At 35.0% G+C, this 116,893-nt stretch overlaps 6 protein-coding genes across 6 annotated transcripts; 2 read left to right on the forward strand and 4 right to left on the reverse strand.

Annotated features, from left to right (window-relative positions):
* The first annotated feature begins 3,462 nt into the window (after positions 1–3,462).
* LOC146926339 (uncharacterized) lies at positions 3,463–5,643 on the forward strand. The gene has a single exon (XM_085706891.1). It carries the CDS (start codon positions 3,463–3,465, stop codon positions 5,551–5,553), a length of 2,091 nt encoding a protein of 696 aa, XP_085563017.1. The 3' UTR covers positions 5,554–5,643.
* A 9,770-nt stretch (positions 5,644–15,413) lies between these two features.
* On the forward strand, positions 15,414–17,126 carry LOC146926340 (UPF0481 protein At3g47200-like). The gene has a single exon (XM_085758711.1). The coding sequence runs from the start codon at positions 15,516–15,518 to the stop codon at positions 16,923–16,925; it is 1,410 nt and encodes a 469-aa protein (XP_085614837.1). The 5' UTR covers positions 15,414–15,515; the 3' UTR covers positions 16,926–17,126.
* Positions 17,127–28,279: 11,153 nt separating this feature from the next.
* On the reverse strand, positions 28,280–38,594 carry LOC146926341 (beta-glucosidase 24-like). Its single transcript, XM_085758714.1, has 14 exons — positions 38,517–38,594; positions 37,375–37,454; positions 36,020–36,123; positions 35,601–35,667; positions 34,700–34,758; positions 30,925–31,000; positions 30,756–30,833; positions 30,578–30,665; positions 29,856–30,149; positions 29,517–29,761; positions 29,365–29,399; positions 29,195–29,294; positions 28,864–28,972; positions 28,280–28,747 (listed from the first exon to the last, which is right to left on the reverse strand). The coding sequence occupies exons 1-14, from the start codon at positions 38,531–38,533 to the stop codon at positions 28,564–28,566; spliced, it is 1,536 nt and encodes a 511-aa protein (XP_085614840.1). The 5' UTR covers positions 38,534–38,594; the 3' UTR covers positions 28,280–28,563.
* Positions 38,595–55,669: 17,075 nt separating this feature from the next.
* LOC146926342 (uncharacterized) lies at positions 55,670–56,144 on the reverse strand. The gene is made up of 2 exons (XM_085706892.1): positions 55,968–56,144; positions 55,670–55,825 (listed from the first exon to the last, which is right to left on the reverse strand). Exons 1-2 carry the CDS (start codon positions 56,142–56,144, stop codon positions 55,670–55,672), a joined length of 333 nt encoding a protein of 110 aa, XP_085563018.1.
* A 2,031-nt stretch (positions 56,145–58,175) lies between these two features.
* Positions 58,176–64,408, reverse strand: LOC146926343 (uncharacterized). Its single transcript, XM_085706893.1, has 4 exons — positions 63,533–64,408; positions 61,020–63,370; positions 60,509–60,866; positions 58,176–58,280 (listed from the first exon to the last, which is right to left on the reverse strand). The coding sequence occupies exons 1-4, from the start codon at positions 64,406–64,408 to the stop codon at positions 58,176–58,178; spliced, it is 3,690 nt and encodes a 1,229-aa protein (XP_085563019.1).
* Positions 64,409–96,664: 32,256 nt separating this feature from the next.
* Positions 96,665–110,920, reverse strand: LOC146926344 (beta-glucosidase 13-like). Its single transcript, XM_085758715.1, has 15 exons — positions 110,768–110,920; positions 106,768–106,829; positions 104,787–104,890; positions 103,916–103,982; positions 103,157–103,215; positions 102,869–102,944; positions 102,700–102,777; positions 102,522–102,609; positions 98,589–98,882; positions 98,329–98,494; positions 97,886–97,961; positions 97,733–97,767; positions 97,567–97,666; positions 97,239–97,347; positions 96,665–97,122 (listed from the first exon to the last, which is right to left on the reverse strand). The coding sequence occupies exons 1-15, from the start codon at positions 110,782–110,784 to the stop codon at positions 96,939–96,941; spliced, it is 1,515 nt and encodes a 504-aa protein (XP_085614841.1). The 5' UTR covers positions 110,785–110,920; the 3' UTR covers positions 96,665–96,938.
* Positions 110,921–116,893: the final 5,973 nt, after the last annotated feature.

Here is a 116,893-nt window from a genome sequence, read left to right on the forward strand (position 1 = left end):
AAGTCGTTGATCGAGCTTGTTTTTTTGAAGAAGCTAAACTAACCCCCTCAAATTGGCACCAGAGAGAATCGAACCTGAGACCTTGAGGAGGAGCATACTCCCAAGCCCCAAGCCAATACCACTAGGCCAACCCAAGTGGGTTGATCGAGCTTGTTACCTTATGGATAATTGGTATACAGCTAACTCTACTATTCCGGCAGCTAGTCGCAACAACACTTCACTAAATTCAGTTTGTATTGATCATACGACAAACACAAAATCGGTAAGACAAGACAAGACAATTCAAATACAACTCAAAATTCTTCTTCTACTACAACAATAAGTGATATGACTTCGGTTAGATGGTGGCATCCATAACGAGGCTAATCAGAAATGTAATGTCGATGCTTCATTTTTGGATCGGTTGCATAGAACAGGTATTGGCAAATGTATCCATGATGACAAAGGTATATTTATGCTGGCTAAAATCGTACCTTTATCACCTATGTGTTGTGTTTCCGTTGGAGAAGCTATAAGCTTATTACATGCCATACAATGGCTAAGTGATATGCAATTTGACAACATCGATTTGACCTTGCATTTAAAGATTACAACAGACGTCTTCCACAATTGCCTGGTCGATGTTATATAATTTGGCCAAGTGATTTCAGCATGCTAGAGTCTCTTCAACACACATTTCTCAAACTCTAAGGTCGAGTTTAACAGGCGACAAACAAATAAAATAGCTCACACTCTTACGGGTGTTGCCGCATTATTCGCTAGTCTCAAAACTTAATATGATGTACCTTTATTTGTATTAATTCTCTTATTATTAATGTAATGTTATAAGCATACTCCTTTCCTTTCAAAAAAAGGACCAATTTAACATTCCCCCTCTAAAAATAACTATATATATATATATATATATATATATATATATATATATATATATATATATATAACATACTTACAGGAAAAAAACCACCCAAAAACCGATAGTGTTCAGACAGGCAACTTCTTGCCCGTTTATCCACTTTTTTTATTGTGTTAATGCGTGTAAATTAGGCAAATTTAGATTTTGATTAAAATAATTAGTTTTGATTAAATTTATATGTATATATGTTTTTTTTTTCTTGTCAAAAAAAAATGTATATATGTTTTTTACTTCAAATTGTACCATCATACTAACCTTTTCATATTACTCCGTATTGTTATAGGAAAATTTGTTATTGGTATAACTGGAATAATAAACAATCTAACTCAATTAATCTCATATTATTCCCTTTATGCTTTGTTATAGATAATATTGTTTCTATTTAAGTAATATTAGAAATAGGATAAAATAGTAAATAAAATACTTTCAAATAAGGATAAAATTGGAAAGGAAAATTGTCAGCCCAAATCCGTATACTTTCTTTATATATTGTATAGATATATACCTAACATTCATACGAGCACTCCGTACTCGTCTGTCCACTCTTTTTATTGCGTTAATGCGTATAAATTACGAATAGTAATTTTTATGAAATTTTTGTTTTGATTAAAAGTATAGGTATAAACATTTTGCACTTCCATATTGAATCAAAGTATATTTATCTTTTACAATAACATCAACAATATATCAAATATAATATAAATTTTTTTTTTATTTTGACATGGATAAACTCTTATATTGTTTAATGACACCAACAATATAAATTTTTTATAGATTAATTTGTTTAAGGGTGCAATTGAAAGTGAAAAAGTCAGTTGAAACTCGTATATTCTCTTTATATATATATATATATATATATATATATATATATATATATATATATATATATGGGTTATGTTACAAGCCACCCTTTGGTGGTGTCTTTTATCAAGTCACACCTTAAGGTGTGATTTTTACTTTTTAGTTATAACTTTGCTAAAAGACACCTTCATAAAAGTAAGTTGGTGTCTTTTCGCAAATGCTCATAGAGTAACTTGATAAAAGACACCTTCACAAAAGGTGTCTTCTATCATAACCCTATATATATATATATATATATATATATATATATATATATATATATATATATATATATAGAGAGAGAGAGAGAGAGAGAGAGAGTTGTACATAAATTTTACATCTTGATCGTGTTCAAATCACGGAGCTATGTAGAATATATTGTCAAGAGGAATGCTAGGAACATTCACTTTTCAACACTCACTCTATTACTCACTCTTTTATTGGATGAAATCAATGTATGTCTCACCACTTTGTACAAGTTTAATTTTCAGAGAGTTGCTTTTTTGACAAGGAATACTTCCAATTGACACATGGAAATGACATTAAAGCCCCTGGCGGTAGTTAACTGCCGCTGGAAGATACGTCGGCTGTTAACAGCCGCTGGGACCCAGCGGTTGTTAACTACCGCTGGTGTCTTTCCCCCCAAAACCAGTAACCCCTACCTCACCTATTCACTCATCACCTTTCTCATTCCATTCCTATACCATACCCAAAAAAAAAAAACTCATTTCAACGTTTTGTGTCAAAATCATGTCTCCAAATCATTGCTGATCGATTGCTAAGACGTTTCTACACACAAAATGCATCAAAGAACAGGTATTACAACGTTAAAATCCATTGCATTTGATTGATTTTTGTGGTTTTTTTTTTTTGCACTGACACGCGTTGTAGCGGCAGTTAACTACCGCTGGGGGTGAGCGGCTGTTAACTGCCGCTGGAGACTTAGAAAATTGAAAATTTTCTAAGTGGCAGTAGCTACTGCCCAAATTTTTTTTTCCATTTTTTTTCTTTTGTTTTTTTTGTTTGTTTATGTTAATATATGATATTAGATAGATGTTTATTAATTAGTTTAGTAATTGTATGTTGTTTATTTATAGATAATGTTGAGAAAAAGCAACTTTCTTATTCCTTGTCAAATAAGCAACTTTTTTGTTGTTTATTTATAGATAATGTCGATTCCATTAAGGTTGAAGCTCCCGCTAAGGTCGAATTCTCCGTTAAAGTTGAGGCTTCAAGCGTCAATTCCGATGTGTGGAAACTTCGTGACAACGAAGTGGACACGGCTCATTTCTTTTCAACCGAAGACACATGGAAAGATAAAAACAAATTGCTCGGTTGGGTCCGTCGACAAGCAAATAGGGCTGGATTTACGGTTATCATTAGAAGATCTTGTGAAGGAAGAAATGCTATGTTGGAGTTGGTTTGTGAACGGAGCGGCGAGCACAAAGTACCGAAGACAAAAGTGAAGAATGAAATAATTGGATCAAGAAAGTGTGGGTGTTTGTTCAAGGTGCGTGGATATGTCGTTGTTCAAAGTGTGGGTGTTTGTGCAAGGCAAAAAGGAGTGACTTGATGGAGATGCAATATCTGAAGAGAATGGATATGTTTATTACGTAAGAGAAAAAAATGAAAGTCAAACCGTTCAAGACATATTTTGGACTCATCCAACTTCGGTAAAGTTGTTTAACACTTTTCCTACTGTTTTGATAATGGATTCCACGTACAAAACCAACTTGTATAGGATGCCATTGTTTGAAATAGTTGGAGTCACCTCAACCTATTTGACATATTCGGTTGGTTTTGCATTTATGACGTCCGAGAAGGAGCATAACTTTACTTGGGCTTTGCAAATGTTGCTTAAACTTCTTCGACCAAAAAGTGATATGCCTAAGGTGGTAGTGACCGACAAGGACACGGGTATGATGAATGCCGTAAACAATGTTCTCCCCGGTAGTAGTGCAATACTTTGTTATTTCCATGTTGGCAAAAATGTTAGATCAAGAATCATCACCGATTGCAAAGTTAAACAAAACGTTGTTGTGGTGGATGGCCAAAAGAAGATTGTCGACGAGGAGAAATATAGTAAATTGGTTGATACCATATTTGATGCATGGGAAAAATTGGTTGAATCTCCTACTCAAGAGTTATATGCGGCTAATCTAGTGGAATTCCAAGATGCTTGTAAGGATCATCCAAAGTTTCTTAACTATGTTCAAGAAACCATATTGAACCCTTTTAAGGACAAACTAGTGAGGGCATGGACGGACCTTGTGTTACATCTTGGGTGTAGGACCACGAATAGAGTTGAAGGAGCTCATGGTGTGGTGAAGGAATATTTGTCCACCTCCAAGGGTGATTTGGGTACTTGTTGGCATAAAATTGATGAGATGTTGGCAAACCAATTTGGGGAGATACAATCATCGTTTGGTAGGAGCGTTACGGTCTTGGAACATCGATACAAAGATGTCACTTTGTACTCCGGGTTGGGTGGTCACGTGTCTAGACAAGCCATGAATTTTATTTTTGTGGAAGAAGAGCGTTCTAGGAGAACCTTGTGCATTGAGAAGAAAACTTTTGGTTGTGTTCAAAGGACGTCGTATGGCCTACCTTGTGCATGCTTCATTGCTATGAAAATCCGTCACAACATGCCCATTCGATTGGATGAGATACACCCACATTGGCATAAGTTGTACATGGGTGAAGAACAAAGTAATGAAGATTTGTTTTCGGTCGCGGAGGAGTGGCATGGTATCCAAGAACGTCTCCAAAGAGTTCCGTTCCAAATGAAACTAGAAATCAAAGAGGCTTTGCGGTTGTTAGCGTTTTCGGAGACCACATTGTTGTCACCACCTCCAAGAAAGGTGGCAACCAAAGGAGCTCCCAAAAAAATCAAAACCACACGTGGTAGGATCCCATCTACGTGGGAGACTATTGATTCTCAACATCCGGAAAGTCAATCTTCATCACGGAAAAAATCTTCACAAACTAAAAGGAAAGGTGCTCGCATTGGCATTTCTCCGGTTCCGGTTCCTAAGCCTAGCTTGGTTTCAACAAGTTATGATCCATCCAATCCTATGTATTACATTCCAAAATTCATGATACCATACATTGAGAGAGTTGTGGATGTTATTGGTGACGGGCATTGTGGGTTTAGGGCTATAGCGGAAGCCTTGGGTTTGACGCAAGAAAGTCATGTTATGGTGCGGAGAGCACTTATTCAAGAGTTGAAAGAGCATAGGAGCAAATACATTGAGGTGTATGCGAGCGAGAACCGTTACAACTACATCTTGGATGGATTGTATCCTCCCAAAAATCCTAGTAGCTTTGCACCTCCCGACAAATGGTTGACATTGCCGGATATGGGACACATCGTTGCATCATGTTACAATAGGCCGGTGCTAGAGATGACTACATGGAAAGACTACATCTCCGAGACTTTTTTCCCACTTAGAGGACGGCCTCCGGTTAACCCGAAAAGCAACATGATTTGCCTTGGTCTAATCCCTAATCATTTTGTCCTTCTTTCACTAAAAGATGGTTGTCCACTACCTCCAACATCCACGGAGTGGAGAAATCACAGGAGCGAAGAGGCGGCAACATGGGAGGATGAATTTTTGGATCAACACGATCGTTTCCAAACACTCATGGACATTGAGGTCAAAGAGAGACCGGTTCCACCAAAGGAGCCAACAAATGAAGACAATCCAATTATGTTTGATGACACTCCGGTTAAAGCAAACACCGAATTTGAAGATGTTCTGGAACATTTAGATGATTTGCTTTTATTAGATGAAATGTGACACTTTTTGGTCGGTGTTAATCCGTTTTTTGGTTGATACGCGCCGACGTATTTTTTTGGATATATAATGTAATGACCAATTTTTTGGGTGATATAATGTAACTAATTAACCTTCAACTATTAATATGTATATCAATATATTTGAGTTTCACATTTATTATTAATTAATATACATTACGTGTAATGTTTTGCATAATGTGGAAAATTTGATGAATTTCAAACAATTGTTAAACGTTAACGCATTATCGGTTTGGTGTAATGTAATCGAATAATTGATAAACTATTAAATGTTGATGTTTATGATTGCTGGATGTTGTTGTTTCAGTTTCATTTAATGCGAAATTGTCGTTTGAAGGTACAAACAGGCCAAAATGGTTGGAAAAACCAGTTACAGACAGCACTGGTTCTGTAACTGGTGTGAGCGGTAGTTAACAACCGCTGGGTACCAGCGGTAGTTAACAGCCGGCGTGTTTAACAGCGGTAGTTAACTACCGCCAGGGGCATTAAGGTCATTTCCATGTGTCAATTGGAAGTATTCTATGTCAAAAAAGCAATTTTCTAATTTTCAAAGTGTAGTAGGTCCACAATGATTTAAATCAATAAAAGAGTGAGTATTAGACATGGTGTTCAAAAGAGAATCGTCGTACACAATGCTACGCCAGGAAGAGAAGGACGAGAACAGTCGCTTATATTAACACGTTGCATGAGTCTCCTACGAATCTTACAGAAATGTTGGACACTGTAAAGCAGTCCACGTCCTTATAATCATTTTGAGATAAACAACAATGTTGTACTTTTTAACTTATAATCTTTTAGAGAAAAACAACAATATGTTGTACTTTTTAAATTGATTGTTCGACTTTAGTTTGTGTGGTGGATAAACATATGCCCTCACCTTCCACTATTATATATATATATATATATATATATATATATATATATATATATATATATATATATATATATATTTTTTATAAACCAACATAGTATAAAATCATCAAGTGAATAACATACAAAACTTGAAGGAATTTGGCCAATACCCAATGCAACACACAAAGTGTTAAAAAAAAATTGTCTCATTTATATAAAAAAAATCTCATTAAATACCTTATCAAGGAAAATCAAATAGGATATAAAACCTCGATGAAAGGAAAAATTGTGCATAGTTTACAGCATCAGAAACAAAAATCAATAAAATCTATACAAAGTTAAATCTAATATATTACGATGAAAATCATCCTTAATAGAATCCGGCAAACTATCCCACCAAGTGAGACTAGAGGCATAAAGATAAATATTCACAATTTGACCAGTACACCAATTTCTTACTTTGAAAAAATGTGTGATCGTGGAAGTCATATTTTTAAGCAACTTCAAACAATTGTACCAACAATTATATCAAATCCAAGGAAAAATCTTAGATTGCAAAGTGTAAAGTTGATGAACAGAAAGAATAACACTCATAATTTCAGCATTCACAACATACGAAATACCGATGTTAAAAGCAAAACAACCAAGAAAGTTATCTTGGTAATCTCTAAAAATACCACCATAGGAATTAGAACCATAACCATATTCAGTTTTACACTTAATCCCGGGATAAACCAGAGGGAGCCACACCAACTCTTTGATCTTAGGAGCATTCAGAAGATGAATCTTAATAGAGAAAGCATTAAAGATAATAAAATAAAAAATGCTAGTATGAACAACATTATTAGTGTAATTACCACTAAAAAAACATTTAAAATGATATTATTGATATAATTCTTTAACAAAATAAGATTATCCTAAAAAAAATTAGTAATAAAACAGTGAATCACCAATTTGCATTGGGCATACCAAATCCTATCACAAGTATGAATAAGTCTTCAAGCAATCAAACACTTAGTCAGAGGAATATATTTGTGATAGGTTTTAACGCTTGTGACCATGCATGGTCAGTATTCCTACTCTTTCTTTTAGGTTTTGATCTAGTCCCTTAAGTTAATAATCTTTTTTTATTTTTATTGAAAATTATGATTGGTGATAGGCTTGAGATGTCAACATATAGTTATGATATATCTTATTTTAACATATGCTATTTTACACTTTATTTCTTCTGTTTAAAAAAAAATGTTTGTTAAAACACTTATGATGCATTTTTTAATTACTAATGATTTCCGACACATGTTGAACTAATACGTACAAACAAATTTTGGAGTTTTTTTATGAGGACAAAATTTTGAGTTGACTTATGTTTCGAACCATCCTTACAAAAAAAAAAGTATATATTTCGAACCATGGCATCTAGCACATGACTACGCCAGAAGAAAAAGGACGAGACAATGCTTATCATGTATTCATGTAGCCAGTGTTGAGTTTCTGCGGTGGAAATACATGACCCTTTGTCCTTTACTCTCAGACACCATAAAATCATTTTGATTAGGCAAACAAAAAAACACACGTTTTCCAGGTTTTAACGTTTGTGACCATGCATGAACCAACACAGTAGACGTTTTTTAGACACTATATGTTTACTCTTAGACACCATAAATTGACGTTTTTAACTCCAACGACAGTTATTTGCTGTCAACGGTAGTTAATTGTTGTTCTCTTAAGACAACGGCGTTTAATTGTCGTTGCGTTCTAGTCTTATTGTAGAATAGAAACAACAACTCCCACTTTTGATTAAAACACAAAAATACAAACCAACTCACTCAAAACTCCAACAAACCAACCTCCATCATATTTCTTCAAAGTCAAGCAACTCAATTCAAAGTCAAGCAACTCAACAATAATATAACAAATTATATTGTTCATAATCCCATAGCGTTCACATTGCTAGTTTTTGCTAGTTTTTCATAATCCCATAGCATTCACATTGCTTCATAATCCCATAGCATTCACATTGCTAGTTTTTGCTAGTTTTTCATAATCCCATAGCATTCACATTGCTTCATAATCCCATAGCATTCACATTGCTAGTTTTTGCTAGTTTTATATAAATTATTTTGAATCAACTAAGTAGAGTATGAGGACCTTTAAGAGATTTTTTGGAGGAATTGCTTATTCTTAGAAATCGTGGTTGGGTATAACACAACTCCACAAAATCGGCTTGTGAGATGAGGATTTCCCCCACTTATAAACAGATTGTCAGACCATCTCATATTCGATGTGGGACTCTTAACACACCCCCTCACGACCAACATTATTGGGCTTGGTTCGTGGACATAATTGGTGGGTGGCTCGATAGCGGAAACCTGACAGCAAGTGGCCCAACAGATCTTTGAGGAGGCTCTGATACCATCTTAGAAATCGCGGTTGGGCCTAATACAATCCCACAAAACCGACTTATGAGGTGTTGATTGTCCCCACTTATAAACACATTGTTAGACCATCTCCTATCAGATGTGGAACTCTTAACACTTATAGTTGAAGGGACATTTTGTATTGTTTTCATATAGGTCCATGTAATTCTATTTCGTCCAAAAATTGGAAACTCTGATGGCAGGCCATCTATCTTACGTTATTTTCCACATATTTTTCAGTCATTTTTAGTTATGTTTTGATACAACATAGATCAGTTTTAGAACAATTGCCAATGTTTTACGAGATATTTTATAATGTTTTCATTTTGAGTCATGTGATTCTAGTTTTTTTGAAACCAAGCAATTCTTAGGTATTTTTGATATAATTCATTGCAAAATCATGAAATCGGCAATAAAAAAAACCTCATGAGGATTTGGGAAGACAATGGATGAAGATTCAAGAGGCTCTGAAGACGTTATAAACTGGAGAAATTATGTTCCAAGTCCCAAGACAAGTTTCAACGCAGAAAACACTCAAAAAGACCGAGAAAGAGGCACAAACACATTGAAGCAAAGCATTGTTTTTGCGCCCACGCGTGAGCCTCCTGGATATAACAGCTTTTTGCTGTTTTTCTGCCCAAACCCACTTAGATATCAACCTATAAATTCCTCTCATTCACAATTATTCATTCAGAACGAAGTAGTTTAAGAGGAAGAGAAGCAATGAGAGCTTCAAGGGAGGAGTCTCTTCTCAACCTTCGTCTCTAGTACCATGAGTTACTAAATCCTAATTAGGTAGGGTTCTTAGACAAACCTCTATTTTTTGTTGGATCTTTTTAATTGAAGTCTTTTATTTAGTTATGTTATAATTTCTAATTCATTTCCTTATGCAAAAGTTTTAATGCTTTCATTGGACCTAGGGAGTGTGACATACCTAGGGTTGGTGCCTTAACCTAGAAATAGAGGAAACACTATTTTTTGAACGTTGCATATTGCATTTTATTCTTTTCCGCTTGGTAAGGTAGACGGGATAGGACTGCCCATTTGTAGAACTACTAAGGTAAGAGAGAGTATGTGATGAGAATTAAGAAATCCCAATTCTTTTATATTTCAATTACCTCTGAGACAGTAAGACTCACTCTAATATTTCGTACGTTGGCCTACTAGACGTTGTAGGATTGACAACCTTGCACCCTTTAGTGTTGTGTATAACCTTAGAGTGATCGACTTGTGAAACTTGACAGCTGGAGGGACATATTGCCCCACGAACTCATCACGTAAATAGAATTATTGTCCTATAATTAAATATTGAGTTGTCTTTAATCCAAGAAGGAAATAGAGAGGATTCAAAGAATCGCAGTCGCCTCTAAAATTTTGCAATCACATCAGGTTACTAACTAACTACTGTTGTGCGCAAGCAAATAAAACTTGCACACCCCCCCCCCCCCCCCCCCCCCGATTATTTATTTATTTTTTTTCGCTATTTTTAATAAGTATTAGTTGCCTAGTTGCAACAACAATCCCTGTGGAGACAATCTTTTTTTTTTTGGTACAATCTGTGGAGACAATCTTACTTACTACTTTATTACATATGAACGATTTGATACACTTTATTACTTGTTGTTATTAGTAGTTTAGTATTATTTTATCAGACTAACAACATTTCTTTGTCAAACTCCATTTTTTTTATGAAACTAACAACTTCATTCTTTTCGGTTTTAGTAGGACTAGTAATTCGTAATAATAGTCTTTAGTTGGTAGGATTAAAATCTATTATGATTAGGATTTATAAGTTGGTATAAATTTTTGTAGATTAGGGTAGTTTTAACTTTTAGAATAAATTTATTTTTAATTAGAATAGTTTAGGTTAGATTTTTCTAGGTTCTTAACTTATTTCAAAAATCGTTAAGGAGACAAGACAAGAGAGCCCAGTAAGAGATATTCTAGAGAGCAACAAGGAGACTTTAGTTTTCAGAAAAGGAGACATAGTCATGTTGGAGGCATCTCATGTTTTCTATCCACGTACTCAAACTCATAAAGAGTGGTGGGCACCTTCACAGTAACATTCCATTTTCAAAACTTACGATCACACCAGATGGTATGCAAAATTGAACCAACATGAATTGGAGCATGTAGAAGACTACTTCAAGGAGATCAGAGCTGAAGAATATGAATCTACTTTAAAGAGGTTCAATGGAACAACGTAGACATTGTTAACAATACATATACAAAAGAGAAAAAGAGAGAATAACAAAGATGGCTAGGGTTTCATAGTATATCAATAGCCTAACATTACAAAAGGTTATAAGAAAATATATAATAAAACCTAATGTACTCTAACTTATTACTAATATAAAGGTCTAATATCTTAAGTCCAATACTTTATCATCTAACACATACACTCAAACTCATGATGCATCAACAAAAAGCATTGAGTTTGTCAAACAAAATACGAAAACATACTAAAGAATATAAAATTTTAACACTACACCTCAAGTTGAAGCTTACTAAGCTATTAGCAGAACCAGTAGAGAGCAACAACCAAAGTGAGTTGTTATCGTAGAGAGACCAGCAAGAACAATCACTATCAACCAGTCAAAGAAAGAACCATCCAAACAGAAGAACCAAGTTAAACAAAACCAAACAATAGAATTGGTAGAAAGAAGAAGCCATACATAAGAACCAATAGAAAGAGGAGCAACAAAACAGAATAATCAATAGGGAGAGTGCATTGTAATCATACAGATGAATCCATAGGGGAGAAGTGTAATCAATCAAAAGGCGATAAGAGCAATGCAATCAAGCAGAAGAATCAATAGGGGGAGAAGTGTAATCAATCAGAAGAATCAAAAAGCGAAAAATGCAATCAATCAGAATAATCAAAAGAGGGAGAAGTGCAATGCAATCAAAAGAACCAGGGGGAGAAGTGCAATCAATCAGAAAAAACCAAAAAGGAGAGAAATGCAATCAATCTGAAGAATCAAAAGGGAGAGAAGTGCAATCAATCAGAAGAATCATAAGGACGAGAATTGCAACCAAACAAAGAGAGACCCAATCAAACAACCAGATTGTGAGTACAAACTCACCAAACAACCAAATTGTGACCACTTGACTCACCAAACCAAATTGCGAGCACTTGATTCACCAAACAAACCAATTGTAAGCACTTGACTCGCCAAACAAATTGAACCAAACGAATCCAAATCAAACCGAACCGAACTAAACTAAACGAAACTAAATCAAGACAAATTGAAGAATCAAAACGAACCGAACCAAATGAACCAAGACAAGATGAACCAAAGCAACAGGGACAAACAGAGACGAACAACCAATTAGCCAAACACAACACACAAAGAATCACACGAAGACCAAAAAAACCTACAAACAGAGAGCTAGACTCAAAAAATAAACCAAAAATAAAGTTGTCGCAGAAGAACTCATAACTGAAGTACCAATTGCCCAAAAATTTAATCTCTCGTACTAGGAGGTGTCGTGAAGTAGTATGAAAATATCACCCTTAAAATTCACTTTAAATCAAAAGAACGAAACCTAAAACTTCACTTGTTAACTCCAAAGCTTCTTCGTTAATCCCTTTTATCTCTCCTTTTTTATTAGCAACGGATGCACAATGATTCAATCAAAATATAATGGTCACTGAAAAGCAATTTAAAGATATTCCCAAATTTTGGGAACTCAACGGAAGCTACAAAAAATTTAAGGAGGATCAAACCATCCTTTTGATACCATGTTAACAAATGGAGATGTAAAATAGAGAAAGAGAGAATAACAAAGAAACTAAGAAAGATGACTAGGGTTTCATAAAATACTATTTTCTTACAGCACAAATCCTGGGACACCAATATTCAAGTGTTCTCATATCACCATTAAACATAGAGCTTGAAGATGCAGCTCGACTTAGAAAACTGTTTTTGCCCATACGCCCACCTCCATCATTTCGGATTCAATCTGAACAATTTTGATTGTAGAAATTTAGTGAATTTTGGATTTCGGGTTCAATAAAAAAAAATTAGGGTTTGAAGTTTTTAGAATTGGGGAAGAACGTTGTCATTAATATGGAAGAAATTTTGGGGATTTTGGACTGTAGATTAGAGATTTAAAATTGAGGGTTCCAATTTTATTGATTTTGGGAAGAAATAGCCGTTGTATAACGGCCATGAACATGCCAACGAATTTCTGCATTTCAATCAATTTAGTCTTTGAAAATCAATTTTGATCATATCGGTCCTTGCTTATGTGGCATTTGACATGGCAAGCCATGAGAGTGGTTATCAACCCATGTCAGCACCGTTACCACTCCAACTTGACGGAGGGACTAAATTGATTGACATTTGACAAATTTAGGAGCTAATTTGATATTTCGACAAATTGGACGACAAATTTGATTGGTCCTTACAAATTCAAGGACGGATTTGATGATTCACTCCTTTTAAAAGTCAAGTATTGTAGAGCAATATTTAGTTGGATAAAGATATGGATTTTCATAAGAGCCGCTTAGTTTGGCTTGTGTGTCCATTGACGTAGCAGATGGTTTGCTAGAAGACATAACCGCACGCTTAATAATTTTTGTGGCATATTTCCTTTTGTGACACGAAATGACCTCCTTTGTGTCTTGTAACAGAAATACTGAGAAAGTAACTAAGATGGCACATATCCTTCATAGCAATTTTAGAGTCGAGTTTAGTCATGATGAATTGACGAAGGGAACATAAAGACAAAGCCAGAATGATGGTATCCACAGAGTAAAGGATATAAGCTATTGTTAGATTTTTTCCCTGTTTTTCCTTTTCCACTTGTGCCAATATTGAGTAAAAAAATGGCTGTTGTGGAATCCTGTTTTTAAGGGAAAAAGTTTGCTATATTGGTCCACTTGAATCCTGTTTTTATGGGAAAAAGTTTGCTGAATTTGTGCAACTTTTGTTCCCACTTATCCCATATTCAATTGAGTACTCCCTCATATTGTGTTACATGTCTGTAGACCTTGTGATGGGCAAGGTACTATAAATCCAGGACATATTCACAACTTCATAGTCACTAAACCTACTTTCTCTCTTCATAATATTGCACCATCGAATTTGAGCAAAGTGAAGGTTTGGAACAGCAGTGAAATCAGTCCGTGAAAGCAGCAAGCATAAGCAGTGAGGTCTTTTCATCAAGCAATGGCTGGAGGTAAATGCTCTTATTCTGCTTCCGCTTACTGATTTAAACGTGTAGTTAATGTTGTTTACATGTTTAAATCGATAATAAAGTTTACATTTGGTATCAGAACATTTACCTCCAGCCATTGCTTGATGAAAATACCTCACTGCTTATGCTTGCTGTGGCTATTCCTTAATTAATCACAATTTTATTAATCACTTAACATTAATATTAATTAAGGCTTAAAGCTGAGCAATGCATTCAGCAAAGTAAACAGCAACTATACATAATACAGAAGCAGTAAAATTAAAACAATTGAATACTGCAGCACGTTTGGTTACAGACTTCTTATGCATCCAGAAGGACACAGGTTCGATTCCCCGTGGAAAAGTAAAACGCGCACCTTTTTTTTTTTTTTTTTAAAAACTAAAGGTAAAAAGAAAACTAGAATTGTGGGAATCGAACTCGCGACCAAAAGCAGTTGAAGACTGAAACAAACCGCTGCGCCACATGCATTCATGTTACTAAAATTCACGTTGTTTAATCAGTGAATTTTTTTTTTTTTTTTGTATTTATATTAAACAACGTGATATTAAACAATGTTTAAAAAAAATGTTTAAAAAAAAAAAAATTGTATGAAACAACGTAGATGTTGCTAAAATCTATAATGGGATAGCATCAACGTGATATTAAACAATGTTTATAAACAATGTTATGATGGGATACCATCTACATACAATTTTAGCTAAAATCTAAGAACAATAGTTATGATGGGATAGCAGGTTTTTTGTATTTATATTAAACAACGTGAATTTTAGCAACATCTATTTATATTAAACAACGTAACTATTAAACAATGTTTAAAAAAAAAAAATACAGTACCATCTGCGTAATAAAACAAAACTACAGCACCATCTACGCTGGCTAACAATAAATTCAACAACACTTTTATATTCATATAGAGAAGACTACAAGTCTTTTATTTTTATCAAATTAAGAAGACTCCAAGTTAACTATTGAAAGTCTTTTATAATTAGCATAGACTTGTTTTTAATTTCCATTGGCAAGTGGCAATTGCGACACACTAGACTAGAGTGTGCGCATTAAGAATAATAAATAGTGTATATTATCTTCATCCTTATTATTGTTCTCACTCAGCACATGGTTTTACTTAAATATTTATATTTCATAGACTCAATCTTGCAGCTTAGTCATAAAGTTTATAATTTATAAAGACAGTTGTAAATTATGACCTTATTTTAAGTTGGGGTGGGTGATTCTTTTTGGTTACTTATTTTAATAGCTTTGTCGTCAACAAAACAAGAAGCAGAGAGGAAACTATACTGAATTTTTTTTTAGTTTTTCATCAATTATTTCTCCCCATTTATAAGTATCTATTATCTCTTCATTTCATCCTATCTTTTTAATCATTTGAAATTTATTGCCAATTTCCTATTCTAGTGCTCAGCACATTTCTCCAACCAATTTTTTTTTCCTTTTTATATTTTTGGTATTGAAGATGCAATCTGATTTTAGTTGGATGGTTCCCATTGAAGTGATGTTGGGTTCTCTCAATCACGGTGAAGTTCAAGCATGTAGCATTTCCAACATTCCAGACAAACTTCGAGAAGCAAACGAAGATTCTTATAAACCAAAACATATCTCCATAGGACCCTTACATAGAGGAGCCACAAGACACCTTCAATTAATGGAAGAAACCAAATGGAATTACATGCGTGAATTTCTTGACCGGCAAGGACCAATACAAGAACAAAATAGAAGATCAGAGATAAGGTTAAGAGAATGTGGCTATGACATTCTCAAGTTAGATAAAGTGATTTGTGCTAGCTATGGTGGGAGCAACAACAACATCGTCGAAGAAAAAGAACCAGAAGAAATCGCTAAAATAATGATAATAGATGGTTGTTTTCTATTGGAGCTTCTCATTAGACTTGGCGATTACATGGATAACCAAACAACAACATCTTTCAACAACGACTCGATCCTTAAAAGAGAAGAAAAGATGTTGTCTGTTTTAAATGATATAGCAATGCTTGAGAATCAAATTCCCTTCCTTGTTCTCAAGAAGTTATATAGGAAGGTATTTCCCGATGGTAGTGAAATCAAAGACGATTATCGTGTGGCTAATATAGTTCGTAAAGCCTTTGGTTACCCTTTGATGAATAGCTCGGGAGGTGCTCATATACTTCATTTGATGCACTTGTCCACAGTGGAACAAAATCAACAATATGAAGGGAAAAAAGCGAAGCTAGAATTAATGCGTTGTGCTACCAATCTTCGTGCTTCTGGGGTAACAATTCGCGCTAAATTAAATAACACAAATCAAAATCAGCACAAATTGGTGGATATGTTTGATTTTGATACAAGTTTTACTGATTCTGGAGAGTTGGATATCCCGCCACTATATATCAAGGAAACAACTGAAGTGAAGTGGAGGAATTTGATTGCTTGGGAGCAAAGCAAAATTTGGATTAGATGCAAATACACTTCTTATGCCCTTTTCTTCAATGGTTTGATATGCTGTGAGCATGACATTGAATTACTCCAAGAAAAAGGTGTCATTGTGAATGATATGAACAAGAGTAATGAAGATTTATTGGCACTATTTCGCACGATTTCTAATGGAGCTGAACATATGGATTTGAGTTTTACTGAAATTTGTGCAAAGATGAATGTGTATGACTACAAGGGAATGAAAGTCACTAAGGTGGTGCAAAAATTACCTATCAGAACATGGCATCAATGTAGGCGTGTTTTTGAGATCCTTATGTACTATGGTCGAAACTGGTATAATATTTTGATACGCGACCATATACCTAATGTGTGGAAATTCATAGGAATTTTGGCAGCTGCTATGCTCCTGGTACTCACCATCATGCAGACATATTACTCATCCCGCAGTGACTAATTTGCTTCATGTAACTAAATGAATCAACAATCTTGATTTAGTTACAAAAATAATGTTTTCAAACAATTTCAAATGAATAAAAGAATAGAAGCATATTGCGTATGCGCACTCTTGTATTGATTTTTATTTTGGTTTCTATTGTATGCACGGGAAATTAAGAAATTTCAACCGGTAAACTAATATATTTTTTTTTTGGGTAAATCAATATTTTGATTGCTTATTGTGTAAGGTCAACAAACACTTCTCCAAGTGTCATTTTTGTATGTTTATAGCATAAGTACAACAAACACATCTCCAAGTGTCATCTGTGTATGTTTGAAAGTTTATGAATTAAATTGACTAAGAAAAAAAAACATATTTGAGGACTAAATTAACGTCAAAAAACAATAATTGAGTTATAGCAACTACTGTATATGGAGATTCGTCCTCCCCTCTCTCTAACCCTACTTTTCTTCACCGCCACATACTGGAAAATACTTGGGTGACATAATGTCACCGTGACATTAAATCTGGGCCACACAAAGGTGTTGTGTTGTGTGGCCCAGATGTGTTGTATGTGTTGTGTGGCCCAGATGTTATGTGGCAATGTGTGTTGTGCGGGCCCAGATTTAATGTCACGGTGACATTATATCACCCAAGTGCTTCCCGCCACATACCAACTCCTTTCCACCCATTAATCCAAGTTTTGTGTTAGAGATGTAGCCTTGGCTCCAAGTTGGTGCGAATGGCCCAGTTGCGTCACCACCAAACCCCATCCAGGGTTGTTTCGCGTCGCCTGTTGATAATAGTAGTACTTCGTCGTTGTTTCCGTCTTGTGCTCCGGTTGTTTCTAAATGGATATGTGTTCCTATTACAGACCGCGTTGGTTCTTTGATCGTCTCCTTCAACAACAGTGCCGCCGACGTCTGATTGTTATGGGTGAGCGAAGGAGTTGAAAATATCGAAGCTATGTTACTGTGATTTGGGTTTTTGAGTTGCTGGGTTTATTCGGCTCAGATCCGTTGAAAGTCTACCTTGATTGGGTTTTGATTCGAACTGTGAAATGGTGTGTTATGCAGTCGTGAACTCGTTGTCATTGTGTTAATGCAGCGCCTCTTGATTTCTGATTCTTCTAGATCTGTTGATATATGCAGTTTGGTTTCGTTCATCGCCCTCAAATCTTATTCGATCAGTAATGATTGATTTCGGAATGTTGGGCCAAAAATGGCTGTTAATTTGTTGTTGTTTATCACAACAAATGGTTGGTGCGTGTGAATTTGTTGGTTACCGTGTTGGCGGTCAGATCAACTCCACACTCTCAAGAATTTGTCCGTAGTTTCGTATCCTAGTCATCCTTTCGATTGACATGGGACTGTGTGGACTCGAAAGAGTCGTTTATGCTTGGTACCATTGTTGCAGGGAGTTGATGGTACGTCATCCGTTTTCGTGTTGACGATCTATTCATTCGCCAAATTATCGACACCCATGGTACTCACAAACGAATACCGTTAATGGTGTTCGTTTGTTAGAATTGTTTAGGGTTGGATCCATTGTGTTGTGCTTTTTTGATGTATTACCCGTTAGGGTGGATTCACTTGGATCGATTGGATCAGGTTTAATGTCCCCCAGTTTTTTATGTAATTTTTTCCCTTTTTTTAGTAATGATATGAGCAATTGATAAAAGATTAGAGTAAGGTAACAACTTAGTTGCGCACTATTCTTTTTGATATCATTTTGTTCTCTACTTATAAAAAAAACACTAATTAAAGATATATTTGTAGATTAAAATGACTAATCATCAACACATTTATTTTTGTTTTTATAATTTTGATACGTTCAAAATTTATTATGACAATGTCTCGCACTTTAAAAGAAACTTGACTAATTATCATATATTTATTTTGTTAAGCCCTCTTCCCTCACCCACTACTAGAACTTGGCTTGTAGTGACGGATTTTGTCCGTCCCTACAGACTAATTTCCGTAAGACACGGCTGAATTGTGTTTGTCTGTTCATGTTTTACCTACAGACTAGTACTTTTACCTGCGGTCTCTTATCGTAGGTAAAAAACAATTCCCATTTTTTTTTCCGAATTACCACCTTTTTTTTATCTTTGATGAAAATCCCCCCTTTTTTTTAGGTGAAACCCCAGAATTTCTGATTTATTTAACTATATAAGGGACTTTAGAACTCAATTGGGTTGGCCTGATGGTATTAGTTTGGGACTTTGGAGGCTCATCCTCAAAGTGTTAGGATCGATTCTCCCCATACCAATTTGTATGGGGCTAATTTAACTTCTTAAAAAATAAATACAAGAGACTTTAGCACTGCTAATAGTGATAAAAGTTGTTGTCAATAACAAAAAATCTTTTTAATCTAGCCTTAAGAGGAAACCAATGAAGAACCTTTATAGGTATTTTTTTTTTTCTACCTTCAACATTATCAGAGTTGATTTTCCATCTTGAAAGCATACATTTAGGACAAACATTAGCATGATCCAAATCCCTAATACAATATCAAACAAACAAGAATATTTTCATACGATAAACCCAACTCCAAAATAAACTTCTTTGTCTCAAAAAATGACTTAGGCAATGTATTTTCTTCAAAAAAAGGCGTCGATCAGTTAGCAGTTCTAGCAACATTGAAAAGCTTTTTTCAATCCATACATTTATGCACTTTAAGTTGTACGAGTTTACTATGAAGGATAGTTTAGTGAACTTCTTACAACCGGGATAAAGATTTTACTCTACCTTCTTCAATAACATAAGAACTTGTCTGAATTATCACCCTTTTTAGATTGTTGAACGTTAAGTTCATTTGGTGTTTTGGCATACCCATTCTTTTTTATATATATTATTTGCCATTCAAAAAAAAAAAAAAGATAATTGTTAATTAAGAAAACAAATTCAAGATTATTATTAAAAAAAAAACAAATTCAAGATTATAGTTGCTCTTGGTTAATGACATACATCAAGCTCTAATTCTAATTTCTTAATAGAAACTTGCTAAAACCAACGGGCATAGAGCTTAGGGTGTCTTTTAAGATTATTCTCGTAATCAACAAAATTCATTTCAAGGGAACTTATTTAATTTAATGTCGCTTTTATTTTATTTATCTTTTATTCGCTCTTTCAAACAATCAATGGATTGGGAGAAAGAACACATTTGTTTACTGGAGAATGTAAGGAAATCAAGCTCTGATGACACAATGGAGGATGCATGAATTTGTTATCGGTACAATTTTTCATCAAATTAAGGTAATGAGTACAAACAATATTGACCACTGATTTAATTACTTACAATTAAATTCTTTAAACTGAAATGATGGATCCATTACAACTATTCTAAACTCAAGGAAATGAAACATGAATTCATGGAGAGGGAGTAAGGGCAGAGACACTTGCATCCTCCATTGTGAAATCAATCACAGTTGGTGGGGGGGCCTTCTTCTCAGCTTTTGCCACCTTCATCCTAAATATCCGATAGGCACCTACAGCTGAGTACACCTACATTAATTTGAGCTCCAAATTCAGTGACTATAGCAACTGATTACCAACAAGGATTAGTCATTGACGAAATCAATGAATGATAATAAACTAATGGAATTTCCTGATAAAACTTAATAGCGAACAAAAGATAAATAAAATAAAAATGACATTAAATTAAATAAATATCCAACAAAAATAAGTAGAGGTTCATCTTAGAACTCTAACCTAAAAAGAATTAGTTACACATGGTAACATAAAAATAAAAGAAAATGTTGTTTGTCCCGACATAATTGTTCACGACCAAATCACGATGGTGCAAAACTAACTGCCAGCATGAATTTACTTTGTATTCTATCCATCCATGATTAAAATAATTTCACATCTAACGGTGATAGGCAAGTCGTGAAAAATTCGGGATAAGTTCCTTCGCTGCAAATAGCAGCGCTCAAAAATAAATTACTAAAGATAAAAACATACCCTATAAAATCAAGGAGAAGATAGAAACCCCTCCGAAGCTCGAATTGCCTTCCTCTTGAACTGCCATAGTTCTGAACTAGAAATTCTGAACGATGAATGATGGTATTTACTCAAAACAATACAAAATATCATTTAAACCTATAACAACTCCTCTAAAACATCTCTAAAATTTTAACTACTAAACAAATCACCGACAAACATAGCTAAAATATCATTAAATATGTTTTCATCAGCTTTGTACTATGATAAAAATAAAAATAAACATACATTAAATTAATTATATTTTGAGTAAAATACACTCCCCTCCCTTGAATGATTGTGATATTACACTCCCCTCCCATCTTGTTTTAAAACTCACATTTTCCTCCCTTGAGAGATAGTAATATAATATATTTAATCCATTTTAAATTTTTCAGTTAAGTTTAAATCAAATTCCATTAGAATTTTTTTTATTACTTTAATACCCTTTTGCCTAATGTCATCAACATCACCACACATGCTTATCTAAAAAATAAAAACATCATCAGTAATGAGAACCCACTAAAATTGAAGGCAATTGCTCATTGTGCCATTTATTCTCTTCAAATTACTTGGACATGAAGGGGAGAAAAACACAAGAGGGGGGTTGAATTGTGTTGGACTTTTCTTCTTTTTCTTTTAACAAATTAGGACACTTGAGTTCAGAAGCAATGATGAGCTTCTGAAGTGTGATAATGTGAGTGTATGCAGCGGAATGAAACAGAGAGAAAGGGAAGAAGAAAGACACAACCAAATTATACAGGTTCCTTCCACAAACCGGAAGTAGTCCTGTCCCCCTTGCACTTCCAAGGAGAGTTCACTATAATGTAATATCTGATTACAACTGCTCATTGCTAAGAGACTTCAAATGCTCAAGCACAACTTGCAAGAGTCTTCCTATGCTCAAGCACACAAGCAAGAGACTTATATTGCTCAAGCACAACTGCAAGAGACTTCTAAACAAACAAAATTACAATGAAAAATGTTTGAGATTGAACACTTGATATACAATCAGTGGTGTTCACAATACAAATCAGATAAGACTCTATAAGACTTAAGAATTTCTAAGATAATAACTTGAGGAACAAAAATTCTAAGTGAACTTTTGGATGTGGAATGATTTCAACAGAGTTTTGACCCTTTCAAAATGTTGTAGAGTCTTGTTCATTCTTCAAGAATTCACTACTATTTATAGAGGTGTGAAATGAACGTTGTAAGTGCCAGCACATCCAAAAAGAGTCGTTGTTGAAGCTTGATCTTTCACCAATGATTCCTTGCCTGATTTAGTTATTGTCCTATGAATGATCAATTTCAAATCCATTCCAGTTGAGAGGGAACATTTTTGCAGGCTTGGTTGTATATTCAGAGCTGTTGTCTTGTCTTGTAGTGGAGACACAAAACAGAGTAGTGGAGAAGGTGGTTGTACAGTTCGTACATAGTACAATGTCAACACTCTTGTTCCTTTTGCAAGCAAATGTCTTCAAATACTTTTGAAATGGCCGTTGAAAAGTTCCACTAGTCTTCTGCCATCGTTGGACGAGTTTTAATCCATGAAACAACTCTTGAATCCTTGAATTCCGCAAATTCAGTTGATCTTCAGCTTCTGGTGAAAATAGCTTATGATAAGGCAGCTTCTGATGAGGCAGCTTCTGATGACATGGCACTTCAGGACCTCTAGTCTTCAGGAGCACTAGTCTTCAGGAGCTTCTAGTCTTCAGGAGTACTTTGCCTTCAGGATCTTCTAAGCTTCAATCTTGTTGATTCCTTTGCTCTCTTTTCTTCTTCACAACCCATATATGATGTAAAATTTTTAACTATGGTCCTTTACACTTGAACAAATATTAGCTAGTCCAATTGACAATTTTTAATACCTTGTTATCATCAAAACTCTTAAGGTTTATTGTTAAACACATTTTGTTCCAACAGGACATACGTTGAAATTGGGAAATACATGTCTTTCTTCACTAATATTGGGAAACACACACCTTATCTATTGACAGCCATCATCATTGCAATCATGTATCTTTTAAGAGGAAAAAATGGAGATGCACACAGATAGACATATAGGGTGGTTAGTTTAGAGGGCAATTGAAGATGCACACAAATTTCTAATCTCAACAATGGCGATTATGTTGATGTAAACGAATGAAAGATGAAGACATGTGCAAGGAAAAGGGTAGTATAGTAATGAACTTGGTGTCTAATGGAGATTAACTACAAAATTTAATTGAAAATTTTAAAATGGACTAAATATATCATATTATTATCTCACGAGGGAATGAAGTGTGTGTTTTAAAACAAGAGGGGAGGGGAGTGTAATATTACAGTCACTCAAGGGAGGGGAATGTATTTTACTCTTATATTTTACTAAATGAATCAAGCATAAACGAAGCTGTCACGAAGAATTGATTAATTTTGTAAAAATAAAAAATAAAGGAAAAAAAAGATGATTAATTGTAACAAGGGAAGATTAAGCAACAAGGGAGATGAAAAATGGATTATAGCCCACAATTTAAGGAACTCTATCAAGAAGGACAGCGCCACCAAGGAAATTTAAAAAATGATGTAAATTGGATATTTTGTCGCTCAATTATTACAAGAGGGATGCTATATATCCCGATGAAATATATCCCGAAAGCTTCACGATTGGAAATTGCTTTGATTCCAAAAAAAAAAAAAACTGCTCCCACTTACCAAACATGATGTTAGCAACAATAAATGCATTTGTGTTTTAAACGGTCGGGACACTTTCTTGATTCAAGTTATCGGGATATACAACATTTTCCTTAGAGCAATGCTGAATCTCGCGAGACGGATTATCCCGAATTTGTCCCGAATTCACATGTAACCATCCACTTGCATTATTTTATTCGTGAAAGCTTGCATAATTATTTGTTTTGGGTGAAAATTTTCATTACCTGAATACTGGACTCACCACTTGTGCATTAAGTTGGGTTAAAATTATTATATAGCTTCATATACTTTCAATTGGATTGAGGCATTGAGCTATACACTTGAAATGACTGTTTGACGATGTATTTTTTATTCTCGAGGACGTGTCCTTTTTTCTTTCACTCACATGGCCTGTTTTCTTTTTATTTAAAAAAAATAGCCATGTATATATGTTATACCCTAATTTTGGACCTAAAAATACTAATTCAATTCTTCTTTTCTTGCATCACAAGCCATTTGATTTGTCTCTGATCAATGGCATCTTTCCCTGCATTTTATTTCAATATTAATTGCAAAATTCACATAGAAGGGCATTTTAGTCATTTCCTCTGATAAAGCCTCTTTCAATCTTTAAAAATTTGTTTGAGTCCTTTCAAATAGTTTGAATAAGTCTTCATTTCAATTTTGTGTCAAAATCCATTTCAAAAATTGCATTTGAAGTCATTTTGAGTCAGTTTTGCCCCTAGGGGCATTTTAGTCTTTTCATGTGTCAAAACCCTGTTCAAACTCTTAAAATTGTCTCTGAGTCTTTTTAATTTTGTTTGTATAAGATTGTTGCTTTAATTTCTTGATAAAAATCCATTTTAAAGTTTGCATCTGAGTCATTTTTAGTCGTTTTAGCCCCAGGGGCATTTTGGTCATTTCACACAAAATTTCGGCAGAGAGAGGTTACTTTAAAGTACTTCATTTAAGCCATTGGTTCGTTTTAGTCCGTTTTGTCAAATTTTAATCGTTTCACTTTACGTTATTTCCAAATTACGTTTTTTAACCAATTTTATTATTAATTACTTTTAAGTCCTTTTTGTCATTTTTGAATTTCAGTCCTTTATTTTTAGCCATTTGCAATTCAGTCCAAAGTTTGTTAAGTCCAGTGCCACGTGTCAAATTTTCATTGGTCCAGTTAGTTACAGTCCATGTCCATGTGTCACCATTCTATTGGCCCAGCCTGTCCAAGTGTCAGTCTATAAAAGGGGCTTAATCATCACAGATCCACAGATTCGTTGCCACATCACAAATCACATTTCAGAAACAGAATCTTCTTTCTCTCTCCAAGGAAAAACGGATCAAAAGCTGAAAAAGCTCAAGAACAATGATGAACAAGTTCATCATCTTCAAACCCTAACTGTCCAGAACATCAAATTCGCATCAAACCAATACCGATCCAACACTGAATCATCAATTCACATTGAATTCCAGACCAAAATTTCACAAATTCGCACTAATCTTCCATCAATTTCGCCAGAATACGAGTTCAATACATGGTTCATTTCAACAGAATCCAGCAATTTCAACAAGTTCGAAGTAGGTTCTCAGGGATTCGCTGGGAAATCATCATCACTGAACCCTAGACTCTGCAATTCCAGCGCGAATTCGCCACCAAAGTGACGAATCACACGATCACAGAGGAAGAAAGAGAAGAAAAAGGAAAGAGTTAGAACGGTACCAAAGTTCGAACAAGTTCACAGAGAAGAAGTGTGAGACGAAGAAGAAGGAGAAAGAAGCTTCCAATCCAAACGAACGAAAGGTAATAACTCTTACTCCCTACCGTTCATATTTTGTTTGAAATGTTCGAAGTTTTAAAGTTTAGATCTAGCACGTTTAAGCATGTTTCTTGAAAATCCAAGGCCAGAATGGGGACGAGGAAGATGAGAGGAGTATTTTGATGTAAACAAACTCGAAAAAGCGTAGAAAAAATGCTCCGGTACGGTGGCGCCGCCGGCGGACCACCGCACCGGAGCAAACTCCGGTCATCTTCTCCGTTCAATCATCTGCAGAGCCTCTTTCCCTAAAATAACCTAGAGAGAGAAGTGTATGTGCATTATGTGTCTTTCTCTCTGAGAACTGCCTTTATACCATGCCTTTGATACCACGCGCGCGCGTGTTGTGTTCTTTCTGTGCTCCTTCATGTGTTGACCGTTAGATCTGTCTTGTTATGAGCTGTATGGTCTTGATGCGTACTTGATTTGATTCACTATGCACTGTGCGTCCTAAGCCCTTGGATCTTGGTCAAAATTGGACCTGGATCAATCCAATGGTTGTATAGCTGATGGATAGTCCAGATCCATGCATGACCTTGGGCCTGGGCATGTTTTTCTGCAAGATTTTCTATCTCCTTTTGTTTTTACTATTTTCAACGCTATTTTTACTTTCAATACCTCTATTCATGCTTAAAATTCCATGAAATTTCCCATATGCTTTTGATACTTTCCCTTGAACATTTTGTGATACTTTTATGTGCTAAATGTTGATAAAAATATGTACAGCATTTTCCATTCTTTTACTAGTCTTTTTTGTTCAAATTGTGAGTTTCTTGTACATTTTTAAGTCTAAAAATCCTAAAAAAAAAATTCTAAAAAAATTCATATACATCTCTTGATAATTTTGTAGTGTTTTGTGATGATTTTTGCATATTAAAAATTGATGAAAAATAAAGTGTTAATTTTCTTGCCATTTTGTGATGTTTTGTGCTAAAAAATTGATGGAAATTTGCTTGATTCCAATTCCAATCTCTTGATGAACATTTGTGACCTATGCCACTTGATTTTATGGGGTTTTAGCCACTGTTTGTGTTTGATATTGCTGCATAATTGTGAATCTCGATAGGTTACTTAGTTTACAAGTTACTTGTGTAAATAAATAATGCAAATATGTCTAAGTTTGCTTCCAAAATGTCAAGTTAACCATGTTGCCTTAATTCCCATTCCAAAATCTGATTCTAAACCTTTAAAAGTGTGTTGGAATGTGAGAATTATAGGTCATATGGCTTTTGCATTTTATGAGTAAAATTTGGTCATGTTTTGCACTCATTTTACCTTTATTTTGGATTGTTTCCTATGCTTTGTGTGGTAGTGTTTCTCTTGCTTTATTTCTCTTGATATTACCATGTGTTACTAACCATTTCATTTCATGCCTCATACTTTTCATAAGCATTCCCATTTCATTCCATATCCATCTTATTTCTTGCACTTTAAGTTTCACCAAAAGTAGAATGTAACACTTAGGAGCTTTTGTAATATTTTACTTCATGCAATTTTTAATTTCTTGCAAGACCATAGAATGTATCTAGGCCAATGATGTAAAGGACAATGGACTCTAATGATGTACACCGACACAAGCACCGACACATGCACACACCTCACTTTAGGTATATAGCTAGAATATGCATGTTTAGATGTATGTTTAGGATTGTATGTTTAGATGAATGTTTAGGCTTTATACTTAGAAAAATCAATTTTCCAAAAAAATATGAACAATTTCACTCAAATGTTTTTCTTAATAAACCTTGGGATCAAAATCCCATTGAATTTTCCTTTTCTTTTTCTTAATCAAAATCTTAATAAACCTTAATCATACTTAGACTTTTTTGCAAAACGACTAATTCAACCTCACAATTTCACAATTTTATGCCCTTGAGGCCTCTTTTCTCCATTCTTCAAAATTCCAATTTTCGAAACTTAAAATCAACCAACAAAAACAAAAACATTTTTGGAAGAGAACTACGGTGGATTTGATCCCTTAAACGGGTACGTAGGCAAGGAACAAAATTCCTTCAATTCAAATAAAGTAAAAATTCAAACTTTCTTCTCCCTCAAATTCTTCACTTAGTAAACCTTTAGGTGTAAATAACATTTTTTAAATAGCATTTAAAAATAAAGCTCGCGCGTAGAAAGTAAAGACGGTTCCTATAGGATACTATAGTCGTTATGGGTGCCTAACACCTTCCCGTAGCGAAAACAACTCCCGGACCTCGATTCTCAAGGGTTTTGCTTACTTTTTCCCTTCCCAAGAAAAAATAAGATATCACCGGTTAAAAAGGTTCAAACGTAATCAATGTTTGACACCCGAAAACCAAGATAAAACAATATATGAAAGAAATGTAACAATATAAGTGGAATCGGGATAATCCCGAGCAAAGCCATTCGGGAGATGTAGCATCGCCCTTTTCCTTATTACAAAACAAAACATGATTAAAAATGAACGCAATTATAACATATATAGATAATTGTTAATTAAGAAAACAAATTCTAGATTTTTATTAAAAAACAACAAATCCAAGACTTTTTTTTTAACTCAAATAAATGATATTCATTCATTTAAATTGATATAGTACATTGATACAATGCAAATTTGCTAAAAACAAAAAAGGATGAATTTGCGAACAAACTCACATCATCTATGTTAATAGCATAAAACGACAAAGTACAAAAGCCTACACATATGACTATATTAAAGTCTCCGGAATACCCATGTCTCCAGATCTGCAACGTGGAGGACGTCAAAGTCATTGATTGAATCTGCATTGGATCGAAACTGATATGACAATCTAAACTGAATCAAGACCTGAGCGAAACAAGAAAGGCAAACAGCGCCACACAAAGACGACAAACACACTCACGTCGCACTAAGACGACTAAATCACAAAATAAAAGAACGAAATAAATGTGAAAATCACTTATTTTAATAAAAAAGGAAAGAGAAAAACGAGATACAGGGGGTGATTTTGGATCAAAAAATGACCTTAAATCACCCCCTCTTTATTGGCAAAGAAGAAGAAACTAGAGTTTTGGTGACGGCTTACAAGAAAGAAATGAAAAAGATCAGAGACTAGAGTACACTTGTGTTGAAAACACAAAAATCAACAACAACAAATTCAAGATTAAAGTTGCTCGTAGTTAATGACAAAGCTCACACAGTATTATTGGTGGTCATGATGACATGCATCAACCAATAATTCTATTATGTTCAAGAAACTTCCTAAACCACCGGGCAGAGAGCTTAGGGTGTCTTCTAAGACCATTGTCATAATCAACAAAGTTAATTCCAAAACGCACAGTGTATCCGTCATTCCATTCAAAGTTGTCCAAAAGGGACCATGCAAAGTATCCTTTTACATTCACACCTTGCCTTCACACAAAAAAACAAAAAATAATAATATAGTCAAAATTAAATGCATAAAACTAAAAAATTAGAGTGCGAAAATAATATAATTGATTTTGATTTAAGTAAATAGAGGGTGCTACCTCATTGCAGATAAAAGATAATATAGATGACGATAAAAGTAATCAATTCTGTAAGTATCCATGAGCGCCTCTTCGAGTGATAGTGTTGGATCATTGACTTCATTCATACCTATGATTTAAATTTATTAGAATTTTCAAATTTTAGTTTATAAGACACTGAAAAAAGGAGAATGAAATACATTGTGAGAGAATATTAGGAGTATTTTCTTTTTTTAATGACAATTAGTAGATTTAATATATAAAATGATTGATTCATACATAATATATTTTCTTAAATTTTATGTTAGAAGTAAATAAAATAAAATAAAAAAGAATGTAATATAAATATTACCATTTTCTGTTATGATAATGGTAGGATTGTTATACTTTTCCTTTGTGTACAACAGTAGGTCCTGAATCCCTTTTGGACAAACATATAGCCAAGTTGCAGCCTGCACATATTGTTTAGTTATTCATCAATCAAATAAGATGTAACAATAATTCCAAGAGAGTCTTACTCACCCATGGTCCAATGTATGTCCCTTCTTTATTCACATCTGTCATGAGTCATACCAGAAATAATTTATGTCAAACAAGGGATCATAGCACACATTGATTTTTCTATTAATGATTTATGCCATCTTCATTAGGAGTGGTGAGAAAGGTGTTCTTACCTGATAAAGCCACATTAACAATTTTGAAAACACTATTAACGCCGTCGGCGCCGCCCGCTGCAGAATGTAGAGGAATTGGTTTCGTTGCATTGGCAGCATACATGCTGGTGTAGTAATTGATTCCAATAAAATCATATGACCCAATAAGACTCTTAGATTGCTCTTGAGTGAACTTTGGTAACTTATCTCCCACATAAGATACCATGCTTGCTGGATACTCTCCTGTTGTCAGTGGTTGTATAAACCTGCAAACAGATAAATAAAATTTCAATTTATACGGTCACAATTTTGTCACGATCCATGGTTGTTGTAGAAACGGTCAAAAAGTATAGTTGTTACCATCCAAACATGAAATCAAGGGCGTCTTCGACGGCTTTTTGATCTAATGGGTCAGTTGAGTATGGTTTAAACCAGTGAGAGTTTAATCCAATGCCTATTACACCATTTTGACCCTGATATTTCGTTTTATACATTTCGACAACATCTGCATGAGCAAGAAGTTGGTTGTGTGTTGACTGGTACCAATCTGATGTACTCAAAGTGTAAGAGAATGGCTCATTAAAAGTAACCCAATGCTTTACTTTGTCTCCAAATTCCAGGAAGCAAATATCCACAAAGTCCTTAAAATCTTTTCTGCATATGAATAAAAAAAATGTCATAATGCTCTATCCTCAATTTATTATTTCTTGAATGAAAATTTTGTTGAAGTATAATTCATATTCTAATGTTAGTTAGTTATGGATAAATCCAACTATGTTTGTTGGTTGGTTGGTTGGCTAGTTCGTAACTAACTAGTTGGTTAGTGGCTTGTAGAGCAAGTAACTCAACTTAGTCTATAAGTACTTGTTTTGTATTCAGTTGATATATATCACATATATCACTCATATCTCTCACATTTAACAGTAGAGTTTCATCATTCGTTATAGTTTCATCTCTAAAGTGTGAGTGTGTGGAGATCATTCTAATCTCAATACATAACGTTCTGAAGTATCCAAAACATTCTAATCTTTCTCGCAATTCTGTATATGCATTTTCTATCAAATTTGTGTCACAATACTTACCTAATATTCTCGCTGACAAAGCCTCCATAATCATCTTGTAAGGCTTGGGGAAGATCCCAATGAAAAAGGGTCACATATGGTATTTGACCTGGATCAATAATTCCATCAATTTATATTATTATGAATATGAACATAATGAATATGATATACTAATAAAGTATGGATTATTATGCATTACCATTATTAAGTAGCTCATCGATCAGGTTTTTGTAAAATCTAATTCCGTCTGGGTTAATACCCCCACTTAGTTTTCCTTCTGCATATTTGTTAGAGTTGTTAATGCATATGGAAGATACAATTAGTTGAAACTCATTAATGATGTAACCAAATTAAACATTTTCTATTACTTGGCAATATCCTTGGCCAAGATATGGAGAATCTGTATGCATCTGTATTCATATTCTTCATGATTTGAACATCTTCCTATTAAGATGTAAAAATGGTTAACACATATACTAGACAAAAAAAAAAAAATAGAGATTTATAAAGTAAAATCTATAATTGATGTTTAATTCATTATATCTCTTGCATGATCATCAATGCAATAGTTTTTTGAACTAGTAATATTGATAATTTATATTAAAAGAATTTTGTTTAACCGATGTAAAAGTCCACTTCATGTAAAATACTACAAAATTATGTCTCTCGCATGGATTTTAACATACAAACATTATTGCAATGATGTCAAATTTACGAGAACAAGGGAATGCCGTAAAACTTTTAGAATGAAATATGTTTAGTTATTGTAAAATGAGATTCTTTATTTTGGTCCCTATCAATTTATTTGTTTTATCAATTTTTAGTTTGAGTTTTTATAAAAACAAGTGATTATTTTTGGTTTCTTATAGGTTCTCTCCATTCTAGTTAATCATATTCGAGACATTGTTGCATACTAATAAAAACAAATTATGTTAATGAGTTTGTAAATAGAGAAGTTATTCTTTTAATCTGTGACTAAAAGAATTTAAAGCTAAATCCAACCGGTCCCGGACTTTTGTTGCCTTTGGAGCTTCTAATCACTTCAAAGTTTTCTTTCTCTCTAAAATTTTCAACCAAAGACTCATTTTGCTCCCCTTTTAATGAAAGGAACTCCAATTCATCCAAATTAGGCATGTCCCAGTGAACATAAGAGAAAAGTTTATAAAAATACATGAAGACCGCATGTCTTAAAGCAGACGGATGATGGTGCCAAGAATGACCAATTTTGAGAGCTAAGATTGTATTGGAAGCTTTCCTATGATTAATGCAAAGCATGGAAAAATGCCGAGTTTGAATCCCCTTCCTTTAGCCACTTACTTTTTGCTCTTTGGAAAGTAACACTACCTTTACTCTTCAAAAGGCCCCAAAGATTGGTGAATTTTGATTTCCAAACCTCTACCTCATTATCCGAAAGTCCAGAAACCTCTACCTCATCTTAGGATTTATAATGGAATCCATCACCGCGGCTAATCGGGTTGCAAGAACTTTGGCCACTAGCTTATATACACTTTCGAGAAGAGAAATTGGTCGGTATTCCAGAAGAGAGTGAGCATCGAAGTTCTTCGAACTACGATAATAAAATAAGAAGAGAAACCTCTTGGAAGGCACTCATTATGATGGAATTGATCAAACAACACTTTTAGTTCCGACTTCAGAATACCCCTTATCGCTTTAAAAAATTGAAGGTTCTAAAGGGATTTATTAGAAAGTGGAATAAGGAGGTTTATGGGGAGGTGGAGGAGAAAATCAAAGGGTTAATTGTGGAAATTGCGGATGTGGATTTTGAAAAGGCATATGATATGGTAAGTTGGAAGTTCTTGGAGTACATGATGTAGGGATTTGGACTTTGTGACAAATGGATTAATTGGATTAAAGCTTGTGTTTTTGCGGTAAATATTTCGATTCTAGTTAACGGCTGCTCAGCAGATCAAGTGGAAATAATAAAAGGGCTTAAACAAGGAGACCTCTTGGTGTGGCGAAGGGGTTAGGGGCATTGATGAAGGAAGTGGTATGAAAATGTTATTTCAAAGGGGTTAAGGTTGAAAAATTGGATGTGGTTATCTCTCATTTTCAATATGTCGATGATGCTCTATTTACTGGTGAGGCTTGTGTTGAATTTTTTTGGTGTATGAAGGCTATCCTTAGATGGTTCCATTTGATTTCGGGTCGAAAAGTCAACTTTTCTAAAAGTAGCTTGATAGGGCTCAATGTTGAAGACTCTTATAATTCCGGCATCCACTTTTCTTAAGTGTAAAGTAGGTTTTCTCCCTTTTACTTACCTTTGGTTGACGGTTGGAGAAAATCCCAAAAGTCTTGATACATGGAAACCGGTAATACATGCTTTGGAAAAAAAGCTTGGTGGGTGGAGGAATCGGTTTGTGAGTCTTGGTGGGAGGGTGATTTTAATTAATTCGGTTTTGGTCTCTATTCCAATTTTCTTCCTTTCTTTTCTCAAGATGCCTAACAAAGTTTGGAAGTTGATGGTCCAAATTCAAAGAATTTTTTTTTGGGGCGAGCGACTTTGAAGAAGAAGAATACTTGGGTGAGTTGGGGAGTCAATTTGTAAACCAAAGGATGAGGGGGGATTAGGTATCAAAGACCTTAAAATTTTCAATATGGCTCCTCTTGCAAAGTGGAAATGGTGATTGTTAAGTGATCACAAGGTTTTGTGGAAAGATGTATTGATGGCAAAATATGTTGGAAATTGTGATTATCAAACATGTGGAAATTGGCAAAATATGTTGGAAATTTTCAAACATCCATCCCTTTGGTAGAAGGATTCATGTGGCTTAGGAAAGAGGTTGGAAAACGTCCAAGATTGGTTTTGGGAGTTTGCGAAGAAAAGTATTGGTAACGGGGAAGCAACGTTCTTTGGGCATGATATTTGGATAGCGGGTAAACCTTTATTATCCAATTTTCCAAGACTCTTTTCTTTATCCACTCAAAAGAACAACAAGGTTAGCCAAATGGGTCTATGGGTTGATGAAGAGTGGCGTTGGGACTTTGAGTGGAGAAGGGATCTTTTTGGAAGGGAAGAACAATTGTTTGGGGAGCTTTTAAATCTTCTCTACTCTACTTGAGTTAAAAAGGAGAAAGATAAATTAATTTGGGTCCTTGAACCTACAAACATCTTCATGGTGAATCTTTATATGTCACTTTGAGTGGTGAAATTCTTCCTCCGGCGAATTTAAGTGCTGCACTAGAAGAGGGCTAAGGGGAATCTGGACTAGTTTGGCTCCCCAAAAAGTCCAAATTTTATCTTGGCAATTAATTCTTGATAGACTTCCTATTCGCTCAAATTTATCTCGTATAGGAGCTTTGCCGGTTGGTGTGACTTCGGATTGTGTGTGGTGCTCGGGTTTTCAAGAGGTGGAGGAACACTTACTTATTTTGTAGATGTAGCTTTGTTGGAAGGATTTGGTATGCACTTTTTAAATGGATTGGAATGGGATGATTTTACTCGGTAATATTCTTTCACTCCTTGAATATTTTTCATTATCTTCTTTGGGATAAAAAAACACCTAAAAGGGCTTACTTTCATTTGGCATGCAACAGTTTGGAAAATTTGGGAAGCTCAAAATGGGGTTATTTTTTCTTCTAAAATTTGGGAGCGGGAGGAGATTGTAGAAGTCATCAATGTCTCCTCTTGGAGATGGTTTATTGCTAGAAAATTAAGGGTCCTTGTTTGTCTTACAAATGGTTTTCAAACCCTCGACTTTGTCTTGACTCTTGTTGGGTTTTTTTTCCTTTCTTAAGGGTGAGTATCCCTTGTACTTTTTCTGATTTGTGGGTTAAATACTCCATGTACTTCTCTCATTATCTAATAAATTTTGTTGTTAAAAAAAAGTCTATGACTAAAAATGGTAATAAGTATTGTAGAGAATAAACTTGAAAGATTCCTAATATAATAGAAAGTAAAATTATATCTTGCAAAAAAATTATAGATTTGATTCATATGCACCAATAGCATACATTTATTTTACATTGTCAGTCTACGATAACCTTTTGATCACTAAAATTATTTTATTTTTTGAAGGACTAAAATGATTTGATCTACGGTTACAATTTGTATCAATTACTCTGAAATTATATATCACATTAGAGGTACCTTATAACGATTTTTTTTTTGTTGAAAGAAGGTACCTTATAACGATGATAGTGATCAATAGCTACATCTGCATTCTTTCCATCCTTTACCTTCCCTGTATGCAGTTACAACAATTACTACATTTGAAGAAAAATATGATTCCACCCATTAGCCACATGGAGTGGCATTAGAGTTATCAAATTAATTATATATATTTGTCGTTGTTTCTGTTTCTTTTCTTCAATATCTAACAGGAAATAACTACAACAAAAAAAATCTATTAGAATTCTAGTACAAAAACTTGTGTTGTCATTAATATATTTTTTTTACACTATCGGTAGAAATTGTGTGTGTTAAGCACGTCTTACATCTTACGTGTACAAACATGAAGTCCTATGACTTGTCTATAAAATCTATATATCTTGAGACTTATTTACATTCATCAAAACATATAAATCATCTGAAAGTTTGGTAACAAATTAAAGTCTCATTTCTTGTTCATGTAGACTGATTATAATTGAGGGTATGAGTAGCTGAATAGGGTTGACCAAATAGATAAAAAAAATTGAAGGTCTTGGGTTTAACTCTGAACGAGTCCAGAGTTTCCACCACGACACCGTCCAAATCACACCACTACAACCATGTGAGATTAGCTCGGCTAGATAAAAGATTCCAAAGACGTCCTCGTGAGTTTAGCTCAGTTGGTATGGACAATGCATAATATATACAAGGTCCGGGGTTCTTACTCCGGCCACCACCAAAAAAAATTCCTAAGGCAAGATATGTTCATGTAGCTTTCTCTATGTGGCATGTTCTCAATTTTATTTTTATAGCTGTATATGGTGGTTTTTAGGCGTGGTCATGATTTGTAAGGCGCTTGTAGCCTATCCACTATCTAGGTTTTTGGCTAGATAGTATCAATAAAACTATAATTATTGAAGAAAAAAATATATATACCTGGTGTATGGGCAAATATATCCCATGTACCAAGTCCTCTTCCGTCTTCATGTACAGCACCTTCATACTACATTATCAACACAAAAATTATATATTAACCTCAAATTCTTAAGATTCAATAATATAACTCATACATAATCAATACTCAATAATATAAATCAGATACATATTTATTCAATGAATCAAAAAAAATGAATCTTTTCTTATATTTTAGACCAGAAAAAGTATTACTTTCTATTTCTCTAAATTTCTGGACTTTCAAGCATTTTTAAGACATGTTTTTTCTTTGGCCAATCTTATAGCATTAGGAATTAAACATAATTTTTTTGGTGCACGACCGTTACAAAAAGCAAAAGCATACGCAATGATTATGCATATTTCCACATGCATAGTAACATACACAATGTTACAAAACGTACCTGGTAATTGGAGGAGCCAGTACCAAAAACAAAACCTTCCGGAAAACTGCTCCGATTTAGCTCAAAACTGTCAGCATAAATAGAGGAAATAACAGGTCCCGCCCCTAAAATAAACATTAAAGAAATTATTAAGACAAGAAAAAATCTTTTTATAATGTTAATAAAAATAGTTTATTGTCATTTTTTAATTAAGTTTTATTGTTCTTGGTTTTGTCAATGTTGATTACTTTTCAAGATTCACGTGGGTTTTTTTCTTAAAATAAAAAAGGATGAATCATTTGAAGCTTTTTAAAAACATTTGCAAAAGAGTTAAGAATGAGAAAGATGCAAAAATCATCTTAGTGATAAGTGATCATGGAGGAGAATTTGAAAATGAACCTTTCAAGGTATTTTTTTTTTATAAGAATGACATCTCTCATAATTTTTTCAATCCAATAACTCCTCGATAGAATGGGGTTGTCGAAAGGAAAAATAGAACATTGGAAGAAATGAATAGAAAACTTTTAAATGAAGACAATGTTGAAAAAAAAATGGGCTAAGGACATCATCACTGCAGGGTGAGAAGAACATCAGGGTGAAACTGGACATCCCGACTAGGTCGGCACCCACAAGAAACTCCCTTCGTTTGCCACTCACTCATAAGAGAAGGAAGTGGGGGTGGACGTCTCAAACCAAAACCCTAAAGAAATCCTCATGTTCGCTTTTCGTAACTTTTTTCTCTCCCTTTCTTTGTTTTCTTTAGTTTTGCCTTTTTAAGAGGTTCTAATAAAAAGAGGCAATGAATCCTACCAAACGGTATCGTGAACAATGTTAACATGATTAGATACTTTGTCCACACAACCATTACCTTCCCCGAAAACAAGAATGAACAATAGATTCAGCCACAACATCAAATGTGGTCGATGAGTATCACAAAGATTCTTGAAGGCAATTCTAGATTATGAATTGCACATTCCCTTAGAGTGCGTTTGGACGAGGTAATTTGGAAATTTTGAAGAATTTAAAATTCTAGGCAATTATTTGAATTCCCTCATAACATTACATTTCCTCAACATTACATTACATTCCTTCATCCAAACAATGGAATTCACCTCAAAGTATTTGAATTCCCTCCTAACATTACATTCCCTCAAAACATTCCCCCATCCAAACACACTCTTAGAAAAACTTCATTGAGAAGAATTTGAAGGTGGGCCCTTAGAAAACTCCATTGAGGAGAATTTTGGTCTAACTATTTAATCTCTAACATTGCTAAAATATAAACTTTTAGTCATATATTCCAAAAAGCAAAAATATATTTAAGGCGAATCACAGTTACTCAACAAAAAATACAAATACAAATAATTATTAATCACCTGATTGCACCGTACTTGATTGATTGGCCACTCCACTATCATCATAGTCTGCTGGTCTCTTTCTTTTTGAAGGGGGTGGTCTATTGAAAGCTCCAAATTAGGCATTTTAAATAGTTATGGAAGACATTTTTAATAAAAATAACGTTATAAAGTTGAGGATTATACTTGCTTGATCACAACATCACATGATTTTATTTGGTCTAACTATTTTATCTCTAACACTGCTTAAATTCAATTTTGACTGATATTGGAGTTTAATCCGCTATTTTAAAATTCAAAATTTTAGCCTTACTGTTCTATATTTTTTAGGATTGACCCTCAAAATCCTAAAAAATATATTATAGGGGGCAAAAATCTTGAAAATATAAAATACAGTGGGACTAAAATTTGGATTTCAAAATAGGGTGTTAAAATCTAATTTCAATCAAAATAGGAGCGTCAAAACTACATTTAAGCCAAAAATATAATAGTTCAAGAACGTGATTGTATATTTTTAGTATATGGACCTATTTAAAAATCCTCAAGTAGTTTAAGGACCTACAATGCGATATATATAAATAGATTAATGTTTATACATGTAATTATTTGCAAAATGAGAGTTGAGAGAGGGGAGTGAGATATGAAAAAGAGAGTGCTAGATAAAAGATGATATAAATAGAAGAGAGAATATATGAAAGGGGGAGAAGAGAGAATAAATGATAATTTAAAAACCTAATTGATGGTTAATTAATGAAAAATGTGCTTGTTGTCAAGATCAGCATGAATTAGGCATTGGTAGCTAAAGAATCGATTGTACAAAAACCCAAACCGAGAAAGAGCATAAAATAGAGAAATATTCCAGGCAACATCATATTAAAACTGTAAAATAGAGAAAGAGCATAAGATAGAGAAATATTCCAAAGCAAAATTACTGTAACCGTGGTTGCTAAAGAACTGAAAACAGCATCATATTAAAAAAAATAAAAAATAAATGAGAGTAAGATGCAAGACTAAACCAGCGATGAAAATCGCCAACTCTACATAATAACATTCAAGATCGAACTTCACAAAAAAAGAGTTGAATTTTAAAGTCTCTAATATTAAACTAAAATTTATTTTCCTCATTAATATCGACTAATATTTACAAAGGTGCAAAACTATACCTGATCACATTCCTCATTGATTGGGACTGCAGTGGGATATCTATGAAATATAACCAAGGATTCGAAATCAAAATTGTTGCTTGTTTAAGTGCTTGTATTCGGGTTTATATAGGAGAGGAGGCTATGTATGTGTATATATAAATAATAATATGGATGGACGCAACCGTTAATTTTGATGTATATCAATAACATACAAAATGATTTTAAATTTTCGTAAAAATTTACTATTATGATCTATGTGATATAAACTTACAATCCAACGGTCAAATTTGAAAAATATACATCGAGTAAAACGATATTGAACGGTGTAACATTTCCTCGGTGTAATTTGATCCATCATATATATATATATATATATATATATATATATATATATATATAGAGAGAGAGAGAGTTATGTTATTTGAGCAACAATTTTAATGATAACTTTGGAAACAACTAAAATTTTACAAAGAAAATGATTTATTAGCTCAAAAACGAAAGCAACAGAGAGAAAGTAAGTAAAAACATTGATCTGTGCATATTATAATGTTAATATGGATCGAGTATCTTATTTTTTTATTAATTTACAAAGGTTAGAAACTGTGCACATTCAATTATATTATGGACAAGAGCACATGTTAGTTGGCTAGACATTATGAAGCAATCAATGGTGTATAATTATTAAATTTTTCACAAGGTCTTGCATCTATTAATCTTACGTTACATATATTTTTTTTAATCTTTCATACAGTTGGCAATACGTTGTGTGTTATGATTTCAATTATACATGAATTTGCACATGTTAGTTTTAATTAAAAAAATGATTTGCACATGTCCCGCGTCTGACTACCGGTGTTTTTATAAACAAGTGTTAGTTTTAATTTTATTATTTGTAGGATCAAATTAAAAATTATAGAACATATTTTACATAAGTTACGCAAAAAAGTTTGAGTGTTCATGGTGTTCTTGAGTTTAAACATGAAAATGATGAAGATAACTGCATTTTTCAACATGATTAAAAAAGTTTTTAGAATCAAAAGGAAGCAAAAACTTTAAAGATGAAAGTAAGGAAATTAAAAAAAAAAAAAATTTATTTGCTTTGCATAAATGAAATTGGTATACCAAATCACATATATATTGTCTTGTTGCTCTTTTCTTGCGATAATTTTTTTTTTGAAAAAGTTAAAATGGAATTTATTTAAAACACAAAGGATCCTAGCAAGCACAAGGAATGCTAGGCTAGGAGACTTTAAAAGCAACATACAACGGAAAAGCGTGTCGTATATATGCAGAACCCCCAAGTATCAAATACAAACTTATACGAACAAACCAAAAACACCCTCCACTGAGGGCCCTTGAAACCAATAAAAACTAAACACCAAACCAAGAAGTCATCTCCAAAAACCAAATTCTAAACGCCTGCGCAATAGCATAAACAAATCTTGTGCCAAACCGTAGAAAAACCTCTCCAAAATAACCATCAAACCTACCAAAAACTCATGTAACCCCACCTTAAACAAGCCACACCGTCTAACATCTATGTATTTGAAAACCTCATCATCAACAAATCATAGAAGAAAACCCACAAAAAGCATAACCACCACGAGCATCACCGCCAAAAACGAATACTAGCCACCACAAACATCACTGCCAAAAACCACCACGAGCACCACCACAAAAGACCCAGTATCAGCACCACCATAGAAACCACCACAAAACACTACAAACCACCACAACCAAAAAAACAACCTACGAGCTCCTCAACATCATCACCACAAACAAAACTCACTGCCACATAAAAATAAAATAAAAATTAGTCAAAGTAATATGAATTAACTTCCCCTCGCAATATTTTCCAATTGATGGCTAGCGTGCTTAATGGCGGTAACAATAGTGGTTCATGGTGGTGTAATATGAAACCCACCATGAACTAGGTCGAGAACCACCACAAAAAACTAGCAGCACCACTACCACAAACCCCTCCGAAAACCATCATAAACCACCACAAAAACGCAGCAAACTAACACCACCATGAACGCCAACGATGGAGAAAACAACAGAGAAATCGGTGGCCGAGTGATGCGGACGGCCTAAACCAATCATCGCACCACCAACTATTGAATCTACATCACGGCGGATATAGTTTGGATTGAGAGGGAGGAGGGTGATGGTGGAGATCTAGAGAGAGGTCAGAGAGATGTATTTAGAGAGAGAAAAAAAATTAGGGTTCCTTTCTTGCGATAACTTTGATAGTTCGAGCATAACGAATTCTATATTTGATTTGTGACCCTTGTTTCCTATGAAAAATTCATATATTTACATAATAAGAAATAGGCTTAATAGTAGTTTTCGCCTCCTAACTTTCACGAAGTTGCGATTTTGGCCCCCTAAGAAAAAAAAACTATAAAACCGCCCCCTAAGTTTTGCAACTGATAAGTGTTTAAAAGTGATATATTTCATATAGGAGTTTAGGCATTTTAGTGACTTGTTTTGCAAGATTCTCTATGGAAAACTCCAATTATTGTGTAAATATGTCATTTATGCTTTTGAGCCTTATTCTACCCTTTTTGTGCAGGAAAATACAAGCAAGGAGCAAGAAACGTCAAAGTTCAATGTCCTACGCTATTAGCGTGTCCTACGCTATTAGCGTGATGAAGAAATGGCCAAGGTCAGAGAGATACGCCATTAGCGTACCTGGGGCGTAGGTTTTGGAGAACTCTTGAAGAGTACGCTAATAGCGTATTCTGAGCTATTAGCGTACAAGCTCCAGAGAGCTACGCTATTGGCGCACCTGGAGCGTAGCTAGTCAAGAAGAACTACGCTATTGGCGTAATATACGCTATTAGCGTAAATACTCCAGAGAGCTACGCTATTGGCGTGGCTGGAGCGTAGCAGCAGGGCAAGGCCAACGTGGCACTCTCCTATTGGCCAGAAAATAGGCCGCCTTACCACGCTATTAGCGTGAGTTGCGCTATTAGCGCAGGTGTAAAAATGCAGGCCCATTTAAATAGCATTCTTCCCTCTCTCTATTATTATTCACTATTCCATTGAAACATTTTATACATTTCTAGAGAGAGGTTAGAGCTATTTCATAGAGAGAAACACAAAGCAAGTGATTAAGGAGTAGATTCAACCCTAGATTCATTGAGACATCAAGGATCTTGGCATGGAATCTTCATCTTTCCTTCATTCCTTGCATTAGTTTACATGTCTATGTGTAACTATCACCTTCTTTGTAGTATTGAGGTAACTATCAAGCTATTATGTAATCTTTTGATCTTTTAATATATAAGGTTCTAGCTTAATGATTCAATATTGTTGTTATTCTTGCTTTTAATGCTTTCAAAGAGATTCAAGATGATTTGGACACAAACCCTTGAATCTAGAACTAGAATAACAATCTATCTTATGTTATATCACTCTTGACAAGTTTGTAAACCTTTGATAATTACTTTTAATCAAGCTTTTAATGCTTTCGGATACTTAATCAGGCTGGACACGGTCGATTAAGTCATCCGATCGACTTTGTTATCGTTTAAGGAATTTGGACACGAATGTTTAAACGCTAACTTGGAAATAACGATATCGCTTTGGACACGAAGGATATTGTAGAAATGATTGTAATAATATTGGTTATAAAGCTAGAGTCTGTTAATCGATCGAGAGATTGCTGCTGTTATGCTTGCTCGTTATCTTATACCGCAAGCGAAATAGTTCGATCCCCTCTCGTTTTTACTTTAGTGTCAAATATGGATATAGTGTTACAAACAAACAAATTATATCCAAACCCTTAATGTGAACGATTGCGTAAATGCTTATGATCAAACGTAACTCCCTGTGGAAACGATCCTATATATACTCACGTGTACATAGTTATATGACGTGTAGGAAAAATCTTACATCAAAATGGCGCCGTTGCCGGGGAGTAGCGTATTTTTATATTATAAGTATGGAAACAATTTTGTCATGTTAAGTCAATTTTGCACAAAATTCTTTCATGCATATACTTATACACACATATCATTCATTATTTTTATGCTAACCACTTGGTATAGTCTTGGTGAACTTTGTTTATGCGAGGTACCGTTGCTCACGAAGACCTACAATTTGATCCAGAGATTGAGAAAACTGCTAGGTTACTTAGAAAGCAAGCAAAGGAAGCTAAGAGATTAGCCAGGCTGGCTCAGCCGGAATCTTTACTTTTTATTCCTTCTCCGTCAGGTTCGGTGCATACTATTTCACTTGGTGATTCTTCACATTCTTCACCACATTCATCTCCGAAGAGTGAACCAGAAGTAGTCATGGCTCAAGAAAATGATAATGATGCTCTACCTATGTGGATTAGTCCGAGGAGGCTAGCTAATCTTGGCAATCGTAATGCCAAATCAATTGAGCTGAAGTCGGGGTTGATAAACTTGATAACTCGTAACCAGTTTACCGGTATGGATCATGAGGATCCATATAAACATCTTACCAACTTCTATGTTACTGCCGGTACACTTGGTATGAAGGAAGATGAGGAAGAGGGTGTGTTTGTGCAATTGTTTCCTCATTCTTTGATCGGGAAGGCTAAGGAGTGGTATCTTGATCAACCAACTTCTTTGATGGAAAATTGGGGTGAGCTAGAGAAAGCATTTCAAGAAAGGTTCTTTCCGGAGGATAGGCATCTTGAGGCTAAAACTTCAATTACAACTTTTGCTCAAGGCCAAAGTGAGACTCTTTGTGAAGCTTGGGAGCGCTATAAATCATTGCTAAGGAATTGTCCAAAGCATGGTTTTGATAGCCAAATGCAACTATATCTTTTATTGCTTTGAAAAACCCAGCTGAAGCTGTCAAAATCATTAACCAAATGGCTCTCAACACAAGAAAATCCTCTCACAACCGGAATCCTAATCAAAGGAAAGTCGGTATTCTGGAACTAGAAGCAAATGATGCGGTCTTAGCTCAAAATAAGCTCCTCACTCAACAAATAGAAGCTATGCAAAAGGAGATGAGAGCTATGCCTAAACAAATTCTTGAATCTCTCAAGCAAGAAGGAGGAACCGCTCAAGTCAATACTTGTGGACTTTGTACGGGGGATCATCCAACCGGCTATTGTCCCGAACCCGGTTCTTTTGAAGAGGAAGAGGTCAACTATGTGGGAAACCAACAAAGGCCTAACCAACCACAACAAGCCGGAACCTCACAACAAAATCCGGGTACTTCCAACTTCCAAGGAAGGTATCCGGCCAACCAAAACCAACAAAGACCTTGGAGAACACCGTACAACAATAACTACCAATATCCTCAATCAAATTTCTACCAACAACCTTTTCCCCAATTCCAACAACCCTTCAATAATCAATACCAATTCCCACCACCAAATAACCCCCAACAACCTAACAATTCCCAAAGCACCGAGGAGGTCTTGAAACAATTCATGCAAGTGTCCATGGCTAACCAGAAAAACACCGACGCGTCGATCAAAGGCCTTGAGACACAAGTTGGTCAGTTAGCACAACAAATGGCTCAAGGTCCTCCGCAATTGGGAGCTTTCACCGCTAACACTCAACCAAATCCTAAGGAGCACCACAAGGCATAACAGTCAAAAGCTATAGCTACAAGGAGTGGGAGAGTAGTAGGTATAGGGGTAGGTGATGATATTGTTGTTGAAGAGAAGGATGATGAAGTTGTCAATGAGGAGGATAAAGAGAAGTTCGAGGAGGATAGTGTAGAGATAGAGGAGGAAGTGTATATAAAGAATAAAGAAGCATTAGTTGAAAAAGAAAAAAATCAAAAAAGAGATCTTGAGGTACAAGTGGAGATGGAGAGGAAGAATAAAGATGTGGGGGAAGATAAAGGGAAGAAACAAGTAGTTGAGAAGCAAGTGGTGGCTCAACGCTTACCATACCCACATGCTCCATCGAAGAAAGACAAAGAGCGGCAATACGCAAGGTTTCTTGAACTCTTCAAGAAGTTGCAAATTGATATACCATTCTCAGAAGCCTTGGAGCAAATGCCGGTCTATGCGAAGTTCATGAAAGATATCCTTTCCAAGAAAAGAAGAATCAACGATGAAGAGACGATCCAAATCGATGCCAATTGTAGTGCTATTATTCAAAGAACAATGCCAAAGAAAGAGCAAGATCCGGGAAGAGTCACTCTACCGGTAGCTATTGGCACAACACATGTGGGTAAAGCACTACTTGATCTTGGATCAAGCATCAATCTCATGCCTTTGTCCGTTGCCAAAAGAGTTGGTGACCTTTGTATAAAGCGGACTAGGATGATGTTGCAATTGGCCGACAAATCCTTTGCAAAACCATTAGGTATGGCCGAAGATGTTCTTGTAAAAGTGGACAAATTTATTTTTCCGGCTGATTTTGTGGTTATGGATGTCGAAGAAGATGAGGATGTGCCTATCTTAATGGGAAGGAATTTCATGCAAACGGCTCGGATGATGATTGATCTTGATGATAATATCATGAAGGTCAAGGTAAATGATGAAGAGGTTACCTTCAACATCCGAGAAGCTTTGAAGTACTCGAAAGACAAGGGTGCGTGTTTCAAAATGGATGCAACCGAAGAAGTCATCTTGACTACTCGGAAGCAAATGCACAATAGAACACCCTTTGAGAGTGCTTTGGTGGACGCACTCAATGCTATTGATGAAGACGAAGCAAGTGCCATTGAAGAGTGTTTGAAGGAGCTAGATTCCTTGAAGGAGGTTCTTCCTAATCAAGCCATACTTGAAGATTTGAAAGAAGAATCCAAGGAAGAAGCCAAAGTTGATGACACCAAGGTAGAATTAAAAATTTTACCATCTAATTTGAAGTATGTTTTTCTTGAGAAAGATGGTACAAAACCGGTGATCATTAGTAGCTCCTTGTCCATCGATGAAGAAACAAAGTTGGTCGAGGTTCTCAAGGCCAACAAAGAAGCAATAGGGTGGAAGTTATCCGACTTGAAAGGGATAAGTCCATCTTATTGTATGCACAAGATTATGATGGAAGAAAACTTCAAGCCGGTAGCACAACCGCAACGCCGCTTGAATCCAAACATGAAAGAGGTGGTGCGAAAGGAAGTAGTGAAGTTGCTTGAAGCCGACATGATCTATCCTATCTCGGATAGTGCTTGGGTAAGCCCGGTTCAAGTAGTTCCTAAGAAAGGAGGAATGACGGTGATCACTAATGATAAAGATGAGTTGATCCCAACTAGAACCGTCACCGGATGGAGGATGTGTATAGATTATAGAAGACTCAATCAAGCAACAAGGAAGGATCACTTTCCCTTGCCCTTCATGGATCAAATGCTTGAAAGACTCTCCGGTCAATCCTTTTATTGCTTCCTAGATGGTTACTCCGGTTACAATCAAATCGCCATGAATCCAGATGATCACGAGAAGACGGCTTTCACTTGCCCCTTTGGTATTTTTGCTTATCGAAGAATGCCATTTGGCTTGTGTAATGCACCCGCAACTTTTCAACGGTGTGTTCAAGCAATCTTCTCCAAACTTATTGGAAAATGCATGGAGGTGTTCATGGATGATTTCTCGGTTTTCGGTTCATCATTTGATACGTGTTTGAAGAGCTTGGATACCGTGCTGAAGCGGTGTATTGAAACTAGCTTGGTGCTCAATTGGGAGAAATGTCACTTCATGGTTACCGAGGGTATTGTCCTTGGTCATAAGATTTCTGCTAAGGGTATTGAGGTAGACCAAGCAAAGGTCGATGTCATAGGAAAGCTTCCTCCACCGGTAAATGTCAAAGGTGTGCGGAGTTTTCTTGGTCATGCCGGTTTCTACCGGAAGTTCATCAAAGACTTCTCAAAGATTGCAAAGCCTATGAGCAACTTGCTCATCAAAGATAAGTCTTTTGTTTTTGATAATGAATGTCTTGATGCATTTGAATCTTTAAAAGAAAAGTTGACCACCGCACCAATAATCATTGCTCCTAATTGGGATTTAAATTTTGAATTAATGTGTGATGCAAGTGATTATGCTGTTGGTGCGGTCTTGGGTCAACGTAAGGATAAAATTTTTCATGCTATTCACTATGCAAGTAAGGTTTTAAATGAGGCACAAATCAATTATGCCACAACTGAAAAAGAGTTACTTGCAATAGTTTATGCAATGGAGAAATTTCGTTCTTACTTTGTAGGTTCCAAAATTGTTGTTTATACTGACCATGCAGCTATCAAGTATCTCCTTACTAAGTCCGACTCAAAGCCAAGGCTCATCCGTTGGATGTTGTTGCTTCAAGAGTTTGACTTGGAGATCAAGGATAAGAAAGGCACGGAGAATCTTGTAGCTGATCACCTTTCAAGGTTGACAAACAATGAGGTAACCAAGAATGAACCGGAGGTTCGTGAAGAATTTCCAGATGAACGGTTGCTAGCTATCAATGTGAGACCGTGGTTTGCCGACATGGTGAACTACAAAGCAACCGGGTTCATTCCGGAAGATTTTGAATGGCAACAACGCAAGAAGTTCCTTCATGATGCTAACCACTTTGTGTGGGATGAGCCTTATTTGTTCAAAATTGGAGCGGACAATCTCTTGCGTAGGTGTGTGGATGATGAAGAGGCAAAGAAGATCCTATGGCAATGTCATAATTCGCCCTATGGAGGTCACTTCAACGAGGAGAGAACAGCCGCAAAGGTACTTCAATCCGGGTTCTATTGGCCAACTCTTTTCAAAGATGCCAATTTACATTGCAAGTATTGTGATGAATGCCAAAGAACCGGATCAATGTCAAAAAGAAATGAGATGCCTCTACAACTCATCCTTGAAGTGGAAGTGTTTGATTGTTGGGGTATAGATTTTGTTGGCCCTTTTCCTTCATCATATTCAAATGAGTACATCTTGGTAGCTGCTGATTATGTTTCAAAGTGGGTGGAAGCCGTAGCATCGCCTAAAGCCGATAGCAAGACGGTAGTGAAGTTCCTAAAAAAGAATATTTTCACCCGGTTTGGTACACCAAGAGTTCTCATTAGTGATGGAGGGTCACACTTTTGCAACACACAACTTGCCAAGGCCCTAGATCATTATGGAGTCAAGCACAAAGTAGCATCACCGTATCATCCACAAACGAATGGACAAGCTGAAGTTTCTAACCGGGAGGTCAAACGCATACTTGAGAAGACGGTCTCTACATCTCGGAAGGATTGGTCGGCTAAACTTGATGAAGCTTTGTGGGCATATAGGACTGCATACAAGTCTCCTATAGGCCTCACTCCTTTCCAAATGGTCTATGGCAAATCTTGTCACTTACCGGTCGAGCTCGAACATAAAGCCTTTTGGGCGTTGAAGTTCCTAAACTTTGATCAAGAGAAGGCCGGTGAAAGAAGAAAAGTTCAAATGCATGAGCTTGAAGAATTGCGAAATCAAGCTTATGAATCTTCAAAGCTCTACAAAGAAAGGACCAAGAAGTATCATGACAAGAAGATCATTCTGAGACAATTCATGCTGGGACAAATGGTATTACTTTTCAATTCAAGACTGAGGTTGTTTCCGGGCAAATTGAAGTCTAAGTGGTCCGGACCTTTCATGGTTAAAGAGGTCAAACCGTATGGAGCTGTTGAACTTGAGGACCCAGTCACCAAAGCCAACTGGACTGTTAATGGGCAAAGGCTTAAGCCCTACTTCGGTGGTGAAATTGATCGGTGTTTGACGACGATTTCACTAATCGAGCCATGATTTCTTCAAAATGCGTCAAGCTAAGGACGTAAAACAAGCTCTTGCTGGGAGGCACACCCAGTTTTGTAAGTATTTTTATGTTTATTGCATATAGTAGTAGTACATATACATTTACAAGCAGAAATGAAAGACTTTGAAAAACTGATCCTGAAGCCTCACGCCAATAGCGAAATTTGTGCTATTAGCGTGAGAGCTCCAGAGAGCCACGCTATTAGCGTGAGTTTGGCGTGAGGGAAAAATTTTTGTGGGCCCAAGGGGAGTAACTCCCCTTAACTGCCCACAACCCACTCCCCTTATTCCTTTTACGGTTTCATTCTTCCCTTTTTCACTCTCACACACAAAAACTTCTCTCACTCACACACTAACCCTAAAAATCAAAACCCTTTTCTTTTGGGTTGATTGGTTCCAAGCATTCATCTTTGCATCATTCATTCTATTGCTTGCATTCAATCACTGCACTAACAGGTTTGATTCTCTTTCCTTTCCTTGTCTTGAATTGAAAAATACATGTTTTGACATGATTAGCAATGGTTAGGGTTAGGGTTAGAATTTTGATTTGTGAATAGAGATTGTTCTTCATTGATAATAGTTGGAAAAGGAACAATAATCATAACCCACATGCAACAAACATTCATCTTTTGATTTTGACCCATTTTGTAAATTTGAAAAATAAGGGTTTTGAATGATTTGTGTACCAATGTTGTGATTCTGATTCCTTTTCATGATTCTATTGTGTTTTAGAGACATAGGATGAAACCTAGGGTTGAAATTTGCTGGTTGGTGTTGTGAAATTGCAGGAACAAAGATTTTGAAAATTTGAAAATTGCAGGTACGAAGAACTACGCTAATAGCGAAATATACGCTAATAGCGCAACTTTTCCAGAAAAATTTCGCTAATAGCGTACCCTACGCTAATAGCGAAAGTTTCCCAGAAAAATTTCGCTATTAGCGTGGATGGCGCTAATAGCGTAGATCTTCATACTTGCCCAGATTTTCAAAATTTTTGATGATTTTAAATAACCAATTCTACTTTGTGCTAATATTTTCTATGCAATATGTTGGTGTTTCCTGGTTTTGTTGCAGATGGCACCGAAAAATGTTGAAAAAACTACCGGGACCAAACGTCCAAGAGGCAAAGGTGCCTCTACCTCTGCTGCGCCTGCAATCTCAAACCGTTTCCCCACCCCTGCCCACTCTGCCAGGTTTAAGAAGATGGCACAGTACAAAACCTGGCACGAGAAAACCTTTGACATTCACCCTAGTGGTGAGCATGCTGATATGCTCCACATTTTCACTGGTCGCAAATGGACCAAACTCCTTGTGCCCGCAACTGAGATTAACACCGACCTAATTAGGGAGTTCTATTGTAATGCTGTCCCTGATGCCTCACCCGCTACCTTTGCTGAGACTTTCTCTTGGACTTCTTATGTCCGAGGAAAGCAAATCCCATTTGATAGGGATGCAATCAATGATTTCCTTGAAAATGCCCTAAACCTTGAGCCATCTGAGGACCCCACAATGCCCACCTTGTGTACCTATGCTAAGAGAAACGCTCAAGGCAATTGGAAATTTCAGCAAATTGAGCGTGATATCATGAACACGGGTAGGTGCTTTGTAAAGAATGACAAGGGAGAAATTAGGCATGCACTTACCAAGGAGATGACCGCTACTGCCCGCTTAGTTTTCCAATTCCTTGTCCACAATGCCCTTCCTAGAGCCCATACATCTGATGCCCCAAAAGCCGTTCTACCACTCATCTGGTGCATATTGAAAGAAGTGCCTGTTGATATTGCTCGCATCATAGCCAATGAGATGAAGGCTGTGGCTTTGAAAGTTGCCACGGGTGCTAAGAAGGTGGCATTGTTCTACCCGGGTTTGATTATGGGATTGCTTAAGGCTTATGGAGTGCCCATTTCTGGACCCTATGATGAAGATATTGAAGGGGCCATTACTGACACTCATATTCGCACCTGGGAGAAATCAGAGCAGAGGGCAGCCCAATACCATTTCTCTGATGATGAAGGTGGCCCATCTGAGGGTGCTGGTTCTTTTGACTTTTCAGGTTTGCAGACCTTTATGCTGGAGCAGCAGATGCATAACCAGTACGTGAGGGACCAGAACAGCTTCTTAATGGATCAGAATGAGGCAATTTGGAGGAGCAACATGGGCATACACCAGGACCTTTACAATGCTCACATGCATCCGGGAAATGCTGAGTACCCGGTTATGACTCCTGAGCAGTACCAGGCTTATGTTCATTGGCCTGAGGGCAGGCCAAGTCCTTATGTGGGGGTGGCTGATGCTGTTGATGATGAGGCGACACCTGATGATGCTGGAGTTGTGGGTGATGATGATGTGTACCAGGATCTTGATATGGATGATGCTGGAGAGGATGATCAGTGATCTGGGTTTTTAGTGATGTTTTTTCTTTCTGCTTTCTAACTCTATGTTTTTATTTCATGTTGGAACAGTTGTTTATTTGGTTGTATTTTGTACTCTTCAAGCACTGTGGTTTTAGTGCTTGATTTGTTACTTTGTTACTTTATATTTGGTTTAATAACTTAGCTTTTTGGTTTAATAATTTATGCTTTGGATGAAATTTTTGTTTACATCTTGCTTGTGTCTCTCAAAAGAAAATTGCTCATGAACAATAAATTTTAAAGTGCTCCATGGAGCCATGTTTGAGCAAAAGCAGGTGAGTGATAATGATATTACTTGTGATAAAGCGTAAGGCCAAGGTATTGGTTTCCTGTTATTCTAGGTTTTTAATAAGAATTTGAAACTTGTACTTTGCACAAAATATATATCATGTAAGTCTTTTCGTAAACATAAATATCTTTGAACCACTTAGTACTTAACCTAAGTGTGAGGTAGCTTCAATCTGTTGTATATATGCTGGAGACCGATAATCATCGTCTAACTTGTTTTAGTTATGTTAAATCTGATAATTATTTTGAATTGTTTGAAAGCATGGAAAGGATCAAGGCACTTTTTGAATTGAGAGTAACCTACTTGACCACATAAAGCCTACCTGTGAGAAAAGCGAGTATCCGATACCCCAATCTGAGCCAAATGAATCAAGTCCTCAAACATGAACTGTCAATATTCATAAGCACAATGCTTGTTGAATTTGCCTGAAATTTTTCAAAAATCCAGTTCATGGTTGAATCTTATAGGACTTTGATAATTTTACTTTGTTGAACCCTTAACCTTTTTGTACTTTGTCCCTTGCCTTAGGATAGGGGAACATTCAATTAGAGTTTTGTTGTATTCAAGTTGGGGAGGAAAAGGAGGCATTATATGTTAAGTTATGGTGAAGTTGTAAAATAACCTGACAACATTGAATTAAAGAAAAAATTGTACATTTGAAAAAGAAAAGAAAAAGAAAGAGAAAAATCAAAAAGAGAATAAGTTGTCAAGGTTATAAGTTTGATTGTTAATCACCAAAGGTTTTAATTCTTGGTAGGGAAGTATATGGATTTCAAGTTGTGATACAAAAAAAAATGTTCCTCTTTGATAGGCTTTCTGATCAATTGTCCCACATATGACATTTCTTTTGTAGCCCGGCCAAGTTATAACCCTTGCAAGACCTTTTGATCCATGCTTTTATGCTTTTTGAGACGATATTTGGATGGACACCTAACTTAAATAGGATGTTAGCATGATTGTTGGATGTGTGTTCATTACCTCATTCATTGTTATCATTATATCGCATTTACTTTCAAAGAAGTGTGTTAGGTGTGGTTCATAGATAGATATGTTTATGTTTTGAAGTTTATGATGTATAGTTTGTGCTTAGGACATTTTTCGCATTCTTAGTTTGAACCTAGAGTAGCGGAGGACTTCATGCTTGTCCACGCGATCATATTTGAATCACCATTTGTTTATTTTTGTTTTGAATAGTTTGACACCATGTTGAAAACCTTGTCCAAAGCCTTGTTAGTTTCCTTTTCAATTGATTTGTTTGAGGACAAACAAAAAGCCAAGTTGGGGAGAGTTTGATAAGTGTTTAAAAGTGATATATTTCATATAGGAGTTTAGGCATTTTAGTGACTTGTTTTGCAAGATTCTCTATGGAAAACTCCAATTATTGTGTAAATATGTCATTTATGCTTTTGAGCCTTATTCTACCCTTTTTGTGCAGGAAAATACAAGCAAGGAGCAAGAAACGTCAAAGTTCAATGTCCTACGCTATTAGCGTGTCCTACGCTATTAGCGTGATGAAGAAATGGCCAAGGTCAGAGAGATACGCCATTAGCGTACCTGGGGCGTAGGTTTTGGAGAACTCTTGAAGAGTACGCTAATAGCGTATTCTGAGCTATTAGCGTACAAGCTCCAGAGAGCTACGCTATTGGCGCACCTGGAGCGTAGCTAGTCAAGAAGAACTACGCTATTGGCGTAATATACGCTATTAGCGTAAATACTCCAGAGAGCTACGCTATTGGCGTGGCTGGAGCGTAGCAGCAGGGCAAGGCCAACGTGGCACTCTCCTATTGGCCAGAAAATAGGCCGCCTTACCACGCTATTAGCGTGAGTTGCGCTATTAGCGCAGGTGTAAAAATGCAGGCCCATTTAAATAGCATTCTTCCCTCTCTCTATTATTATTCACTATTCCATTGAAACATTTTATACATTTCTAGAGAGAGGTTAGAGCTATTTCATAGAGAGAAACACAAAGCAAGTGATTAAGGAGTAGATTCAACCCTAGATTCATTGAGACATCAAGGATCTTGGCATGGAATCTTCATCTTTCCTTCATTCCTTGCATTAGTTTACATGTCTATGTGTAACTATCACCTTCTTTGTAGTATTGAGGTAACTATCAAGCTATTATGTAATCTTTTGATCTTTTAATATATAAGGTTCTAGCTTAATGATTCAATATTGTTGTTATTCTTGCTTTTAATGCTTTCAAAGAGATTCAAGATGATTTGGACACAAACCCTTGAATCTAGAACTAGAATAACAATCTATCTTATGTTATATCACTCTTGACAAGTTTGTAAACCTTTGATAATTACTTTTAATCAAGCTTTTAATGCTTTCGGATACTTAATCAGGCTGGACACGGTCGATTAAGTCATCCGATCGACTTTGTTATCGTTTAAGGAATTTGGACACGAATGTTTAAACGCTAACTTGGAAATAACGATATCGCTTTGGACACGAAGGATATTGTAGAAATGATTGTAATAATATTGGTTATAAAGCTAGAGTCTGTTAATCGATCGAGAGATTGCTGCTGTTATGCTTGCTCGTTATCTTATACCGCAAGCGAAATAGTTCGATCCCCTCTCGTTTTTACTTTAGTGTCAAATATGGATATAGTGTTACAAACAAACAAATTATATCCAAACCCTTAATGTGAACGATTGCGTAAATGCTTATGATCAAACGTAACTCCCTGTGGAAACGATCCTATATATACTCACGTGTACATAGTTATATGACGTGTAGGAAAAATCTTACATCAGCAACTGTAGTAGTTTTGGCCACCCAAGGCCAAAAAAATAATAATAATAACACGTGGCACCTCACTTAGGGTGTCACGTCAGCGTAGACTGAGTCAAAATTGGCCTTGGGGGCCAAAACTACCACAGGTGCAAAACATGTAATTTTGTAGTTTTTTTTTCTTAGGGGCCAAAATCGCAACGTTGGAAAAGTTAGGGCGCTAAAACTGCTATTAAGCCTAAGAAATAACTAAATCAAACGGTCCTAAACTGCAAGTCTTCGACAAATCTATCATGCCTCCACGTGTCTTCAACCTTTAACCTTGCCTCTTCATAAACAATTGAATCTTCTCTGTTGAAAGCTAGATGATTTCGAATATGGAAAGACTCTTTACAATCTGGCGAATGCACTCATTTATAGACAAAGAAAAAAACTGATGTTTTAGGTTCGACTAAAAAAAAAATCAGTAGAAAAACCAACATAAAAAACACATGCTAACAAATTGCGCCCAAAAAATGTAATCTTCGACCAAATCTTAGATGAAAGAGAAGAGTGATATTTTTTAAAACCTTTCCATATTTCCAATAAAATATGGCGCCACTTTAGTTTTTTTGGACAAAAACTAAATGATATTCATTCATTCAAATTGATAGAATACATTGGAATCAAGATCGCTAAAAACGTAAAGGGTGAATATGCGAACAAACTCACAACACCTAAGTTAATAGCATACAACAGAAAAATGCCCACAAATAATATGATAAAATCTAAATCACGAGAACACCCATGCTTCCAGATCTGCAACGTTGACGTCCAAATCATTGATTTAATCTGTGATTGACTGAAGCTGATCTTTTAAATTGAACCATACGAACACCGCAACAAGACGCATAATCAAACAACACCGTACAAGACGATAAACAACACAATGTCGCACTCAGACGACGAAATCACAAAAAAAAACACAAAAGAAAACCTGGATATATGTGGAAATCACTTATTTAGATAGAAAGAAAGGGAAAAAAATATGCAGAGGGGTGATTCTAGGTCAAAAAATGACCTAAAACCACCCCTCTTCGTGAATGAAAGAGAAAGAAAACTTAGAGAGAATTTGAAGTTTCTCTCAGTAGAAAAATAGGGCCGGCGAAAAACTTCAAGGCGCCACTTTAGTTGTTAGTTGCTTATGACAGTACTATGTCATACCATATTTTTAGAATCTTTTTAATTAAGTTTCTGGTTTATTTAATCTATTGTTGCATGTTTAACTTCAATGCATGTATTCGGGTTTATATTAAAGAGGATGATATATATATATATATATATATATATATATATATATATATATATATATATATATATATATATATATATTACCGAAGCAAAATTAATTATTATCATTAATCAACCAATGTTTAATACAAGAAGGATAAGAATCAAAAATACGGTGACTAGCCCAAGAACAGGTCGCCCTAGCTAAAGTATGAGCAACCATGTTCGCTTGTCTCCTAATAAACTTCACCTCAAAGTTGGAATGTAAAGCAAACTGATAAATAATACTAGAAACAATAGCATAGAATTCTGAATCACCATGACCCTGAGACGATAGAGCATGCACTAGAGTAGATGAGTCGGACTAGAAGACAACCCGGTCCCATCTGTTTGCATCAGCAAAGTGAAGGGCATCGAGTAAGGCTACTGCCTCCCCCTCCAAAACTGTCATATTTGCCCGCTGCCATTTTGTTTGAGCCCGAATAAATTGTCCGCGAGAGTCTCTAACACAACACGCAAAAGTTGTAATATGGTTACGGTCATGGAACACGACATCCACATTGCACTTCAACCACGTCTCGCTCGGTTTCTCCCAAATTAAGTTGTTACCTTGCCCTCTATTATGCCCGTGTTGTAAAATAGGTAGTGAGGGCTGTTTATGAACCTCTTGACATTGTTGCCTTGCATCTAGTGCCATCCTCCCAATGCTCGTTGATGTATGATGAACATCATTCCAAATGACATCATTACGCGCAGCCCAAATTCGCCAAAGAAGTTAAGCCACCTGACCAGCAATGTCTCGGCTTTCTGAGCGACATATATCAAAAACAAAATCTGTAAAACTGCTCATAGTTCCAACTCGCGATTGCCGCACAGTTGAAAGTCCTACCCAATACCAACTTTCACGTGCCACCGTACAACCCACAAAAGCCTGCCAGTCATTCTCAACAGCCGTATCACACCAGGGACAGATCACCTCACATTGTACATTTCGTGATTGTAACCGGACGCTTCGGAACACATCCCCTGCAAATCCTCCATAGCTAATTACGAGCTTTATGAGGGGAATTCACCTTCCAAATTCTTTGCCACTCTCCTTCAACATGAAATCGATCAATATGTAGCAACTCCATCATAGCTAGTTTATAACCAGTCTTGACAGTATACCTCCCGTTACCTTCCATCATCCACGATATTCTATCATTCTGAACTTCCGCAAACAGTGGTGTATCGAGAATAGCTTGCACCATATCATCTGGGAATAAAGATTCAATCTTATCGACAGTGATATATATATATATATATATATATATATATATATATATATATATATATATATATATATGAGAATGACTTTTGCATATGAGAATGATGAGAATGAATTGTAGCCATCAGATTAGAAAGAAAGGGTTGTGATTAAAAAAACTTAAGTGAGTCATGTGGCATGTGATTATTCTCCCACTCATTCACATCTTTCACGTTTCAGTAGTACGTGCCTTAACCCTTCTTCTTCCCCTCACCATTAGCGATCTTTTTCGGCGACCCCAACCCTATCCGGCTCCGACGACCACAACCGTTCTCAACTCCGGCGACCACAACGCTTCCCGGCGTAAAACTCACCGCCTTTGTCAGAATCCGACCACCATGTAAACGTTACAAATCAATTTCAATTGAGTGCTTCGATCTTTCAAAACAACCTCTATTTGTGCTTCAATCTGAACTCCATTAGGGTTGTGAAATTCTGATTTTTTTTTTCATCATGAAGGTTCCATAATTAAAATTAAGAAATCAAACTATGGGTCACAAAACCCTTTTCTGGAATTTTTTTCAACGATTCTCTGTATCTTCCTACATCAGATTCATTTATCTGACTCTTTTGGGTGTTTTACTGTTGCTGGTGCCTAACATAAATTAATGGATGGAAGCTATGTTCATGGATGGAAGCTATGTTCATGTTCCTGTTGTACAAAAACTAATTTTCAAAAAGCAAATCCGATGCACCTTTCTTAAAATTCACCTAAAAAATTGCTAAATAAAAGGAGATTTTCCAACAATCAAAACAAAGAAATATATGTGGAGTTGTAAGGGTGGACGATGGAGGGAGGAAGATCGGCGGAGAGAACTATGTTGTCTTGACAATCAAAACTGAAAAGATGCACTTGGAGAAGAGGAGAGGAAAAACTGGGGTGTACATGACTCACTTAGACACTTTTTAATCTAAGCCATCCATTTTTAATCTAATGATAGGTAATCATTCTCACCATTCTCATATAACCAACACACGTTGGCTCAGTTGGTAAGGAACGAGTCACTTCCCCTCAGAAGGTTGTGTGTTCAATTCCCGCTGCCGATGTGAGAACGGTGTTGGTGGGTAATCTGTAAGTACCTCTGTAAGTGCCCTTTGGGCCGGAGGCCTGCCCTGACCCTGGTAGTTACCGGAGCCGAACCCACCTAAACTTTATCGAAAATTCTCACCATTCTCATATAAAATAGACATTCTCATATGATATGTCTTATACACACACACACACACACACACACACACACACACACACACACACACACACACACACACACACACATATTAGTTATAACTTTGTTAAAAGACACATTCATAAAATGTGTCTTCTAGCAAAACCCATACATATATATATATATATATAGAGAGAGAGAGAGAGAGAGAGAGAGAGAGAGAGAGAGAGAGAGAGAGAGAGAGAGAGAGAGAGAGAGAGAGAGAGAGAGTCAGGATTCGTTGACACCAAATCCCAACCATTTAAATTTTTAATCCAAAAGCTCCGTAATTGTTTCTCAATTAACTCATGTGTGCGTTCTCTATAGAGTTTCTTATACAATCATTAAACGAACAACAATGGAAAAAAGTGTATTCTCACCGATCTCAACTACACAATCATCGATCAGATCCTTTCTTGTGATTTTCATATGTTACATAGCAATCAATTCTACTTAGTTTAATGGGTTTTTTCATTTAACCAGAACCACAACTTTAGATTTTATCTAGGGATAATTACACTCACCTCCCCTGAAGTCTATGAAAACGACACTGACACCCCCTCTAATTTTAAAATTTAGACTAACCTCCCTTAAGTTCTCATAAAATAGACTAACACATCCCTTTCTATGTTAACGGTGTTAATTTTCCGTTAATCTTTTTTTTTTCCTTTCACCCTCAGTTTCATGGACCCATCGTCAAATTGAAAACATAAAGGGATCATTTGCAGAAAGTTTGGGTGCAGTTTTAAGGACGCTGAAATTGGGAGGTACTACTTCAATTGATTCTTGAATTGATCCTTCTGAGCACCACTCCCTAGTTTGGCATGAGCATCAATATTGCCTTGTTGCTCTACTTCAAGCCTCTCGTTTGTCTTCTGAAGCGATTGGTACAAGTAATGCAATATTCACTGTAAGTATTTATAATCATGCTATAAAAAATCGAATTGAATTAATGAAGAAAAATTCAAATTGGAGGAATAATTTGATGATAATACGAAGATGTTGTTGGAATTTTTATTTGATAATTTATTTTAAAGTTAATTATTATAGTAATTATTAATATATCAATTAATTGTGTCTTGACTAAGTCACAAACGTTTTTCACTGACACCCCCTCTTACCAACACACGTTGGCTCAGTTGGTAAGGAACGGGCCACTTCCTTGCAGAAGGTTGTGTGTTCAATTCCCTCTGCCGATGTGAGGGCAGTGTTGGTGGGTGATCTGTAAACTGCCGATGTGAGGGCAGTGTTGGTGGGTGATCTGTAAGTACCTCTATAAGTGCCCTTTGGGCCCGGAGGCGTGCCCTGACCCTGGTGGTGACCGGAGCCGAACCCACCTAAACTTTATGTAACAAAAAAAAAACGTTTTTCTTATTCCTATTTTCATGGCTTTAACCGTTACTTATCTATATTATATAAATTTAAGACCTATTTCAAGTCCCTATATGGAAGTAATTTACTATTCTTTTGATGTTGCCATGTGTCCCTTTCTTTTTTACAAATGCTCTCACCATATTGATCCTCACAAAATGCTCTCACCACATTCATCCTCACAAGTTTCTATTTAATGTTTATGAATAAAAGGAAGTGTTTCAAATTCAAATTCAATTCTAATTCTAATATTTCATATCAAATTAAAAATCAAATATTTTGAATTCAAATAATACAGATTTAAATCAAATAATTTAAATTAAAATATTTAATTTCAGATATTATAATAAAACAAATAATAAATTTTTTAAACAAAAAAAAAATTGAATTGGTATATGATATAACCTTATCATCTCATATGATTCTTTTTAACGAATTCACATTTTAATTAATGAAAACGAACTAACTTATAATATTAAATTCTTAAAAAGAATAACAAATAGTGACTAATTAATTTTTTATACTTCAAAAAAATAAATTTTTTATAAAAGAATATTCCTTTAAAAAAAACTAAAAATAGTTACACATAACCTAAAAAGTTTGTTCCTCTTTTCTTCACTTTGTAACATGTATATGGAAATCAAAATCTGCAATTATTATAAAGATTGTTGAATAAAAAACTTATGTTTCAAAAAAAGAAATTCATATCATTTGCAATAATTTCATTTAATTACTCATTATTAATTATTAATTTATCATTAATAAAAAAAATGTATAATTCATACAAACTAGCCATTCCAAATTGCTCACATCTTTGTTCAAAAATTGTAGAGCTTTTTATACTTTTGTGCAAAACCTACCTCCTTTTTTAATGTCATGCACCTCCTATAATCTTAGAGTTGTATGGTTATATGGGTGGGAGGTATAAAGGCTATTATGAGGGCATTCAACAATATTTTCATATTGCTGGTGGTGAAATTAATTTTGCTAGCATGGAATATCCTCACAAGTTGATGCAGCTGGTGTGTTTTGTTTTAGTGTACATACTATAAATCAATTTCCTATATAGCACTATGTATTATTTGGGTTCAATTTTTTTCTTTAAGTATATGGTTTATAATGACTACTATTTTTCTGTAGTCTTTATAAGGTAAATATCATGTTGTACTATTATGTATAATCAAAGTACAGGTTGTGTTTTGTGTTATTCTTTATGTAGAATACTTTTATATTTTGAAGGAAAAAAAATAGTCTATAACCCTAAAATGTGAAAACTTTAGTTGTGCCTTACTTTTACCGTTTCTGTTGTAGGAAATGTCTGATTATGAGAAAAAAGTGAGAAGAGAGAACATTGTGATAATTTTTTTTTTGTATAAAAATATATAGGGGAAGAGAGAAAAATCAAATAAAGTAAATTGAATCTATTATTTCTTATAAAAGATGTTCTTTCCTTTTCTTCTCTTGCTCGGTTAGATAGAAAGTGATAAAAATGATTTTAAAAATAAAACCATCCGCATCAATGTTCTTTTATTGAATTTAAAAATAAAAAAATAAAAAAACTTTCTTTTTTGGATTATAAGTGATCAAGTATACACATGTTTTCTCTCAAAAAAGTACACACATGTTTTGAATAAGCAATCATCATGTACGATCTTTTTTTAATAATAAATTTCAATAAATTCTTTTTTTTGATAAAGCTAAAATTTATTAGAAAGCCAGGAGAAGCCTGAACCTCATACAAACTAAGAGAGACAACACTAAGAGAGTCTGTTTCCAAACATATATTGGTTAAGTTCATATGCTGGGCTCTTTCCATGGCAAGGAGGCAAGCATGGAATTCCGCTTCCAGTGAGGATGCAAATCCAATGTCGCTGACCATGGCCCCCAAAAAATCAGAATGTGAGTTCCTAATGACAAATCCAATAGCGCCACAAGGATTGGATCCTATGACAGATCCATCACAGTTGAATTTCACAGTGTCCCCAGAAGGTGGTTTCCAGACAATATCATGAGCAGAAGAGAGTCTCTTGCTTCTGAAGGGGATATTAAAAAGTCTAGCAATGTTATAGTCCTGCATAGAAGAGTTACAGCTGACCATACAGAGGTTAAAGCTGAGTTTAACTTCAGCTAACACATGATTGAAAAGAGTTGACATGGATTGCTGCTTGTTGTGGAAATTTCTCTGATTTCTTTCAATCCAGATGATCCAGATGGTGTGTATGATAGCAGTGTTTAAAATTTACTGCACAAACTTACTCTCCACCCCAGTCCTACCCAGAAGAAGCTGCAAGCAACTGCTGCTATCAAGAGTATGAGCAGTTCCTCTACTAAGCCAAGTCCAAAGAGTGGAAGTAACACAACAATCAAAAAAGATATGGTGGGAGGATTCAGCTTGTTGTCTGCAAAAACAACAAATAGACACAATGTAACCGCCTCTCTTCCTGAGATTGTCATCAGTGGGAAGTTTATTGTGTAACAGCCTCCAAACGATAAATGCTCTAAAAGGAGGGATGTGTGTGTTCCAAATAATATTGGCCCATTGAACTGCTTGACCACTGGTCACAAGAGAGCGGTAGGCAAGCTTTTGGGTGAGTTCACCATCAGGGGCAGATGTCCAATGCAATTTATCTGGAATGGCATCAATAGGCAGAATGACCCTATGAATTTGATCAGCAAGCTCATGATCTCTATTAACAATGTAGTCTGGGAGACACCAAATGCCTTCCAAAATACAATCAGAGACTCTCATAGTAAGTAAATCATGTAAGTCAGGAAGGATGTTCCATTTGGATGCTATGGTGTTGTCTAACCACCTATCAGTCCAAAATCTAATGCAGTGACCATCACCCACAGACCAAGTTGTGTGATCAAGGACAAAGTGTATATGTTGCCTCAGACCTGGCCAAACAGAAGAAGTAAAGTAGTTCCTTTTAGGTTTGCCATCCTTAAGGAACCTATGTCTACAGATAGCAGCCCATTGCTCATTAGATGTGAGAAGTTTCCAGGTTAGGAAGAGAAGAGAAGCTTGATTGACAGTACTGGGGTCTTTGATGGATAATCCACCTTCAGCTCTAGGTTTACAGACTTGAGACCAAGCAACAGTGCATAATTTCCTTTGGTCCCAGTTGCCACTCCAAATAAAATTCCTCATACATTTTGCCACTTCATGAAGAAGGCTAGGGGGCCATTTATAGACATGAAAAGAATAGGTAAGCATGCTACTGATGACGGCATTGATGAGTTGCACTCTTCCCATTATGGTTAGTAAGCTACCTTTCCAAGCACTGAGCTTAGTTTGGATTTTGTCAACAATAGGTCTAAGATACAAAGCTTTAGGTTTCCCTATGAATAGAGGGACTCCCAAGTAAGTGAAAGGAATAGTTCCATGGCTGAAACCAGTGATGGAAGTAATAGTTTGAACTCTGGATAAAGAGATGGCACCAGAATAGAACTTGCTTTTGGCAGCATTAACTACTTGACCAGAGTATTGACCATATAGCTCAAAAAGTTTCATTATATGTCTCACATTAGCTAGAGTACCTTTACAGAAGATGAGGACATCATCAGCATATAGGCAATGGCTGGGAATCAAAAGATTTCTAGCAGCAGTAATTTGAGATAATCTTCCTTCCAGGACAAGAGCTTCCAGGCCCCTACAAATCACCTCCTCTGCAATACAAAAGAGAAGAGGAGAAAGAGGATCTCCCTGTCTCACTCCTCTAGAGCAGCTAAAGAAGCCCACAGCTTTACCATTGACATTAATTGAGAGCTTTGCTGAATGTAGAATACCGAGGATCCATTGGCAGAAAAGGTCATTAAAGCCAAAACAGTGAAGCACATGAATGAGGAACTTCCAATTGATTGTGTCAAAAGCTTTCTTGATGTCAATTTTTAAAGCTAAATTGCCTCCAAATGTTTTCTTGTGCAGCAGGTTAACAGCTTCAGAGGCTGTCATAATGCAATCATGGATATGTCTGCCAAGAATGAAGCCCCTTTGATGAACAGAAATGATCTTAGAAGCAATGCCTCCCAATCTATCAGCAATAATCTTGGTGATGATTTTGAACTGAAAATTTGCAAGAGCAATAGGCCTGAAGTTGTCCAATTTGTCAACACTTGGGACCTTAGGAATGAGAATGAGCAGGCTGGAGTTCAAATTAGGCATTATGTAGTTGTGTGTGAAGAAATATTGTGTTGATTTCACCACATCATCACCAACAATTTTCCAGTAGCACTGATAGAAATGTCCAGAGTATCCATCTGGGCCAGGTGCTGCATCACCACTTAAAGCAAAAACAGCTCTCTTGTTTTCATCAGCTAGGGGTAAGGCAGTGAGAAGGTCATTGTCTGCAGGAGTGACCAGTTGAGGAATGAATCTATCAGGTAGATCATTTTCCATATAATCCTCATTGGCAGAAAAAATGTTGGTAAAGTAATTCAAAACATGGTGTTCCACATCTGCAGGGCTAGTCAGCACATTATCACCATCTTTGAGTAAGCTTATGTAGCTTTGGGCATCTCTAATTTTAGCACTTCTATGGAAGAAAGCAGTATTTCTGTCTCCTTCAATAAAGCTAGCATGTTTGTGCTTGTCCTACCAGAAGCTATTGAGCAAATTAAGAGCTTGACTATAGCTAGTCAGACAAGCAACCTCTTCTTGGGATCTTTCAGTGCTATAACCTAATTGATCCATTGCTAGCTGGGCATCCTAGAGTTTCTGGTGAGCCAGAGAGACCCTTTGATAGAAATTTCCCACCTCAGATTTGTTCCACTCCTGCAGTTTAGGCTTTAAGCTTTTTAATTTGAAATGGAGCTTATGCATAGGAGTCCCCTGAACAGGAATATTCCAATGAGCAGTTATAAGGGATTCACATCCTTCAAAAGAAGACCAGGCCTTGAAAAACTTGAATCTTGGAATGATGTTAATAGGTAGCTGTTTGTGCATAGAGAGTAAGAGAGGAAAGTGGTCAGAGTGGCATCTGAGTAAAGTGTTGCAGGTAGTGACAGCCCACTGGTCAAACCAATTTTCATTGCAGATGGCCCTATCCAGTCTTTGTGCAATGAAAGCTCCACCATCTCGTTTGTTGGTCCAAGTGTATTTGACTCCACTGGTGTTTAAATGAATCAAGGAATTCAAATTGGTCCATCCAGAAAAATCAGAACAAGCAACATGCAGAGTAAGTTTCCCACCAAGTTTCTCATGGGCACCAAGAATGGAGTTGAAATCCCCAATGAACAACCAGGGTCCTTGATTGTCAGAAAGCAGCTTTGTGAGGTCCAACCAAAGCTTCCTTCTATTAAGATAGAGTGTAGATGCATAGATAGCAGCAATGTAGGTAGGAACACCATCAACCAGGAAGGTGAAGGCTATGCATTGGGTAGTGTTAAGCAATATAGTAATGTGGTACTGATTGTTCCAGAGACACCATAAAGAGGGGGTGTTATTGTGTTGATTTATGATACTATTGTGCAGATGAAGTTTTTTCCAGTACCATGAGGGTATATCAGTGAATGTAATAAGAGGTTCAGCTAAAAACAGAAAATCAGGTTTGTGTGTCTTAACCAAATGGAAAAGATGAACTTGGGTTTCTAGATTGCCAATACCCCTAATATTCCAAAATATACACTTCATTGTGTAAGGTTGAGGTTATTTTGAGTATTACTGCCAGGCTTAGATCTGGTATAGACAACAACCTTGCTATGTTCAGGAGGATCATGAACCTGAGTATTCAACTTATATGTGGGACTTCTCTGTTTTCTGGGTCTGCCTCTTTTACCCTTCTTCACTGTACTTTGAGAAGAGACCAAGTATTTAGAAGCATCTGGGATTTTAAGAGAGAGTTTGTGAGCTTCTGGGTCAGTTTCAGGATCTAAGGTGCTGTCAGAATCAATATCACCCCACAATTTTCCCAGCAATAAACCATCTTTCAGACAAGCAGCAGATGAATTCTTGGGGCCAACAATATAGATTTCCTTTCTATTTATTTTCCCTAATGTCTCCTCATTTGTAGTAATAGGATAGGGAATAGGCTGCACTGTCAAAGAGTCATCATACACAGGATCCCTAGCCTCACCAAATGACACAGAGGTAGCATTGGGGAATGACAACCTCCCAATATTGCTACTCTGAGCAAGGGAAGAAGGACCTATAATGGGGAATGTCTGCCTCCCATTAGTAGAGTCCAACCAAGGATTGCTTGAGCTTGAAGCAGCAGATTTGGAGTTCCTTTTCCTCAAATTACCAGGATCTTCCAAGTTAGTGCTTTGAGTCAAGTTTTCCTTCCCAAGGGAATTAACCACCACCGTTGGATTTTTATCAATTTGCATATCCATTATAGTGGGCGTATCTTCCTCATCATGTGGTTTAGCCTCCCCTGTAACAAGTTCAGAGCCATTTTCCAGCAGTTCAAATGAATTATATAGAGTGAGCTTCAAATTAGGATTATTGCGCTGATCATGAACCTTGGCATTATCCTCAGTGGATTGATTCTGATTCCTAGTGTTAGGTGCAGAGGAGAGGATCTCAAAATCATGGTACTCAGGAGCAGATAATTCACCTTCTTCATGGTCATCAGCTGAAACAAAAGCAGCCTCCTGAGTGTCAATAGGAGATTTAGCAGGTTTATTACCCTCTGCAACAATTGGTTGAGAATCTGCTGTTCTGACCGAAACATTAGCAACTTTGGTAGCAGGAAGCATAGTATTCTGCTTGTTGGGCACTTCAGATTTTGAGGGAGCAGTCTTGTGCACAACCTTGTGAGTCTTTGTTGTGGCTGGAACATTGATTTCAGCATGCATTTTGGAGCAGTTTTGTATGTTGTGTCCTATGGCTTTGCAGTGGTTATAGAACAAGGGGTATCTCTCATACTGAACCAGTATGGTTAGAGCATGCCCTTCCCTCTCAACAATCACAGATTCAAACATGTTATCATTCATGTCAACATCAATTAAAACTCTGGCAAAGATCCCAAAACGTCGTTACTGTGTTGCTTCATCAATGTTAAGGGGTGTACCCAGTCCTGAGGCAATTTCAAAGAGCTTTTGTTTTCCCCAATATTCTTGGGGCAGTTGCAGAAACCTTACCCAGATTTGTGCATGTGTTTGCGCCTGCGCTTTTGGTGTGAAAGTCCAACGATAAAATCGAATGAACCCAGGTTTCAGGTTGAGAACACCAATTAAAATAAAATAAATGTCAGTATATGCTAATAAATTATGTGCCTGTGATTTGTGAGATATTTTTTTATATCTTAATATATATATATAGTAGATAATTTGTTTTTTCGACTGTTATTTTTATTGTTAATTTTTGCCTCAGTCAATAATTGAATTCGTTCTTGATATCTCTCATTTGAAAGAAATTTAGCGTATCACCTATAGTAACCTGATATTTCTTATTCGAAAGAAATTTAGAGTATCACCTACACTAAATATATACATTCTACGTTGTATTTTTATAAGGATCGTTCCACGTTGTATCACCTATAATTGGTCTAAACATGAAAATATTAAATTCAATAAAATAAATATTTTATTGATCAACAAAATTATCTATATTTTACTTTAGTTAAGAACAACTAAACTAATTAAAATTATTTTATTTTAGCTAATTTTCTTTAATAGTGTACAGAAGAGAGAAGAAGTGTCTGCTTGCAAAATAAAAAGGAGTTCTAAGTGAGAGTATAAGGGAATATCAATAACTTTTTATTCATGCAAATCATAGCCTTCAAGACGGAAATTAAAGGATCAATTAAGTCAACTAATTTTAATGGGAATATATTTTACATTTATTGACAGAAAAAAAGGAAACATGTGTGATAAATTATTAATTTTAAAAGGTTATATTTCTAAAATGTATCATTATCTATATAATAATACATCTTAGATTTTTTTCATTAGTGTTTCAATAATTTTCATTAAAAAGGTTTATATTATATATCATATAAATCAGTTCATTCTATTATAACTATAATGTAACAATAATAATGAGCTTCAATATATATAAAAATACATATGATACATGAAAATAGGTTGGCGATGGAATTCACATTTTTTTTATAAATCTATTCTAAATTAGTGCATGATGGTTCCAAAATAATATTAATACGATAGGAACGGAAAACAACAATAGCTATTCCAAATTGATCAAGAATATTATTGACATAATTTGGTCAAAGAATTATGCATTTAAACAACTTAAATATGATGCAGTATTTCTTGTTGACAAAGAATATGATACATATTATTGATAAATGATTTAGTCATAATATATGGATCAAAACAATATTAATAGAATTCACACATCTGTTAGGCGTAGTCTCATATACAAGTATGCGAAAGAATTAAGTGAAGATCAAATGTATTCTATTAACAAATTTAGTGTTGCTTCTGATGCATGATCATACAGGACAACAAGACAAGGTTAACTTTCAATACGGTGCCATAATTTTATAAAATAAATAAATTAATATATGAACCAACCAATATTTGACTAAGAATGAAAAAAATAATTCTGAAATTGAATGAGCCATAAAAGAAAATGAGAAATTTTCCCTGAGAAAGTCATCATGGAATCAGCACAATTTAAGCACTAAAATCATATTTTTGGTGATTTTGTTACAAATATACCGTTTTTAAACATATATTAAAAAGTTTTAGAAAAATACATATATATTTTGAACATTATGGTTATGTATAATTTAAGAAAAAAAATGGCGATGTTTAAATTTTATCGCATCCATCTTTCCAATACATAGATTTTTTTTTATAGGGAATACACTTAGATTTTTAATTTTTGTTTTAAATTAAATGAGTAAAATTGATTATTTTAATGAAATTTGGTATAAAAAAAACATTGATATTTTCATGTTGATACAATCATTTGATTTTATACACAATATGCATGTCAATACAACTTAAATTATAGGACAAACATTTTGGATCAAAATTTAATTTGTTGGTTTACATGTAGAAATGAGTTTAATATAAATTTAATTTGTGCTATACCTCAACGGCCAACGTAAAACTTTATTAAATCTATATAACAAAAACTAAATATGTAATAATGTGAATGCTCGGTCGTTTCCAACAAGAAACATGATGTAGAGTTAAAGTACAACGTTAAATAAGAAAGAGTCCTTATATCCCCACCTAGATGAAGTGAAAAATAAGCAAGGTACCCACATATTCGTGCACGAGTGTGGATAAAGAAGTTACTACATGAGAGTATGATACTTTTTGGAACGTGAAATATAGGCACTCTTATAGGAAGATGTATGGAATTAGTTGATATTATGATTAGAAGGAAGATTATTTTTTTGTGCATACAATAAATTAAGTGAGTGGATAAAAAGACAAAAGAATTAGATAGTTCAGAATTTAAGCATTGATACACTGACAAAGTTAAATTGAAAAATGAGGTAGAGATTATTATCGATAAAGAATGAAAGAAGGATATTATGGATGTAAGAAGGACAAAAGATCATATCATAGCCCTAAGACTTATAGTGGAACAATACATCTTTAGTGTTGTAAGTTAGATTGAGAAATGGGGTAGGCAATATTGCAGATAAGGAATGAAAGAAAGATATTATGGATGTAAAAATGATTGGAGATCAGATCATATTTCTAAAATTTATAGTGGATCAATACATATTTAATGTTATTAGTGATTACACACCTTAAGTAGGGTTGTAAAAACACCTTAAAGTATGGTTTTGCGAGGGTTTAGGATGCTTAATTCAAAATATAACACTAGGAGAAAATATTCATTAAGAGGGGATCTAAATGAGCATCTAGGTAGTGTTTTGAGAAATTTTGAAGGTGTGCATGTGAGAATTGCCTCAGGGAAATAAATGTGGAGGGTAAATCCATCCTATATTTTATGAAATGATATGAGCATATTATCACAAACAAGAGTGTGGTACAATGTTCTCATATATATTTCTTTCTTATTAAGGAATCTAACAAAAATTTGTTTGAACTATAAAATATTACCTGGAGAGAATTTAACTACCCAACATATGTGATTGGTTATAAATGTAAGGGTTTCGAGGGAGTGAAGAGAAGAAGCCATAATTGGATTCCAAGAGTCGGGCGGTGGCATTTAAAGGGTGAAAATTAAATATTTACCAACATAAGATTTTATAGGGAGGTTTCACAAAAACTTCACTAATTCCCAAATAATATGTGGGACAAGATGACACATGAGGTTCGAAAATTAGCAGAAGAATCATTAGGAGAATAAAGAGGTTTTGGATCTAGGGGTAAAGAATCTAGGTGGTGGAACTAAAATGTTCAAAGAAAAGTGAGAATCAAAATGAAATGTTTTAAAGAGCAGCCTATGTGTAAATGTGCCGAAATTTGGGAAAATTAAAAGACCACGAATGCGTTGAACGAAGCAAGAACCCAAACTTTTGATGGATTATACCAATCCTTAGGCACCAAGGAGGGAGAAAAGTCTATATATAGTCTTGCTAAGGGATGAGAAAGAAAGACAAGAGATTTCGATAAAGGATAATGGAAGAATTATTTCCATAATTGATTTAATGAAGGTTATGAGATCTTACCAGACTCTAACAAGCTAGACATTTGATAGGAGGATCGAAACTATAACTACTATTGTGATATTCAAGAATATGAGGTGAAAGAAACTTTGAAAACATGAGTAATGGCAAGAAAGTTAGGCCTGCAAACATACCGGTTAGATTGTGGGAAAGTTTTGAAGAAACAGACAACGAGTGACTCGCCAAAAATTTTAACGAAATTATGAGGTCAAAGCGAATGTCAGATAAATGGGGAAAACAATTTAGTTATAATTATAAGAACAAGAAGGATATACAAAACTGTGCAAATTATAAAGGAATTAAAATTATTAGTCATGCCATAAAGTTATGGACAAGAGTGATTGAACGGAGACTAAGAAAATAGACTAGAACTACTAATAATCAATTTAGTTTTGTGTTTAGGAGGTCGACTATGAAAGTGATCCACTTACCACGATGTGCAATGGAGCGATACCGGATGGATATAAAGAAAATTCACTAAAATTCGAGAATTGAGAAAAATATACAAATTTCTTACATGAGTTTAACACGGCTATATGAATACATATAATTTGCTTATTTGGTGTTAACTTCATCATAATTATATGGAAATCCCATCTAAATATTAGTAGTAGAATATATATATATATATATATATATATATATATATATATATAGAGAGAGAGAGAGAGAGAGAGAGAGAGAGAGAGAGAGGTTAGACAAAAAAGAGATAAGTGGAACCGGCTAAAGAGCATAAACGGACATAAGCTGTGCTAGAGGTATCTACTCCTTCGTCCAAGTTTTAACCCACGACATGACTCCAACTCCTTTTCCTTTAACCAAAACCAGCCGAGATACCCAAAACCTCAACACCCCACTCCCCCAAACAAAAATTTATATATATTTTTTTAATGACGGATGTTGGCAATTAGTTGTTAGATTAATATTTACGCATTCATCAAAGTTTGAAACCCTGACCTTTCAACTCCTTATTCCTAAACTCATACCAGCTAAGCTACCCAAACCCCAACCCCTGAAACAAAACTACTTGTATACTTTATCTTAATACAACCATATAGTTTTTTTTTTTTTTTTTTACAAAAACTACTTTTAAATTTATAATTTGTACTTTTCATAAAAAAAAAAACTTTATAATATATATTAAGTTTACCTTAAAATTATGTTGATTTATTTGTCAAATAACTTAAATATTCACTAATTTTGTGTGATATATTTTTTTTGTGTGAATTGTCAATTGAATTTAAAGTATTATTTTTATTAAAATTTTGTTCAAAGATATGGGCTTATTGTAATGTGCTGAGGCTTACTGTTAATCTGAGATTGGGTGCATCTTCGGTACCTGCAGAGCAGGGAGAAATTACTAATTTTAGCAAGTGGATACTCTCAATTGGAGACGGCAACGACGCTTCGGATGAGAATGCTTAAATGAAGGTGGAAATTCCTGAAGATTTGCTCATATCGGACACAACAAATCCGTTGATGTCACTTATAGACTTTGTGTATCCCGATTTGAATGATAACCTCGGTGACCCGCTATTTTTCCAAGAAAGGGGAATACTCGCACCAACGCTTGATTCAGTTGAGCATGTTAACGAATATATGATGTCACTGATTCCAGGTGAAGAGAAAGAGTATTTAAGCTTTGATTCTGTTTATCGATCTAGCGAAAATTCTGATGTCCAGAGCGAGTGGTTCACAAAGGAATTTCTTAATGGTATTAAGAGCTCTGGAATTCCAAATCACCGGTTGAAACTAAGGGTAGGATGTCCAGTTATGCTGATGAGAAACATCGATCAGGCCAATAGACTGTGTAATGGTACGAGGCTGACAATTACACATCTAGGGAAGAGCATGATAGCTGCTGCAATAATAACATGTAAAAGGGCAGGTAGTAGGGTATTCATTCCAAGGATGAATCTTATTCCGAGTGATCTAGGACTACCCTTCAAATTCAGGCACATGCAATTTCCATTGACGCTTTGTTTTGCAATGACAATAAATAAAAGTCAGGGTCAATCTTTATCTCGAGTGGGAGTTTATCTTCCTAAGTCCGTGTTCATGCATGGACAACTCTATGTCGATGTCTCTCGAGTTACTTCTAGAAAAGGGTTGAAGCTGCTCATCTTGGATGAAGATAATAATGTTTGCAAGGAGACCACAGATGTTGTGTATCATGAAGTTTTTCAAAAAGTATGATCATTGGTCACGTTTTAGAATTGTTGTTGCTATAATTTAAAAAACTAAAGTTGCGTATTGTTTGAAAGTCGTTTTTTTTAATTTCTTTGTAAGGCGTACTGGTCATTACAGGACATGCAATTTCTATATAAGTAGATCCTCCTGCCATTGACTTTTAATTGATGCACTTTTCAGGTATAACAATATGCGAAACTTTTTTTTTACATCATTGTTACCCTAAAATACAATATTTACATTAGACCATTGGTTTTGTAAAAAATAAAAATAAATAACAATCGGCGTTTCTGTAGCCCAAACTATATTTATACACACCCGTAAAAAGTTAACGTTTGCATTCACAGACTATTATATAAAAAAATATAAATTTTTTAGTTTTTATGATTAATAAAATACACTATGTCAACAAATAATAATATACAGTACGTCGGCATATTTCTGCAAAAATATTACATATGCTAAGCTTTACACTGAGTACATCTTATACTACAAATAATTAGTATAAGTATAAATCCAAATGTGCAATGTTTAGATATTTCAAAATATATACAAAATTAATATGATATTTCTTTCCATGTCAAATTTAAATTATAACTACACTTATAACTTTAAGATAACATAATATAAAATCTATACATTTGATTAAAAAAGTTTTTTATTTCCCCGTGCTTGGCACGGGTCACTATACTAATTCAATCCTATTTACTTGGTCATATTTGCTCACAGCCGTTACCAATTGCTTTTTATATATAATGAAAATGAGGTCTTGGGGTTATAGAGTAGAATTTACTATTATCTTCTTCTTCTTACTAGTTGCTATACCTATAACATTTCATTGTTAAATATATAAAACGAATTAAGTTCCCATGAGTATCCAACGTCGTTCCTGAGACCTTGCTAATTCACGTGCGGTGCTAGCAAGATGTCATTGTTGTATCCTGGAGAGTACTAGCTATGAGACCTACTGCATCGGATAACCTATCCGGGTGGCGAAATACTCTTAAGCCCAGTGCATTTTGCACGCCTCAGTCAATAATTGATAAGTTTACTTATCCTCTATTTTATTGTATTTAGAGTTCTATTAATTTGATGCAAATATTTCTTGTTGTTCATTACCTTATAATAATTCTATGTCTAATTTTTTCTACAGATGCATCATAGCAAACTTGGTGATGAGCTGATGCGGCGGGTCCATGAAATTGATGGTTGGAAAAAAAATTAACATAAAATGAATTGAGAGCCATGGGTTGTGGGTTGTAAGCTTGCCCCGGTTGGTGAATAATGGAAACCGGAAAGCCATAGTTTGTAACAGACGTTTTATAGAGATTATAAGGAAATGATTTTGAATTGTATTGAGAAGTTTCATTAGTCTCTCTATTTATGGATAGAGATGACCGAATACATTAAAGAGCATTGATATGCTTCAGCTATACATGTACAGTACATAAGACAATGAATAAAATATACATCAATGTAAATAACTATAGTCAAACACAAAACCAAAATCTTCAATAATTGTAATCAATTGTAGTTATGTGCATGATCACATGGTTGACTCCATGATGATTACGTAATTACTCAATACGCCCCCTCAAGATGTAGTTGCCATCAGTAACTTGCATCTTGGACCGAAGTTCATTGAATGTAGTATGAGACAAAGGTTTGGTTAGGAGGTCAGCTATCTGATCCTTTGTCGATACATGTGAGACTTGAAGTTTACCGTCTCGAACCTGTTCACGAACAAAGTGATAATCCATGGCTATATGTTTCATTTTTGAATGTAGAACTGGGTTTGAGCAGAGATAGGTAGCACCTACATTGTCACATAATAATAAAGGTGGTTTCGACAATGGTAAATGAAGCTCTTGAAGCAAATTTTGAAGCCACATGAGTTCAGCAGTTGCAGTCGCTACAGCACGGTATTCAGCCTCGGTTGATGATCGTGCTACAGTACGTTGTTTTCGTGATAGCCAAGAAATAGGATTACCTCCAAAAAAGATAAGATATGCTGATGTTGAAGTGCAGTCATCCATATTTCCTCCCCAGTCTGCATCCGTAAAGGCAAGAAGATTGAATGAGGATGGTCTCTTTAAGAGTATGCCAAAGTTAATGGTTCCCTTAATGTAGCGAAGTAACCGCTTTAAATGTTGAAAATGAAGGGATGTAGGTTTATGCATGAATTGGGAGAGCTTGTTGATTGCAAATGAGAGATCAGGCCGTGTTAGGTTGAGATACTGAAGTGAGCCAAGAATTTTTCTGTAGTGTGTGGGGTTAGTGGCGGTGGAGCCATCATGAATGGTGAGGGTAGCTGTTGGTGACAAAGGTGTGGGTGCTGGTTTTGCACCATCCATATCAAATTTCTCAAGAATTTCTCTAATAAATTTATGTTGAGATAAGAACAATCCTTTGCTTGTGGGAATCAGCTCAATGCCTAAGAAGTAGTGTGGTGTTCCCATGTTCTTGAGAGAGAAAGTTTTAGATAAAGATTGAATGAAGTTGTGTAGGAATTCTGCATCATTACCTGTTAGAAGCAAATCATCAACATATACCAAGAAGTAGGCAATGATAGTACCAGAGGCATATATGAACAAAGAGGGGTCACTTTTGCTTGTAGTAAAGCCACGTGATGTGATAAAGGCTTTAAGAGCATCATGCCATGCACGAGGTGCTTGCCGAAGACCATAGATAGCTTTATGAAGCTTGCAAACATGATTCGGATATTGTTTATCTTTTAGTCCCGGAGGTTGACTCATGTAAACATCTTCTTTGAGTAATCCTTGGAGGAACGCATTGTTAACATCAAGTTGGTGCATACGCCACCCTTTCCCCAAGGCTATGGTGAGAACGAGTTTTATGGTTTGAGGCCGAACCACCGGAGCAAAGGTCTCTTTGAAGTCAACACCAGGACATTGAGTGAAACCCTTAGCCACTAGGCGTGCTTTGTATCTAGATATAGAGCCATCAGAGTTTCTTTTGATGCGAAATAACCATTTGCAATCAACAATATTTTGATGTGATGGTGGTGGCACAAGTGTCCATGTACCATTTCGAATTAAGGCATCGAACTCCTCAGAAACAGCTTGTCTCCAATGAGAATGTTTCATGGCTTGTCGGATATTAGCTGGTTCAAGGTTCTCAGGTAATGGATGAACAGAAGCATGGAAAAGTTTCTTTGGTTTGAATATGTTGTTTTGGGATCTAGTGACCACACGATTGCGATCATTAGTACCTGCAATGGGGTTAGGCAGAATCATAGGTTGGTTGTGAAGGGTAAGATAGGGTGTTTTCATATTGAGTGTTGGTGTGGGCAACCTATTGATTAGATAGGCTGCTGTACTATTGAGATTGTATAATGGTTGTGTGTCTTACATGACCACACTGAATGTTTATTTATATTCATATGCTTGTGTATACAATTGGTAACGTATTAAATATGATTAATTACAATATTAAAAACTAATAAACACTAGTAAATACACAGTTGACTAATGTTGATTCTTAACACTCCCCCTCAAGCCGGATCATATATATCATATGAGCCGAGCTTGTTACAAATATAATCCACTCGAGAGCCCTTGAGAGACTTAGTAAACATATCAGCCAATTGGTCTTCAGACTTGACAAAATCTGTGGTGATTTCACCAGAAAGAACTTTGTCTCTTACATAGTGACAGTCTATCTCTATGTGCTTGGTTCGTTCATGGAAAACCGGATTGGATGCAATATGGAGTGCAGCCTGATTGTCGCATATGAGTTTTGTGTTTTGGAGGTCTCCCAATCTAAGCTCTAAGAGTAGATTCTTAAGCCATGCAAGCTCCTTTGAGGCTGCTGCCATAGCACGATATTCAGCTTCTGCACTAGATAATGCAACTGTGTTCTGTTTCTTGCTTCTCCATGAGATCATATTTCCTCCAATAAGAACACAATATCCAGAAGTGGATCTCCTATCTGATGGTGATCCGGCCCAGTCAGCATCTGAATAACAAGTGATTTTAGCATCGCCATTGTCTTCATATAATAGTCCTCTTCCTGGTGAATTCTTTATATATCTGAGAATGCGAATAACTGCGTCCCAATGACTATCACAAGGAGCGTTCAGAAATTGACTCGCAATGCTGACAGCAAAGGTAATATCAGGTCTGGTGACTGTAAGATAATTGAGTCTGCCTACAAGACGTCGATATCTTCCCGGGTCTTTCAATGGCTCCCCCTGACCCGGAAGAAGCTTGACGTTTGGATCCATAGGAGTATCAATAGGACGGCAATCAAGCATACCAGTTTCAGTCAAAATATCTAGAGCATATTTGCGTTGGTTAATTGCAATGCCTGATGAGGACTGTGCGACTTCAATGCCTAAGAAGTATCTGAGAGGACCTAAGTCTTTTGTCTGAAAGTTTTTGAAAAGATGGGCTTTGAGTTGCTGGATACCTTCTGAGTCATCTCCTGTAATGACAATGTCATCAACATAGACAACAAGAAATATGCACCGACCGGTGGAGGAATGAAGGAAGAAAACAGAGTGATCCGCTTCACATCTAGTCATACCAAACTGTATTAAGGCAGAGCTGAAGCGACCAAACCACGCACGTGGGGACTGTTTCAGTCCATAAAGAGAACGGCGAAGCCGACATACGAGTTTAGAATTACCAGGAACAGTAAAACCTGGAGGCTGATCCATATAAACTTCCTCCTGCAATTCACCGTGTAAAAAGGCATTTTTAATGTCCAACTGATGAAGGGGCCAATGATGAATGGCAGCCATCGCAAGAAAGAGGCGAACAGAACTGATTTTGGCCACTGGTGAAAATGTGTCACCATAATCGAGACCAAATATTTGTGTGTAACCTTTAGCTACCAAACGAGCTTTGAAACGATCAATTTGACCATCTGGCCCTACTTTCACTGTATAAACCCATCGACAACCCACTGTGGTTTTGTCTGGAGGCAATGGAACAATGTCCCAAGTATTATTTGAATGTAATGCAGCCATTTCTTCCACCATTGCTTGGCGCCAATTAGCATCAGTCATAGCTTCTCCTGTAGACTTAGGAATAGACACAGAATCCAAAGCAGACACAAAAGAAACATAGGAAGTGGATAGACGATCATAGTTTAAAACACAAGCATATATAGGATTAGGATTACGGGACCGAGTACCTTTCCGTAATGCTATTGGAAGTTCATGTGCAAGTGACGTAACGAAAGGAGCAGTTGGAGCAGGAGATGATGCCGGAGGATCAATATCATCTCTGATTGTTGGTGGAGGAGGTTTTCGTCGCTGGTAGACACGCAAGGGAGGTGCGGTAGGGGCTACAATGGGTGCCGGGACAATAGAAGGGATATCTTGAACATCTGTAGTAAAGTTGTCATCAGGTGACACAGAAGCAGAGAAGAATGGACAAGTTTCAAAGAACGTGACATCAGCGGAAACAATGTATCGTTGAAGTTGAGGACAAAAACAACGATAACCTTTTTGTATACGTGAGTAGCCTAGAAAAATACATTTGAGAGATTTGGCTGAAAGTTTGTCTTTTCCTGGAGTGAGGTCATGAGCAAAGCATGTGCAACCAAAGACACGAAGAGGGATTGGGTAGAGTTCATGATGTGGGTTCAAGATAGAGTATGGAATCTGATCTTGAAGGACAGATGAGGGCATTCGGTTAATTAGGTGACAGGCTGTGAGAAGGGAATCACCCCAAAAACGAAAAGGAACATTGTGGTGAAGTAAAAGGGTTCTTGCGGTTTCAACTAAATGACGATTTTTACGTTCAGCGACACCGTTTTGTTGCGGTGTGTGAGCACATGATGATTGATGAATAATCCCCTCTGAAGTTAAAAAGGTTTGAAATTGGGATGACAAATATTCACGAGCATTATCAGTGCGTAAAACTTTAATGGAAGTATCAAATTGATTTTTCACTTCTGCATAAAATTCTTTGAATATATGGAAAACTTCTGAACGATTTTTCATTAAAAATAACCAAGTACATCGTGAAAAATCATCAATAAAAGTTACAAAGTAAGAGTAACCTAAAGTTGACTTGACACGACTAGGACCCCAAACATCGGAATGAACTAAAGCAAAAGGTGACGCAGCACTTTTATTTACTCGTTGACTGTAGGTGTGACGAGTATGTTTACCTAACTGACATGATTGACACTCAAATGACGAAAGCTTGGAAAAACTAGGAACTAAAAGACGCATTTTATTAAGGCTAGGATGACCCAAACGCTGATGTGTAAGGCTTTGAGAGGCAACAGAAGCACATGCCACCGGCGGTGAGAGATAATATAATCCTCCAGATTCATGCCCTGCTCCAATCGTCCGTCCTGTACGTCGATCCTGGACATAAACAGAATTATCAACAAAATGAAACGAATAATTACGAGTACGAGTGAGTTTGTTAACAGATATTAAGTTGAAAGGAGAACCGGGAGCATAGAGAACAGAATCTAAGGACAAGTTTGGAAGTGGGTGAGCCTGACCAAGGCCTTGAACTTTGACTTTGGAACCATTCGCCACAGTGACAGGAGGCAAAGAATCAAAGTAAGACAAATGAGATAAAAGAGATTTATTACCGGTCATATGATTAGAGGCAGCAGAGTCAAGTACCCAAGGACCAAGGGAGGACGATGTGGAGATAAAGGCTGCAGGATTACTAGACTGTGTAACAACGGTAGAAGATGATGGCTGATGGGCTGCTTTGAACTGAAGGAACTCATTGTAATCAGCGGCCGGAATAGTAACATCTCCGACGGTAGTAGGTTGAGCAACGACAGCAACTGTAGGCTGTTGTTGTTGTTCTCTTACTTTTGTACGACAATCAGCTTCAATATGGCCGTAGCGGTTGCAATAGTTGCAACGAACACTATTACGACTACCGCGTCCACTGCGTCCTCCATTCCGTCCACCACGGCCATTGTAGTGCGAGGCAAGAGCAGATGAATCATTAGGAGATGGAGTGGAGACATGACCAAAAGCATGAGGTGTGGCCAATCGCAGCAATTGTTCACTAACTGTCTCATAATCGGGAACAGTAGATCCGGATAAAATTTGGTTGCGCACAGAATCAAGTTCTGGTGGCAGTCCAACAAGAGCCATGACCATGAAAAACTTACTGCGTTGTTCAGCATGAGTTGTTGCATCACTAGTGAAAGGCATTAAAGTTTGAAAATTAGCCTTTAAAGAATCAAGCTTACTAAGATAAGCTTGAACATCCATATTCTCCAATTTCAAAGAATTGAGGCTGTGAACAACGCTGTAGAGACGGTGAACATCATTGGAGAAGACTTTCTTAGCCTTTTCCCACACTTCATAGCAAGTAGTGAAAGCTTGGTACTGTGCTTGGAGATGGGGTGCTATTGAAAACCATAGAACGGTGCATAGGGATGCATCGACTTGCTTCCATTTTGTGCGATGAACAGTGGCAATATCTTTGCCTTGTTTGGTCAAGTGATCTTCAAGACCTTGACCGTGAAACCAGAGTCTGACGGCACCAGCCCATATGTTGTAGTTGGCTGTTCCGGTTAGCTTCTCACACGGAATGAGCGGAACTTTGGTGAAAGTAAAAGAATCGGCACCTCCGGTATCACCCATGAGTGTTGGCTGGGCTGTAGAGGTCGTCGGAGTGAGACAAACCTATTGGTAGTGGCACACCGGAGGGAAGATGCGCGGTGGCAGAGATGAGGATTGCTCAGTAGCCGTTTGTAATGGTAGGGTTACTGAGGCATATAAGAACAGATCGTGAAACCTAAAACTACTGATACCATATTGAGATTGTATAATGGTTGTGTGTCTTACATGACCACACTGAATGTTTATTTATATTCATATGCTTGTGTATACAATTGGTAACGTATTAAATATGATTAATTACAATATTAAAAACTAATAAACACTAGTAAATACACAGTTGACTAATGTTGATTCTTAACATGTACTAAAAGCAAATGACCAAAATTGAGATGGTAGGTTTGCATGATGTAATAATGCTCTAGCAGTTTCAACTATGTGTCTATGTCTTCGTTCGGCAGAGGAATTTAGTTCAGGTGTGTGAGGTGGTGTGGTGTAGTGTGATATACCATTGGAGGACAAGTAAGATTTTAGTTTTATGAATTCTCCTCCATTATCTGAGTAAAGGGAAATAATAGGCAAGTTAAAATATTTCTCAACAACATTTTTAAATTGAGGAAATATAGTGGAGACATCAGATTTATTTTTCATAGGAAAAAGCCAAATATATTTTGAGAAGTGATCAACAAATATTAGATAGTATAGTAACCATCTAAGGACCTAACAGGGGCTGGTCCCCATACATCAGAGTGAATAATCTCAAGAGGCCTAGAGCTGGTAATACTTGAAACAGCAAATGGCAACTTATGACTTTTTGAGGTATTACAAGAGATGCATGGTGTGTTGATACTATGTTTTATTTGCAGAAGGGAAAATAGATGTTTCATGGTACGATCACACGGATGTCCTAAAATATGATGCCAAGGTGGATGACTGGAAGGAGTGGTGAGTGAAGTTATGAAGCTGGTGGTGGGTGGCTTTGGAATGTGGTAGAGACCATCCTTATGCAATCCTTTTAGAAGAGGCTCCCTTGTCTTCAAGTCCTTCACCAAAAAATAATCAGAAAATAGTCAAACACAAAACCAAAATCTTCAATAATTGTAATCAATTGTACTTATGTGCATGATCACATGGTTGACTCCATGATGATTACGTAATTACTCAATACGTTTGACCCGTTAAAAAAGAGGGGAGGTAAGTGAATTTAGAAAACTAGATGGGGAGTGTTTGTGTTGTATAACTAAACCTTAAGGGGGGTCAATGTAATTTGCCCTTTTATCTATTATGCATCCAAATCCTCCTGCAATTGCTTTTTTATATATGTATATTTTCCAAACCTAAAATCCCTACAATCGAAGCAAAAACATAAAAAAGTACCCTTAGATTTACTACCTTAATCTAAATGCAATCAATTTAATAAATTTTACCTAAACATCTAAAAAGGTTCTAATTCATGTGAGCAATTAGCCACGAGCGAATGAAGATGCAAAGGAGTATCTGGGCAAGACGATTCATTCAAATGAAGTTTAGTGACTGAAAACAATGGTTGTCAAGATCGCGATCTAGATCTCAAGATCGTACGATCTCGCGCGTTATACCAAGCCTCCGCTGAGTTGGAGCGGTTGGAAGATCAGAGAAGACGGCGGGGCGTGCGGCTCGCAGAGAAAGAGCGTAATAAAGTGACAACAATATAGTATTGGATCGAAATTATTAAAGATGATCATGTGAAATTACTAACTTAAAAAAAAAAACTTCAATGATACAGTCATGGAGCATTCAAATTAAGTTAAAAATATTTTTTTTAAGTATTCAGTTTTTTTTTTTTTGTTGACAAAATTAATTGTTCAGATATGGAGCATTCATATGCAATTATTTTAATAATAGTGTGTGATTGAAAGAAATGATACAAAATAAATAGAAAAGTGGCACTATAATTAACATTTGATTAAATAAAATAAATGGTTAGGATTTGGTGTCAACGAATCAGTTTTCAATTTTTTACATTGGCCCAAGTCGGGATCGGACAAATTTTTTATTTTAGAGAGTTTATTAATTTACCGAGTATTAATTCAAAGAGTTTCTATTGTATAAAGAGAACTTTTGTGTCTTGGTTTTTTAAGATGTTACGTAGCATCGAAATTATAATTAGCTTGGTCATACTCATTTTTTTTTTTGACAAATGGTCATACTCATTTTTGACATGCACAAATCTTTTAATTTTTATTTTTTTAATGCATTAGATGGCAAGTCGTTTTTTGCTCTTTCAGTTTCTACCAACAAATAGTAGCTATTATTGTGCCTAATAAATGATAAAATGCTAATAATGACTGCATTTTCAAAGCAATTTGAATTAGGGTGTGTTTGGTAAAAATAAGCTATAAGCTAGCTGATAGCTGAAAAGCTAGCTTATAGCTGATGACTGATAGCTGATAGCTTATAGCTGAAAAAGCTCGCTTATTAAAATTAATGTGTTCGGTAAAATTGGTTGTTGAAGTAACTGATAGATATAAAAAGACATAAAAGTACATATCTATTTTATTTATTTATTTTGTTTATAAACAATTTTAATTAATATATTTATTTTGAAATATTTTAATTAATTTCATCTTTAAAATGGTAAATGTGGTATTAAATTAAATTGTGATTTTTGTGTAATTAAACTTTTTAACTTTGATATAATATATCTTTTTTAAAAGAACTTTCATATAATATATCTTTTTAATTTTTTGCAAATTATATTGTTTAATTTGAAATTATAAATAGTATGTAAAATAATAGATTGCAAGAGGGTCTATATGTATAAATGGAAAAAAGAAAGTGCATGACTGTTAAGCAAACCGAAAAAGAAAAAAGAAAAAAAAAAGTGGCAGTTACTTTGATAAAGTGGGTTTAGTGGTCACTTATTTTTTTAAAATAAATAAGGTTAAAAATGGAAGAAAGTATAAAAAGCTAAAAGCTATAAGCTAAAAAGCTACTTGAATTAGCTTCTTAAAAAACGCTATAAGCTAGTGAAAAAAACTTTTTACCAAACACATCTCATTTTATTAAAACAAGCTTATAAGCTAGTCCAACAAGCTACAAGCTAGCTTTTTTATGTTACCAAACACAGCCTTAATCTATATGCTCTATAAATTAGCTTCTACCATTCTGATTGAATGAAGAAATATTTGGTATTTCATTATCTATTAATTAATGTTTTTTATTGTGCATTTTGAATCAAAAAGAAGAGTTTGCAAGGGGAATATCAATCAGTATAAATATCAAATCAATCTTTAAATAGACAATTTAGTAGATATGAACCAAAATATCATGCACTATTTTTGCGACTCCTATTTCTGCGTAAATGAAATCAATCCTAACTCATGTTTTTGCAATTGTTGTTGCCAGAATCAATTTGCGACTCCTATTTCTGCGTAAATGAAATCAATCCTAACTCATGTTTTTGCAATTGTTGTTGCCAGAATCAATTTGAAGATGAGAGTTCGAGTTGTTCATGTTTGGTCTAACTTTTTTCAAATGAGTAACTCAATGGAAAAGAGTTATTTGAATTTGATTATGATTGATGAACAAGTGTGTATAAATATATTAGTTTTTAATTTGCAAAATTAATTTGGTTGAGTTAAATAAGAGTAACCAAATGGAAAGTCTGTATATATTGAGTTTCTGCAACTTCTGCTTTTGCGATTGTTGTGTATATATTAGTTTGAATTTACTGAATTAATTTTTTCGTTTTTAATTTGTTGTGATGCATGCAGGTTGGAAAAATACGTGTCAATGCTCTCAGGTCACTTATACCAGTTACTTAGAAAAGTTTGTAGAAGTCCCGTCAACTTATCTCGGTTGGCAAGGACAATGCATAATATATGCAAAGTCTGAGGTTCGAATTCCGGACACCAAAAAAAAAAAAAAGTTTGTAGAAAATTTTACATATAATGATCTGAGGTTCGAATCCCGGACACCAAAAAAATGAGGTTCGAATCCCGGACACCAAAAAAAAAAAATTTGTAGAAAATTTTACATATAATGATCTGAGGTTCGAATCCCGGACACCAAAAAAAAAAGTTTGTAGAAAATTTTACATATAATGAGGTTGATGATATTGTTAACCGATGATTAGAGGTGTAACGGTTCGGTTTGGATTGATTTTCAGTCAAAAAAATGTCCGAACCGATGAAACCTTCATCGGTTTGGATTGGTTCGGTTTTCACTGTTTTTCAAAAAAGAGACCGAACCAAACAAATCGGGTTGGTTCGGTTTGGATTGGTTCGGTTGATCGGTTTATTTAAAAATACAGTTAAAAAAAATTCATATTCTCACAAAATATTTCATAGAACTTTGTATAATTGTATTTCATATTTTTTTTCTTCATGTTCTCTATTTTTCAAACATCTTTTTATAACTAATCTTACTCAATATTTCATACATATGATCCAATATTCATTCATCAATCATTTTTCAAAAACAACATCAAATTCAAATATTTCAATCTTTCATGATCCATACATGCATCATTCATCAACAATGAAATATAATGTAACGTGTATAATTCAATGTCATAGAAAATGAACATGGAAAACAATGAAATATAATGAGTATAAATCACCGGCATAAACATGATAAAACTAACCAAAAGATGAACGATCTCAGCGATGACCAGTGGCGATGAACAATGAGTTTGGTGTAGTTGACGGCTTAGGTTTCTTTTTTAGTAGAAATAAAAGAGTCTGACTGATGAGATGAAGATGAGAGAAAGTGAATGGATTAAAAAATATTTTATGTTTAACTTTGAGTCTAACCATAAGTTTGTGTGAAGTAGGATAATATTAGTAAACTAAGGGGTGTGATTATCATCGGATTGGTTCACCGGTTTCATGTATCTCGAAATGAAAAACCATGAACCAAACCAAACTACATCGGTTTCGATTGGTTCGGATCGGTTTCAAACCGAACCAAACAAGGTCGGATATTTTTTCGGTTTGGTTCGGTTTGGACTTTCAGTTTCGTTGGTTTTGTCCGAACCACTTACACCCCTACCGCTGATGATGGGGAAGATATCATGATAACCTCTAATGTGGTTTATAGAGAAGTTTTTTGTATAATAAATAATTTCGACAATGTATCTTCGTTATCTTTATTGTCTTGAACTCTAATATAATTACTTACAACTTCTATGCAATTTTGGTTGATAAATAAATAATAAATCTGACCATAAAATGTAATTGGTAAGTTAGACCCGTGCATCGCACGGTAAAAAATCTAGTAGTATACAAATTTATTATCTCGAAGCTTATTGAAGATAGTAAACAAATTTGATACCTAGGACTCGGAGTTTATAGAAGTTGTGCATATTATCAAGGATCAAGTTTTTTTATTTGTTTATTAATTTACGAAGGTTATATTGAATAGTTAATGTATCTAAAGATTAAATACATTAACTATTCAATGTATCTAAAAAATAAAATTTTGTTTATAATAGTATAGTTAAAAACTGTGCATATGGCACATGCATGCAATTACAAATTTGGACAAGAACATGTAAATCATGTTAGTTGGCATTCGTTTATATATTTTATTAAATTTTTCAGAAAGTCTTGCATCCATTACTCGTTACATATTTTTTAATAGTCCATGCAGTTGGCAATACGTTGTGTGTTCCGCTCGTGTTCGGCGAGGAAGTGTTGGTTTTGCAAGCATCTTTTTTTATAGAAGTTGTGCATATTTTAATGTTAATATGGATCGAGTTTTTATTTTTTATGGACAAGAAAAGCATGTTAGCCGGTAGGCAATACATTGTATGAAAGAATCATTCGTGTATATATTTTATTAATTTTTTCAAAAAATCTTGCATCCATTACTCTTAGGTTACATATTTTTTTTAAGGCTTAATAGCAGTTTTAGCCCCCTAATTTTTTCAAAGTTGCGATTTTGGCATCCTAAAAAAAATTACAAAACCGCCCCCTAAGTCTTTGGGAAAGTTAGGGAGCTAAAACTCCAATTAAGCCTTTTTTTGATCGTTCATACAGTTGGCAATACGTTGTGTGTTATGATATCCATTATTCAACTAGGATCTTATAGGTGATCTGCACATATTCGGCGTTTGTTTATTGGTGTTTGTGGTAAACAAGCGTTAGTTTTAATTATATTACATCAAACTAGAAATCATAGAAAATATTGTGCAAAAGTTTTTCAGAAAATGTTTGAGTGTTCATGGTGCTCTTGAGTTTAAACCTGAAAAGTATGAAGATAACTATCTTGTTTGACAGGATCAAAAAGGTTTTCAGAATCAAAAGGAAAAAAAACTTTAAAACGAAAGTAAAGAGATTAAAAGAAAATGATTTGCATTGCATAAATGAAATTGTTACACCAAATCAAACTTATATTGTCTTGTTACTCTTTTCTCGCGATAACTTGGATAGTTCGAGCATAAAGAATTTTTTATTTGATTTGTGACCTTTATTTCCTATGAAAAATTCATATATAAATAACGTCCTAAACTGCAATTCTTCCACAAATCCATCATACCTCCACGTGTTTTCAACTTTTAACCTTGCCTCTTCGTAAACAATTTGAATCTTCTCTGTCGAAAGCAGGTGCAGATTTACATCATGTCCATATGTGGCAATAGCTACATATGATTTTTACAAAAAAAATAAAATTTTTAGCGACCGAATTTTCAGTCGCTAAGGTATGAAAATCGGTCGCTAATGTAAAAATGGTCTATAATTCATTCAGTGACAAAAATAGTGACCGAAAATTCAGTTGCTAAAGTATAAAATATTAAAAATAGATTGTTATTAAAAATAGATTGTTATCTTGTTTCAGCCCCCTCTATCTCAAGGTTTTCACTGATACAATGCCTATATTTATAGTAAAAGTAACTCCCATAAAATTGTACCAAATCTGGCCAAAAAAATACGTTTCTGAAAAATAACAGCACGCAAAATCGGGCCCCGATTTTCCAAAATCGGCCGATTTTTACAGCAGCAACAGCTTCCAACATGCGTCCAAAATCGGGCCCTGATTTCCAAAATCGGCCACCGATTTTCCCAGTTCCAGCAAACATGATTTTGGCCTCCAAACTCCAATTTTGAGTCACTTTCACAACAATCTCCACCTTGACTCCAAATTAGTGATGATGCCCATTTAACATCAACACCTTGCTGCTATTTCCCTTGTTCCCACTACACTAAGTAGCTCCACAAGTTTGCACCCTAATCCCTTCAGCCATCGGAATGTCTTCCTCCTTCTCGAAGGTACTTGCAGTCCAACTACGCTAGGAATTTTAGGTAGTTCCACAAGCCTTTACCATACTTCTTCAATACGAGACATCTCCCGCTTCCTTGAAGATATACTTGTTCCCAATCACCCTTGGCTTTTAGAGTAAGCCACAAGTATACACCTCAACCCCCTTCAGCCCTCGGAATGTCTTTCGCCTTCTCGAAGGTCCTTGCAGTCTAACTACGCAAGGTATTTTAGGTAGTCCCACAAGCATTCACCATGACATCTTCAACAGAGGACATCTCCCGCTTCCTTAAAGGTCTCCTTGCATCCAATCACCCTTGGCCTTCTTTTAGAGTAATCCCGCAAGTCGTGCTATACATTCTTCAACCTTATGAAGAAATCCCTTGCTCACCATAGAGCATAGCACCCAAGGTCCTCCATAGTCGTACCATTACCGGTGTGTTCAACTCCACCTCAAGCTGAGCGTACTCTACCTCAACTAGCAAATGCGTACATCCCACTATGTCTTCAACCTTGAAACTCCACCTCAACAGGTAGATCATGAGTATTGTTGCCTCCGCCTCTCCAGACTGATCATGAGTATTCTTACCACCGCCTCTTCAGGCTGATGTTGAGTGTTTAACGTCTCTCCAGACGAACACCGCTCCACTAGGCATCAATCTCAAGGTGACCAACATCACCTTCTTCATCCTCCAAACAACACCGCACCATCAGAGCACCCGCATCCTCAAGACGCACCTTAATGTTCTCCAAATCACCAATGATTTTGTTGAACTCCACAAGTAGCTCCATGACGGCCTTTAACTTTACCATCCTGAATAAGTAAAGTTGTTGCTTTAGGAATTGCCGACGAGCCAAAGACTTTGTCATATACAAAGATTCCAACCTTGCCCACATCGATGCCGCGGTTGGTTCCTTTGCTACTTCTCTCGAAACTTTATTCCCGAGGCACAAGACAATGGCACTCCTGGCCTTGTCCACCATCTCGGTCTTCTCCGCTCGTGACATGGTGACCGGTAACGCACCTTCACCCTTCAAAGCTTTCTCACACTTTTGCTGTATTAACACCGCTTCCATCTTTACCTTCCATAACCCAAAATCGTTATCTCCGGTAAACTTCTCAATATCCCACTTCGAACCCATTGTACTAGATTATCCTTTGACCCTTGCCCCACGGTGGGCGCCAATTGTTGCGAATTCAATAAGAAAAACACACCAATAACAACTTGATGTGTGGAGCAAGGGATAATTAAGCAACCAAAATCAAAGTGTATGGAACAGTTATAATCACAAGCCAAAAGTAGAAAACAACAGCGAGAGAAAAGGAAGAGAGAACACAAAAGAATTTGTTGACCCAGTTCGGTCCAAATTGACCTAGTCTGGGGGAGAGAACAGCCCTCTGTTCCACTATATGATGAGTAACGTTACAAAGAGATTTCAATGGGTTACAAGAATAAGTCTCCCGCCTAATTCTACCCAAATCCCAGCCTCTTCCCGTAACCAAGAGACTCAATCCTAATAGTGTTTCCCAAGGTGAATCAACCCTCAAAACCTAGTATTTGTTCCAAAGAGACAAACTCTATACAAACCCTAGTTTTGTTGTTGCCTTTCTAAACCCTTGTTTCAGCCCCCTCTATCTCAAGGTTTTCACTGATACAATGCCTATATTTATAGTAAAAGTAACTCCCATAAAATTGTACCAAATCTGGCCCAAAAAATACGTTTCTGAAAAATAACAGCACGCAAAATCGGGCCCCGATTTTTACAGCAGCAACAGCTTCCAACATGCGTCCAAAATCGGGCCTCGATTTCCAAAATCGGCCACCGATTTTCCCAGTTCCAGCAAACATGATTTTGGCCTCCAAACTCCAATTTTGAGTCACTTTCACAACACGACTAAAAAAATTTCCGGTAGAAAAACCAACATAAAAAACACAGCAACGAAGTCCCAAATGTGCGTTAAAGCACATTTGCAAGCATGTTTGTTGTATTGAGAATTATGAACATTGAACTATTACGAGTTTGGATCCTCGGCAGCCAAATCTTCTGCAACTATCTCTACCCCAAGTATTTCATCCACATGATTGATCCAACAACAATAAAATAAGATGAAAAATAAATGGAAAAAAAGCCAAGTCATAATATTGTTGCACATTCAGGAGAGATTTGCACCCTAGTGGTGGCGGCTCGACGGCAAAATAGTCAAGTTGTGACATAAGGCAAACCACAGCGTGAATACTGTGGATAGTATCATTCTCGTTGGAGAAGCGGCAACAGAGAATCAATGAGTTAAACGATGCATAAACATATCCAACCTCTCTTCAATTAAAACTCACGAGTTTGTAGGTTATATAAACAAAGAAAGAAAACTAAGACCTTACTGCAATGAATTTTTAATTTGGTCTTTTTAACAAATTTTGAATCCATGTCCTGCTATGTTCATAGCTTTTATAAATTAAATTTTGGTTATTCTAATATAATATATAAGTTGATATCAGTTCTTGTAGTATGACTCAAATTTTGATGGATGGAGAATTGTTGCTAACGATATAAAAGATTTGTTTCAAATATATTTTGTGCTGAAAATATATTTATGGACAATAAATATATTTTTGTACCGTATGAAGGACGATTTGTTGCAAATATTTTTTGAAAGGGAATATTATATTTTTGATGCAAATATTCTTTCACTGAATATTATATTTTTGATGCAAATATTCTTTCACTGAAGGAGAAAAAAAAGAAACGTATCTTCAGTGTGATATTCGTTCCAAATTTATTATAAATATAGACTTTGTTTTAGAGTAAACCTTGAGATAGAGGGGGCTGAAACAAGGGTATAGAAATCAAACTAGGGTTTGTATAGAGTTTGCTCTTAGCAACAAACACTGGGTTTGGGTTGATTCACCTTGGGAAACACTATTAGGATTGATTCTCTTGGTCACGAGAAGAGATTGGGGCTTTGGGTAGAATTAGGCGGGAGACTTATTCTTGTAACCCATTGATATCACTTTTGTAAAGTTACTCATCATTATAGTGAAACGGAGGGTTGCTCTCTCCCCCAGACTAGGTCAATTTGGACCAAACTGGGTCAACAAATTCTTTTCTGTTCTCTCTTTCTTTCTCTCGTTGTTTTCTACTTTTGTTTGTGATTATAACTTCCATACACTTTTTGGTTGCTTGAATATCACTTGCTCCACACATCAAGTTTATTATTGGTGTGATTTTTCTTCAAATTCACAACAATTGGCGTCCACCGTGGGGCAAGGGTTAAAGGATAATCAAGTACCATGGGTTTAAAGTGGGATATTGAGAAGTTTACCGAAGATAACAATTTTGGGTTATGGAAGGTAAAGATGGAAGCGTTGTTAATACAGCAAAATTGTGAGAAAGCTTTGAAGGGTGAAGGTGTGTTACCGGTCACCATGTCACGAGCTGAGAAGACCAAGATGATGGACATGGCCATGAGTTCCATTGTCTTGTGCCTCGGGAATAAAGTTTTGAGAGAAGTATCATAGGAACCAACCGCGGCATCAATGTGGTCAAAGTTAGAGTCTTTGTACATGACAAAGTCTTTGGCTCATCGGCAATTCCTAAAGCAACAAATCTACTCACTCAAGATGGTGGAGTCAAAGGCCATCATGGAACAACTTACAGAGTTCAACAAAATTCTTGATGATTTGGAGATTATTGAGGTGCATCTTGAGGATGCGGGTGCTCTGGTGGTGTGTTGTTTGGAGGATGAAGAAGGTGATGTGTCTCACCTTGAGAATGATGCCTACTAGAGCGGTGGTCGTCTGGAGTGATGTTGAACATTCAACATCAGACTGGAGAGGCAGTGGTAAGAATACTCATGATCAGTCTGGAGAGGCGGAGGCAACAATACTCATGATCTACCTATTGAGGTGGAGTTTCAAGGTTGAAGACATAGTGGGATGTACACATTTGCTGGTTGAGATGTTGGAAGCTCAACTTTAGGTGGAGTTGAACACATCGGGAATGGTACGACTATGGAGGACCTTGGGTGTTATGCTCTAGTGGTGAGCAAGGGATTTCTTCATGAAGACGGAAGGCATTCTGGAGGTTGAAGAAAGTACAGCACGGCTTGCGGGATTACCCTAAAAAAAGGCCAAGGGTGATTGGATGCAAGGTGATCTTCAAGGAAGTGGGAGATGTCCTGTGTTGAAGAGGATATCGTGAATGCTTGTGGAACTACCTGAAATTCCTAGTGTAGTTGGACTGCAAGGATCTTCGAGAAGGCGGAAGACATTCCGATGGCTGAAGAGGTTAAGGTGTGTACTTGTGGAACTACCTAAAATTCCTTGAGTAGTTTGGACACAAGGATCTTCAAAAGCGCGGAAGGCATTCCGATGGTTGAAGAGGTTAGGGTGTAAACTTGTGGAGCTACATGGTGTAGTGGGAAGCAAGAGAAAGAGCAGCATAGTGGTTGATGTTAAATTGACATCATCAATAATTTAAAGTCAAGGTGGAGAATGTTGTAGTATGACTCAAAATTTGATGGATGGAGAATATTGTTGCTAAAAATATAAAAGATTTGTTTCAAATATATTTTGTGCTGAAAATATATTTATGGACAATAAATATATTCTTGTACCGTATGAAGGACAATTTGATGCAAATATTTTTTGAAAGGGAATATTATATTTTTGATGCAAATATTCTTTCACTAAAGGAGAAAAAAAACGTATCTTCAGTGTGATATTTGTTCCAAATTTATGAGTTATATTTCTCTATAAATATAGACTTTGTATCAGTGTAAACCTTGAGATAGAGGGGCTGAAACAAGGGTTTAGAAATCAAACTTGGGTTTGTATAGAGTTTGCTCTTGGCAACAAACACTGGGGTTGGGTTGATTCACCTTGGGAAACACTATTAGGATTGAGTCGCTTCGTCACGGGAAGATATTGGGGCTTTGGGTAGAATTAGGCGGGATACTTATTCTTGTAACCCATTGATATCTCTTTTGTAAAGTTATTCATCATTATAGTGAAGCGGAGGGCTGCTCTCTTCCCCAGACTAGGTCAATTTGGACCGAACTGGGTGAACAAATTCTTTTGTGTTCTCTCTTTCTTTCTCTCGTTGTTTTTTACTTTTGTTTGTGATTATAACTTCCATACACTTTTTGGCTGCTTGACTATCACTTGCTCCACACATCAAGTTTATTATTGGTGTGATTTTGGTTATTCTAATCCAATATATTATGTCGCTTAAATTGCGTGGGTGGGAGTGACAATTGCCTAGAGAAGGAGTTTTTTTTTCATTCTAATCGGATGATAATCACTAATTACTTAATTAGTCCTCATTCTTACATTGAATAAGGTTTGTACACTATCCTGGAATGTTTTTGTGCTAGTCTTCTCGTAGGGTGGGTATGGTTTGGTTCAGGGTAAAAATTGAACCGAACCGAACTGAACTGTTTGATAAATTTAATATAACTGAGCAGAACCAAACTATTTGCATTTCGAACTGAACCGAATTGTTGTTATTGGCACCATTGCAAAAATATAAAATACTAAACAAAATCGAATATTAGAAGGTAAAAGAGAGCCAAACTATTCCGCATCGAACTAAATTATTACGAACCAAACCGAACAGTTTTGAATTGAATCAAACTGTTTCAGAACTCTTAATAATGGTTCATTTTTTTTTTAGTTTGGTTTGGTTCAGTTTAGTAGTTCGGTTCAGTTTTTGTTTTTTTGCACACCCCTATCTTCTCATGATCAATAAATATTTGCTTTTGAAACAAATCTAACTTAATTATTTATTACTGAACAGAACATGATTAAAAATGAATGCAATTATAACATATATGTTATGAATAATTAACTTAGTGGATGTCCATCCTTAGTCTTCTACCTTCCTATAACTCCCATAAGTGAATAGATGGTTAATGATCCTTAATTACTTTGATCATTCACTTGCTCATATTGTATCCTATTAATAGGACTCATATTTTAGTGTAAAGACATACTTGAGAATCAATACAATATACTCTTTTGTTCTCCCTTTATCCTTATTCTCTATATTCTTATATACTTTACAATATCTTGCAATACTTTAGATTAATTTCATAACACGTTATCAACCTGAAGCTCTAACCAACTGAGATTTTGGAAGAATTTGCATTGAAGAATCCCTGAAGGATTACAAACAAGAAAGAATTGTTCTTGATCATTATGAAGATCATGAGTGACATAATTCCTGAAGAATTAAAAAAAAAATATTAAAGCATCCCTGAAGGATTGCAAACAATCAAATTTTTATCATGGTTTATGAAGGTTTGAGATATATATAGTTCTTGAAGAACTAAAATTTAATATTGAAGAAATATTCTATCAAAATGATGGTTTAATTACCTTGAAAATTATATTGCTAGAAATTTTATTCTTCTCATCATTTTTTTCCACTTCTATTCACGATCAACATGATTATCTTGTCATGTTCTTTCTCATTGTTTTTGTTTTTAACTTTGTTTGATTATATAAGATATATTGTGTATGATCGGTCACAAAGAGTCATAAGAATAAAAATTTGCATTCATTACAATAAAAAATGATGGCGAATTTAGATAAGCAAAACAAGAACTTATAGAAAAACTTATCACTGAAATTTTACTATTCGTTGTACGTGGTACAGACTTATGTTTGCTTTGCATATAGTCGTTGTAAGTCCTTCCCAACCATCTCTTGTTGTTATTTGTTTTTAATTAAGTTTATGAAAATATTGCTTTCTTGGCTTCTTACCGTCTATTGTTTATTTACCAATTTTGAATTGATTTAGATTTTGAGCTACTTTCTAAATTGTTGTGTTTTATCTTCTGAAATTAATTTAGAGAAAAATATTACATTAGATGTTATTCTAATGATCGATAATTGTATCTAAAGATGAAATATGTTTTTTTTCATGTTTGAGTTTTTACACATTAGGAGCTGTCACTATTACCATCATGAGTAGCATGTTAAAATATCAATAATTGTTCATGTGTTATAGTTGTAACCGTTTCTTTATTTTATGAGCATAATCAGATCATTTGACATCATTTGATGTACCGATCATTGCATCATACCCGTGAGTATACTTCCTATGTGTAAACAAAAGAAGAACTAAAATTTAACATTGAAGCGTCCTTGAAAAATTTCTCAAACAATGAAGATCTTTTATGATATAGTTCTTGAAGAACTATTTTTTTTCTTGTGATATTAATGAATCCCTGAAGGATTGCTCAAAGAATGGATAATGTTTTTGTTTGTTTATAAAGATTTGAGATATAGTTCTAGAACTAATAACTTAATATCAAGCATTCGTGAAAGATTGCAAAATAAAACTATTGTGATTTCCTTTGTCATTGTCGATAGAGGTTTGTGGTTGAGTTCTCGAAGAACTACATCTTTTGGTCACAGTTGAAATATATAAGATCTATTTTATCATAGTTTAAGTTGGACGAAACAAAATTAAAAAAAAAAGTTGTCCCTTGAATCGGCTCATGAAGTAGCAAGACATTGATATAGTAGACATTACAATTGATATGATACATGTGAAAGTGGTAAAAGTTTATTACTCATAGCTTATGATGATTATGATCTTTACTACTAATGAGTTCGCACAAGACATAAAAATTAGAGGTAATGTCATCTCTTTACATATTCGATACTTATAATTTGTGCTCCATATTGTTATTATTATTTTTTTTTTGGGTAGAAAGCTCCACATAATTTCTTTTCTAATGAAATAGTAGGTATTGTGCTTATGAATTTGATAACTTTTGAAACAATTAAGATTTATGAACTATATTGTTTTGAAATGAGATTCTTGTTAGTTGACAAAATAACTATAAATTAGATTTGTATTATTGATTCCTTCTAAAAAGTATGCATAAACTATTACGAGGTTTCGACCAAGTATTGATCCTAGAACTTGGATTCACTAAGGAGCACGATAATTTTATGTATATTTTGTTGGATATTGTTTGAAAATGAAAGATTTCTTATGCAAAAGACTATAAAAATGTTTAGATGAATGATACAAAGAAACGAATTTTATTATTACATTTGATGTGGTAAAAAATAAATAAAAAATATTGAAGGCTCCAAAAGAGCAAATATATTGTTATAATGAGTAATAGAATTACGCACTGAGAATGCATTATATGATATCCAGAAGAGCGTTATATGAAACTAAATTCATAGAAATTTATTACGTTTCAAGGATATCATTCTAATTTGATATCATATTGAAGATGAAAAAAAATGTTAAATATCCCCATATTACGAGATATACTCTGAAGAAAATAAGTGTACTAAAAAAATATATTTTTATCTCTGATTTATACTACACTTATATTAGTGCAATGGAAGCACATATTATTGTAAACCTTAAGTTTACATATTATATTATTAGTGCAATGGAAGCACATATTATTGTAAACCAGAAGTTTACAAATCTTTGGCAAGACCGGTTGGGTTATCCCGGATCTACTATGATGCAGAAACTAGTTGAAAAAAATGGATATATATTGAAGAGCCAGAAGATTCTTCAATCTAGTAACTATCGTGTGTTACTAGCTCCCAGAAAAAGTTGACAATTTAAAAGAATGAGCATCTCACATATATAAGTTGATATTTAAATTAATACATTGATCATGTGAATCACTTGAATATTATATGATTTGAATTGATACATCAACTAAATGATCACATGTATATCAACAACCAGAAGTTTGTGAAATTATTATTTTAACAAATTTGACTAAGAGTTTATTTTCTGAACTTTTCAAAAAGCATTTGATAAGTATCATTTGTCAATTGATATTGAACAACTGGTAGCATATGCTCATAAAAATAGACATGAAGATCCATTCTTTAGACGTCTAAAGTTAATTGTATGATTGATACTTACGAGATCATAACTTATAAACTCTAGTTGGTTATGAGACCATGTCTTATAAACTCTATTTTGGGAATCAGTAATCTTTTATGTTGAGATATTGATTTGCATCAAGCCAACACATTACTATATATACGTCATCCCCTTAATATATCATTGGTTTTAGGTTAACAACCTAATATTTCTCATCTAAGTGGATTTTGGATGTGTTGTATATATCACAATTGCTCCAATATAATGCACTAAGATAAATTTTGAAACAATATTGGGAAAATATATTCAATATGAATCTCCATCTATCATTAATTGTGCTGAGCCAACTTATTTACAGCCCAGTAGGTTGTTTATCAATTGATGGATTATTTTTCCCAATATTAGGGGGAGATAATAAGCAGGTGAAAATGTGAACCTGAAGTTCAAATAAATTATTTGAGAGAAAATATTATTGTCTCATCTTGATCCTCAAGATATAACTCATTTGCAAAGTTAATCAAATAGAATATCAGCTGTTAATGCTCCAAATGAAATAGATGTCCTTGTCGGATAATCTAATATGCAAATGAGTCTCAATCGTGCCTGAAGCAGGGTAGATCAATCGATTCCAAATATAAAAAGCCTCGAATACGAATAAAACAAAGGAACATAGCATAAAACAAAGGTAACACAATATAAAACAAAGGTAACACAATATAAGCACATAAACCTATGCCACCTCTTTTTTTTCTATTTCGAACCCAACCAAACTATTTTGAATTGAACTGAACTGTTTCAGTTCAGTTCCAGAACTGTTAGTAATGATTCAAATTTTTTTTAGTTTGGTTCGATTCAGTTTAGTAGTTCGGTTCAGTTTTTTGGTTTTTTTGCACATCCCTATCTTCTCATGATCAATAAATATTTGCTTATGAAACAAATCTAAATTAATTATTACAAAACAGAACATGATTAAAAATGTACGCATTTGTAACACATATAAATAATTGTTAATTAAGAAAACAAATTCCAGATTTTTATTAAAAAACAACAAATCCAAGACTTTTTTTGACAAAAATAAATGATATTCATTCATTTAAATAGATATAGTACATTCATACAATGCAAATTTGCTAAAAACAAAAAAGGATGAATTTGCGAACAAACTCACATCATCCATGTTAATAGCATAAAACGACAAAGTACAAAAGCCTACACATATGACTATATTAAAGTCTCCGGAATACCCATGTATCCAGATCTGCAACGTGGAGGACGTCAAATTCATTGATTGAATCTGCATTGGATCGAAACTGATATGACAATCTAAACTAAACCAAGACCTGAGCGAAACAAGAAAGGCAAACAACGCCACACAAATGCGCAAACACACTCACGTCGCACTAAGACCACTAAATCACAAAATAAAAGAACGAAATAAATGTGAAAATCACTTATTTTAATAAAAAAAGGAAAGAGAAAAACGAGATACATGGGGTGATTTTGGATCAAAAAATGACCTTAAATCACCCCTCTTTATTGATGAAGAAGAAGAAACTAGAGTTTTGCTGACGACTTACAAGAAAGAAATGAAAAAGAGAGACTAGAGTACACTTGTGTTGAAAACACAAAAAAAATAACAACAAATTCAAGATTAAAGTTGCTCGTAGTTAATGACAAAGCTCACACAGTATTATTGGTGGTCATGATGACATGCATCAACCAATAATTCTATTATGTTCAAGAAACTTCCTAAACCACCGGGCAGAGAGCCTAGGGTGTCTTCTAAGATCATTGTCATAATCAACAAAGTTAATTCCAAAACGCACAGTGTATCCGTCATTCCATTCAAAGTTGTCCAAAAGGGACCATGCAAAGTATCCTTTTACATTCACACCTTGCCTTCACACAAAAAACCAAAAAACAACAATATAGTTAAAATTAAATGCATAAAACTAAAAAATTAGAGTGCGAAAATAATATAATTGATTCTGATTTAAGTAAATAGAGGGTGCTACCTCATTGCAGATAAAAGATAATATAGATGACGATAAAAGTAATCAATTCTGTTAGTATCCATGAGCGCCTCTTCGAGTGATAGTGTAGGATCATTGACTTCATTCATACCTATGATTTAAATTTATTAGAATTTTCAAATTTTAGTTTATTAGACACTGAAAAAAGGAGAACGAAATACACTATGAGAGAATATTAGAAGTATTTGCTTTTTTTAATGACAATTAGTAGATTTAATATAAAAAATGATTGATATATACATAATATATTTTCTTAAATTTTATGTTAGACGTAAATAAAAAAAATAAAAGAATGTATTATAAATATTACCATTTTCTGTTATGATAATCGTAGGATTGTTATACTTTTCCTTTGTGTACAACAGTAGGTCCTGAATCCCCTTTGGACAAACATATAGCCAAGTTGCAGCCTGCACATATTGTTTAGTAATCAATCAAATAAGATGTAACAATAATCTCAAGAGAGTCTTACTCACCCATGCTCCAATGTATGTCCCATCTTTATTCTTATCTGTCATGAATCATACCAGAAAACAATTTATGTCAAACAAGGAATCATAGCACACATTGATTTTTCTATTAATGATGTATGCCATCTTCATTAGGAGTGGTAAGAAAGGTGTTCTTACCTGTTAAAGTCACATTAACAGTATTGAAAACACTATTGACACCGTCAGCGCCGCCTGATCCAGACTGTATAGGAATTGGTTTCGTTCATAGTCACACGGTTCGCAATTCGCCTCGGTACGTGGTACGGGTTCGGGTACGCGGTTCTTCACTCGCAAAGAATTCGCCTCTGGTGGGGCCAGTGCACATTACTTTTGCAATTAAAGTAATATTTGCATGTTGTGCTGGTGGGGCCAGTAGCTCGTCACTTTAATAAAAGTGATGTTTCGCTTCCCCAGGCCGATTAATTAGTTCAAATTTTTATTTTTGAGAGCTGGTTCTCTGGTTCGTTATATATGACGAATTTCAGTCGAATTCTAAGCGAACCAGTTCGTTAAAGAACCGCGAACCGGTTCGTTCGAACCCGGTTCGCGGTTCGTGGTGGACCCAGCGAATTCTGTGACTATGGTTTCGTTGCATTGGCAGCATACATGCTGGTGTAGTAATTGATTCCAATAAAATCATATGACCCAATAAGACTCTTAGATTGCTCTGCAGTGAACGTTGGTAAATCTGGCACATAAGACACCAAGCTTACTGGATACTTTCCTGTTGTTAGCGGCTGTATAAACCTGTAAACAGATAAAAAAGATTTCAAATTATACGGTCCCAATTTTGTCGTGATCCATGGTTGTTGTAGAAACGGTCAAAAAGTATAGTGGTTACCATCCAAACATGAAATCAAGGGCGTCTTCGGCAGCTTTTAGATCTAATGGGTCAGTTGAGTATGGTTTAAACCAGTGAGAGTTTAATCCAATGCCTATTATACCATTTTGAGCCTGATATGTGGTTTTATACAATTCGAAAACAGCTGCATGAGCAAGAAGTTGGTTGTGTGTGGCCTGGTACCAATCTGATGTATTCAAAGTGTAAGAGAATGGCTCATTAAAAGTAACCCAATGCTTTACTCTGTCTCCAAATTCCTTGAAGCATATATCCACGAAGTCCTTAAAATCATCTCTGCATATAGAAATTAAACAATCAACTATATGAATAAAAAAAATGTCATAATGCTCTATCCTCAATTTATTATTTCTTGAATGAAAATTTTGTTGATGTATAATTCATATTCTAATGTTAGTTAGTTGTGGATAAATCAACTATGTTGTTGGTTGGTTGGTTAGTTAGTAACTAACTAGTTAGTTAGTTGGTTAGTGGCTTGTAGAGCAAGTAACTCAATTTAGCATATAAGTACTTGTTTTGTATTCAGTTGATATATCACATACATATATATCACTCATATTTCTCATATCTATCACATTTAATAATAAAGAGTTTCATCGTCCTTTGTAGTTTTCTCTCTAAAGTGTGAGGCTTTGTTTGGGAGTTTGGAGGGGAAGGGAGGGGAGGGCTTTGGGGGGTTGGAAATATATAGAAAAATGGACAAAAAATTCACATTTTTTGAAAGAACAATTTTTTAGAGAATGATAAACTAATACTTATGATTAATATACTTTTAATTTTAAGAATATAATAACAACATAGATTGGATTTGAAAAATTCATATAAACCCTCCATAACTGTTGTGAAAGTGACTCAAAATTGGAGTTTGGAGACCAAAAATTGATGTTTGCTGAAAGTACAAATCGGGGCCCGAATGGAAAAAATCGGGGGCCGATTTTGGCTGTCTTTGGGAGCAGTTTGGTACTGGAAAAATCGGCGCCCGAATGGTAAAAATCGGGGCTCGATTTTGCGTGCTGTTATTTTTCAGGAACGTATTTTTTGGGCCAGATTTGGTACAATTTTATGGGAGTTTCTTTTACTATAAATATAGGCATTGTATCAGTGTAAACCTTGAGATAGAGGGGGCTGAAACAAGGGTTTAGAAAGGCAACAACAAAACTAGGGTTTGTATAGAGTTTGTCTCTTTGAAACAAACACTAGGTTTTGAGGGTTGATTCACCTTGGGAAACACTATTAGGATTGAGTCTCTTGGTTACGGGAAGAGGCTGGGATTTGGGTAGAATTAGGCGGGAGACTTATTCTTGTAATCCATCTCTTTTGTAACGTTACTCATCATATAGTGGAACGGAGGGCTGCTCTCTCCCCCAGACTAGGTCAATTTGGACCGAACTGGGTAAACAGATTCTTTGTGTTCTCTCTTCTTCTTTTCTCTTGCTATGTTGTTTTCTACTTTTGGCTTGTGATTATAACTGTTCTATTCACTTTGATTATTGGTTGCTTTATTATCCCTTGCTCCACACATCAAGTTGTTATTGGTGTGAGTTTCTCATCGAATTCGCAACAATTGGCGCCCACCGTGGGGCAAGGTCAAAGGATAATCTAGTACCATGGGTTCGAAGTGGGATATTGAGAAGTTTACCGGAGATAACGATTTTGGGTTATGGAAGGTAAAGATGGAAGCGGTGTTAATACAGCAAAAGTGTGAGAAAGCTTTGAAGGGTGAAGGTGCGTTACCGGTCACCATGTCACGTGCGGAGAAGACCGAGATGGTGGACAAGGCCAGGAGTGCCATTGTCTTGTTCCTCGGAGATAAAGTTTTGAGAGAAGCAACAAAGGATACAACCGCGGCATCGATGTGGTCAAAGTTCGAATATTTGTATATGACAAAGTCTTTGGCTCGTCGGCAATTCCTAAAGCAACAACTTTACTTATTCAGGATGGTAAAGTTAAAGGCCGTCATGGAGCTACTTGTGGAGTTCAACAAAATCATTGGTGATTTGGAGAACATTGAGGTGCGTCTTGAGGATGCGGGTGCTCTGATGGTGTGGTGTTGTTTGGATGAAGAAGGTGATGTTGGTCACCTTGGGATTGATGCCTAGTGGAGCGGTGTTCGTCTGGAGAGACGTTAAACACTCAACATCAGCCTGGAGAGGCGGTGGTAAGAATACTCATGATCAGTCTGGAGAGGCGGAGGCAACAATACTCATGATCTACCTGTTGAGGTGGAGTTTCAAGGTTGAAGACATAATGGGATGTACGCATTTGCTAGTTGAGGTAAAGTACGCTCAGCTTGAGGTGGAGTTGAACACACCGGTAATGGTACGGCTATGGAGGACCTTGGGTGCTATGCTCTATGGTGAGCAAGGGATTTCTTCATAAGGTTGAAGAATGTACTGCACAGCTTGCGGGATTACCCTAAAAAAAGGCCAAGGGTGATTGGATGCAAGGAGACCTTCAAGGAAGCGGGAGATGTCCTGTGTTGAAGATGTCACGGTGAATGCTTGTGGGACTACCTAAAATACCTAGCGTAGTTAGACTGCAAGGACCTTCGAGAAGGCGGAAGACATTCCGAGGGCTGAAGGGATGGGAGGTGTATACTTGTGGATTACTCTAAAAGCCAAGGGTGATTGGGAACAAGTAGATCTTCAAGGAAGCGGGAGATGTCTCGTGTTGAAGAGGTTATGGTAAAGGCTTGTGGAACTACCTAAAATTCCTGGCGTAGTTAGACTGCAAGTACCTTCGAGAAGGCGGAAGACATTCCGATGGCTGAAGGGATTAGGGTGTAAACTTGTGGAGCTACTTGGTGTAGTGGGAACAAGGGAAAGAGCAGCAAGGTGTTGATGTTAAATGGGCATCATCACTAATTTGGAGTCAAGGTGGAGATTGTTGTGAAAGTGACTCAAAATTGGAGTTTGGAGACCAAAAATTGATGTTTGCTGAAAGTACAAATCGGGGCCCGAATGGCAAAAATCGGGGGCCGATTTTGGCTGTCTTTGGGAGCAGTTTGGTACTGGAAAAATCGGTGCCCGAATGGTAAAAATCGGGGCCCGATTTTGCGTGCTGTTATTTTTCAGGAACGTATTTTTTGGGCCAGATTTGGTACAATTTTATGGGAGTTTCTTTTACTATAAATATAGGCATTGTATCAGTGTAAACCTTGAGATAGAGGGGGCTGAAACAAGGGTTTAGAAAGGCAACAACAAAACTAGGGTTTGTATAGAGTTTGTCTCTTTGAAACAAACACTAGGTTTTGAGGGTTGATTCACCTTGGGAAACACTATTAGGATTGAGTCTCTTGGTTACGGGAAGAGGCTGGGATTTGGGTAGAATTAGGCGGGAGACTTATTCTTGTAATCCATCTCTTTTGTAACGTTACTCATCATATAGTGGAACGGAGGGCTGCTCTCTCCCCCAAACTAGGTCAATTTGGACCGAACTGGGTAAACAGATTCTTTGTGTTCTCTCTTCTTCTTTTCTCTTGCTATGTTGTTTTCTACTTTTGGCTTGTGATTATAACTGTTCTATTCACTTTGATTATTGGTTGCTTTATTATCCCTTGCTCCACACATCAAGTTGTTATTGGTGTGAGTTTCTCATCGAATTCGCAACAATAACCCCCCAAAACCCTCCCCCAATACAATTTTTGAGTTCCCCCAAATGAGGGAGATTTTTTATTATGAGTAAAAAATTAACCTCCAAAGCCCTCTCCTTCCAATGTCTTATATTTCTTCCACTTGCTCCTTCCTTTTTTCCAAAACCCTCCCCTCCCCTCCCCTCCAAACTCCCAAACAAAGCCTGAGTGTATGGAGATCATTCTAATCGCAGTACAAAACGTTCTGAAGTATCCAAAACATTCTAATCTTTTTCTCAATTTTGTATGTGCATTTTTTATCAAATTTGTGTCATGATACTTACAAAATATTCGTGCTGACAAAGCCTCCATACTCATCTTGTAAGGCCTGGGGAAGATCCCAATGAAAAAGGGTCACATATGGTATTTGACCTGGATCAATAATTCCATCAATTTGTATTATTATGAATATGAACATCATGAATATGATATACTAATAAAGTATGGAATATAATGCATTACCATTAGCAAGTAGCTCATTGATCAGGTTGTTGTAAAATATGATTCCTGCTTGGTTTACACCGCCACTTAGTTTTCCTTCTGCATATTTGTTAGAGTTGTTAATGCATATGGAAGATACAACCAGTTGAAACTCATTAATGATGTAAGCAAATTAAACATTTTCTATTACTTGGCAATATCCTTGGCCAAGATATGGAGAATCTGTATGCATCTGTATTCATATTCTTCATGATTTGAACATCTTCCTATTAAGATGTAAAAATGGTTAACACATATACTAGAAGAAAAAAAAATAGAGATTCATAAAGTAAAATCTATACATCTTTTTTTACATTGTCAATCTATTATTACCTTTTGATCACTAAAATTATTTGATTTATTTAAGGACTAAAATGATTTGATCTACAATTACAATTTGTATCAATTAATCTGAAATTATATATCACATTAGAGGTACCTTATAACGATGATAGTGATCAATAGCTACATCTGCATTCTTTCCATCCTTTACCATCCCTGTATGCAGTTGCACCAATTACCACATTAGAAGAAAAATATGATTCCACCCATTAGCCACATGGAGTGGCATTAGAGTTATCAAATTAATTATATATATTTGTCGTTGTTTCTGTTTCTTTTCTTCAATATCTAACAGGAAATAACTACAACAAAAAAAATCTATTAGAATTCTAGTACAAAAACTTGTGTTGTCATTAATATTTTTATTTTACACTATCGGTAGAAATTGTGTGTGTTAAGCACGTCTTACATCTTACGTGTACAAACATGAAGTCCTATGACTTGTCTATAAACTCTATATATCTTGAGACTTATTTACATTCATCAAAACATATAAATCATCTGAAAGTTTGGTAATAAATTAAAGTCTCATTTCTTGTTCATGTAGACTGATTATAATTGAGGGTATGAGTAGCTGAATAGGGTTGACCAAATAGATAAAAAAAAATTGAAGGTCTTGGGTTTAACTCTGAACGAGTCCAGAGTTTCCACCACGACACCGTCCAAATCACACCACTACAACCATGATAAACCACCATGCAAACCAACACCACCATTGAACCACCTGGGAACCACCACTACCTACCAATTAGGTGTGGTCATGATTTGTAAGGCACTTGTGGCCTATCCACTAACTAGGTTTTTGGCTAGATAGTATCAATAAAACTATAATTATCGAAGGAAAAAAAATATATACCTGGTGTATGGGCAAATATATCCCATGTACCAATTCCTCTTCCGTCTTCATGTACAGCACCTTCATACTACATTATCAACACAAAAATTATACCGTTGACATATTAACCTCAAATTCTTAAGATTCAATAATATAACTCATACATAATCAATACTCCATAATATAAATCTGATACATCATTTATTCAATAAATCAGTGAAATGAATATTTTCTTATATTTTAGACCGGAAGAAGTATTACTTTCTATAAATTTCTGGACTTTCAAGCATTTATTTTAAAGAAATTTTTGTGTGAACTCTCACCCAACACATCATTCTTACATCTGTCCAATTAAAACATGACACATATTATTAAACTAAAAGAATATATAATTTTTATTTAAGAAATGGAAACTGGGTCCATTTACTGACTCTCTCTTTGGCCATGGTTCATTCTGTCTCTAACAATGGTGAAACTTAAATTGAACTATGTTTTACAATTTTTGTCCAAATCCTTCTTTTATGCCCTTTCTGCTATTCCAAGTGTTGTGCCTCCTCTTACGAGGAAATCAAAATTGAACAATTTCACAATTTGAGTCTATTTATCAATTTAAGTAAACAATTGAGAAAAAAATAAACCCAAAGCAAAAACTGAAAAGTTTTCTTGTAGTGATTCACAAGACATACCCTTCCGGAAAGAATGATGTGTTGGGTGAGAGTTCACCTAAGAATTTCTCTTTATTTAATACATGTTTTTTCTTTGGCCAATCTTATAGCATTAGGAATTAAACATAATTTTTTTGGTGCAAGACCATTACAAAAAGCAAAAGCATACGCAATGATTATGCATATTTCCACATGCATAGTAACATTCACAATGTTACAAAACGTACCTGGTAATTGGAGGAGCCAGTACCAAAAACAAAACCTTCCGGAAAACTGCTCCGATTTAGCTCAAAACTGTCAGCATAAATAGAGGCAATAACAGGTTCCGCCCCTAAAATAAACATTAAAGAAATTATTAAGAGAAAAAAAATTATAATGTTAATAAAAATATTTTATTGTTCTTGGTTTTGTCAATGTTGATAACTTTTTAAGATTCACGTGAGTTCTTTTCTTAAAATAAAAAATGATGAATCATTTGAAACTTTTAAAAACATTTGCAAAAGAGTTCAGAATGAAAAAGATGCAAAAATCATCTTAGTAATAAGTGATCATGGAGAAGAATTTGAAAATGAACCTTCAAGGTATTTTTTTTTTATGAGAATGACATCTCTCATAATTTTTTCCATCCAAGAACTCCTCGATAGAATGGGGTTGTCGAAAGAAAAAATAGAACATTGGAAGAAATGGATAGAAAACATTTAAATGAAAAAAAAATTGGGCTAAGCAGCAGCGAAGCTAGCAAAAAATTTGCACAGGAGCCAACTATAAATAAAAAAATAAAATATTTTAAAACCAACATAGTAAACTTAAGGATAAAATACTTTTTTAGGTTTAGCCTCTAAACAAAATTTACTCAATTTTTGTCTCAATTTTTTAAAATTTACATAAAAAAGTGTTTTTAGTCTTGGATTTAATCTCTATGACAAAAATTAAACAAAATCTTAGTAAATTAACTTAAAAATCGCAAGTGTTGTTGAGATTAAAAACAAAATAATATGAAAATTAGCTAATACATAAAAATTAACTTTGAGCATCAACAAATGATAAATATTGACAATAACTATTTAAAAAAGTTGGACAAAATATGTTTCAAGAAGCCAATTTTATCTATGATTGATTGTTTACAAAATAAAATGATAATGTCCTCTCCAATGTAAACAATTAGATTATTTGCAAGAGACTTACTGCCCATTTAATATGTTTATGACTATTGTCTTGATAATTTTAATTGTTAAAAAAGTTTTCTCTATAGTTGTTATTGCGATTGGAAATACCAGACAATTACAAATAAATCTATCAATCATGCAGTAAATTTTTACTTTATTATTTATGCTAATTTTCGACAACTGAACTTGATTGGGGTAGCTCAATGTTTATTAATTATTTGAGGTAGCTAGATATAAATACATACCAACTAATTCAAAACTAATATATTTTTTGGGGTAGCCAAGGCTACCCCTTGTATATGAAGGGCTACGCCCCTAGGGCTAAGGACATCATCACTTCAGTGTGAGAAGAACATCAGGGTGAAACTGGACATCCCAACTAGGTCGGCACCCCCAAGAAACTCCCTTCGTCTGCCATTCACTCATAAGAGGAGGGGTGGGGGTGGACGTGTCAAACCAAAACCCTCTTAAAAAGGTCAAAATAAAGAAACAAATAATGGGAGAAAAAAGTTACAGAAAACGAACAAGTTGATAATCCAAATTGGTCCCTAAAGAAATCCTCTTGTTCGCTTTTTGTAACTTTTTTTTCTCCCCCTTTCTTTGTTTTCTTTATTTTTACCTTTTTAAGAGGGTTCTAATAAAAAGAGGCAATGAATCCTACAAAACGGTATCGTGAACGGTGTTACCATGATTAGTTACTTTGTCCACACAACCATGACCTTTCCCCGAAAACAAGAATGAAACAATAGATTCATCCATAAACATCAAATGTGGTCGATGAGTATCACATTGATTCTTGAACGCAATTCTAGATTATGAATTGCTCATTCACCTAATGTTATACAATATAGAAACTTCATTGAGAAGAATTTGAAGGTGGACTCTTAGAAAACTCCATTGAGGAGAATTTTGGTCTAACTATTTAATCTCTAACATTGCTAAAATAAAAACTTTTAGTCATATATTCCAAAAAGCAAAATTATATTTAAGGCAAATCAAAATTACTCAACATGAAATACAAATACAAATAATTATATATCACCTGATTGCACCGTACTTGACGATATTTCCGAATGTGGTCTCTTTCTCTTTGAAGGGGGTGGTCTGTTGAAAGCTCCAAATTAGGCATTTTAAATAGTTATGGAAGACATTTTTAATAAAATAACGTTATAAAGTTGAGGATTATACTTGCTTGATCACAACATCACATGATTTTATTTAGGCACATATATAGATGGGAAAATGTAAAATTGAAACACTTAAATAATATGTTATTGTAAATAAATAAATAAAGGTTTAATTATTTTTTAGGTTCCTAAATTATTTGGAAATTATAAATAGATTTTTAAATTAGAAAAGTTTGTAATCAAATCCTTAAACTAATTTTTTTCTTGCAATTAGATCAATTAGTTAGACTCTTGTTAGTCAACATGTAATAAAAGAGCATAATTGCAAAAAATGTATTCTTAAATTCAATTTTGACTGAAATTGAAGTTTAACTCGCTATTTTAAAATTCGGAATTTTAGCCTCACTGTTTTATAATTTTTAGGATTTGTTGACCCCTAAAATCCTGAAAAAATATATTATAGGGGGAAAATCTTGAAAATATATAATACAGTGGGGTTAAAATTTGGATTTCAAAATAGGGTGTTAAAATCTAATTTCAATCAAAATAAGAGCGTCAAAACTAAATTTAAGCCAAAAAATATAATAGTTCAAGGACATGATTGTATTTTTTTTTAGTATATGGACCTATTTAAAAATCCTCAAGTAGTTTAAGGACCTACAATGCGATATATATAAATATATTAATGTTTATAAATGTAATTATCTAATTATCTGCAAAAGGAGAGAGCTGAGAGAGGGGAGCGAGATATGAAAAAGAGAATGCGAGATAAAAGAGATGATATATAGATAGAAGAGAGAATATATGAAAGGGGGAGAAGAGAGAGAATCAACTTTAGAGAGGATGGGAGAGGGAGAGAGAAGAGATGAAATGAGAGGGAGAGTTTAGAAAAGAATATTTATTTTGCATCTCTCTCTTGTTTATCTCCCACTCAGAGGGAGAAGAAATATGGTAGAGAGAGGAAAGTTGAAAAAAGAGAATGTATAGAAGATAGGAGAGAGACATACTCAACGAATTTTCCCCTCATTTATCTCTTTCACCGTATTCTTTCATCTATATCCACTTTATCTCATTCTCTCTTTCATATCTCTCTTTAATCTCTAGTACATCTCTTTTCAATATCTTTTTTCTCTATTTCCCTTTATTATATCTCTATCATATTTTGTCTTACTCTGATATGGTGATAGACGATAGAACTATGCATAATAAATAATATGTCTAACTAACAAAAGTGTAATTGATGAAGCTAATTACAAAAAATATTGTAGTTTAGGGACTTGATTACAAACTTTTTTTTTGTTTAGGGATAAAATATTTCAAGGACCTATAAAATAATTAAACGCCATAATCAAATGATAAGTATTTTTATGTATGTGTGCTTAAATATATTTTATTTGTGGTTGTGCCCATACAATTAATTCTCCATAATGTTTACTGGCACATCTAAGACCATCAGCGACAGAGCACTCCATTTTGGGCGCTAGGTCATGCATGTACACGTCATCTATTTTTTTAATTTTCAACAATATTACTTAATAAGCACCCAATCTCTCCAACCCAGCACCTCAGGAAAAAAGTTAATAAATAGATCCTATTAATAACTCAATGTCGTTGTATTTCAAAAAAGTTTATTGGTTTGTTTACAATTTATTACATATGCCCCACGAAAATTAAAGAGAGAGAGGGTGCTTATATAGCCACCATTCTTTACAAGCACCAAACATTTTCTCTCCACAATAAAGGTGCTTATTAATTACGGTGCTAAATAGGTGAAGCACCTAGCATTGTGGATGCTCTAATATCATTTGGGAGGTCTATTTAAAACAAACGCTAATTTAAGGGGTTGTCTAATATATACCCAAACCAACGGTGGATCATCATATTTTTAATAAATTTTAATAAAATAATATAAAAATGGAAAACTTCCATCTTTGGATCATTTTTAAAAGGTCCATGTTAAACACATCTTTAATGTTACTATTAACTTTAAAAGTAAAAGATAAAATAAAACAAAATATTTTATCATATGTCTCATTATCATGTGTACCAAACGGACCCTAAAAATAATGAAAAATAATAAATTATACTACCTCCGTCCCTAATTATAAGACCCTTTTGAAAAAAAAATTTGTCCCTTTTTATAAGACCCCTTTGCTATTTCCAACTACATTAATTATTTCTTTACATACATGCCCCTATTTATCATACATCTTTTTCTTCAATTAGCAATAAATAACATATGGAAAACATAAACTAACTCTCTCTCTTAAGGATAAAATTGTAAAAACAATACTCCCTCCGTTCCTTTTTAAGTGTCACTTTTGGAGAAAATTTTTGTTTCAAATTAACTGTCACTTACAAAGTTCAATGCAACATTAAATGTTGTTTTACCATTATTACCCTTAGTTATTTATTGTGGAGAGAGAAGTATATGAAAGAAGATATTAAATGAATAAGGTCATTATGGTAAAAGTATAAATTATTGTATCAAAATTGTATCAAAAGTAGTAACATTTATTTATTGTCTTGGTATGTGTAAAATGTCAAAATGTGACAATTAAAAAGGAACAGAGGTAGTAGTAATTACTAACAACTTTAATACAAATATCCACTTTCTTAATTCCCGTGATTTTAGCAAAAGGGTCTTATATATAGGGACGGAGGTAGTAGAAAATATGTTAATCCAGTATATTCTCAATTTGGTTCTTAAATTATAGAAATATATACTACTCCCTCCATTCCTTTTTATTTGATGTTTTAGCTCTTAAGTTTTATTTCAAAATATTTGATGTTTTAGAATTGTTGGTATTGTTTGTCCAATTTTACCCTTATCACAATTAATTACGTTATGAAAAAATTAATTACGTTATCAATTGTTGGTATACTCCCACAATTATTTTTTGGATGAAAAAATTGTATACTCCCACATTCATTTTTTGGAAGTGTAAGTAATAAATGTATTGAAATTAGAATTGTATACTCCCACTGTTCATTTAAGAAGATTTGGAATTTGAGAAGAAAAAAGCAAGGAGTAATCATGGCAGCCAAAAAATAAAATAAGGGTATTGTAGTCCAATTCTACAACTATTTTCATTCTTTAATGATTCCTTAATATGTGTGTAATCAGCTAAAACATCAAATAAAAAGGAATGGAGGGAGTAATGATTAGTATGTTTATTTCTACAGTTTTAGATTAAATTGACGAGAGAATGATAGTTTAAAAACCAAATTAATGGTTAATTAATGAAAAATGTGCTTGTTGTCAAGATCAACATGAATTAAGGATTCTACTTGAGTGTCATTAATTTTAGTGGCATAGGTCGGTAGCTGACCAACCCACGTCCTAAAACAATCGATTGTACAAAAACCCAAACCGAGAAAGAGCATAAAATTGAGAAATATTCCAAGCAAAATTATTGTAACCGTGGTCGCTAAAGAACTGAAAACAACATCATATTAAAAAACATAAAAAATATATGAATATAAGATGCAAGACGAAACCAGCGATGAAAATCACCAACTCTATACATAATACTCCCTCCGTTCCTTTTTAAGTGTCACTTTTGGAGAATTTTTTTGTTCCTATTTAAGTGTCACTTTACATAGTTCAATGCAAAAATAAATGTTATTTTACTAATATTACCCTTATTTATTATTATGGAGAGAGAAATATATGTAATGATCCATTAAATAAATAAGGTTATTATAGTAAAAATAGAACTTATTGTATCAAAAGTAACAACATTTATTGATTGTCTTGGTTTGTGTAAAATGTCAAAATGTGACAATTAAAAAGGAACGGAGGTAGTAACATTCAAGATCGAACTTCACAAAAAAAAGAGTTGAATTTTAAAGTCTCCAATATTAAAAAGAGTTGATATCGACTAATATTTTTACAAAGGTGCAAAACTATACCTGATCACATTCCTCATTGTTTGGGACTGCCGTGGGATATCTATGAAATATAACTAAGGATTCGAAATCAATTGTTGCTTGTTTAAGTGCATGTATTCGGGTATATATAGGAGAGGAAATAATATGGATGGAGGCTAAATTGATTCTTAGAAACACAACCACCTACCACTGGAGAGAGAGAGACTAAGAATGGAAAGAGACAGATAAGATAGAAAATAGAGATTAAAAATAAATGTGTATTACTATTAAACGAGCGCTGAAATATTAAAATTGCACTTAATAAACGAGTAAGAGTTTGTAAATGAGTAAATAGGCTATTACCCTATGAAATTGTAAGTTTTGTCAATTATCCTCCTGAAATTAACAAAACTTCAATTACCCCTTGAAAGTTAGGGGGCTGAAATATTTGTAGTTTTTTTTTCTTATGGCCAAAATGGCAACTTCGTGAAAGTTAAGGGGCGAAAACTACTATTAAGCCTAAGAAAAACTATTAGGAAAGATTTATAGATTAATGAGTTGGATCTAAATATGGTTTATGATAGCACAATATGACATATTTCGTTTCATGTAGTCGATCCGATTTAGTGGTATAATATTTGGTGGTTGTTGTTGTCTTTTGGAAGCATTAACTCATGCTCAACAACAACTATTATTTTATTTCATGATCAACTACCTCATTTATTAGCCAATGAGATAATCAACTTCCCGTGCGTCCAAGTACTAATTAATTTTTTTTTACCAAAACAAAGTTAACTATTATAATTAATTAATCAATGTTCAATACATGAAGGATAAGAATTAAAAATACGCTAACTAGCCCAAAAACAGTTCGCTCTAGCTAAAGTATGAGCAACCATGTTCGCTTGTCTCCTAACAAACTTAACTTCAAAGTTAGAATGTAAAAATAACTAATAAATAATACTATAAATAATAGCACAAAATTCTGAATCAAGTACTAGTTAATTAAAAAATATGATTAATATAAGCTATGTGAATAGTGTACATCGTAAAATATGAACAATGTTAAGCTTCACGGATGGAGTAGTTAAAAACTGTACATATTGCATATGGCACATGCATGAAATGACATTTTGGACAAGAACATGTAAAGCATGTTAGTTGGCAATACGTTGTATTATTAAATTTTTCAGAAAGTCTTACATCCATTACTCGTTACATATTTTTTAATAGTTTATACATTACTCGTTACATGTTTTTTAATAGTTCATGCAGTTGGCAATACGTTGTGTGTTCCGCTCGTGTTGCATATTCGTGATCTGCTCGTGTTCGGCGAGGAAGTGTTGGTTATGTATTTGCAAGCATCTTTTCTTATAGAAGTTGTGCATATTTTAATGTTAATATGGATCGAGTTTTTATTTTTTTTTTTTAGTTTACAAAGGTTAAAAACTGTGCACAATCAATTATATTATGGACAAAAAAAAATCTTGCATCGATTACTCTCACGTTACATTTTTTTTTAGTCGTTCATACGGTTGGCAATATGTTGTTTGTTATGATTTCAATTATTCAACTAGGATCTTATACGCGATCTGCACATATTCGGCGTCTTTTACATGTGTTTTTGGTAAACCAGTGCTAGTTTTAATTTTATTACATTAAACTAGAAATCATAGAACATATATGCAAAGTTTTCTCAAAAAATGTTTGAGTGTTCATGGTGTTCTTGAGTTACATGAAAAGGATTAAGATACTGCCTTGTTTGACAAGATCAAAAATGTTTTCAGAATCAAAAGGAAGCAAACACTTTAAAGATGATAGTAATGAAATTAAAAGAAAATGATTTGCATTGCATAAATGAAATTGGTACATCAAATTACACATAGATTGTCTTGTTACTCTTTTCTCGCGATAACTTGGATAGTTCGAGCATAAAGAATTTTGTATTTGATCTGTGACCCTTATTTTCCTATGAAAAATTTCTATATACACATAATAAGAAATAACTGAAAAATAACGGTCCTAAACTGCATATCTTCGACGAATCCAACATGACTCCACATGTCTTCAACCTTTAACCTTGCCTCTTCGTAAACAATTTGAATTTTTGATGTCGAAAACCAGATGATTTCAAATATGCCAAGACTCTTTACAATCTGTCGAATGGTGTCATTTCTGGACAAACCAAAAAATGAAGTTTTAGTTTCGACTACAAAATTTCCGGTCGAAAAACCAACATAAAAAACACAGGCTAACAGTGTAGAAGTCCTGGTTGTGCGTTAAAGCGCATTTGCAAGCATGTTAATTGTATTGAGAAATATGAACATTGAACTATTACGAGTTTGGATCCTCGGCAGCCAAATATTCTGCAGCTATCTCTACGCCAAGTATTTCATCCACCTGATTGATCCAACAACAATAAAATAAGAAGAAAAATAAATGAAAAAAAATTCAAGTCAGAATGTTGTTGCACGTTCAGGGGAGATTCTCACCCTAGTGGTGGCCGCTCGACGGCAAAATGGCCAAGCTGTGACATAAGGAAAATAAGGACGTACCTACGGTGGTCAATATCATTCTTGTTGGAGAAGCAGCAACAGACAATCAATGAGTTAAACGATGCAGAGACATATCCCACATTTCTTCAATTAAAACTCACGAGTTTGCAGGTTATATAATCAAAGAAAGAGAACTAAGACTATAGGTTCTTGCTGCAATGAATTTAATTTGGTATTTTTAACAAATTTTGAATCCATACCGTACTATGTTCATAGCTTTTATAAATTAAATTTTGGATATTCTAATCTAATATATAAGTTGATATCAATTCCATTGTTGATTTGATTTTGGAATGGCAAAAGTTGAAGAATTTTTAGTGCTGAGATTACTGTGTAAACCACTGAAGTAGGCATGGCAATGGGGCGGGGTGGAGACGGGTTTTGCCTTCCCCATCCCCATCCCCTACTCCCATATACTTACCCGTTACTCTATCCATACCCAACGAGGATGTGAAATTGAATCTCATCCCCGTCCCCTAATGGATTTGGGTATTCCCGCCTCATCCCCGTCCCCGCAGTGAATCAATTTTTTTTAATGAAAAGAGTTTTTTTAAGCTTCATTGGTAATATTGTAATGCATTATCCAAGAATTTGCGCTCATTTTAACATTTCCTTATTGAATAATTTGGTTGCTCCTTTAACCATCAATGAAAGTTCTTATATTATGATAGTTATCAAACCAAATAACATGACATATCATTATCAACCCCCTAAACAAAAACAAAAACATGACCTTTCTACATTCGGGTATGGTTTGGGTATGGGTTCGAGGTGGGTAAATATATCCCCGTTACCCGTCCCGTATCCGTATTATGAATTCGGGGAAAACGCAAACTCATACCCAAACCCAGTCAAAGCGGGGAAAACCCGTCAAATCGGGGTTGGTTTGGGCGGTACCCATGAACACAGGTTTTGTTGCCATGCCTACCGTGAAGTGCACAAGGAACGGAGAAGTATAAAATTGTTTGTCGGTGCACAAGGAACACGTGGTTTTACTTAAATATTATGTTCTTGTTTAGTGTGGCAGAAGGAAACATGTTAATGGGTGGAGTTTAATTTGAAAAGGAAAGTTGTTTTCTATGATGGAAATTTGTATACATAATTGTAGATATGATAGTTTTTTATTTCCACTAGACACTTGACCCGTGCTACCGCACGGGTCATACCACATAAAAGTTAATCAAATCAATCGCAATAATGTAAAACAGATTTAGTTAATAGAAGTTTTATAGCAATTTGAAAATATGTTCCCTCCTAAGACAACAATAGCAACAAAATGAAATGGTAGCATACATAACAAAAAGTTTTGAACAATAACCATCAAGATACATTACGAAAGACTTCGTGATAAACAACATTTGATGTCGTATCAGTACTCTCTCCATCTCCATCAACGATTAGTATTTTCAAACCCTGTCTTGAAGTGACCCTGGAAATTGCAACGTACAACTGACCATGCGAGAACACAGGACTAAGTGGTATTTAAATAGGTGTATTCTCACAACTAAGTGGTATTTAAATAGGTAATTGGCAAGTTGAATTTGAAAGTTTTAAATGTCGATGACCATAGTCTTCTATTGGAACTAATTATTATTCATTGCAGCCATAGAATAAATTATTGCAAATTGATTTGTAATGCTCTGCGACCTCAAATTTCGATTAGCAATAATGAGCAATGAATTTCGATTAGTATAATGCTAGAATAATGCATAATGATTGACACAGGTATGTCTTTATGAGGTAACTGTGAAGAAAACATGCTAGCTAATAAAAACAGACTTTCAATTCCTTCTATGTCATTTAAGTTTGTGCGCATGGCATGCCTTAAAATGGACTGCCAATAATGATCGAGTGAACATATAAAAGGCAAGTCAACCTGTATGCATTTAAGGAAAACTAACCAATAATGCACTTTAATTATCCTTTTGTCTGCAAATTGATAGAATTTAATCATATGGTCGATTATTAGTTAGGATTCAACTGATATGCGAATAGTACGGATATGATAATTGCCATTAAATGTAATTATTAGTGCTTTTAATAGTAAAGGAATTATAGCTAGGTATATTCACTCGCGTGTTTTTAATGTGAATGATCATGGTCTTCTATTGGTAGTAATTCCTATTTATTGCAGCCATAAAAGCAATTAGTGCAAATTAAATGTATTTTTCTAAGAAAGTTTTTTGTTAATATCATCATTGTAGTCATGAATGATTTCAATAGGTAGTAATTGGCAGAGCAATTAGTGCATACTGCATAAAAGCAATTCTTATTCGAAGAAAATTTTTCTTTTAAAAGTGATTCTTATTAAAAGCAATTACTACCTATTTATTGCAGCCATAAAAGCAATTAGTGCAAATTAAATGTATTTTTCCTAAGAAAGTTTCTTGTTAATATAATCACTGCAGTCATGAATGCTTTCAATAGGTAGTAATTGGCAGAGCAATTAGTGCAAACTGCATAAAAGAAATTAAAAAGCAATTCTTATTCAAATATATGACCCAAAAGTATGGTAGAAAATTGGTGCATATAGAAAATTAAATGTATTTTTTCAAGAATGGCCTCTACTGAAGTATGGTAGATATGGACATGTCACAAGTGATGATGAGTCATGCGAATCAATAAATAACTTGCATGAGGAAGATGAAGTTTTTTAGTTAATTATTAACATGTATAGAATTTTCTTTACAACATATCTCCTTAATTTGTTCGGATCATGTCAACATAATTGATTGCATTTTTACAACCATAAGCTGAATGTCATCTAACATAACTAAAGTTGATAATGACAGTAGTCCTATATTGCACAATGAACGTGTCTCCTTAAAAAGACATCTTTGCACGTAAATGTGAGTATTAAAATAACAATCACTATTTGATGGAGTCTTTATAACTCATATTATTGTAGCCTATCAGCCATAAATTAGATTGTAATTCAAAAGGAGAGCACATTAAATTGGGAAGACAATAACATAAATTTCATTAAAACGAAAAGATAATTCGCAAACATCAAAATGGATCCATCAAATGAACTTTTAATTTGAATTGTCGCATCTATAAAAAGACAACATTAGTAATCTTGCACTTACATCTGTTACACGAAACTCAAGTTGAAGAGTTCTATATTGAACTCGCAATCTGTTAACAAACTTGTCCACATCAGTTATAGGATTTGGATCTAATGGAGCTGAAAAAGATCAAAGATTCAAAGAAATTAGTGCAAGTTGGAAAATATATACGAAACAAAAAAGAAGAGATCAAGAAAGAAGATGAAACATGGCTAGATTTTTGTGTGTTATTTGTACCCTTCAAGCAGTGCAATGCTAAGAGAGTTAATGGATCACTTTCCATCGGTAAGTCTAAACTGTCTTGATCTAAAAATGATGTTAGGAGAGGATAATGAGAATGCAATCGTTAAGAGTTTATGTACATAAAAATGATGGTAGGAGATGATAATGGTATGAGGTGGTAATCGTTAAGAGTTATGGTGATTTGATTAGCATTAACTACGTTTTCAATGGCCATTATGACATATCTGTATGAGAGAGGAAATGAGTAGTTTGAAAATAGAGTTTGAATCTGATGAGTCAATAATTAGCTAGTTTTAGTATAA

The sequence above is a fragment of the Medicago sativa genome, chromosome 4 (genome assembly GCF_051527215.1).
Source record: "Medicago sativa cultivar Bolivia chromosome 4, Bolivia_mono, whole genome shotgun sequence".
Lineage (NCBI taxonomy): Eukaryota > Viridiplantae > Streptophyta > Magnoliopsida > Fabales > Fabaceae > Medicago > Medicago sativa.

Bases quoted from the DNA above. Each gene is read 5' to 3' on its own strand.
- LOC146926341 (XM_085758714.1), bottom strand. The intron at 30,834-30,924 runs GTAATAGAAAAT...ACAAATATGCAG, and splicing joins TTGGCCAAGGATATTGCCAA to AAGGAAAACTAAGTGGGGGT. The intron at 30,666-30,755 runs GTAATGCATAAT...TTATTGATCCAG, and splicing joins CGATGAGCTACTTAATAATG to GTCAAATACCATATGTGACC.
- LOC146926340 (XM_085758711.1), top strand. From the start codon at position 15,516: ATGCAATCTGATTTTAGTTGGATGGTTCCCATTGAAGTGATGTTGGGT.
- LOC146926343 (XM_085706893.1), bottom strand. From the start codon at position 64,408: ATGAAGTGTATATTTTGGAATATTAGGGGTATTGGCAATCTAGAAACC. The intron at 60,867-61,019 runs GTAAATTTTAAA...CTGTATGGTCAG, and splicing joins GTGGAGAGTAAGTTTGTGCA to CTGTAACTCTTCTATGCAGG. The intron at 58,281-60,508 runs GTTCAGGCTTCT...CAATCGCTTCAG, and splicing joins TCTCTCTTAGTTTGTATGAG to AAGACAAACGAGAGGCTTGA.
- LOC146926344 (XM_085758715.1), bottom strand. The intron at 97,962-98,328 runs TAGTCACAGAAT...TGAACGAAACCA, and splicing joins CTGCCAATGCAACGAAACCA to ATTCCTATACAGTCTGGATC. The intron at 97,768-97,885 runs GTAAGAACACCT...GATTCATGACAG, and splicing joins TGTTAATGTGACTTTAACAG to ATAAGAATAAAGATGGGACA.
- LOC146926342 (XM_085706892.1), bottom strand. From the start codon at position 56,144: ATGGTGCAAGCTATTCTCGATACACCACTGTTTGCGGAAGTTCAGAAT. The intron at 55,826-55,967 runs GTGAATTCCCCT...AATGACTGGCAG, and splicing joins AGTGGCAAAGAATTTGGAAG to GCTTTTGTGGGTTGTACGGT.
- LOC146926339 (XM_085706891.1), top strand. From the start codon at position 3,463: ATGGATTCCACGTACAAAACCAACTTGTATAGGATGCCATTGTTTGAA.